The sequence below is a fragment of the Notothenia rossii genome (assembly GCF_949606895.1).
Source record: "Notothenia rossii genome assembly, chromosome: 5".
NCBI classification, from domain to species: Eukaryota; Metazoa; Chordata; class Actinopteri; order Perciformes; family Nototheniidae; genus Notothenia; species Notothenia rossii.
Genome location: NC_136903.1, coordinates 41,737,514 through 41,866,153, shown reverse-complemented (window position 1 = coordinate 41,866,153; position 128,640 = coordinate 41,737,514). Strand labels below are relative to the sequence as shown.

At 43.3% G+C, this 128,640-nt stretch overlaps 3 protein-coding genes and 2 long non-coding RNA genes across 13 annotated transcripts; 1 reads left to right on the top strand and 4 right to left on the bottom strand.

The window, feature by feature from the left end:
- Nucleotides 1–8,167: 8,167 nt before the first annotated feature.
- Nucleotides 8,168–11,296, bottom strand: LOC307038807 (ovochymase-2-like; the record flags this gene model as incomplete). The annotated part of the gene is made up of 8 exons (XM_079680483.1): nt 11,168–11,296; nt 10,961–11,058; nt 10,028–10,125; nt 9,756–9,928; nt 9,102–9,197; nt 8,842–9,020; nt 8,496–8,697; nt 8,168–8,193 (listed from the first exon to the last, which is right to left on the bottom strand). Exons 1-8 carry the CDS (start codon nt 11,244–11,246, stop codon nt 8,168–8,170), a joined length of 951 nt encoding a protein of 316 aa, XP_079536609.1. The 5' UTR covers nt 11,247–11,296.
- A 3,882-nt stretch (nt 11,297–15,178) lies between these two features.
- On the bottom strand, nt 15,179–52,332 carry far1 (fatty acyl CoA reductase 1). 4 transcript variants are annotated; one of them, XM_079684807.1, is made up of 14 exons: nt 52,181–52,332; nt 51,690–51,861; nt 38,410–38,524; nt 37,790–37,906; nt 36,929–37,104; nt 35,403–35,582; nt 33,321–33,498; nt 32,466–32,510; nt 23,276–23,403; nt 23,099–23,166; nt 21,854–22,025; nt 19,124–19,253; nt 17,829–17,956; nt 15,179–17,425 (listed from the first exon to the last, which is right to left on the bottom strand). In XM_079684807.1, exons 3-14 carry the CDS (start codon nt 38,479–38,481, stop codon nt 17,266–17,268), a joined length of 1,554 nt encoding a protein of 517 aa, XP_079540933.1. In that variant the 5' UTR covers nt 38,482–38,524; nt 51,690–51,861; nt 52,181–52,332; the 3' UTR covers nt 15,179–17,265. The 4 variants fall into 4 exon arrangements, with proteins under 4 accessions (XP_079540933.1, XP_079540936.1, XP_079540934.1 ...); XM_079684810.1 differs by lacking the exon at nt 21,854–22,025 and adding an exon at nt 21,118–21,289; XM_079684808.1 differs by lacking the exon at nt 52,181–52,332 and adding an exon at nt 52,003–52,157.
- On the bottom strand, nt 28,767–32,459 carry LOC307041417. The gene is made up of 2 exons (XR_013808752.1): nt 30,053–32,459; nt 28,767–29,504 (listed from the first exon to the last, which is right to left on the bottom strand). It is a non-coding gene; the product is annotated as an uncharacterized lncRNA (long non-coding RNA).
- Nucleotides 52,333–70,648: 18,316 nt separating the features above from the next.
- Nucleotides 70,649–110,824, bottom strand: LOC307041415 (dickkopf-related protein 3-like). 6 transcript variants are annotated; one of them, XM_079684815.1, is made up of 8 exons: nt 110,804–110,824; nt 109,329–109,554; nt 107,772–107,924; nt 107,519–107,599; nt 96,941–97,033; nt 96,279–96,423; nt 71,685–71,835; nt 70,649–71,484 (listed from the first exon to the last, which is right to left on the bottom strand). In XM_079684815.1, exons 2-8 carry the CDS (start codon nt 109,506–109,508, stop codon nt 71,460–71,462), a joined length of 828 nt encoding a protein of 275 aa, XP_079540941.1. In that variant the 5' UTR covers nt 109,509–109,554; nt 110,804–110,824; the 3' UTR covers nt 70,649–71,459. The 6 variants fall into 6 exon arrangements, with proteins under 6 accessions (XP_079540941.1, XP_079540940.1, XP_079540939.1 ...); XM_079684814.1 differs by having other exon boundaries at nt 109,329–109,568; nt 110,804–110,819; XM_079684813.1 differs by lacking the exon at nt 110,804–110,824 and adding an exon at nt 110,674–110,784 and having other exon boundaries at nt 109,329–109,568.
- On the top strand, nt 82,368–94,716 carry LOC307041418. The gene is made up of 3 exons (XR_013808753.1): nt 82,368–84,436; nt 93,151–93,214; nt 93,524–94,716. It is a non-coding gene; the product is annotated as an uncharacterized lncRNA (long non-coding RNA).
- Nucleotides 110,825–128,640: the final 17,816 nt, after the last annotated feature.

The following is a 128,640-nucleotide window of genomic DNA, read 5'->3' as shown; positions in this document are numbered from 1 at the left end:
TGGAGTCCTTCGATGTGTTTCAAATCTGTGTGGAGTTATTGGACTCATACTTGGATGAAAATAGACAAATATGAATAAAATATTAATCTGTTAATGAGAGGGACTTAAGAAGATATAATTATTGTCGTAGGGACCTACTTATTGGATAAACATTATTGTGGACATTAAAAATAAAGAATATAACAGCATATTTGAACCATAAACTTGTCATGGGAAAACTGGTGTGACTATGTAAAGCCAATGGGCCAGATTCTATTTCTGCAAATCTATAAATATTAGAAAATATATTATCCTGAAATTGATTTGAAACATAAAAAGCATTGAATATTTGAAATTCATCTTATGGAGATATGTTATTGCTGAATAAAAAATGTGTTCATTAATTTTCATTCTCATTCATACAGGAGGTAACCTGTGATGGCAGACATCTGATTTGACAGCATAACAGGCCAAAGGTCTGGAGCCAGCCCCTGGAGAAGAGAAACATTTGGAAGTGAGAATTCCAATAATATTGGAGCTGAATTTGTTGATATGAAGGAGTGAGTTGCGCTCTTGTTCAGGGGAAACAGATCCATGTTGCTGCATCACCAGCATTCATCATTCCTCGGCTCCGCCTGAAAAGATAGGGGAGTTAGCGAAAGCGCCGAAAGTATTTATGCTATTGTAAGACTGACAGCGGTTGAGAATAATCAGGGTGCAAATAATATGTTGACAGTGTATTAATCATGACGTTAAGTTGCATTAATTGTTAATTTTGTAAAGTTGATATCATTTCCCCATGTCTGTTGCTGCTGATTCTGTGCCCCTGGTGCCAGTGGCGGTTCTAGACCAATTTGACTGGGGGGGCCAGGCTGGAGCCAGTTCTTTTCTGAGGGGGGGACAAAGACAGTATGAAGTAATTGCGCATAAGAAAACAATGCAATACAGTTCTTGGTATTTGTTTCATTACACATTATTATATGCTTACCTTTAACCTTTGTGTGCTGTTTGGGTCTGTGGGACCCGTTTTCAGTCTTTACTAAAAGAAAATGTATGCAATTTTATTATTTTAACCTGTTTTATTTGGGGGTGGACCACACATCCTCTAGGGGGTCCGGGGGCATGCACCCCCGGGAAGATTTTATTTTTTAATGTTGAAGTGAAATGCATTAATCTGGTGCACTTTGAGCACAACAGGAATTTATGGAAAAAGCTGTCAACACTCATATGAAAGGGAGCAGTATACTTTTCAATAATCCAAACATCTTTAGAATATGATCACAACCAATAACAAATCATTTAAACTTGTTTATCTTATGTTACCTAGCATTCTTTCTTTTTATTTATGCATATTTGACTAATCACTCCCCTTTTAAACTGTTTTATTTTGTTACTGTCCTATACATATTGGAGTGATTTCTTACTTTATTTTGTACAACTATATTAAATAGATGTGCTAGCTCTCTCTCTCTCTCTCTGTCAAGCTCGCTCACAGAAGCTGTGTGATCCTCCGTGGCGATGACAGCTTGCGTTAAAAAAAAAAAAAAAAAAACATATTTGCAAAGTGGGGGCAATCGACGTGTTGAAGACCCCTGCTCTAATGGGTCCGACTAGAATGGCAAATATCGTTAGTTCCGCCTATTCCGTCAACCAAGAAATCGTTTAATCATAAACTTTTTTTTCATTTTCAGGGGGGCCACAGGGGGGTCCAGAGCTATGCAGACACATTTACATAACCAGTTCACTAGGAGACTATGCTCCAATTCAAACACTGAGTAAGTGCATTGAACAAATCAATGACTGGATGTGTCAGAACTTTCTCCAATTAAACAAAGATAAAACTGAGGTGATGGTTTTTGGAGCCAAGAAAGAACGTATAAAAGTTAGTGCTGAGCTTCAGTCTGCAATGTTCAAAGCAACAGATAAAGCCAGAAATCTAGGTGTAGTCATGGACTCTGACCTGAGTTTCAACAGTCACATTAAAACAGTTACTAAGTCAGCCTACTATCCCCTAAAGAACATATCTAGGATTAAAAGACTAATGTCACAGCAGGATTTGGAAAAACTTGTCCATGCTTTTATCTTCAGTAGACTGGACTACTGTAATGGTGTCTTCACAGGTCACACTAAAGATTATATTAAAAAGCTGCAGCTGATTCAGAACGCCGCTGCTCGAGTACTCACTAACACTAAGAAAGTGGATCACATCACTCCTGTTCTGAAGTCTTTACTCTGGTTCCTCACTGACACTAAGAAAGTGGATCACATCACTCCTGTTCTGAAGTCTTTGGGGTCACCAACCTTTTTTAGGGTGAGGGCTACTTTCAAAAAATAAAACAAGTCGGGGGCTACTTTTACTCCTCTTTTTGTTTTTTGCAGTGTATATATTTAGCACATTTTAACATTATTATATGCTGACCTTTAATCTTTGTGTGCTGTTTGGGTCTTTGGGACTCGTTTGCAGCGTTTAGTAAAATAACATGTATTCAATTTAATTATTTTAACCTGCTTTATTTGGGGGTGGACCTCACCTCCTCTAGGGGGGCCCTCACCTCCTCTAGGGGGGACCTCACCTCCTCTAGGGGGGTCCTCACCTCCTCTAGGGGGGACCTCACCTCCTATAGGGGGGTCCTCACCTCCTCTAGGGGGGTCCTCGCCCCCTCTTGGGGGGACCTCACATCCTCTAGGGGGGTCCTCACCTCCTATAGGGGGGTCCTCACTTCCTCTAGGGGGGACCTCACCTCCTATAGGGGGGTCCTCACCTTCTCTAGGGGGGGTCCTCACCTCCTCTAGGGGGGACCTCACCTCCTCTAGGGGGGTCCTCACCTTCTCTAGGGGGGTCCTCACCTCCTCTAGGTGGGTCCTCACCAATCTGGTGCACTTTGAGGACAACATGAATTTATGGACACAGCTCTCAACACTCAGATGAAAGGGAGCTGTATACTTTTCAACACTCCAATCATCTTTAGAATATGATCACGACCAATAACAAATAATTTAAACTGGTTTATTCTTATCTTATGTTACCTAGTTAGCATTCTTTCTTTTTCGCTATGCATATTTTACTAGTCACTCCCCTTTTAAACTGTTTTTTTGTGTCCTATAGTACACATTGGAATGATTTCTTACCTTATCTATATTAAATGGATAAAGGTGTGCTCTCCCTAGCTCTCTCTCTCTCTCGCCCTCTCTCTCTCCCTAGCTCTCTCTCTCTCCCTCTCCCTCTCTCTCTCTCTCTCTCTCTCCCTCTCTCTCACAGAGGCTGTGTGATCCTCCGTGGCGATGACGGCTTGTGTTAAAAAATTAAATAAACATATTTGTAAAGTGAGGGGACACAAACGGGGTATCGAAAAGTGCGGGGGACATGTCCCCCCTGTCCCCAGTGGAGATTACGCCATGCGTGTGTGTGCGTCAAGTGGTATAAATATGCAAGTTGCAACACACAGAGTAAAGCTCTGCCCCTCATGTGCTGTATAGGCTGGCACGATAGGCTGTTCAATGGGGCTGATGTGTTGTGTAGATTCTGCCAGAAGGAAAATCAGCGGGGAGGTGCCACATTGCTTTTCTTCCTGACTGCAACGCTGGTCCCGCAAATCAAGCAAGAACGTGATTGGTCGATATTCATTGTGGGGGTGGGGGGAGGAGGGGTGTTAGATAGATATAGAGTTGTAGTAAGTAGATAGATTTCGCTATGATTTAGGTTTCGTTTATGCATAGGGTAGATTCTTTTAATTACATTTCCTTTTTTGTTTTTTGTATTTTATACATTTTGGATTTGCTTGGCGAGCTATTTTTAGAACATGCCCTGCAGGCGACTCAAGTTGCTCCTGCGGGCGACTAAGTGCCCGCGGGCACCGTGTTGGCTACCCACAAACTTCCTGTGTGTCAAAGAATAGATTTCAAAATACTGCTGCTGGTTTATAAAGCACTGAATGGTTTAGGCCCAAAATACATTTCTGACCTCCTGCTAAATTATGAACCATCCAGATCTCTCAGGTCTTCAGGAACAGGTCAGCTTTCTATCCCCAGAGTCAGAACTAAACATGGAGACGCAGCGTTCAGTTATTATGCTCCGAATATATAATTGCTTTTTAATGACTGTTTTTAAATGCCATTTTCTAATGTGTTTCCGCTGCATTGTTTCTTAATGCTCTTAATGTCTTTCATTTTTGTAAAGATCTTAGAATTGCCTTGTGTTGAAAGGTGCTGTATAAATAAACTTGCCTTGCCTGTAACTGCTTAGGATTCCTGGAAACTAAAACTACATTTAAAAAAAGCTTTAGAAATGTGAGTAAAAGTTACACATATTTACCTCCTAACGGTAAATTAGAGTTTTTTCGGCCCGATTCCACCTCTACATACTTAAATTATACTATAAGCCTCAGAGCATAGACTCTTCCTGTCAGGGACTGAGAGAAGAAACTCAGTCTCATGAAGAAAGAGTCACTATTTTCATGTGAAAACATGCCGGTTAACCCATTTCAAGTTTTACTTATTTGAACTATCTGGAGTTCAAAGGAATACAGTTTCAAAATAAATAATGGAGGTAAAATAAATGTACAGTGGAACAAGTGGAACAAGAAAAAGGAGTTCAAGAGCAAATGAGAGGAAATAAAAAAGGGTCCTCTGAATATTTCTCTCTGGAGGACACACACCACACACACACACACACACACACACACACAAAATCATTGTGAACAGTCTCTACTACTGTTCCCCCTGATCCCCACTGCCTTCCAAGATCCCTCAACAGGCTGTTACTATTGCCAACAGAGCCTGTGTGTGTGTGTGTGTGTGTGTGTGTGTGTGTGTGTGTGTGTGTGTGTGTGTGTGTGTGTGTGTGTGTGTGTGTGTGTGTGTGTGTGTGTGTGTGTGTGTGTGTGTGTGTGTGTGTGTGTGTGTGTACAGTTGCAGAGCAGAGGACATTTGTTTTTTCTCCTTGCTGAATAAATACTTGTAGAGGTATGAATCTGAAGGGACAACAATTGAAGTAAGGCAAAGTGTTTTATTGTCTTATCCCAACATTTATTTTTGACGTAACCCTTACTGCCTCGGCTGTGCTGTGTTGTTTTGAAATCAATTAATCGTAATGTAATTGCCGAAACTATTCCTTGACAGTGAACCGTCTGAGAATGTATCTATGTTGTGTGTTCTTGTTTTAATCCTGATGCTCCAGTTCTCTTTTAAAGTTGTCTGACAACCAAATACCACATCTCCACCATAGTGACATAATTGGGAATTAGTTTCCCCTTCTGTTCCAAAAATGTATCATCTTTGGAACAGCTTGCACGTCAGTATTTTGTTCGTAGCACTCATTTCTCAGAAATGATTGAGGCAGAGACAGAAAGGGGAGCAACAATATGAGCATTTAAACAAAAATAACTGAATCACCTTACTGTAGCTGAAACTGTGTCTTTATGTTTCTATATTTCTGTTGTTTCTGTTTCTAATGCCTCAGCTGTAGCTCCACTGTTAGATGGGGTCACACTGCTGCCACAGCTGGTGGACAGTAAAAGGTCTTCTCTACAAAGAGGCTCTGCTCCAAGTGTCATCGTTTTTCTGATGGGAGCAAAGGAACTATTTTCCCTAATGTCTCTCTCTTTTTACTCGGAGCTGGATGAACCACAGGCTTCTCACTGAGCTGCAGTTCAGCACTTTGTTAATGAGTCGGGGTGAGGAGAGTTACTCATTCTCAGTGTTGGGACTAACGCGTTACAAAGTAACGCGTTAGTGTAACGCCGTTATCTTTGACAGTAACTAGTACTGTAACGTGTTATTTTTTAAATTCAGTAATTCAGTTACCGTCACTAAATGGTGCGTTACTCCGTTATTTTTTTTCATATAGTCTCGGCTCCCAGACGTTGGTGAGCGGCGCCAACAGCGAGGCGAACAGAGATGAGAACTGTACTTAAGTACAGTACTTGAGTAAATGTACTTAGATACTTCCTGTGTCACATGCGGAGACGCGCTGTGGGCATGTTTGTGTTTACTAACAAGACTATCGTGGCGGCTGCGGAGCTCAAGTCGAGTTTCTCCACCTGGAGATATTCTCACAATTTCACTTTTGTCGAGCACAAGGAAAAGAACGTTTTTGTGTAAGTTGTGTCTTGGCGGGTCAAAGATCCTATCTACTGCCCAAAACAGCAATTCAAATTTGTTGAAACATCTGCAGAAACAACATGCTGGGACGAAGCTAGGACCACAGACCCAGACTCATCCGACGCCACTCCACCTCCACCTAAGCAACAGCGGCTGGATTTTAACCGAGGGACTGCTAGCCAGGGAAAAGTTGATAAAGCCATTGCCCGGTATGTTGTAGAACACATGCAGGCTATTTCTACTATTTCTATTGCTATTTCTTGATCAACAGATTGTATTATTCTCCAATGCAATAACAGTCCTGAAATGAAGGCTATAAGGGCATTAATGGGAGCCCTTGTTTTAAGTAACTTATGCGTTACTGTTCACAGTAACGCGCTACTTTTGGGTGTAAGTAATCGGTAAAGTAACTGAGTTACTTTTGAAATGAAGTAACTAGTAATGGTAACTAGTTACTGGTTTTCAGTAACTAGCACAACACTGCTCATTCTCTGAACCTTACTTCAACACATGTAAATGTAAAGGAGAATTCAAAGATGGAACAAACCGTAAGATGTAGCGTGTCGCTGTTGACCCCTCAGAGTCTGCACACCTGCGTCATGAAGGTCTGCAGAAAAACACGATTTCCATACTATTTTATATTTTATCCAAGCCTATGTTTAAAGTTCACTTGTTTTGCAGTTTTAGTTTTCCTATCACTGAGTTTTGCTGATATCTTTACAGTGTACTCAGAACAGGTATTTATGCAAATATTTGTCAAATGTACACATTTTCTTCTGATTACACCGTCACTGTCAGTTACAGGACCATCTCTTACACTGCAAAGCTCTGACACACACACACACACACACACACACACACACACACACACACACACACACACACACACACACACACACACACACACACACACACACACACACACACACACAGACAGACAGACAGACAGACAGACAGACAGACAGACAGACAGACAGACAGACAGACACAGATAATCTTGCTAATACATCAAAGCAGCATTATGAAATATGGATGAAGAAGACTTGCTGTGATGAGAGGAAGAACTACTCACTGGATAAAGATGTTCTCTGCTGTGGCTCATCAGCTAAATAAAACTCAGAGACATAAACACTTTTATTATGTACAAGAAGAAAATTATAATATCTCTCTGTTGCCGGCAAATGTTACACAAATACATGAATAGCTTCTAGCAGAATGTTGTACCAATACTTTTAACAGTATTCACTTGTATGTACATTTATATTAACGTATATCAAGTTTAATCCCAAAGCCTGATCAATAAAGAATCTTTTATGACCTTGATAATGACATTAGTATCGCCCTAATGTTAGTAAGCAAACTCATGTTGAAAACCTGTGTTCACACATCTGGATCACTGAATATAAACCATAGAGTCAGTCCATCTGACCAGACCAGCAGCTCTCAGTGATGGAGTTTAACGTTCCAACTCTGTTGCTGCTGGTGAGGAGACATTTTGAGCTGTTTATACTGACAACAATATTTAATCCCACCTTCCTTACCTAGTTTTGAATTTGAAGAGATTAGAAGGTCCTTTTTTGTTAAAAATATAAATTGTTTCCTGTTTGAGATCAACTTATTGACCAAACTGATCTAAGTTTTTGAGTTGGGAGATTGCTTAAACAATGATTCATATATATATATATATATATATATATATATATATATATATATACTGTATATATGTTGAGTATTTGTAGTGACAAACTGAAATAGATATTTTACCTCCCTCTGCCATTTCTCCTGAGGAGGTTTTTGGCTCATGATTTGCTTTAACTGTAAGTAACTCTATAGTTTTGGTTCACTATCACCACGAAAATAAACCATGCTTTCAGGCAGAGACCCACGACAAACATACAGATCTCAGTGCAGAGATATAGAGTCACACTCACCAGGTGGCCAGACACTCAGCTCCAAATGAATACAAACATATAGAGGTAAATGAGATTGAGAATGTTTGCTGACAAGCTTACTGTACTTCTCTTCATCAGTGTTATGGCATTGTTTTGTTTACAGTTTGTTTCCACCACCAAGTTTCAAGAGTAGTTCATCAGAAGGACAGTCCTGTGAAGCCAGCTGTCAGACAGGAGGACAGCAGACTCAAACACTGACTCTGTCTTTAGCCTGCCGCTAACCCTAGCAGCCCTCAGACACTCAATATATTTGAAGTGTTATCGGAGAGACGTGTACACATTATAGTTATTGAGAATCAGTTTATTCCAACCAGAATGTGACCATGTGAAGCCGTATCTAATGTATCATAAACACCATAGAATGTATATACACTTGTGTAGAAAGTATATTGATCCAATTGGTCGCTCTCTATTCAGACTTTTGAGAGACAATCAGAGTTTTATTATTACCTGATCCTAACCCACCCTGTCTCAGTTTACTCTTGATCCAGGGCAGCAGCAGCCTGACATCAGTGAAAACCCCCGGAGATCCTCTCCTGGCGGGGGGGCGGCTGCTGTTCTTTCCCCAGCTCCGACCGCATCCCTTCCCCCAGGAAGTCACACCCAGTGCTACCCAGCGACCCTCGCCTGAACCTGCAAGGCAAACCAAAGGCCCCCCCGAGTCCCCCTGCAGAGAGGATGGAGGGAGGAGTCATAACATGACCAACCTTTCACAATGTGATGACTGATTCAGAGTTCACAGACTTCAGGGAAGCTCCACTGCTCTTGAACTAAATGTAGAATGATGGTGAAGCAGATCTTCTCTTTATACCTGGCAGGCGTCTCTCCCCCCCCCCTCTGGCCCGGCACACAGAACGGTCATGGCAGGCTGAGGCCGGGCTGGTCTCTGGGGACGAGTTGAGCTCCTGACAGTGTGGAGGACATATTGACATTTGGCCGGATCCACCAGGTCTAACTTGACCTCTCTCAGCACCGCAGGAACACGGCCCTCTAGGACACAGTCAAATATATTATAATTATTTCGACTAAAGAACAAGTTGATTTACAGTATTTGGTGGGGGAAATACTAACTTTCCTTCATCCGGCCCCATCCACCCATGATGCAACTGGTTCCCGGTTGGATGCTGTCATCGGCCAAAGGCAGACATATTGGCTGAACATGGGTTCCTGTTGAAAAAAAACACAGAGCAAAACCTTAATGAAACACGCCCAAATAAAAAATAAATATTTGTTCTCTTTCCTCTTGCTACTGTATTTCCCTCTTTGTCTTTGTGTCAGGTATTACATACATCGAGAATATGTATGTCTTCTCTCGGGATAATACAATATCTTTCTCCAGAAATAACGACCCAATTACTTTAATTACCCACCAACCTTTTCATGAGCAGTTATATAGAGACTATTTTCCTTCTCCCTAACTTGCCGGCCAACCGTTTCACCGTGCATCTTACGATGTCCCAATCACGAGCCTCTCACCACGAGGTGACGCTCTGTGATACGGTAGGTGGCTGTAGTTATATACAAAGAAAATGTCCCTCCTTTAAACTGCTCATAAAAAGGTCTGCGGATGATCTCAAGTAAGTGAATCTTTCAAAGAGACATCAAAAGAAGTGTACCTTAAACCTAGATCGATAAATACACAAGTAGGAGGACATATGCTGTTGTTTTGACTTTGGAGTGAACTGGCCCTAAAACATGATCAGTTCCTCGTTTTCTGAAACTTGCCCAGTACAATGTGCTGATCCAACTCCATCAGAGCTATGTCATAGTTCATAGGCAAAGCGTGATGGTACTTCTCGTGGACTGAGGCAGACTTGATGAGGAAGGCCTGCTTCTCTTCATCATCTTCTCTCTGGTCGAACTCTCCCACCACCACTCTCACTCCGCTGAGGAACTCTCTAGACAGAGGAGAAAACCTTTGCATTCATGACAGTCCACTGTGATATCCATAGACATGATGCACTTTGGACAGTAGCAGAGAATAAGTAAGAGAGTACTTTGAGTGTGAAGCCAAGCAGTGTGCAGCGGTCAGTATCCAGTGCTCAGTCAGGATGGCCCCCCCACAGAAGTGAGAGCCCCTGTACTGCAGGGACACCTGAGTAAGGACAACACAAAGCTTCTCAGCAGTTCAACATGATCGCAGCAAAACAAGATATTAAATTACATTTCATTTCATTTGCAGAGCTTCTTACAATAAGTGCCAAAAAACCATAGAGATTCAAACCGAACAATAAGGAAAGTGCAGATATATTCACTTCAAGCAAGTCATACTATTGCTGCTGGTGCATTAGTTACAAGGCCTAAGCTAATTCTTTAAAGTGCTTTTGCTTTTTTTGAATTGCCAAGGAATAATCGAAATAGAAGGGTTTTCATTTTGCTTTGATATGCAGAGTTTCTGCTGTTCTGATATCAATGGGGAGCTCTTCCACCATTTAGGAGCCAGGATAGAAAACAGGCGTGTTGTTGAGGGGTACCTGGGTTCCACTCACAGAGATGTAGTAGCAGCCGATTGGCTGACGCGAAGCGTAGTTCACTTGCTGGAGTGTATGGTTTAACCAAGGCCTGGAAGAAGGAAGGGGCTGTTCCCTGATACACATATTAACGCCTGATGCAAGAACAGTATCTGTGTGTAAGCAGTTCATTATTCAACTCCTTCTGAGTTCAGCAGCAGAGTTTGATGTATTAAAACCTCTTCAGCTTCTTGTTTTCCTCACACTAAATATAACACAATACACACAAACATTCTGTGGCCCTGAGACGCATGGCAGACCTTTTGGAGGGTTTTCTATCTGTAAAAGAGGTTTCACTGAGTGTTTGTTGTCGTAATACTCATTCTTGCCACTAACTAACATTAACTCACCTGTTCCTAAATCTTAAAGACAGGAGTAACAACTTAAAAAATGATTAACCAGAAAGAAGCAGATACTGACCAGCCATGGATGTGATCCGTATGTAGCCTGGGCCCCTCCAACCACCCTGAGGGAGGGCCCCATCCGGCTCCCAGGAGCAGGAACCCCACACTTTGAACCTGACACACAGGAGGAAATCTGTTCAGGCGTCATACGCTCAGTCCAGAGTCCTGGGACAGGAAGGATCCTTAAAGATCTGCTCCCCTGTTCAGTATCTGTGTCACTCACCAGCCGCATTGATGCCAGTGTTTAGCCAGAGCCAGAGAGACAGCAGAGAGGCCGGGCTCCTCATCTCGAACAGACACATCTGAGGGCCCCACTGGAAACACACTGCTTCATAGACCTGCTTGTGTTTGATACTTATTAACAAGCCCGTAAACTCCTGCAGTGGTTGTGGTGTTCGAACGACAAAATGACCTGCAGTAATACTGAGTCAAAGTGTTGACACTCTCAAGGTCGACTGTGGGGGGGCGGCTGCCTGTCACTGTTGCATAAGTGAACACATGCTGACAGAGAAGAAAAGCATGAGGAATAAAGGTGATGGCTAACATGTCAGCTTAACAAGGAAACACTTTTTTTGATTTCCATTTTAGATAATAGACCATTGTTTAGCTTTGTGTGCGAGGTCACTGTCTCTGAGTGTGAGCAGTCATTATGAAAGGCTGACTTCTGAGGGAAAGCTTTACAGGAAACAGAGCCTTCAACACATTCACTTTATGGGGTGTGTCAGATTTTAGAAAATGTGTCATTGTGCTAAAAATAAAATGTAGGGAATAATAACAAGGAGGCGCGTGGCGCAAATTGGTTGTGCGTTGGTGTTCGGATCAGGGGGTCAAAGGTTAAAACCCCACTGCAGTCAGCATGTCGTTGTGTCCCTGAGACACTTCACCCCAAATTGCTCCTGTTGGGATTGCCCACAGTATTGAGTATGTAAGTCGCTTTGGATAAAAGCGTCTAACAAGTGACATGTCATGTAATGTAATGTAACAGTAACTGATTGCTCTGGACAATTGATGGTACAAAAAGTTACAACACCGACATATGTTCACCATTGGAAGTTGTGACGAACTTCTTCAAAACTTGTGCGCGGAGAACTGCGCACAAGCCGAGCTCATAAACCGAGGCCCCCTGCGCAATGTGAGGCCCCATGCAGCCTGCATGATCGGCCTGTAGGGAGGGATGGCCCTGCATGCGTGTGTTGCCAGGTGCTGCAGAGGAACACTGAGAAGACGCAGCATCAGGTGACCCTCATACTGAAAATAAACATGGAGAGGCATTCAATCAAAAGTCACTGCATTGTTTTGTCTGTGTAAAGCTGCAAAAGAAGAACAATAATCTATTGGGAACTAACACCAAGGGACTCCATTTCCCAGGGTATTTTATGGATGTCATAACCCTCCATCACTTCCTGCAACCTGGTATCAAGATGAAAAGCCTCAGTTTGTAGATGTCATTTATAGAATGTTAAACTCAAATTAAACAGTTTTGTGTTTTCCACAGAGTATTTTGTACGTCTTCAAAACTGTCTAAACAAGCTCTTTAATTGAATACATCGTTATTTTGATTTACAGTAAATATTTGTATCTTGATTGTTTTCCTTTTCTCCTGGGAGAAATGTGTACCACTTTATATTCATGTAAGATAAGTACATCTTTATTTATACTGCATTCATTTATTTTTATTTTGTTGCTTCTGAACTTGTTTTATCAACTTTTTTTGACCAATGTTCTGTTTTTATATAGCTTTTTTGTATTCAACAGATGCAATGATAGATGGCAGAATATGAAACAAGCTGTGTTCTGCAGCTGCGCTGAGAATAAATCCTCAGGTGTGGAACTATACCCAGACACAATTGCAGCTTCAGGCTGCTTAGCAACCAGAGTCAAGGGAGGACAAGGGATCAAACACAGAAGCATCATGTGAACCTGTATAATGGACACCATTTTTATAACAAACTACATCAAACACATGAATATGAAAATCTGCCCCTAAAAAGAGGAAAAGCTGTGCCATGCAGAACAAGAAGGGGCATTACATCTTAATGCTGATCCACCAGGCCTGCACTCAGTATGTGAAGTGAGGGCATACAGTATGTGGCATGCTGCACAGACCTCAGGTCAGCTGCAGACTCGGCTCCATCCTGCCGTCATTACGCTGGAGTATATAACTCAAATACAGTCAAAATAAATCAAAAGTTTAGAATCAGATGGATTAAAACACAGTTTATGACTTATGTTTGGTTTACAAACAAAAGAGCACCTATTGATTAAACTGTATTTTTTTGTAGCAAAAACATCTGAGAGTAGACACAGTGACCAGTAGCTCAGAGCTGTTACAATGAACACATTTAAGAAAGAATGTAGACACAGCGCAGTTTGAATGCAGTTGCATGTTCAGAAAATCTACTTTAAATGACTATAGCACAGCTGGAGCATCTGTACACATACTGTGTTGACCAGGTAGACACCCCTTCAAAATAAAAGCCCTATCGATTTCCTTACAGGGAGTGCTGGAAGAGGGATGTTTTTTTCAAAAATAAAAGCCCTAGATTATCACTGTACCCCAACAAGATGCACAGGATAAGGATTTCCCCCCCAAATAAAAGCATTGAAGTGGGCGGAGCTGGAAGGTGTCATTGTCATAATGTGATGGATTTGGCAACATTTCAAACAGAGATCTGATACATGATGCCAGGGTCAATTAAATGTGACTAGGCACACAGGCCGGATCCTGCAGGTTTCTGTTCATCTCTGAGATCATCACTATGGGATGTCTTCTTCACAACTTAAGGAGCTGTTTCACCTTAGTGTAATACACTCACTCTTTCCTGCCAAAAGTTAGAAGACAAAAACCAATACCTTTCATTTCTGTACAATAAATGTGTCGCTGCAGAAAATAAACACTTTGGCTCTGTCCAAATACATACAAAAAACGACTTGTCAGCACATCCGCATAACGCTTATTAACTGATGACATGTTGCATCTCCTTGTGAACAGGACGTTGCAGTGGGGGATTTGAGCAGGTTTAGCGTTGCCGATAGGAACATCCGATTCATTATGATAGAGCCAGGCTAGCAGTTAAAGCTCACCAATTATGCTCTATTTTATCAATAGGCCAATATAGGGCCATATCTATACAAAACATGTCTATGAAGTGTTTTGCTCAAAACACAAAACAGGTCACCCATTGTAGCATGCCTCATACCCCTCTATTTCAGCCCTTTTACTAAAGTGCTGATTCTGGGTCAGAAGCTACGGGGCCACACCCCTTTGGAGCACACATGCAGAGAGAAGCAGATTCTCAGCTAAACGCTGCCGTGATTAAACGCCATATTATGTTCCAAACCACATGGAGCATTATTTCTGAAACAGTATGGAGCTCAAACGCTTTCTCTATCGCGGGTTTACCACAAGGTGAGTACCTTTTTATATTTCCTGCTTCTTTACACATACTCTCTCCAGTACAGCGTTAGCGATGCTAATGTAAACAAAGACCATATTACTTCCAAAACACGTCATGCATTGTTTGTGATACAGCAACGTTTCTGATAGGGCCGTGGGCGTAAAGCCAGCTCTTATTTTAGTAATGTCGTCATGATGCAGCAAATCTGGATCAGCTCCGTTGTTCCCCCGTTTTTAGAGATGTGGGTAAGGAGGAAAAGAGACAGGGTTGTATTTTCTGACACTTTGTGAGTTCCCTGACACACCGGGGACACATAGGATAGGAGACCTTTAACTCAGTTTTCACGTTTTACGCTAAGCTAAGATCCACAGCTGCTGATGCCAACTCTCAGCAAAAAGACAAAACGTGCATTTTACAAAAACATGAAATTATTCCTTTAACTTTGATTATTGCACATTCAGACTTGAATATTTCATGTTTTACATATTTAACATTCTTTCTGGAGGTTTCAATAAGTTCAATATTGGAGCATTGTGAAGAGTTGTACTGCGTGGAGTTGATCAGAGCACAGGGCTCTGATGGAGCAACAGAACACTGCTAGGGTCTCCTAACATTGAAAGGTGGAACAGCAAGAGGCCCTGGGCGTCACTCTCACTCCTCCATAAGATGAAGCTTCCCCCAACAACTCTAAACAAGCATAGCAGCCATTCAGCATCACAGTAACAGTAACAAGAACATGGAGGAACAGAGAACATGTATCACATGACCCTCGAAGAAGAGACACTCAATATTCAGAATACAGTGTTTGTGGTTCAGGAGTCAATGATGAGTCTGTCTGTGCAAACAGGTCAGGCTGTTATTCTGTTACATTCAGAGACAATGAGAGTACATGAACATACAGCAAAGTTACAAGCAACCTTTAACATTTCAATTCAGCTCTACACATACTGCACTCATGTTTACATATTTACATCAGCTAAAGTTGGATCCATAAGCTTCTTGTCAGTAAAATATCCACGCATGTCATCAGCATAAAAATACATCTGTAATTTGAAGTCTACCTAAATAGAGCTGTACATCAAATAATTAGAAAACCGGTCTAATTTCACATTGTTAGAATATTTTAAAAAGTTCAGGCACGATTCACACATCTTTCCAAAAGGGTGCATCCTTCCACCAGGTCACATGATACTTTGTCAAATGGCTCATGCTGTGAAGGTGAGAGATACCACATGTAGGCGTTTGGAGCTATTATGGCGAAGACATTTTGAGACACATGCAAACCACAAGAGAGGAGGGCACGGTCCCCCCCTGCTGTTCAGACCCCTCTGCCTGCTCCAGACCCCGGAGACAGTGTAAACCTCAGGTGGGTCAGAGACTCAATATGGCAATGATGATTCATTCATAGAAAACCCAGAGAAACTTGATGCAACAAGACAATCATTCATCTGAACAAAAACAACTCATTTCTTATGCAACAAGACAGGATGAAGAAGGCAACAGAACGGTCCCGGAGTTTAACAGCAGGTTATAAATAGCATAAGCAAATCCTGCATACTTATACAGTTACAGAACTAATATAGAAAATTAACTAGTAACATGACAAATTATGACCCATACAAAGGAATTAAACACAGGAGAAATTGAACATAGATTGTGAGCTACTGTTGGAGCTACCTGAAAGCAATGCATAACAGTCATCCCCCCCACTGTGTATCCATGATCAAAATGGCTACCAGAACTAAATGAAAGAAGCCTTAAATGAAAGTATGTCTCCTCTGGACTGCACCCCCCCTATCCTCTGAGCTGGTAGAGGTACTTTGCCAAAAAGAGTTTTAAGATGAATGACATAAAGGAAACCTCTAGAAGAAGAAGCTTCCTTAGAGTACAATCAGTGTGTAGGCACAGGGTAAAGCCGCCATATACAATCCATATTGTACGGATTATGGAACTAGCCAGAGATATACAGGTGGGGGGGGGTTGTTGTCAGTGTTTTTGCCAAGCAGGAAGATTAAAGATAACTCCCCCCTAAAGCCCCTGCAATGGAAACATTCTCTTCACAGAGCTGCAAACATTCCACTGGGTGAATGGCTTTGGTGTAAGAATCGGGCTTCTGAGGGAGAGCAGTTTCAGTGATACCTCTCCCTGAACAAGCCTTCGCTGAGTCAGTAAAGATTCTTCCTTTATCTGCCTCTAACCCCTCTTCCAACCCCCAGAAGCTGACAGCTACCTATTCTTCTTCAAAGAAAATCCTGCTTGTAGACATTTGAATAGGCCTAACTAGGAAAAATAAATGACAAAAAGCAAATCACAGATGCCAAGGTAGAAAAGAAATTGAGATGTTTTCAGGTGACAGAGAAATATAACTTACACTGCAGTTTGACTGCTTATCTTGCAATCAAAGGTTACATAGGAAGGAAAAGGAGAGGGGGAAGAGGAAGACTGGAAGGACTGAAAACAGACGGAGGGGTTCTGCAGCGAAGCTTCATCCAATGCATAGCTTAGTTTCAGGCAGTCAGGCGAGCAGGCAGACCAGGTGGAGTGAGTTTGGATGCGTTGGAGCTCAAAGACTGCAGCAGTACAGCCGGCACCGGGGAGGGGGGGTGGGGCTAACGGAAACCAACAGGAACAGGGTTTGTGCTCCTGCTTCTCTAACTCGTCCAAAAGTTGTTAATCTGAGTGTTGTACAAGTGAGATAGATCCATGCCCTCTGTTTAAGGAAATGCTAGAGATCAACATTCAGATGGCTGTGGCCTCCAGTGGTTCTGTCTGTTTCCTGGGTAAAACGGGTCCATCTGATCCTCCAGGCAAAGCAGGGCCAAAGACGGACAGTGAGGGCCTTGAGCTCAAGAACCGTTCATCATCCACAGCCAGTGTTTCTTCATTGATTCGTCCCCCCACCCACCACCCGTCGCCTGGATCCTTATCTCATGCTGGAGGACGCTCTGAAGTAGGAGAGGAACTTGAAGCAGAGGCTCACCACAAAGTACCAGATGTTCCTGGCCATCTGGGATCGGGCGATGAAGACGCGCCAGAAGAGCACAACCAGGACGGTGTTGAAGGTGTAGCGGATGTTCCTCAGCCTGGGTAGAAAACACAATTGAGACGATTCATGGACTTCAAAAAGGAGGACTCCTATTTGAGGTTTGCTATGGTAAAGATAGGAAGTGTCTAAAGTCACTCACACAAGAATCATATCCACAGTTCAGCACCATTTACACAGATATTTAGCTTCTTTTAATTCATTGAAAGTCTGCATGCTGAACTATTCACAAGAGCTTTGTGAAGGCTGAGAGGAGAGCTGTCACTCCGCACTCCAAAGGATCATCTGAACAACTATTTGACAGAAAAGTAATTTCTTACTGAAGAGACATCAGTTGTTAATGGAAAGATGCAAAGCAGATGAGAATGGAAACAATGTGCAGAGACGCATGGAGTGCACTGTGACCTAGATGAGCGCTCCAGTTTGTCTCGTGTTTGTCTTACTTGTTGAGGTGTTTGCGTGCAGCAGGCAGGCCCGACAGCTCTTCATTGAGGACATATTTCTTGGTGCCCATACAGTAACTCTCCATGTATTCTGCCCAGTGCAGCTGACGCACATCAAAATTGAAAACCTAAAAAAATCAAAATGCAAGAAACATTCATTTAAAATCAAAACTTTGCAGTGATTGACAAAAGATGAAGTCTACAACAATAAGCACATCATCCGTAGATGGAATGAATTAGCACATATTCTTGATTGTTTATTTTGGCTGGTACTTTAAATATTTGACGTTTTTTACAGTGTAGAAAACAAAAACGAGAGAAACTCAGGGATTCTAGCCTTTGCAGAGCATTTACATGTACACAAACCTATAGCACACACTACAGGAAAGGAAAACACCCCAAAAGCGAATTAGGGCCTCTTTAAATATAAAACACAGATGTACTGAGATGACACGGCTCTATGGAGCTACAATTAGGAATAGCATTGATTTAGGATTAGTGCTAATGTGAGCATTCCAACAGTCTCACAGTGACAACTTCATCATGCTGATGCTTAGCACAATGTATCATGTTTACAATCTAAGCTTAGCCTGATAGCATGACCCATCCTACCTTCCCACATATAACAATGGTTCAGAAAACATTTGGAGACACTACTGGTCCTATTCTACTGAACTTATACCGTCATTTAAGGTAACATATCAAGAAAGAGGGAAAGGGAAGAGTTGCATATTTCAGGGTTGAAGGCTGCAGCACTGAACTCCAGCTGGCATTTGTCTAATTTAACCCCCAGTCGTCTCCCCCACGCAGTCACACAGGATCATTAGCTCAGAGGAGAGGACTGTGGTTTGGATCAGAGAGCAGTGAAGTGGCGGTAATGTTGGCAGCCTTTCAGTCTCAGGTTGTGACTCCTCAAACTGCCTTTCAAATAGTTTTTCGACACTTTCAACACTATTGTGGAATTACTAATGAAATAAACTATTTTATAGTATTTTTTCAGATATGCTTCCGTCAAGATAATTACTTCGAGTGTCTCTTCATGCAATTCTAATGTGTGAAAATGACAGCACACCAACATCCCCTCCACACACACACACATTCCTGCAGACAGCCCTCTGAAAGCCTTTCTGTTCCCCACACTGACGTCAGCACTGGATGAATGGCTCTCTATTGCAGTCAGCCTACTGTCAGACTGTAACACACCGAGTGGTGAATCTCCTCAGTGTTTTAGCCCTGTGTGGCGGAGCGTACATGGGCAACAGATAAACACAAACCCATCATCTGTGTCCTCCCACCTTCTTATCCTCTTGGCTCATTTGGCCAATAAGCATGGTGACGTTCTCGTTGCTCCACACCCAGGAGTGACTGGTGAAATACTCCAACACCATCATGGCTTTGTGGAGGCGCGTGATTGTCTTCATCATCCTATGATAAACCAGCGGTGAAAGCAAGACAGAAAAAAAGGAAAGAAGCAATAATATGGAGGAAGGTGAAAAAGATATGAAGGGATAAAGGTGGTTGTAGTGCAGAGCCAGAGAGAAGATGAAGAACAAACCATAGAAGAAGGGCAGTGCAGAGAGAAGCAGCAAGGAGAGGTAAAGGAAATAAAAGAGAGGTGGTGGGATGCAGGGAACATGGGAGGAGTGGAGGAATCAGGAATGAAGAGCCGGACGGGGGCCATGGTGTTGGAGGAGAGCAGAGGCAGAAGGTTAGCAAAAACACGACAAAGATTAACACCAGGTAGAGTAATACAAAAGTAACTTTGTGGCAAAGTTCTTTTATAAAAAACAAGTTTGAATTCAGTCTGAAATGGATTATTTGATACCCTGAGATGTGCACAGATTTTTCACAAGGCGTGAACAAATTACAAAAATCTAGTAAGGTTCCAATTGTACAGGTGGTAATATGAGCTGTACCGTGCTATGTGTCTGTGCCCCTCTTCACCTGAAATGATTTCAACTACAAAACTAATAATACATATATATGTAGTGTAAAAGTTTGTTTTACAGGTATGGTTTAGAAATGTTCAAAATACATAATTATTCTCTTTACACATTTTCAACATGGTCAAGAGGGGGTACACACATTGTGACAGCACTACAAGTGTGAGTGAGAGCCCTGATCACTAAATGGATTCACTCTGCAGGTCAGGAGGACACAGGACACCGTTAAATGGACCAATAAACATATTTCAGGTCAGATGGACTTAATATGGATTTAAATGGGATTTGGTACCGAGGGACAGACAGTGCCCTCCTCTGAATCCAGTTAACATCTTTCAGTTTATGTTAGTTGAGATGTTAGTGATGATTATTCAAAACTAGTAGCCAGCTTTCTGGTAATCAGGGTGGAAATATAAAACCGCTGTGCCCATTAGGGTTAGGATTAAAGGAGCGTTTCTGGGTCTCAAACTGCACAGTTTTTGTAATTAATTGAAACGTAAAAAACTCCAAGTCTACATTTTACCAGAATGTAAATTGCATGGTTGCAACTATTTAAATGTATAATGAATAAAAAGGCCCTTATCCAATAGGCCCGTCATTCTGAATGAACATTTACAGTAATGCAGGCGGATTGAGACTCAGATTCCTCCTGTCCTCATTCAGAGGATGAACATGCACGGCTGATCAGCACACAGAGGCAGAGACAATACTGACAGAACAGCTGCTGACATTCCCAATCACATCACAGCCTAGTAATGTGAGTTAGCTATTAAGCCAAATGAGTTTCAGACAGTCAAACACTAAGTGAGAGCGGATTAACACGCTAACTGCTTGGCTTGCATCTACTGTCTGAAATACCTGTGGCTTGTAGTGAAGAAAGAACATAAATGTGGACATCGATCGGTTAACATGCATAGGGGTTGTGTTCAGCGGGACATGAAGTGTCCCCGACTGGACACAATTTTGTCAAGTCCCAGGATGCCTCAGGATTTCCATGATTGGGTAAGAAGTGGGGGATGGTAATAATGGATGTCATGTTCACAGCGTGGCTTGTTTACAAAAAGTCTTAAAAAAGCATTCCCAACAACAGAGCAAAGCTGAAAACATGCTCTGATAGAAGCCACATCTTGTCGTCATGACAACCTGTCTTCACATACAAGTGCAGCTGATGCCATGGGGTCGATTAAAGACAGAGCCAAAGTTGGTCCCTGCTGCTTGGATCCTTCCCTGTTCCCTCCATCCCACAGAACCAGTCAGTAAAGAAAACAGACAAACAGTAAGGGAGGGGGGGGGGTGCTGACTGGCAGGTGGGAATGTGCAGGGTCGGGGTGCCGTTGCAACCTTACCGGGGCTTGCGGCCTGTCAGCCTGAGACAGCAGTCATAGAGCAGGGCGGGCAGCGTGTGGCTGAGCGCCGTCCAGCACTGATTAGTAAAGGGGTTGGAGCGCAGATTGACATTGGGCCTTCTGAAGGCCTGCTCTAAGGGATTGGTCTTGAAGTTCATGTTTATACAGTACTCTGTAGAGAGAGACATATGACAGGACAAGGAGGACAGAGAGGACGAGATGAAGGTAAGGCTTGTTTCCTCCTCTTGTGATAAAGGCACAATGCAGCCCTTAGTGAGGGCTTGACCCCTGCTGTCATTGTAACAGAATGATATCTGAATGGCTCCAGACATTTACATATCTGGATTTTAACATTATTTTGAAAATGGCAACTTGGGTTGGGTTCCCAAAAGCATGTTCATTCTGAAGTTCAACATAGTCCATGATGAGCTGGATTAAGATGCCCTCAGTGCTGACAGTTTGGGAACCCAACTGAGGATATCCACATTGTAAATAGCAAGCTGTAAAGAGTGCAGAACCCAGCAGTGACTCTGGTGTGAGAGCAGCTGGGTTATACACTCTTCAACTGCCAACACAACTGCACAAAAGCATCATGTAACACATTAGCATTGCAGTTAGGCTACTACACTACAGGAAAGTGACAGACTAAAGCAGCAGAGGTGTGTGGGCGTGTGAGGGGCGTTTGGCGTTAAACAGCAGAGGCGAGACACGTCCAAGTCGGCGATGATGAGGTTACCTGGGCTCTCGTCCAATCAGCCTGAGGTACAGATCATAGAGGAAGGCCGGAGCCTTGTGGCTCACGGCGATCCAGTACTGATTGATAAGGTGATTGGATGTTAGATTAACATTGGGCCGACGGAAGGCCTGCTCAAGGGGGTTCCTCTTGAATGTGGATATTACATGGTACTCTAAGAAACACAAGGTGGTTCAACACATCATCAAATCAGCAGTTACACACATGTTTATTTGCCTGACTGGAAGCTTCAGCACTGCTTCCCCAATCATTATATAGCTCACATCTGATAAGCTTATGTTTGACTCTACAGATAACCCAAATGCTAGCATATCATGACCATCATTGTGTAGTTCACAGGACATCAGCTAAATAAACAGCAATCCAATATAAAACCACCAGATTTAACAAACTATTAAATTCATCTAATAATCCTCTGATGCTGCGCACATATAGTACTCGAGGTTCACAAAGGTATTCATTATTGGCAAAACAATTCCACCAACTGATAACATGTGTTCAGCAGCAGCAGACGGAGTCCAGGGTCATTGAAATGTAGTTTAGTCAGCTACTGTACCCATGGTGCTTAGGCAGACCTGCTGTGGGATTTGATAGTAACCTCCTGAACAGCTACTCAAATTGACCTTGTGGTCAACTATAGTTTATTCCATTTCTTCCAACCACTGAAGTCAACATTGTATATAAAAACCGATGTGCACATCTGGAGGCTGAAGGAACACAGCAGAAGAGTTAAACTTTGAATCAATAGACTGTGTAGGCAGTAGTTATGCACTTTTCAGACAGAATGTGTTCTCATTCTGAACCCAACATCATCTCTCAGACTTTAACTCTTCCTGTAGCCACTCCGAAGGATGCATCCATTAATGCGTATCCTAAATGAGGTAAACACAACATCACTGTGTACACGGCTGAAGGAGAGAAGTTATGGCTGCACTTTATAGTAAACCCTAAAACTAAAAGATAAATAAACTCAGTTCAGGTGTGATTATCAAATCTATGAATGTAGAATGACTAAATGGCATTGTGAATAATCACCTACTATCTGTTTCTTCTGTGGGTAGGATCCACATGATGACCCGGCTATAAAGCAAGATCCATAGGGTACGACTGAACCAAAGCTCTCAGTCTGGGTGTGCCAGACAGTGGATCATATTACAACCAGAGTATGTCATTACAAGTAAGGCCTTTACAGAGGCTGTGTTAAGCAGAGAGAAAGAGGAATCATACCAACTTCCCCCCAGCGGAACGGGTTGATCCCTCCGGTGGTGCAGTTGTACACCATGATGTTTTTAGACCTGTGATATGGAGGTAATAGTTCAGGTAATAGTTGAATTTGACTGTTAAAAGTACATTAACATTTCATTCCAACTTATCCAGAAGATGTGAGACAAGTGTCTATCCAACCTTTTGAGTGTCTGAGATCCAGAGTACCAGGCAGCAGCCAGTGTGGCGTTGATGACCACGTCCACCGGCACCAGGTCCGCCACCGCATCATTGGACGCTCTCATCGTACGCAAGATCCCCTTACCAGCCTGCAGAGGGCCACACAAATAAACTGTAAACTAGTCATGAAACAGAAATCTAGCATCATGATCACAGGGCTCTCCAAACCCTACCCTCTCACTTTGGATTTAGTTGGCTTAGATATTATTTATTTTATGACTGCTGTGTGACATAATGTGAGCGGCAGATAAAAGAACGGCTGCAGTAAGGGCAGTCAGAGGTGGGAAAAGTACTCAGATCTTGTACTCAAGTACTAGAGTGTAGGAATACTCTGTTACAGTAAAAGTCCTGCATTCAAAATGTTACTCAAGTAAAAATACGTATTATCATCAAGATATAGTTAAAGTAGCGACAGTAAAAGTAGTCATTGTGCAGATTGGTCCATTTCAGAATAATATATATGATATGTTTTATAATGGGAGGCGTGTGGTGCAGGTTCAAACCCCACTGCAGTCAGCATGTCGTTGTGTCCCTGAGACACTTCACTCCAAATTGCTCCTGTGGGGATTGCCCACAGTATTGAGTATGTAAGTCGCTTTGGATAAAAGCGTCTAACAAGTGACATTTAATGTAATCTAATGTAAGAATGATTGATCATGAAAGTGTTCTCAAAGCTGGTAAAGGTGCAGCTAGTTTGAATGACTTTGCATACTGCAGGGTAGCTTGTGAATTTACTCCAGGTGGAACTAAAGTCTGATTTAACACTTGATTATATTTAACAACATTCATCCAGATCTGTAAAGTAACAAAAGGGATTAAATACATGTAGTGGAGGAAAAGTACACCTTTTACCTCTGAATTGTAGTGGGGTAGAAGAACAAAGTAGCAAAACATTTAAATACTGAAAGTAAATCTGAAAATTGTACCTAGGCACAGTACTTGTACTTAGTTACTCTACACCACTGCTTGTTTCACATCTAGCAGAGACATTAGCACTCCTTTGGAGCTGTTTCAGATGACCTCACACATGAGAGTCAGTCAGTATACTCTCTTTGGACTACGCTCTGCTTGGTTACTTTCAACCTCTGATGACTTTGTGAACTGCTTTTGTTAGCCCGCTAGCTCCACAGTTGATGTTTACACACCACACCCTCACCATTTCCTCTCCCTCCTGACATGGCAAATTTCTCCAAGAGGACTCTGCTCAGAGCCTCAGTACAATTGAATTATGTGAGCCAGCAAACAGCAGCATTAAACAGGCCCACTAAAAGAGACACACCCACAGAGAACTCTGTCATTTTTAAAACAGGTGTGTCTGTCAATAGGCGCGTTCACACCGGAGTACTTTTACCCGTACTTTTCCCGTTTAGTTCTGATAGTGCCTGGAATTTTGTGTTCACACCAAAAAGAGTACTTAGTTCCGAGAAATTTTACCCACATTTTTTGTGCCTGCTAGAGAGGTGGTACTATCCTGGGGAGAAAATAATCACCAATTTCTATTGGCTGGGTGAATTGCAAACCACGCTCTGTAAAACTCTGAAAAGTTTTGGGAAGCCGCCATTGTATTTGAAGGCATTAGCATTAGCCCCGTGCACCAACGGAGAGAAGATAACTTATGGCAACACAAAATAAAACATGGGAGCGGTGGAGTGTCGGCGTTCTGACGATTTACTCGGGAGGCTTCAGTAGAAGCTGCTGGGAGTCCTAGCAGCTTCTACTGAAGCCATTCCCCAACTCCGGGGACTGCCGGCCAGGGACTTCGGGTGGCAGTGTACGCCGTGAAGTTGTTTGCGGCCTGCCAGTAAACCCAAAGCAGAAGAAGACGAAGTGACGTCAGCGGCTTCATTTGCGTAATCTTCCCTCAGGGAACTTATTCCGTGAACGTGATCTGTACTTAGTTCCATGGGGGTACTAAGTGCTGGCCCTAATGGCACATTTCCACTACACGGGGTGTTTCTCAATGTTGAGTACGCTTGCTTGGTAGCACATGTCTTCCAAGTCACTTGCTTCAGAAGCGAGGCAAGAATACTTCCTGGCATTCGGAAAACAAAGAGTGGAACAGGCGAGCAAGTGTGCGTCATATGAGAGGCCCCGCCTTACATTTTCCGCCACAGATTTGGGGAAATTGGTCCGTGCGCAAAGCATTGTGGGGATTTTAAGACCGCGGAGTCTACACATGTGCAGCCTGAAATTTCTCGCTACGAAGTACGCCGGGCTCGGTAGAATTCCAAGTATGGTGGACAATGGAACAGTCCTTCGGCGGCACTCAATGACGTAGCATGCTTGAAATAGTGGCTCTGGTGCAGCTTTACTCGACATTGAGAAACACCCAGGGCCTCGCTCGGTATGGCTAGGCCTCGTTAGGCCATGTTAGGCCAGGCTCACTTTATGCAGCGTTTCCATTACAGTTTAGTAGCTGGGGCAGTAACTATAGTAACGTAGTGTAGGCCGAGCCGTGACGTCATCTTCAATGCGAAACACAGAAAAACAACATCAGCCGTTAGCACTCAGAGCTCACAGCTCCTCATATCTGTTCAGAAACTAGACAAAATCGACTACAGTTTGGGTTGAACAAAATCGACTACAGTTTGGGTTGAACTCGCGATGCATCAATTGTAGCGTCTTTTAATCTTTTTTTTAACAATTCACTCATATAAAATCCCCTCATCCTGTCAGCACTCAGCAGAGACGATCTTTGATCTTTGCTTCGCACTACGGAGGCCGAGAGTCTCAGGTATCAACACACACGAAAGTCGAGGAGAAAGAGAAACACAGCGCACCGAAAAATACCTACAAATCAAACGTTTGGCAACACTTCGGATTTTTCAAGAAAGACGGTCAACTTGACAAATCGCAAACAAATTGTAAACGAGGAACTTAGCAACGCACATAAAGAGGCGACATGGGGTCTGAGGCTGAAAAGAGAAACCTGAAAGTTAGACATGAGTTCAATCACTCAGTGAGGTGTTCTGTCAGAGAGAGCGGTGTTTAGTTTACAGCAGCCTGTGACGGCCAATAACAGTTTAAATGTCTTCCTTACTGTAAGCAGTTATGAAAGAGCTGTTTGTGAAAGGTTATTTGTATTCTTTATTGTTCATACAGAAACCACTGCTTTCTGCTCACTGGTGAGTTAGCGTATCAATGAGTGTTAAGCACATCAGGCAGCAGCTGTGTGGGCATTGCACTATGGTAGTTGTTATTTGCACATTTTTAATCACGGGCAATGCATCCTTAAATTGTTTAACTGTGAGATGTTATACAATTGTACTCTACTCTGGAGAGTTTGTTCAGGTAAAAAAGAAACAGCATGATGGGATGTGCAGTACTAGTAGAGAGAACCAAATATGTAAAGCACTTTTTTTTGTTAATTTATGATTTGCTGCATATAAGGAATAAAAAAAAAATCCTCTGTCGTACCATATTGAAGTATCATTATTTTGCATCGTATCGCCCTGTATCAAATAATGTTGAATCAAATCGTATCGAACTGTATCGCCTGGTGTTTCAAATGTATCGTTAATGTATCGTATCGTGGCAACGTATCGAGATAAGCATGGCATCGGCCTCAGTGATGGAGATGCACATCCCTACCAAGTACGGCAAAGTACTTGATGTGAAAGCGGCTAATATTGTCAAGAAATTCTGACAATGGAACATCTGAAGCACGTTAATCAGTCATTAAGACAGGTTCAGGCTGCAGTAGATATTTTAGTATTTAATCCTACGTAGGTAAGGCAGCTGCATTTGTACATCATCTTTCCTGGTGCAACTTTGTGTCATAAACAACCTCTGACATAATACTTATATATAGTTGTGATTCTCAGGAGGACAAAACCTAACATCTGACGAACCCATAACCTGACAGACTGCTTCAAAGTTATACACACTAACATATGTAACTCTCTGATAATGTGATTGATGTTCCATTTCAAATCAGTAACAACTGTCCTTCCTCAGGCATCGGAGGAGGGTCATGTCAAGAACACCAGCAGGCATGCTGAGTCTGCTGCAGGAGCTCAGGCAGTACCAGGGATGCAAACTCATCAGGTATGAAAAAGGTGAAAAGGATCCGAGCCCCCGGCTCCCCCACCCCACGGAATATCGGCTTTAAAATGAGGAATAACAGAGGATTTTAGCAGTCAGAACAACTAAAGCAGCAGTGTTAATAATAACAGAAACGCCAAAGAGTCACATCTAATAGAAATATATAAAAGCATTTATTTTAATTGTGTAGCAGTCAGTTTTGGCAGCACTGTTGAGCATTTTGAAAATGTATTTTCATGCCTCTGTGCAAGGCTTAGTCTTTCTATCTGTATAGCCACATGGTGTAAGTACTATACTTGGGCAAAATTTTGAGATACTTGTACTTTATTTAAGTATTTAAATGTTTTGCTACTTTGTTCTTCTACTCCACTACAGTTCAGAGGTACATGGTGTACTTCTACTCTCCTACATGTATTTAATACCTTTAGTTACTTTAGCGATGTGGATGAATGATGTGAAATATAATCAAGTGTTAAATTAGACTTTAGTTCCACCTGGAGTAAATCCACAAGCTACCCTTTAGTATACAAAGTAATTCAAACTAGCTGCACCTTTACCAGCTTTGACAACACTTTCACGATCAATCATTATAAAACATATCATATCTATAGGCGCTTTCACACCGCAGTACTTTTCCCACAAAGGTTCATGACAACTTAGTTCATCAGAACTCTTTAGTTCTGATGAACTAAGTACAGATCGCGTTCACACCGGAGTAAAAGGGGGTAAAAAGGTTCTCATTCACTAATTTTTGTTCCGGCTTTTTTTGGTGTGAACCATAGACTTTATATATAAATGGACGTAGGGTCTGTGACGTCACCCATAGGATTCTGCAGAGTTGCTTAGAAGCCCTTAGTAGGCGGAGTCGGCCACTAACGGCTCGACAGTGACGTCAGAGTTCAACTCCCGCCTTCTCCAGCCTGCTCCAAATAAGGGCAAAGAGGCGGAGGCGGGACCTGCTGCCACCGAGCTGAAAGTTCCAGAGCTAGCTGAAGCTACGAAGCTAAGCTAACATGCTCCCCATCTGCACACTGCCGTGGCATTTTACGTTTCTAAGGTAAGCGGACATGAAACTATTCAGCAAAACTATAAATAATAAGTTATTGAGTTTTTTGCATAATACTTCGGAATCTTAAAATCCCTTAACGTTTGTATGCAATTGTGCTAAATTCAACACTGGAATCAAGCAAATATGAATATGTTTGCATGACATTAGTTATTTATATTTTGATATCACTTAATTATACGTTTAATACATTTAAGTCAAGCTAAGGTACATGTGATGGTAGCTAGTTAGTGCTCTTACCTGTGAGGCCTCCTCCAAACAGCATAATAACCAGACTGTATCATTAAAACTAAGTACCAGTTCTAGATCCTTGATTTTAGACAAACAATTCAAAAGACAACATGTATTTAAAGACCAACCTTTATTTGAATGTGCCTCTTAACCTGAGACATTAGTTATACAGTAATAGTATTGCCAATCTAAAAAAATTGAGCAACTCAACAGTCACCTTTATGTTTCTTATTGTCTAAAAGCATTTGTTATTTTCATTTCCCCCCTCTCATATTCAGTGTGGACGGATTGAGACAGCGTGGTGTCCAGAAAACTGCAGAGACTTCAGGGAGAAACCTCCGTATGATGGACGTCCTGTCTGTTGGTTTGGAGAGGACTGAGGGTCTTTCCTCTGTGAGGAGGTCCAGGCCTGATGGAGGAGCCCATGCTGGGCAAAGCTGATACCAACTGCACAGGCCTAGTCTGTCACTTTATTTGACTAAATGTGTTTACTTTAATAGTTTTACACCTTCTGTCCATATGTGCTTTTTATTTAAAACATGTTTGATTAAGTTTTGGTTCACATTTCAATAAATTGTATTTGCACTCCTTTTTTCCATTATTCTTACTGAAGATCTGCCCCATTTATTTGTGACGTTGCAAACTCTGCGGTACAAGGCACAAGTGATGTGAAGCTCATAAAGCGAGGGAAATAGAAATAATCAGCTGATGGAGTGTAGATGTGGAAATAGGTGCATTCGATCAGCTGACTGTTTTTACAATAAAAGTAGTGTACTGGTCTTAAAATCTCATAACATCAGCTCTTTTCCTCTTGGATGAAAATGTCGTGTCTTTCAGGCATGTCCTTTCCTAACAAAAATTACAGGAAACATAAAACATTATTGCAGAACAAGTGTGTTATTTATGGAAGCTGTGTGTTTGTGTGTTTAGGGGCTGTAGATATAATTATTTTGTAATTGTAATGTTTTTTGTTTTATTTCAACAGTGAGCTACAAAGACAATCAGATTATGAATGAAAAGTATGAAGTTCATCAACATTGAAATATATGTTATTATCAAAATAATATTTAACTGTTATCAAAACGTAGTGCAACTGTAGAAGCTTGCTCTCTTGTCTCACTGAAAGAATAACTTTTACCACATTTTTTACAGACAATATTGAGAGATAAATAGTAGCAGTTCTCACTATGTGTTAAATATATTTGCCTTCAATACATTAAATTAGAAAGCTGACAAAATCATATTGCTTGTTAACATCTAAATGTAACTTTTTGCACAGAAAAAACCCTCAAATTCACTGGTGTTTAGGTGATCTAGTATTGTTTAATGGAATGTATATCAGTGTATTAAAGTCAATACTTTCTTTCTTCTACAGTATAAAAAAATAGTCTTTGTACCTGTGCTGAAGTTCACTGCTGTGAGGAGTCCAGTTCTGTCTCTCACTCTCTGATCCAGCCTGTCTGCATCACCTGGACACCTTAAACAAACAGATATATATATGTAAAGTACCATGTGTACAAACAATATAACTGATTCTCTTCTGTTGAACATTGTCCGAGTCAGGGTCTTTTTTATTTTACTGTAACTTTGGAAGTTGTGTTACCAATGCTTGCTGTTTATTTGATACCCATTTGGTAATGCAATTAATAAAAACAACAAGGTTTGTTCTTCAGATGACTGTGATGTTAACATGTAAGCTCAATAATGAACTCCAGCTCAACCAACCATATTGTAATATCTAAGTAATCATCTTGAAATATGACATTAATAATTGTAATATACACACATCTTGTTTTGAGGTTGATTTCACCTACACTACTACTTCGACATTAGCTTGTCTACATACTTGAACATAGCCAATTTAAATTAACATTAGCGATGCATACAGTTATACCTACATAATCATCATCTCTCTAAGTTACAAGGATGACCTTATTTTATCAACCTCAAACAGAAGCCGTTTGTTGTACAGTATTATCACACTTAACACTTGTCTATTTCGTTTTAACCTTTATAAATATAGTCTATGATTTTAACTTGGAGGCTATTATTAGCATCGTTAGCACCGATGTAGCTACCACTCGCTTACACGCTAACCCAAGCCGTAACATTAATTACGTAGCTGATTAAAATCATTAACACATAAATAAGTACTCAAATTTCACTTACCGCATTCATGCAGCGTCTGTTTCAACCGCAGAGCGAGTCACAATAGTCCGATATATAAGCATGAAGAACAAACAAACACGGCCGGGGGCAAGTTGTGTTCCCTGGATGAGCTGAACAGGCAGAGTGCCTGTAGCTTCACGGAGCAGCTAGCAGAGAGACAAGAAGCTAACAGCAGCTGTCACTTCACAGAGCCGTCACTCAATGTGACCACGCCCTAATTTATGCAAAAACTTTAAGACCTAATATAAATAAAAGGGTCGTGTCAGAAAACAATTCACTCACAGATCCATAATCATGAAGGGGGAATCTAACTATATTCATAATAATATTTATTGCATCCATGGGTAGAAACATGTTTTTTTCTGCTGTAAAGTTGGGCATTTTAACATGGGGGTCTATGGAAATTGCTCCTTTTGGCAGTCAGTCCCTATCGGCCAATATATGAACTGCAGTGTGTGCCACTTCCGTATTGGCGTCCCGGCTCTTCCACAGAGTTTACCACTGGGTGTGAACGCGACATTTCGGAACTATATCGGAACTAAAATGGGAAAAGTACTGCGGTGTGAACGCGGCTTATTATTCTGAAATGGACCAATCTGCACAATGACTACTTTTACTGTCGCTACTTTAACTTTATTTTGATAATAATACTTTTCTACTTTTATTTGAGGAACATTTTTAATGCAGTACTTTTACTGTAACAGAGTATTCCTACACTCTAGTACTATTACTTTTACTCAAGTACAAGACCTGAGTGCTTCTACTTTTAGTCAAGTACAAGACCTGAGTGCTTCTACTTTTACTCAAGTACAAGATCTGAGTGCTTCTACTTTTACTCAAGTACAATATATATATATATACTTATACCACCTCTGTTTATAGAAATAGAAGGCTAAAGCTAACGTTAGCAGATAGTGACAATGTATGCTAGCTAGCTAGCTCAACGATTCCTTAAATAATATTGTCACAGAAAAACTTTTCAGTTCAAATCACGCTCTGCCGCTCCGACAGGGAGCTCTGCTCTGAACACCTGAACGGCCCGTTCTAACAGTCTGTGCCACAGTGACTCCGGACGCACAGATAATATTAACGAACGCACCGTAGGTAATGTAGCTGCTGAAGCTAGACCATCATCTCGGAGCAGCAGAGCCTTATTATACATCCATGAGCAGAGCCGACAGGCAGGAAGACTCGAGCACACAGCTCGCACTTCATTATAATATATAAAAAAAGAACACCATGCGTGTCATGATGGCACATAAAAGCTCACGGCCGCAGATTACTCCGGGTCCCAGACCCCCCCATACCCCAAAAATATTTGTATTGTGGATCTACATGAATCACACAAACGACCTATTTTGGATTCAAAACGGCGAATTCCGTCGAAAGGTGACAACTTTGCATCACTGAGTACACTAAGTACAAGTTCATCAGGGCAACTTAAAAGACAACCACGCCCCCCATCTAACTGCACGTTTTCACATCCATGAGGTTCCTTTCAGTGAATTGATGCAAGAAATGATGTGTCTGTTTATCATTCTTGCTCTCTTTTCAGTGGAGCTAGGCTACCATGCTTTACTGAAACAATTCATCTTTCTATAGATCAATAAAAACAATGATACGGTTTCTGTCAATACTTACGGCAATGAAGATTCCACTAGGTCCGTTGAAGTTATCAATCCAACCCTGAGAGAGCAGTCAGAGCAGAGGAGCTTCACATTAGAACTGAAACCATCAGCTGTTTAATCAACAGGAATTGATCTAGAATTTTTTTTTTTTAGTTACCAAATTAGTTACTATGAAAAAAATTGCAATTTCACATATTTTGCTGCATTTGCTGGCTAAACTGTCTTATATGCAAGGAACTTCTTGATTTATTTACGGTTTGTTTTCTCAAACTCTCCTAAACCAGAAATGCAACAGGCCCTCCACAGTGATTAGTCAGGAGCTAAAGGTGTACAGAGCTTCTTGTCTACACATGCCTCACTCCTTTCTGTGTTTGCAGCATTAAAGAGGGAGTGCTTTAAGAGAAGAGAAAAAGCTGAAAATGGACATAAAAAATTGAATATTATGTTGTGTGTTCAATACACACAATAAAACAGGGCCACTTTTGGGCTACCTCTGTTAAGGTAATTGTATTTTCTTCACCATTGTGAAGTGGATAAATCATTGTTTCAAACTACCTATAACGCATGTGACGCTGAGCCCTGTCAACATGACCTTGTTTTTACAAAGCTAAGCTAATACAAAACCTTAACACCTGAATGAACACAGCAACTGCAACATTCAGGAGATTTTGAAAACACAGAAAATGGCAAGAGCCCTAAAGTTGGTATAAGTATTATGGTTTTCCCTTCCTTAGTACATTTGAATATCAGAACCTAAAGTTAATCTGTGGTGTAGTGGAACATTTCATTCAACAGTAGCTCTCTCCCTGACTCCAGGTGAATCACATCCTGACACAGCAACACAACACCAGCAGGCTGGGTGACTCACAGGGAAGGGCTCCTTCCAGCTGGCCCCCACGATGGAGGGTCTGACGATGGCCACGTTCAGGTCTCCGGCCTCCTGCTGCACCATGTATTCAGCCAAGGCTTTGGTGAAGGTGTAGGTGTTGGGACGCTCCCCGATGAGTTTGGGAGTCAGAGCAGACACCAGCTCATCATCCATCCAGCTGGACAAAGTGAACAATAAATAAAGTTATTGATTAAACCAAAGACAGTTTTAATATGGAGCAATACAAATGTGTCTTTAATCGCCAGAAATAAATGAAAAAATAATATGGTGATTGTACTGCCAAGCTTAAAGGTGGGGTATGTAATTTTGGAGAAACCAGCTCGAGTGCGCTAGAATTTGAAAATAAACAACCGGAAAAAATCTGCCTCTTCCTTCAGACTTCCTTACAGAGCCCCTCCTCCAACACACACGAACGTGCACATGACCAATGAGGGCACGAGATAAGTTTGTGCACAGATGGAAGGCTGACAGGCAGGTAGGCCATCCAGTTACTTTAATCGGGCCGGCTCAGATGATTGGTCGTGCTTTTTACAGTACCGCGGCTTCCACAGATGACATTTCTTAATGGATTTATTGTCAAAGCATTAAATATATTCATTGCTATCGGGATGTTAAGAGCATTCCATGGAATATAACAAGTGTTTCGAAAATAAATTACATACCCCACCTTTAAGGCACTGCGAGGAAGAGATAACAATTTATCTGGATTTCAGGCGCAATATATACAAAACCTCAAATGTCTAACTCAGTAGAATCCATTATCGTTGAACCCATCCCAATAGCAATGAATATCTGAAGTGCTTTGACATAAAGAAATGTCATCTGTGGAAGCCGCGGTACTGTAAAAAGCACGACCAATCATCTGAGCCGGCCCGGCTAAAGTAACTGGATGGCCTTCCTGCCTGTCAGCCTTCCATCTGTGCACAAACTTATCTCGTGCCTCATTGGTCATGTGCGCGTTCGTGTGTGTTGGAGGAGGGGCTCTGTAAGGAAGTGGCAGATTTTCTCCGGTTGTGTATTTTCAAATTCTAGCGCCCTCGAGCTGGTTTCTCCAAAATTACCTACCCCACCTTTAATCTAGAGAAAAGTGGCGGACAGGTGCCGCTGAAAGATGTAGAGTCCATAAAGGTTAAGTATGTATTACTCGTTGTGTGTTTTGGCCACACTTGGTATTTGGTCATTTGTCCTTGTCTTACTTCAAAAACTCTCTTTTGTCTGTATAAGTGACTTTGTACTTATCCTCACCTCTCCTGTAATCACTTAACCACTGACCCTTGGATCACAATGTCTAAAAGTGACATGTTATTGAACAGGTAACAGAGCAAACGGTGTGTGTTTACATTCAGTGTGTGACAGTTTGCTAAGATGTCTTTTTAACTTCATCAACACGAGATGAAAGGTCTTTAATGGACTTCATTTTCACAAAATCGTTAATAAATCGTTTAATGACATATCAGATATTTAAACCACAGAGTTGGCAAATGATTAATGAGCTGAATTAATGTTAAGATGGATTACTAATTAAAACATTAAACTGCATAATTTGGATGTGAAAACCTTTTCCACTCCATGCAAAGAAAGGTATCACATTCTAGTCTATGAGTAAGAGGTCGTACTTAAAACCACTCTGCATCTGACGGGAATACATCTCACTGCTAAAGGTCCATTTTGTTTAATTCATTCCACAGTAAAACTCAGTATGTTAGCACATATATATATATCCAGGCTACCTTTCTATACATACATCCCTCAGAAACCTTGCACTAATCTGCACTCCCTCTGCAGGCTTCTAATGCTTTACTAATGACTGGCAGCCTGAACAACATTAGTGCTACTAAAGCAGCCTTTACTCTCCGGCCCTGCTAAGCTGGTGTGATCAGTGTATCACCGACACTAATCTTCATGGTACATTCTTACTGGCTTTTTATGCATCCAAAGAGGAAAAGGAGGGTCTCTTTGAAAAACCATAAACCCAATCTACTGTGAACTGATGACACAATAGAGCACGAACACATCTGTGTGGAGAAACAAGCATCACCACAGCTGATCAGACCAACTTACTCCAGAGAATCGATGAGTCTGCGGTAGTCTACGGGGGGGGTGTACACGACCTCCTCAATAAGCTCTCGGTCACAGTTGGCGTAGGCTGTGGAGACATGAAGGAAGACCTCCAGATGCTTCATCCTGTGGGCCAGGGCCAGCATCTTCTGAGTGGCCAGCACATTCAGCTGCATCGCATCTCTGAGGGGGGGGGAGACGGTTACGTTTAATCTAACTGACCCAACAGTACGTCTGGGGGGTTAAAGACAAACATTTTGGAGTCTGTCCAATCTCATTTCTCTAGCTAGGATGTTGTTAGCCTAGCTTAGCATCAACAAGTGAAACATCTACAAGAAGCTCTCTAACGTACTAGCTACCACATTATATCTAATTTGTTATAAAACAATTAAAACAGCAATGTCAAAATCACATTGTGGATCCATTTCATGAACAATAGTCAGAGATTCCCAAAGTCTTGTCGCAGTGAGATTGCCATCTTTGGTCATGCCTTTACAGAGATCAGACCAACACTGAGTGAATGAGCGCTGTAGCTGCAGACGCTGCACAAAGGGACTGTTTCTTGTTACGCAATAGTTCCAGCATTTACTGTAACCCCACCTTAAACTACGCTCTCTTAATGTGTGTACAGTTTAAACAAACGCGATTCAACATGTAAACTGGTGAGCTTCAGATGTGTTGGTGGGCACATTTTTCCTCTTTGGAAAAAGCTGGAGCTGCTTCCCCATGCTTTAAGTCTCCACGCTAAGCTAGGCTAATCACATCCTGACTCCATCCTTCAAATGGAGCTTTATTAAGGGGATATTCAGGTTTTCTTTCTAGTGTTGGTATAAAATGACACACATAGGCCTGAAATACACACACATGCACAAACCTACAATTGATATACATGCACAGATGAAGAGTTGGTAGAGCGAAGAGGCTTTCAGTACACACTATTTTTGGTCCGATAGGGACTCGAACCAGCGACCCTTCGGTTCCCAAGCCAAGTCCCTACAGACTGAGCTTCAGCCGCACTAATGCACACACGAATGCACAGCTCCTTCACCTTCATACTTATTTGCCCAAATGTTGAATTATTTCTTTAAATACCATTTTCAGTACAATTATTTTTCGCCAGACTGACATAAGATACACAGATGGCATCAAATGTGACTAACAAAAAACTCCTTCGAAAGTAATTGAGTTGCTTTCCAAACACAATCCTACATGTCTCAAAGGTTAACATTGTGAGTCTTTGGTTCACAGTAATAAAGAACATTTCTGTGTACTTCTAACTTTAAAGAGAACGATCTCTTGAAACAATGTTGTTTTCTCACTGCTAAGTCAAGCAAATACTCATAATCAGTTCTTAATTTGACTGCGAAAACACAACAGATAATGAACTATGAACAACTGTACCAAATGTATAAGTGGAGAAAGAAACACATTGATGAAGACCTGCTAAACCATCTGGGAGAAATAGCCATATCCAAAGATATGTATAAAAATATAGGTAAAGGAAAGTGAGCAACATGAACAGGGCTCACTTGAGCGGCTCATTGAAGCGGATGGTGGCGGCGCAGTGGAACACGATGTTGACGCGGTCGGCCAGGACGCTCTGGTCCTCTTCGCTCAGGTCCAGCCCGGGCCGGATCAGGTCGCTGCTCACGGCTGTGATCTTCTCTGAGAAGCCTGGCTGCTCATCCTGCAGTCTTTCAAACAACTGAATGGGAAAATGATGAAATTAAAAACACTGCTTATAACTGTACAGCTATAAATTATAAAGTATAAATTGGCATTTGAATAATGTGGCATTTGTGGTATTCAGCAGTTATTTAGAGCGCAGTGCAACGTTTTCAAAGTTCAATTTGTCTGCCAACTATTTGTAGTCTCAGTGTTGAACAGCTGATGGCAGAATGCACTAAACTGATCTCAGATCTTTACGTATATTTCTTCTGTTCTCTAGAAACTGACAATGTTAGCAAACCTACAGCACACTGTAACCAATGTGAATAAACTAACATACATTACACATAGTTTTTCCTCACATATAATTAAATATTCATTTAAATGTCCTCTGTTGTGCTTGATATTTTTCAGTAAGGCTAGAATGGAAAAAGGAAAACTTTGATTTTGGGGAAAGGTTTATTCAGGACACCCAAACTGTGAAACACAAGGCATTTCTCATCTTAAGCACATGCTTCATACACACAGGAACACTGATTGAATGGAAGTAACCGTGCAGCACAACACAGGGTCAGTGTGGTTGTAGATCAAATGCTGAAGATAATTTCCTTTCCTCACAGGCAACCACACATCCACTGAGGGGAGTGGCACATTTGAAGTGGCGTCTGAACAATGTTGTAGATGCCACTTCAAAGCCCCCCCCCCCCCCTCTCACCACTCACCTTGCAGTTGATCATGTCAGCGATGCGGGCCTGGGGACTCTGACCAGCTTTGGACCGGACCAACACAAACACACTTTTGACTTCAGGGCAGGACCGCAGCAGCTTCTCCAGCAGAACCTGAACCAAGGAGTGAGAACTCCATCAGGAACTCTTAGCTCCTCCTTCAGAATCCCCTTTATTGCCAGGTACGTTTACACATACAAGGAATTTGCTTCAGTGTATGATGGTGCAAATATTTAAAGCCTCTAAGTCCGATTTTAATTGCATTAACATTGTGTAAAATAACGTTTCCACAATAACTTAATACCCCCAGTGCCTCAGAAAAGGTCACACTGAATATTTAACCGGAATTTCTCTCATTCTTTTGTGACACTGACATTTTCCAGGACACACTGCCCAGCATACATTTTTTTCTGAAGGACACCCTGACACAATGGCTGCTGTGTTTGAGTCGGGCAGTAAAAGGACAGCCATTTGAATGATATGCAACATGTATCAGTTATCAACAAGAAGATAGTAAAATAACTGATGTTAACTGTACATGTCTTCACACAGCTTCCTCTCATCACCCTCAGCAGGTCATGTTGTTGGCTTTGGTCCTGTCTGATTGGCTACTGTACCTTGCCCATGAAGCCTGTTGCTCCAGAGATCAGCACTGTCTTCCCTGCAAAGTATTCTGGGATGTTCACCATGATGTCTGTTGGTCTGTATAGTGAGCCCCTCACACGACAGTACCTGCAGACAGGACAGAAACAAAGAGAGGATTACAAAGTGAGCAACGTGCAGCATGAGGAGGTGGATCCAAAATGAATTTTACATTACAACATTACCAATGTAAGAGGATGTTCCGATAGGAGCTCAGAAAGAAGTTAACTGAGTGATCACTCTGTCAGTGACGTGAATATTGGTACGATTTGCATCTGTTTTTTTTAACCCACAACCAAAAATGTTTGTATTTCTTTTTTAACATGATTTCATAAAAAGGTTTGAGAAAAAGTTGCAGTTTATACTGCCTATACTGTTCATAATGTAAATACTGTCAGGTGTATATATATATTTATATTATTCTAAACATCACTCTGCACTTTATTGTTATTTTTCACTTCTAGTTAGAACTGAATTGCGGTGTCCTACTCTGTGCAAAGACAATAAAGTTGAATCTAATCTAATCTAACCATTTGCTTTAAAAAAAAAAGGGAAACATTTATTTTCTGTTGATGAACTAACCATTATTCTAAATACCTGTAGTCCCTGAGTGAGGCATGCATTTCAGCAGATCACGTGATGTGTTACTGTTTGCACTAGCAGCTCTGTATCGGCCTTATAAACCCGCATCCTTGGACTGATAAGTACAACACTTTGAGCTGATAACAGGCCATTCAGGAGATAACTCATCAGATCATTCTCTTAAGGACTTTCTTTGATCAGCTATCGCATTAAGTCTTATCATTTTCAAAATGACAACATTACTAAGACATATTTGCAACTGTTTGAAATACAACACACATGTCTAGATTCTGTGAGCATGTGCAGATGTCTTCTTTGCATTGGAAATAATGAAACAGGAAACTCTTGCCCCATTTCTCTGCATGACAGGAATACTGGTGTGGTCAGATAGGGTCAAATTACAGTTCACATGATTTAAAGAGACCTCCGTGCAATCCAAATAATGTCGTCATTCTGATACCAACCGGTTCATATTTAGCCATCTGGGATTATGTAGGTTATGTGAATAAAACAATTATGGGCTAGATGAAAAGCTAAAACAGGTTTGGCATTTCTTTTGAAACCATGAGGATAAAAGAGCAGCATACTGCCTGCAGACTGTACACAGCACACTGCCTGCAGACTGTACACAGCACACTACCTGCAGACTGTACACAGCACACTGCCTGCAGACTGTACACAGCACACTGCCTGCAGACTGTACAGCACACTGCCTGCAGACTATACAGCACACTGCCTGCAGACTGTACACAGCACACTGCCTGCAGACTGTACAGCACACTGCCTGCAGACTGTACAGCACACTGCCTGCAGACTATACAGCACACTGCCTGCAGACTGTACACAGCACACTGCCTGCAGACTGTACAGCACACTGCCTGCAGACTGTACAGCATACAGCCTGCAGACTGTACACAGCACACTGCCTGCAGACTGTACACAGCACACTGCCTGCAGACTGTACAGCATACAGCCTGCAGACTGTACAGCACACTGCCTGCAGACTATACAGCACACTGCCTGCAGACTATACAGCATACTGCCTGCAGACTGTACAGCATACAGCCTGCAGACTGTACACAGCACACTGCATGCAGACTATACAGCATACTGCCTGCAGACTGTACAGCATACAGCCTGCAGACTGTACACAGCACACTGCCTGCAGACTGTACACAGCACACTGCCTGCAGACTGTACAGCATACAGCCTGCAGACTTTACACAGCACACTGCCTGCAGACTGTACAGCATACAGCCTGCAGACTGTACACAGCACACTGCCTGCAGACTGTACACAGCACACTGCCTGCAGACTGTACAGTACAGCCTGCAGACTGTACAGCACTACCTAAAGTTAAATGAATAATCTTCTGTTATTCTTCGCCCGAGCAGTGGCAGAAACAAAGCTCATGCACATCACAGTTAAACCTGTTATTCAGCTCTCACACCGACATACTGCATGTGTAAAGCTCCTCAGCACACAATCCAGGTTCAGTCACTGGGTGTTTCTCAATCTCGAGTACGCTTGCTTGGTAGCACATGTCTTCCGAGTCACTTGCTTCAGAAGCGATGCGGAAAACACAGAGTGGAACAGGAGAGCAAGTGTGCAGGATTGCGTCATATGAGAGGCCCTGCCTTACATTTTCCGCCAGAGATTTGGGGAAATTTGTCCGTGCGCAAAGCATTGTGGGGATTTTAATACCGCAGAGCCTACACATGTGCAGCCTCGACATTCCTCGCTACGAAGTACGTCCAAGTTTGCAGGACATTGAAACAGTCCTTCGGCGGCACTCGATGACGTATGTATGAAATGGTGGCTCTGGAGCAGCTTTACTCGACATTGAGAAACACCCAGTGGCTAAGGAGATATGTATTCAGTAAACTCAGTTTTAACCTCACCAATGAATGAAAGCTTTAATTGATTGTTTTCTGAGGTCAGAATGATCAATTATTATAATAGGTCTATGTGTTGATAAAATGCTAGAGTCTGAGAAAGGAACAATAATAATTTATAATTAAAGGTGGGCTAGGTAAGTTTCAGAAACCGGCTCGAGAAACACTTTTCGTTATATTCCATGGAACGCTCTTAACATCCCGATAGCAATGAATATCTTAAGTGCTTTGACAAAAAATCCATAAAAAAATGTCATCTGTGGAACCCGTAATACTGTAAAAACTACAACCAATCCGTCAGCCTTCCATCTCGTGCACGCACAAATGTATCTCGTGCCCTCATTGGGCGTGCCGTCATTGGGCGTGCATTGCAGCAGTACTTCAATTACTCGCCAGCAACAGGCGGCCACTTTCACCATGGCAGAGTTAGGTTCAACATCGTCAACTGGTCGCAAAAGAAAAAATGTAACGGAGCAAATTAAGAACAAAAAGAAAGTGGAAACTAGGAGAAGTCAAACCAGAGTCAACATCGGAGTTGCTTTGGCTGTGTAGTATTGCTAACCTAGATGTGTTTAGCTTTGCCTGATATGTAACGTTACTGCAGCCAGCCTGCTCTCGCGGAGGAGGTGCTCTGTAAGGAAGTCTGAAGGAAGGGGCGGATTCTTTTTGGCTGTGTACTTTCAAATTTTAGTGCACTCGAGCCGGTTTCTGAAACTTACCTACCCCACCTTTAAGCTCTGTGTTTTGTTATGAAGCTGGCATTCAGGAAGATGGAGGATCTTGATTACAGTAACAGATTGATCCATTTGATCAACAAAGTAATCTTTAGTTAACTAAACCAGATTCCTACTGATGGGTAGTTTGACTTCTTCCAGTGTGATGTTATTAAAGGCCCAGTGAAGTGCATATTTTTGCACCAAAATGAAATGGCAGTTTCATTCCTTACATATCATTGTGCCTGTTCATGGCTAAAATAATTTTTAATAATTCATAATTAATGAATTAATGAATTATTAATTTTGCCGTCTGAGCCTAACGGAAGTTGCAGACGATAGTGGCTGTGACGTCACAAGATGTACCCAGTTGCGATTGTAAACATGGCGGAGACTCTGGAAAGTGATACTAGTGTGAGAGAAATGATTGATTTGGACAGCTTTTCGGACAGGATAGATGAGGAAAGTGATCAATCTGGTGCACTTTGAGGGCAACATTAAGTGATTTACGGATACAGCTCTCAACACTCATATGAAACATATATTTCAATAATCAAAAAACATTGGAATGATTTCTTAACCTATTTTATACAACTAATATTACATAGATGGAAATATTTGTTTACATAGATGACCAAACCCACTGAGATAACTTAGGCTACAGTTTACCTCCCTGAGCTGACGTTATCTCTCTCAGTCCCACAGGAGAGCACTCTCCCTCTCCTTATTGTTGAAACAGCTAATCTCCGTTAGCTCCGAGCTAGCACCAGATGCTAAACAACCCTGTAACTCTCTCAGTCTCTCTTTCTCTCTCTCTCTCGAATCGACCACTGGCCTTTATTTATCATGATCAATCAAAGAATCTCCGAAACAATGACACCAGCCAGGCTCACCTTCATCTTTTGGGAACAGAAACATCGCCACTTCGGCAGACTTGACATTACTACAGCCAGCGGCAATGCATCGTTTCCCCTGTGTTTTTCATCCCTCTTTCTTCACTGTCGCCTCCATTGTCAGGTTTTCTCGATTGGCAATCACTTCCAGTCGACTCCGACACACTTTCCAGGAAAATACTAGCTCAAAAACGTTGAGAAATTCGACTTTGAAAAAGAGAAAAAACGAACGGTGGTGAATGTAAACAGTGCAGCGGCGTCCATCTCGTGACGTCACGCAGTAGATCGCAAGCCACGCCCACGAAGGCAAAGGTCGACTGCAGATTTCCCCGGAAAATTCAAAACTCGTCAAATTTGTTGCTATTCCAACATTTTTTGATATGGGTTCCAATGGACAATTTTGGTCATTACTATACGTATTAGCATAACAGATCATGCACAGGTGCACACTTCACTGGGCCTTTAAAGTAGCTTCCCCAACACCGTATGATAAACGATAAACATGTCCTTTTCTGAATATAATAACTTGATATTTTTATGTTAGATTTGAATTACAAACTGTGGTGGAACAGTTAAATGACAACCAGGCTACATGACACAACATTTTCCCATGATTACATTCAAAACCGTACCCTGTGCTCCATGGGGGCTCCTGGTACATTTCTCCATATGTTCTGGGAATGCCCGCCTGTTGCTCGCTTTTGGAACGGGGTCTCCTCTAAATTGGTTGCTATGAGGTGGAAACAACCCGACAAGCTCTCAGTGACCTGCTGGTTACTAAGGTTTCTTGACGTAGTCTACATGGAACTGTCCACTGCACGCGTGATTGGAGTTAAGGAGTCCAATATCGGTGTATGGGTGTCGACAGCTGAAAAATGGAAGGAGCGGTTCCAGCTGTCTTAACTATTATAGTTGTTTGCAGTCATTGGTCCTGAGAGGTCCTGGGATTGGGGGTGGGAGGGTTTATTTTTTCACTTAGTTTTGTCTTCTTGTCTGATTGTTGTTATTGTTTGTTTTTTCTGTATTTTTTGTAATTTGTGTTGTGATTGTACATTGCATTTTACTACATTTGTGTGAATAAAAACATTTGATCAACAAAAAAAAAAGGATTACATTCAAAACCGTTTCTAATCTGTGATATAAAGAAGAACTTTAGCCTTCCTTTATCAAAACTGCTTTTAATATTTAGCATGTTTTTACATAGGATACATCACTTAAAGTGATATATTTGAATCAAGCTTAGCTTGCCGGCTGAGAGCACAACAATATTAAACAGTAGTGTAGAATGAGTGCATCCTTGATTAGCAAGAATCCATTGCGAAACCTAGATTAGAGTGGTGCAAGAATGAGTCCATAACCCAGAAATGAGTCAGCTTGTTCTCCCTTGTCTCGAAGGCAGACGTCTTTTAAACATATTTTTGGTTAGAAGCCTTACATAAGGTCTGTGTTTAAGTAGACTAAAGGCTGAAGAGATTTTAACATTTGGTCCTACGACATAAAATACGCCAGAAAATTCCCCACTCGAATGTCTGAAGCCTCGATGTGTCAGAAACAGCAGGTGAATCATGGAAGTTCACTAGAATTGACTTCATTTCTGGTATTGTGACTTTTGCTGCACAGTGCTCTGTGTGGACACCTGCTCAGACTGCTGCGGAGGAACAGTCTGCTGCATCTGATCTGAGCTAAGGGGCCACCCAGCTGTACACCACCACACCCCCACCCAGGCTGTACACCAGTGACCACCAACTGGCGGCCCGCGGGCCACATCCGGCCCGCCAGACATTCTCATCCGGCCCACACGACGGGGGTGACTGTGACGTTGGCGGAGTGGTTAGTGCGTTCGCCCCCCACCCATTTTTTACAAAGTCTCGTGAGTAAGATGCAGTACCGGAGTCCAACAGAGAGGCAGCAGCTGCAGTACAGTAGACTGCGTACTGCGAAACCTTCCCTGCCTTGAAGAAGAAGTGATCCTTCGTTGTGAAGAGTCTGCTTTGTGCGCTCGGCACCACAGAAGTAGCCCCGCTGCAACAGAGTCCAGAGGCAGGAGCTGCGGGACAGTAGCCTAGAAGCAGGGTTGGGTTGTAGTTGTAACGGAATACATGTAACAGTGTTACCTAATCAGAATACAAAAATCAAGTAGGCTAACTGTATTCAGCTGGCGTTACATTTGAAAAACGAGTAATCTGATTACAGTTACTTTCATAAACCTGAAGTGAATACATTTTGGAATACTTATTGGAATTATTGGTGGAAAAGTTTCCTCACAAAATGTAATATTCATTACCGGCAGAACTGTGTGAACACTGCACAGCGCTGCAGCATGTCTGAGCTGCAGAGCGAGATGCAGCGTGTCTGTGAGGCCCCGCCCCTGCACGCAGATGAGAGAGAGATCTCTTTTAAAATATATTGAAAGTTAGAAATGGAGATGGTTAGATAAAATGTGCAAGATAACATTTATGTAGCATTTCTTTATTGCCGAAATGATGACATTTCATAACGGGATCAAATCAGAGTGAATGGCCTGCTGCTGCTGAATGCATGGGGCAAGTGACTGGAAAAGGTTTTATAAGTTATTACATCCTTTCAGATAATAATGATAATTCATTCTATTTAGGGGCGCCTTTCAAAGCACCCAAGGACACCTTACAATTCATAACATATTCCAAGGAAAGGTTTTAAGACAGTACAAAGAATGCAGTCCGGGTGATGTTTTTTATGTGGGGTGCAGATGAGAGGGAGCTGTCCAGAATGACACCAAGACGTTGTGTTTGAGTTCTTGATAAGCCATTAAAACAGTAAAATAAGTGTCTCCTGTTCACCAAAACATACCCATCTGTTATGGGAAAATAAAGTATTCCAAAAGTATTCTAAAAGTAATCTGAATATGTTACATTTGTAAGACACGTAACTGTAACTGTATTCTGATTACTTTCAGAGCATGTATTCAGTATTCAGTAACTGATTACATTTACAAAGTAACCCTCCCAACCCTGCCTAGAAGTGATCCTTCGTTAGCGTGAAGAGTCTGCTAAGCTTTATGCGGTCCGCACGCAGTACCTGAGCGTGCTCCACTAGCATCCCCCCCCCAACTTCCAAATTCTGGGCTATATAAAAATTGCTGGCCCGCGATAGTGTCTATTGGATACATTTTGGCCCTTGGACAAATGTAGTTGGTGATCCCTGCTGTACACCATCACACCCCCAACCAGGCTGTAGTAGTATACACCATCACTCCCCCACCCAGGCTGCAGTATACACCATCACTCCCCCACCCAGGCTGTACACCATCACGCCCCCACCCAGGCTGTATTGTACACCATCACTCCCCCACCCAGGCTGTATTGTACACCATCACTCCCCCACCCAGGCTGTATACCAACACATCCCCACCCGGACTGTAGTACACACCATCACTCCCCCAACCAGGCTGTAGTGTACACCATCACACCCCCACGCAGGCTGTACACCATCACACCCCCACCCAGGCTGTAGTGTACACCATCACTCCCCCACCCAGGCTGTACACCATCATACCCCCACCCGGGCTGTAGTATACACCATAACTCCCCCACCCAGATGTAGTATACATCATCACACCCCCACCCAGGCTGTACACCATCACACCCCCACCCAGGCTGTAGTGTACACCATCACTCCCCCACCCAGGCTGTAGTGTACACCATTACTCCCCCACCCAGGCTGTACACCATCACACCCCCACCCAGGCTGTACACCATCACTCCCCCACCCAGGCTGTATACAACATCACTCCCCCACCCAGGCTGTACACCATCATACCCCCACCCAGGCCGTACACCATCACTCCCCCACCCAGGCTGTACACCATCACACCCCCATCCAGGCTGTACACCATCACTCCCCCACCCAGGCTATACACCATCACTCCCCCACCCAGGCTGTACACCATCACACCCCCACCCAGGCTGTACACCATCACTCCCCCACCCAGGCTGTACACCATCACACCCCCATCCAGGCTGTACACCATCACTCCCCCACCCAGGCTGTACACCATCACAGCCCCACCCAGGCTGTACACCATCACACCCCCACCCAGGCTGTACACCATCACACCCCCACCCAGGCTGTACACCATCACTCCCCCACCCAGGCTGTATACCATCACACCCCCACCCGGACTGTAGTATACACCATCACTCCCCCAACCAGGCTGTAGTGTACACCATCACACCCCCACCCAGGCTGTACACCATCACACCCCCACCCAGGCTGTACACCATCACTCCCCCACCCAGGCTGTAGTTTACACCATCCCTCCCCCAGCCAGGCTGTAGTGTACACCATCACACCCCCACCCAGGCTGTACACCATCACTCCCCCACCCAGGCTGTAGTGTACACCATCACTCCCCCACCCAGGCTGTAGTGTACACCATCACACCCCCACCCAGGCTGTAGTGTACACCATCACACCCCCACCCAGGCTGTAGTGTACACCATTACTCCCCCACCCAGGCTGTACACAATCACACCCCCACCCAGGCTGTACACCATCACTCCCCCACCCAGGCTGTACACCATCACACCCCCACCCAGGCTGTACACCATCACTCCCCCACCCAGGCTGTACACCATCACTCCCCCACCCAGGCTGTACACCATCACACCCCCACCCAGGCTGTACACCATCACACCCCCATCCAGGCTGTATACCATCACTCCCCCACCCAGGCTGTACACAATCACAGCCCCACCCAGGCTGTACAACATCACACCCCCACCCAGGACCGCTGCATGAATGCAGGCAGCTTTGAATGCACTCACAAGGTGGGGGAAATAATAAGTCACGGCTAAATCTAGCCAAATATGTCTGCAGACCCTTAATAGTCCTGTTGTATATATAATGGTGAATTAAAGGCTTTTTGTGTGCATTTATCTGGTCATTTATCTAATTTTATACAATGCATTCCATGCTGTGCTGCTGAGCTGAAAATATGCTGCACACCTGTGCTTTGTGATTGGAAGCAATTGGTATAGTAGTTTGTAGTGATGTGTCGGTCGCGAACGAGCCGGTTCAAAGAGCCGGCTCTTTTAAGTGAACAACGGTTATAAAAGTAATACAAGACAGAATGATATGATGATCTCCGTGCTACGGGTGCTCCGTGCATGCATGTAATATCCAAGGATTAGAGACTGTTGGATGCTGCTGTTTTGAACATTGCAATATATTTATTTTCACTATGTTATTTATGATTATCTTTAGGCTCAGCTGTTGCTGTCTTTTTTTCTTTAGTTAATACTGAAATAGAGCCCTGCTGTTTTGTTAAGGTTTTTTTCTTTAAATATAATTTTAAAATGTCGATACAGTAGCTGTCCTTTTTCTAAATGTCTATGCATAAGTTTTTATAGGTGTTGCTATCTGCTTTGTGTAGCGTGGTTCTACAAGTCAGTGCATTCATGGAGTGGTATAAGAGAGGTACAAGGGTCTGAAAATGCAATGAAAACATTTGGCCACAGCAAATCATTTATATTAAACATCTAATTTTTACTTTTGAATACTTCAGTACAAAGGATGTATTGAATAATTTAAGTGGTATATGTGTACACATATAAATCATTAGTCAAAACAGGGCTACATTTGATTGAATTGGTAAACTGAAGAGCCGTTTGGGAGCCGAAAGAGCCGGCTCTTCTTGGTGAGCCGAGCCAAATTATCCGGCTCGTTTGGCGTAGGACCGGAAACCCAGAGTTTTCCCTGAAGTTACGTCGCTAAGTGAAAATCCGGCTTCGTAGTACAGGCCTCAGGTGTCTTGTGTTATTGTGTTCTTCAATGCAAGCAGCAGCCAGATAAATGTGAAGTCAGGGCGTGTGTCGTCCTGCACAACCTGATATTGACACACCGTCAGTACAAACATGTGACCACAGTCCTCTACATGTGCTGCTCAAATACTGGGTTTTACAGACATGCAAAAAATACCTCAGACAGGATGAGACCAACCCAAATGAAACTAATCAGGATTATTTCAACTTCTTTTTGTTGGCTGTCATCTCTGTAAGCACAGCACTCACAATGATAATGAGAGCGACAAGTAGACAACGTTTGTATGTCAGAAATGTTTACTGTACATGTTAAGAAACTTAACATGTATTTATTTGGATTAAGAATAAGTGCCAGTTGTTAAGGTAATGTCACATTAAGTGGCAGGACTACACCAGGGCACAGATTTCCTCCTGCTGCCTTGTCTACAAACTCAGTGTCCATGTTTGAGAAAACAAACTCAATTTGGTCATGAACTAACTGAAGAGGGAATCTTTTGGATTTGGTTTTAATTTTGTAAGTAATTCTTACAAAATGTTGTAAACAAATCTTAAATAAGATAAATCATGTAATGATCATACATATTGATACACAAAGCTGGGGTCCTGTTTATGTCACTGCAGTTGTGTTGGTGTGAACCAATGCAGATCTTGGACAGGTCAAATCCCTCTGCAGTATGCCCTGAGAAGGAGAACCTGAAAGTCTCTTACGGCCCATCTACACTACAGGCATCGAAAAATGCTTTCAACGCGTCGCCCATTCACTTGAATGGGGTGACGTAGAAGATTTTTAATCTCGCCGAACTGCATTGTGGGGAGCATGGCATGGCTTTGCAAGCATCACGAGCATCTATCGGCTAACTTTTGAGGCTCAATGCTTGGCATCAGCCAATCAAATCCCGTTTATGCAAATCCCGCCAGTGCATGCGCAGCCAATCAAACCGCGTGCAAGCTGGGAGAGCCATATATCTCATATTCCAAACGAGATATTACGGTAGCAAATCACCCGGTTCTTTTCGACCAGAACTATTTACCGGGATACAAACCGGAGGAACCAGGCGTGGAGGGAAGTGGCAGAGACAGTGGGTGAAACTGGTAGGTATTTCGCCTGTTTGGAGAGTTAATATCCAGTTTACTTCGTTTTAACATTGCTATTGCTTTGTATGTCGGGGGCGGGAGATTCATGTGATTGGTTGTTGGTCGCAAAAAATCGCCAAGCTTCAGACACGCCCAGCTTCAAGATTTTTTGATGCCTGTAGTGTAGACGGGCCGTTACAGATGACATTAAAGCATATCAGCAAGGACTAAAAGGTACGTTCTCGTTTGGTCTCCATGGCCCAGGAATTCAAAACTTTTAATCCCTATCTGATCAGATCAGATTTGGATTTTGGGGAGTTCAAAACCAAAAAACAGGATTAGGATCACTTTCATATCCGATGAGATCAGGAAATCCAATCCAAGCTTTAATCTGGATCAAATCTTCAAAATGGGTAGTTCAAACCGACAACACAGGATTGGGATCAGTTTGATCCAAAAAACTGGATTATCCTGATCCCACCAAAGGGGTGGATTTCCAGTGGATTACCAGAGGAAAATGTACTGTACAATTTATTTTAAAATATATCTTGTCTTCCTTGTATTATTTTTCATGTCCACTAGATGGCAATCGGTAGGATTAAAGCACTGATATTCAGGATCTAGTCATCTTGAAAAATCGTAATCTGGATCAGGCTGATCCTATCCTGAATTGCTTTGAACTCCAGGGACAAAATCTGGCCGACTTGTCTGATCCTGGATCACAAAAAATGGGATTTCAAAATCGGATCGGATCTGATTGAGATTAAAAGTTTTGAACTCCTGGGCCCATGATATCAAACTGTAGGATCGGTAATCTTAAATCTGAGCCGGGACCGGCCTTGGCCTTCATCCACTGTATCCTCCATCAGGTGTCTCTGAAGAGCTACTGCAGCTCTCAGGCAGTCAGACAGGCAGCACTTGATCCCTGATGAAACACATTCACTTTAAATAATTAATCAGACGGATTAGAATGCTTAAATTGAGCACCTGTGGCTGAGGTTAAACGGCCTGCAGAAAGAGTCTCACAAGAGCAATCAATTCCCGAAGAGCGTGAATAACCAACGAAAAGCAAAGGGAAATAAATGTGATATTTCAAACCTTTGTCTCATACCTCATTCACACCAACGGTGTTTCAGGGCCTTTTCGGAGCTGGAGCTTGAAAAGCACCGGGTTTTCCTCTTCACACCGCAGCGGAGCAGCCTCTTAGCTCCGGAATCGGGTTCATTTTGAGCACCAAAATGTGTTCCGGCCAGAGCAAAAGCACCACATACGTCACGCTTACGTCGAGGCAGGGGCAGGGGCAGGGGCAGGGGCAGGGGCAGGGGCGGGATCAACTCCTGAACAACAACAAAAAGCCTGCGTTTTATCCAGTTAGTACACAACGATGGAGCAACTTAACAATCAGCAGTGGTCCACTGAAGAGACCAGCTACCTACTGGGAATCTGGTCTTCCAAAGAGGTACAGAGGAAGCTGGAGCACTATCGGCCATTGTTGTTGTTGTCGGTGTGAGCTGTGAGGGGTTTCCGCGCGGTTTGGCTTTATGAAGCAGGCACGCAAACGGTTACGTCATGACGCAAACGATGACGCAATGACGCAGCACCAGTCGGACTCTGGGCAGTGTGAAAAGAGCCGGAGGTAAACTGAAGAACCGGTTCTGAACCTGAAAAGCTCTAGCACGGAGCTTGAACCGGAGTTGCGTTGGTGTGAATGAGGTAACAGAGACATTTCCTTAAATCTCTACATCAAAACTAAATGGAGAGCACAGAAAAAAAGATTTACCAGCAGAAAACATTAGAAACTCAAAGGCAACAATGTCAGACCATGGCGATGGATGTATTCTCCAGGAACACCGAGAACACGATTCCAGTAAGAAATGCCAGCTCCCTGCTTATAGTGATGTCACAATGCACCAATCTCTGGTATGAGCTTGTCTTCCAGGTCAAATCACACACACAAGTCAAACAGTACAAGAGGAATGTCATTGGACACCAACAGTAGCAACAACTGGAGTCTGAGTACTGAGACCTCAGAGAAGAGACTCAAATGTCTGTTTTGTGTGTGGATCTGACAGTGGAGAAATTAACCCCTGAGGGTTTAACAATTATATGTAGGCAGGAAAAACACTTTACAATAAATCAGAAATATATGTGTAACATGTTAAATAGAATATATATATATATATATTCCCATTTAACTATTAATTTAGCACCAAAACCGGATGATGGCACCGTTTCCCCACGCCCCCCATAACTGCCCGTGTATTGCTGCAACATACATCACGCACTCATATGCTCACCTGATGGAGTTGTTACAGTAAGTATGAGATCCCCCCGCCACACTGTAACAGATTACTGTGAAGCCCAGCAGCACATCCAAAGAAAGGCCGTCAGCAGCCTCGTCCTGAATTATCAGATAATGCTTACTGTGTTGCCAGCAGACATCCTCCCTTCATTTAGAGCTTAAACTAACTACAGAGGAAACGACAGGGTGGAAAAAGGAGAACGATAGAACATTAAGATTGTTGTTTAACATTTGAGCCCCATGTAGGCTGGGGGGTCACGACTGACTTTATTAGTGACAGTGAAATGTGAGTAAACGGTATTACCCACAAAGAGTAACTTTCTCCCTCTATCTGCGTATATCTGCGACCAACACCCATCCCTCCCTCCTCCGCATCTCTTCCTACACCCGTCACACACTGGAGCCTCGCGGTAGTTAGCTTTAGCTGGGCGGGGGCGGCTGCTCAGTGACTGCAGACCGTGAGCATTGATTGAGGGGGGTACATACCCAAAATGTCGATGTTTCCCGGTTCTGGAAGTTGTGAGTTTCTGTGCGGCGGAGCGGCGTGAGAAGAGACAGAGGAGCTGATCAGGAAGAGAACCGGGGCGGAACCATCAGCCTGCCGATGTGACGTCAGCAGGACGGCGGCCCCCGGCACAGATAGGGTGAAAAAGAGGCCCCACTCCTCCGTATACCTATGGAAGCCCATATCAGCCAAAGAAAAGAAAGAAATTATCCTGTAAGTCATAATTATGATTTACTATCTTTTTATTATGACATACTATATCATTATTATGACATACTATCTCATGATGACTTTCTATCTAAAACGAATGAGAAATGTTAAAGTTAATTTCATTCCAAATAATGAGATAGTAAGTTATAATTTTGAATTACAGTATTTTTTTTATTTTCTGTGGCAGAAAGTGGCTTCCATAGTATTTCACTTCTTCACTTCTTAATAAAAAATGATTCAGGTTGACAAAAACTCACTGGGTCCACAGAACAGGTGGGCAATGTTCAGGGGCTGTTCACTATTGCTAATAAACCGTAATTGTCCTTGAGGGCAATTGGGCAGTAGTATAATATACAAAATGTGTTTTCATCCAGAGGAACGCTGCACATAAGGATACATATTATGCTATAATATATATGCAAGGGTGTAACTTTGGTTTGAGAAGTGGGCGGGACACAAAACAGGGGGTCCTCCGCAATGAAACATTGTTCTCTATTTAATACCATTTCCTGCCTTTCTACAAATATATATTAGGGACTATGGTGTTAACTAATCCAAGAAAAATGTGTAGTGTATATAATGAGTGTGCAAACTTATCTATCCATGAACCTGTTTTATTTGTGATGACCTCACATCCTATAGGGGGGTCCGGGGGCATGCACGGTTTTTCTTTAAAATTGAAGTTAAAGCATCAATCTGGTGCACAAATTAAGAGATTTATGGATACAACTCTCAACACTCATATGAAACAGAACTGTATATATTTCAATACTCCAAAAACCATTAGAATATGCTCGCAACCAATAACACATCATTGATCAACTCCTCTCTCCTATCTTTATCTTACCTAGTCTGCATTCTTTCTTTTTATTTATCCGTATTTTGCTAATCACTTCCGTTTCAAACTTTGTTTTTAATTTTTTACTGACATTGGAATTATTTATTATTTATTTTGAACAACTATATTAAATAGATGGAAATATTTGTTTAGACTAAACCGTTTGAGACTGAAGTATTATTTGAGTTATTTGAAGTATTAAAGTAATGTGTTATGGCAGGAAAGTTCAATCTGGTATATTCATTTTAATGTCACCTTATATAGAATGTGTGTTAAACTTGTGATTTCTGCATTGAGTGACTTCTGCCTAGCAGATACCAAGAAGAGGCCCCTAGGGTCTCTCTGTTAATTATCAATAGTCCTTGCAATTAACAGGGGAAGTCCCAGATACATTTTCAGATAATGTAGTTAAAGTCTTGTAGAATTAATGTTTATCTCCTACACATCCTGCAGGCCTTGAGACTTGGGTCACCCAGCAGTAACCAAGATAAACGTCCTTTTGAGCTTATCAATAAAATGTATTCATTCCTAGTAAGCTGACTTTGGGGTGAAGGGAAGTTCAGGGAAGCCATTAAGCCACAAGAACAATTAAACTTCTGTTAATCAACCAAAACTCATGACTTTTAGGGGACAGGACATTCGGACCTATAACAAGGGTCACTTCATAGAGAATATGTGTGTGTATTCCTTACTGTATAATCATTTATCAACTATTCCTGTATTGGTGTTTTATTTGATTCCTCTGCTTTTATTCTTTCATATGTGGGTACTGGAGGGCTACAAACATTGTGGAGAAATTAGCTTAAACATGTTTTATTACTCTATGGGAAATGGAAGCAGCTTTTATGACAGGGACGAGAGAGCTGGGGGAGGGGACATTCTTACCGAGATTTGCAGCATGTCAAATGATCAGGGAAATCTACTTGTTTTAAATAGATGTGTGTGGTTGATTATTTTGTATTAATAATAACAGTATGTGTAAAGGAAGCTGGAAATATGCAATGTGAAACCTTTTATTTGAAATAAAGATTCTGCAGGGAATATTCTTAAAGAACAATAGCTCAAGTGTCTGGAAAAGTTGCAGGCTAAATGAGTGTGCGGTACTTTTTAACTGCTTGAGATCAGAGCTGATGTTTTCCTCTTGTTATTATTGTTTGAGGTTAAGGTAACTCACATGTGTTATTTGTATAATCCAACTATACAAAACTATATCTTAAAACTATCTTTATAAAATGCCAAAAATATGTGAAACTTGCAAGGAGGGGTTTGTTATCTCGAATGTAAGGATCGCCTCTGGCTCGCGCTGATTGGCTGTCTTTTCTAAGTGGAGGACCCCTCGGGGGGGGGGGGGGGCGCCGCATAGCTCCTCCTGGGGTTTTGGATATAAGCCTATGTTTTCTTCAGACCAGCCTCTTCTTTTCTTCAAACTGACCAGATCCGTGAGATTGGAGGAAGAGCAGGAAGTACTTCCTTTGTGTTTGTATTTGTATTTGTATTTGTATTTGTATTTGTATTGTTACTTTTTATCATTAAAACAGGATTATTGTTTAACTTGCATTCTGGTGTTTCTTAATCCCTTCCTTTTTACGAATTTACCCAGCTTATCAAACGACACGCGGAGACGAGGTTGGTTTTAAACATCCTCCAAATCTCCAACAAGTGGTGACCCGACGTGTCTGAGTGGGGTGTTTTCGGGGAAGAGACCACCAGCAGCAAGCGGACGGAATAGTCCAGGGCTAAACATCTCGGCCTCTTCTGACAACTAAAAACAGAGCTCTGACAATAACAGGTGAGCAGACACCAGCTTAATTCAAAATCTGTGATTTGACCATATTCCAAATTTTAGGGTTGTCAGACGAAGTTTACAGTGTTTTTTATAGTAACAATGCAAATGCGTGTTTTAGTTGTTAAAATCGGATATTGAGTTCCGACAGGCCAGAAGGGTATTGAAGTCCCGGGCTTGAAAAGTGGAGGTATTGAGTCCCCACAGTTAAAATCGGATATTGAGTTCCGACAGGCCAGAAGGGTATTAAAGTCCCTGGCTTGAAAAGTGGAGGTATTGAGTCCCCACAGTTAAAATCGGATATTGAGTTCCGACAGGCCAGAAGGGTATTAAAGTCCCTCGCTTGAAAAGTGGAGGTATTGAGTCCCCACAGTTAGACTGTCTGGAGTAGTCCAATGGTAGTATTAAGTCTCCATATCAGACTGACTCAAAATAACGAATCCACAGCTCGACGGGGCTGGAGATGAGTTATTTATGTTATAAGTGATCCAAAGGAGAGTAACGCAAACTTCAAAAAACAATTTTGAAGTGACCGGACCTCATTAATCCTTTGTTCTTTGGGGTTGAATCTATAAAGCCAAACGTCACGATAAAGAGTTCTGTAAGTCTGGGTTACGACTCCATGTCAGCGTCACATCGTTGAAATACGGTGTTGAAGCGCGCTGAGAGGCTTGCTAAACTTGTTGGAATAAACATCGGACAATAAAAGCTGAATAGACTGTACGGGGAATTTTTTCTGTGAATATTTACTGGTAACAAGGACAGTAAGTCAGATCAATATATATGAAGTCTGTGAATATTTACTGGTAACAGAAACAGCCTAAGTCAGATGAATAGATACGAAGTCATAATGAAGGGAGAATTTTAACGAGAGGAGCGTGAGTTAAGAGCTTACGAGAACAGTGGGTTCGAGCAGAAAAATTGAATAAAAGGATAGCAGAAGTGTTAATTGTTGAAAGAAGCCCCCCTTTTCCTATAGAGGCTGAGAGCTACAGCGGGGGAGAGAGAAGGGGGTGTCAGTATTTGTCTGTGAGAGTTCCCCCCCCCTTTGTTCCTCTCGAGAGCAGCAGCAGCAGCCCGGAGTGTGTCTGCTTGCTTTTTTCTCTAGTGATCTGAAGTTGGACTGAAATACATTGAAAATTAACAGATCAAGGTGTGATTTGAAGTGGTAGATATATTGAAATAAATAAGAAACAATGATTTGCTGCTATTTAAACATAGTCTTTGAGAATTGATTGATACCGTTGCATTGCGTTGTGAATTTCATGGTATTTGTCATTAACTAAGGATTGTACTTAATTATACTTCAAGGAAAATTATATTACATACAGTAACCTTAGGGGAAAGTAAAAAGAGGTTTACTGAGTATATGAAGTACATTAAATGTAAGGCTTTATTCAAATTAGATATAATAGGTGGATTTTTCCATCTAGAATACGACATGGAAAGAGGATAATTTGTTAGACATGAAATAACGAACTCATTGGAAGAAATATATATTGTAAGGTTATTTAGGAGTTGTTATCATATACAGTTACTCTCAGTTGATGGTTGTTTAAAGTAGATAGGAAACTGAAAACGTAAACGATCCACCACAATGGTGTTTTTTAGTTTATGAAGAAGGAGTAGAAAGTAAAAAGAAGGTTTTTGTAAGTTTGTCAGAGGGAATCTGTTAATGTTCAAGCATGACAGAGGTGCTGCACGAGGCTAAAAGCCATCTCACACAGTTGGAGAACAAAAGAGTTTTTGATGAGAGAAGCTTGGGCCGGCAGCTGCAGGGCGCAGAGAGGAACAGAGAGAGAAAAGTCAGATGGTTTGAAGAAGTATAGAGAGAGTACAGGTTATATAGAGTTACTACTATTCTGGAAAATGTCATATTGTTTTGTGAGTAACATGAAATAAGAATATATTTACTAGATATAAGAACAACAGGCTTATCTAGGTTAACAGAACATTGCTATTAACCAGTTTCAGCTGCAACTATCCTGTCTTTGTTCTAAAGAGAACGTACGTTGCATTTACAATTAATATTAAGAAATGTTCACAATAGATACCATTAAAGACCGTTTGGGATTAATAGGACGAGTTTGTCATAAACATTCGTGCTTAGATGGAATAAAAGTGTTGAGAGATGTTCTCAAAAATGGGAGTTTTCACAATGCTTTTAGTTTTTATTGAAACAATTAAGTAATAAGGACAGAAAAATGTTCCGTGATGATTTATTTAGGTTTCAGTTTTAGTAATAATGAAGATTACATTTTGTAATAATTCCTTTAAGTGTTCCAAAATATATTCATTAACTGTAGTCAGATTACTTGTTTTAAATATATAGTGCTGGATACAGTTAGTTTTGTATTCTGTTACAAATCTAACCATGCTTGTAACACACAACTTAGATAAACAATTTGAAAAGAATAGAATAAGCAAGAAGATTAAAGATGAATCTATAGTGGTTAAGAAAAGTTTTTTGTTTTGCCTATTAACTTAGAACTGAAGTAATGAAGAATAGGAAGACTGTTACCATTAATGGGTTTAACATTCACATGTTTCAGCATTCCTGACCACATAGACACTCAGCTGTTTTATTTTGTCACCCGCTGGGGGAGAGATTTACATTGAGTTTTTCTCAGTAGCTGATTTGCTGTAATTACAGCAGCATTGGATAGTTGTGCGCCACCTTTGGGTTGTACTCTGAATCAGTGTGTTGGTGAAAAGTTGCTCATTGCAAACAGAAGAACTGTGCAAAGAACACATCTCAAAGGAGGTTTTGACAGTTTGCTTGTGCCTCGTTGTCAAGGCAACCGTGGTGTGAAGAGGTACTGCAGTTTTTGGGGATTTCTGCGGTACAGAGGACAACGTGTGTCTGCTGATTGTATCACATTGATCCAGAGGTCCCTTCCCCCTCAGGACATCCCAATGCCAGAGAGAGTTTCCTTGGAGCCCACTGACCAGGGCCGGTTCTAGCTTTTTGGGGGCCCTGCCACTGACTACAGCTGAAGAGGACAATGAATCATTGACTGTTCTCAATATGACAAGATCAAGAGACAGGCTGGTCTCAGTCTGTTCAGACTCAGAAGAAATCATGCAATGATTTTACAGCATAACTGTGCAAGAGTTTATCAGAAGGTGGTGTAGAACGATATGCTTAGTGTTTAGGAAGGGAGGCTGATTGTTTAATGATGGTCTGGAATGCTGAAAGGGTTAATGTTTAATATCCTTGTTTGGCAAACAAGACATCTGATTATTATGTCACACATGATAGATCTTAACATAGTGACTAGCTATGGGTAAACGTGTGAACGTTATACCATTATTATCATGAACTAAAAATAAATAGGGAAATAGTATCTGGTTAAAGATGAATGGATTTCATATCCTAGAGAGGATTAGTTATATTGTGAATACTTCACAAGGTATTTACTAATGTATTTTGAAGAACACATAAGAACACAGGTCCAGTTTTGTTTTGTTTCTAGATTAAATTGTCCATTACCAAAACTGTTCAGTTTAGGTCTAGCTTTAGACTTTGATAGTAAAAGAGTATTTAGGCTTATTTTTGTATATCTGACATTTTTTAAATATGTTGGCTATTCACTAGATAGAGAGATGGCATTACTCTCCATTTGTTGAGAACATTTCTGGAGATTAAATATTTGTTTCATTCCTGATATTCCTATTTAGGATGTAATTTTAGAGTAACAAGGCTGATGCTGAAATTGGAAAATATGTTAGTGGTTTGCATGATGTAAACAAAAAAAGGTTTTTGTTTGTTCAACCTCCAGTTAGATCTGAAACAGTAATAATGATTGATTTGGCCAAAACTTAGTTTAACATCCTGATGTAACATTATGAGGTATGTTCACTTCTAAGGGTAAACAAATTGATAAAATGGATTATTATTATTATTGATTAATTTTGAATATTAATTCAAAAGGCCGTTTTCTGCAGGTTCACTTAAGAATGCCGTGCATGAACATTTGTCAGAACATTTGTTATTGTGTTTCCTAGGGGTGGTATATTAATAAAGTGTATTGATAATTTGTTTGTTAAACATCTGAAGAAAATGGTGCTGCGAACACGAGAAAAACTTTGTTGCATTGGTTGACAACAACACAATGATGTCACTAGTACAACTCCAGCTAGTAGAATATTAAAGTCTCTGCAGAGCACGACACATGGCCAAAAGACTGAGAGCAAATGACCTTTGACCCTGACTGACAGTGTGACTTGAGAAAAGCATTATCAATGACTGACTCTGGGGCTGACCAAACTTGACTTTAAAACCTGACAGTGTGAGTGTGAATGAATTTCTGCATGTGATCAGTGCAACTGCATGATTCTAAAACAATGACTAACCAAGCATGTTTTTGGACTAACACATTATTCTGGAGCTCCAAGGGAAACAAGAGGTTTCCTAAAAAATGTTGACATGTTTCTAATATTGATTGAGTTATAACAGGTAACACAGATGCAGAATCAGTGGCCAAGGGGCTACTGAGAGAGGTAATTCCAGAATGAGAATACCAGAGAAGGTGACCTGTGATAATGAAACCATTTTGTAATATTTCAACAGGTATTAGGTAACTGAGGTTTGAAATGTAGAAAGAACATATTACAGCTAAGTTAAAACATAGTAATGTATTGAGATAGAATTTAATTTAGACAACATCTTGTAACTAGCCTGGTAAAGAAGTAAAAGCCATAGACTGTTTAGATCATTATTGGGATGTACATTTAATTTAAATTCATAATAGAAAGACATTTGATGACAGTATGTTGGATTTCTGTATTCATTTTTCAGCTTGATAATATCTAAGCACTAACGGGTAGAAGCAGTATCACCAGGAAATTATTCACTTTGTCAGTATCATGATTTTAGTTGTTTTTAATCCATAACATTAGTGTGTTCCATTACCAGAGACATTAGCAGTTCATATTATATTTAGATTTTAAATAGGATCTCAAGGATTTCATTTAAAATAACACAGATGCTTGTCAGAAATTCAGAGCTATTGAGATATGTTATTTAGTTCAACTGAAGATGTTGGGGTTTATTTTGTTGACACAGGCCAAGTATTAAAATTCTGAAGCGGCCTACCAGTGGTGGGTCAAACACCTGAGGGCCCAGAAGCCCTGAGCGTAGACTTGAGGGGTGGGTATTAGATTTCTCCACACAGGTTGCTGACGCCAGAAGGGGGACCCGAGGAGCAGGAGGCCGACACAGCGGAGTTCGTCTGGCTGAAGGTGGCTCAACCCCAGGTTCTCCGGCCTCTATAGAGTGACCCAGAGGACATCTCATGCAGTCCGCCGAGGAGCAAAGGGGGACATCTGGTACTACTGGAGCCAGTGTGCGGCGAGGAAATCACCGGCTAGGACCTTGGAGGACATCAAGACGGACCTGGCTATCGTCAACGAGGACATCCCTACAGCAGACGACTCGGAAGCTGTCATCAGCGAACTGGAGGAGAAGGACCTCGAGGACATCCTTACAGCAGACTACTCGGAAGCGGCTGTCAGCAGGCTGGGGGACTTGTCGAGGCAGCAGAGGAGTCTACTTCTCTCTGATCAGATTAATCAGTTCCACCTTTGAAGGAAAGGCCGCATCTCCCCCTCCCTATCAGCTGCCCTTGTTGGCGTTTTCCACTGAGGGGGGGGGGGGGGCCCTGAGGATTCAACAACACGCAAGGATGCTGCTTTCTGGCACTCAGGTTCGTACTCTGATAGTTCCTTCACTGACATTGAAAGTTGTGTTCTGTTCACAAAGGTATACTGTTGGGGAGCAGACACAGTGGCAAGGAATGACAATAGTTGTGTTTCAAATGTCGTATGTGTGTTGGTCTCGTGGGGGTGAGACCAAAAGGGGGATTGAAGTATTATTTGAGTTATTTGAAGTATTAAAGTAACGTGTTATGGCAGGAAAGTTCAATCTGGTATATTCATTTTAATGTCACCTTATATAGAATGTGTGTTAAACTTGTGATTTCTGCATTGAATGACTTCTGCCTAGCAGATACCAAGAAGAGGCCCCTAGGGTCTCTCTGTTAATTATCAATAGTCCTTGCAATTAACAGGGGAAGTCCCAGATACATTTTCAGATAATGTAGTTAAAGTCTTGTAGAATTAATGTTTACCTCCTACACATCCTGCAGGCCTTGAGACTTGGGTCACCCAGCAGTAACCAAGATAAACGTCCTTTTGAGCTTATCAATAAAATGTATTCATTCCTAGTAAGCTGACTTTGGGGTGAAGGGAAGTTCAGGGAAGCCATTAAGCCACAAGAACAATTAAACTTCTGTTAATCAACCAAAACTCATGACTTTTAGGGGACAGGACATTCGGACCTATAACAAGGGTCACTTCCTAGAGAATATGTGTGTGTATTTCTTACTGTGATCAGATGTCCTGTATAATCATTTATCAACTATTCCTGTATTGGTGTTTTATTTGATTCCTCTGCTTTTATTCTTTCATATGTGGGTACTGGAGGGCTACAAACATTGTGGAGAAATTAGCTTAAACATGTTTTATTACTCTATGGGAAATGGAAGCAGCTTTTATGACAGGGACGAGAGAGCTGGGGGAGGGGACATTCTTACGGAGATTTGCAGCATGTCAAATGATCAGGGAAATCTACTTGTTTTAAATAGATGTGTGTGGTTGATTACTTTGTATTAATAATAACAGTATGTGTAAAGGAAGCTTGAAATATGCAATGTGAAACCTTTTATTTGAAATAAAGATTCTGCAGGGAATATTCTTAAAGAACAATAGCTCAAGTGTCTGGAAGAGTTGCAGGCTAAATGAGTGTGCGGTACTTTTTAACTGCTTGAGATCAGAGCTGATGTTTTCCTCTTGTTATTATTGTTTGAGGTTAAGGTAACTCACATGTGTTATTTGTATAATCCAACTATAAAAAACTATATCTTAAAACTATCTTTATAAAATGCCAAAAGTATGTGAAACTTGCAAGGAGGGGTTTGTTATCTCGAATGTAAGGGTCGCCTCTGGCTCGCGCTGATTGGCTGTCTTTTCTAAGTGGAGGACCCCTCGGGGGGGGGGGGGGCAGCCGCATAGCTCCTCCTGGGGTTTTGGATATAAGCCTATGTTTTCTTTAGACCAGCCTCTTCTTTTCTTCAAACTGACCAGATCCGTGAGATTGGAGGAAGAGCAGGAAGTACTTCCTTTGTGTTTGTATTTGTATTTGTATTTGTATTTGTATTGTTACTTTTTATCATTAAAACAAGATTATTGTTTAACTTGCATTCTGGTGTTTCTTAATCCCTTCCTTTTTACGAATTTACCCAGCTTATCAAACGACACGCGGAGACGAGGTTGGTTTTAAACATCCTCCAAATCTCCAACAAGACCCACTGAGATAACTAAAGTTTACAATCACTCAGCGAGTCATTTACCTCCCTGAGCTGACGTTATCTCAGCCTCTCAGTCCGACAGGAGAGGACTCTCCCTCTCCTTATTGTTGAAAAAGCTTCGAATCTCCGTTAGCTCCGAGCTAGCACCAGATACAACAACCCCTGTAACTCTCTCTGTCTCTCTCTGTCTCTCACACAAACTGTGCTCCTGCCACACACACAAACAGACGCTCCTCCGTGACGATGACCACTTGCATATAAAAAAAAAAACCACATTTGAAAAGTGGGGGGGACACAAACGAGATTTTGAAAAGTGGGGGGGACATGTCCCCCCTGTCCCCAGTGGAAATTACGCCCATGTATATATATATATATATATATATATGATTATGTGTTTGACCCTTTTGTTGTCACGCTCACAGGTACAGATTAGAACCCAATAGCACGACACAGATACAATCAGTGTTCAGAATGTTCGGTTTATTCGGGTCAGGGTCGAAACCAGGAAAATCAATGCACTCGGTTTCCCTCGACAACAAAGGAATGGGATTTCTCCACAGGATTTAGGAAAATAGCTCGAAATAAGGTCAGTGGAAAACGAACCTGTTAGATAAATGCACATTGTGTTCAGCCGGATAATATCCACATGTCTACCCTACTTTTATAATTTTCGAATCATAAATCTAATCGATAGAAGATAGATAGCGTCACTGCACCACTCTCACTGCCGTTAGAAAGAAGCAAGCAACTGAAGCAAGTGCAATTATGGAGGGTGGAGATTTGGAGTATTTAATCAAAAAATAATTGTACTAAACTTCCGCTACAGCAGCAACAACAAATACAATCTGATGATAGGCCAATGCTCAAACTGGAGCTGTGTACAGAGAGGAAAAAAGGAGCGAATTGGACGTAACACGTTAAAGGTCTCCTGATTTAGTTTGTGAATGAATGCTTATTAGAGTTTCGGCAGGAGAGTGTGTGCGGACTTGTCGGTTAGATAACAGGCGTGTTTAAGTCCTGCATCTGTATGATACAAATTTGTGTAAAATGATACCGGGTGCTGTAATCACTCATCTGGTTACGTTATTACATTGACCACCACATCCCCCCCCCCCGACCCAAAAGAAAGGACGTATTATTGGCTTCCCCTAATGTTTTCCCCACGCCACGCTACTGCAGCTAACAACAACTCAGTTGCCCTCGGTGAAGAGCCTTGCCAGCCCAAGGACTTTAAATTCCCTGCCAGGCGGTTCGGAAAGGAAACATTCACCCAATCCTTGAATTCAGGCTGGTTTAAACAGTGGACATGGCTTCACTCTATAAAATAAAATGATAATGTGGTGTGCTTCTTCTGTTGCTCTGCTATAGAAAAGAAGCTTGTCAGTGCAGACAAGAACAGGGATGGGAGTTTTGTTAAAGGAGGGTTTAACAACTGGCGAAAGGCAGGAGAAACATTTAGGGAGCATGAGAAGTCCCATCAACGAGGGCCGTCAACAAACATTAAAACAAACACCAATTAATGCGCTGCTCTCACAAGCTGTTGCTAAGGAACAAATAGCCGCGTTCACACCGTAGTACTTTTCCCACTTTCGTTCCGATATAGTTCCGAAATGTCGCGTTCACACCAAAAAGAGCCGGAACTAAAATTAGTTCATGAGAACCTTTTTACCCCCTTTTCCGTCCCTGCTAGAGAGCAGGGACTCTCATGCGGCTCTCTTGTGATAAAAGAGCTATAATTCTGATTGGCTGGGCGGATTGCAAACCACGCCCCGTAAAACAAAAAAAAACGGTTGTGAAGCCACCATTTTATTAGCATTATTAGCATTAGTGCAGAAACGCAGAGAGACTAACTTATGGCAACACAAAATAAAACATGGGAGCGGTGGAGATGAGGAGGTGTCGGCGTTCTGGCGATTTACTCGGAAAGCTCGGCCGGGGATTTTGGGCGGCAGTATACGCCGTGAAGTTGTTTGCGGCCTGCCAGTAAACCCAAAGCAGAAGAAGAAGAAGTGGCTTCATTTGCCTAATCCACCCCCAGGGACTTATTCCGGTGTGAACGCGATCTTTACTTAATTCATCAGAACTAAAGAGTTCTGATGAACTAAGTTCTCATGAACCTTTGTGGGAAAAGTACTGCGGTGTGAATGCGCCTAATGACTGCACAGACTGTAACTTATTTCCACCACCCCTGAGTGCAAGACCACCTTCAGTGTTCTGTAGCCTATGCTGTGTGCGCGCGAATAGAGAGTCAGAGAGAGTGAGAGAGAAGTTCAGAGTTACTCGTTATTAATATTTACAGATGGTTGTTCTGTGTTCACTTAAATAAAAATAAATAAATATGTTCATTTATCGCTTTTCTAGCATATCGTCCCTGACCTTTTTATATCCTGCTTCTTTACACATATTCTCTTCATTACAGACACTTTGTAAGTCTCCTTACACACATATTTATGTATAAGAGACATCAAAAGTGCATTTTGTATGATAGGAGAACTTTAAAAGGTAAAATAAGATTAAAATCTAATACAAATTAACATTAGCGGCAAGTATATATAGTAAGATTAAAAATAAAAATAGGGTCTTATCTGTCTGTCCAGCTGCAGGTGGAGAGGATTGGTGGGGTTATCCATGATGGATAACAGTTGGTTCAGTTGTGGGGTCTATGTATCTTCATCTCTCCGTCCCTGAGGTCTCCTTCCTCTTCCATATATCAGATCCATTCCATTGCATCAAGGTAAAACAACACTAAGTAATTATATGAACTATGTTTTGTATTTCTTATCTAAAGTCTTATGGATCTATTTCAATCACTATAAGACATATACTGTATGTATGTGTTTGAGTGTCAGCCAAACTATTTTGTAGTAACATACGAGTGCCACATGATGGCAGAAGCTACATTTGAAGTACCATAAAAAGGAAACCATGCACGTTTCTGAATTTTCCAAAGGTTCCTGCAAAGTGTGAAGTATTTTAAGATCTAATTCCATTACATATTTTTTGATATAATAATGTATTGTTAGAAATCCTTTCAGTAGGTATTAGCAGAGGTGGGAGAAGTACTCAGATCTTGGACTTGAGTAAACGTAAGTACCAGAGTATAGAATAAGCACCAAAAGTTAAAGTAGTCATTGTGCAGATTGGTCCATTTCAGAATAATATATATGATATGTTTTATAATGATTGATCATGAAAGTGTTCTCAAAGCTGGTAAAGGTGCAGCTAGTTTGAATGACTTTGTATACTGCAGGGTAGCTTGTGGATTTACTCCAGGTGGAACTAAAGTCTGATTTAACACTTGATTATATTTCACATCATTCATCCACATCTGTAAAGTAACTAAAGGTGTTAAATACATGTAGTGGAGTAGAAGAACACCATTTACCTCTGAATTGGATATTATATCACTGTTAGGTCAGACCAGGCAGATAATAAGAGCTGCGATGCCAATCCTAATGCTCTGGGGCCTCATTTATAAAGCCTTGCGTAGGATTGACGTGGGAAGGTTGCTTACGTAGGACAAAGCAAATAAATACGCAGAGACATTTTCCGATTCATAAAAGACTGCGTACCGGCGCATGACTTGCGTACGGTTTCCCTTTATAAATCACAATCAACTCGAAATGCGGTGCCGCTTTTGCGGGCTTCACGTAACGCCCATTCATTCATTCATTTTGACTGACCGCATGAAGAAGATCGCAGGAAATGATGACAGAACAGCTAAAAAATCAGCCTGTCCTTCTACAAAAAACGACCGTAGGCCGATTGTTCAAGCCCTTATTACGACGCAGAGACACGTTTTAAAGTGTATGTTGTTTCTTACACGACCACTAGAGGTGCTCTAGTGGTCATGTAAGAAACAACATGCTTGATTGCAAACGCTCCGGAGGGACGTTTATTCACAAATAACCCTCTCTGGAAAATCCTAAATTGTGGAATAGTTTGGCCATTAAAATGCTTTTTGATTCGATTTCTGGCGAGAAGTGTATATTGTACTCCATTGTAGAATCCACGTCCAGTCGATGTGTAGGATCTATAGTTTGATAGATATTACGAAGATGATTTGAGGTCTCGCCAGGATAACGTGTATATGCGGCAGCTTCCATGTAAAGTTAGCGTCAACCCTCACAGGGTGAAAACTGTTTTTCCGGTCTCAAAGTTTTCATAATAAAACCGGATTCCCCTCACTGTCAAATGATTACAGTGATATCTGCATTACTCATCCACTAAAAACATCAGTTTATCCTTGTTAATTACACAATATTGATTGGTTTAAATCGTGTACAATGTTTTTGTGTTTTTAACCTTCGATTCGGAGAAACAAATAGTTTTTTCGGAGTTTAGACACCACAGTTTCCGAAGACACTACACTACCCAGAATCCCCAGCTATCGTTTGGGACTACAACATCCACCTTGCTTTACAAACCCCGTGATTAGTCCTCAAGTCCTGTGATTGGATGTTGGAGTGGCAGTGCGACAAGGTTACGCCGAGCGTCAACAGCTCTTTGAAATGGAATGGAACCACGGCAGACTTTCCAAAACTGGACTTGGACGGGTCCAGGTCCCGCCACCTCCAGAACTACACATGCTGGCTATTGTGTGTTTCACAACATGTTCTATGGCACGTCTCTTTATAAGACGTTTTCGTATTTCCCACAATTAGAAGTTGCCAGTTTTAAACTGTGTACACCCTGGAGGTTTAGGGGATACGAAACACAGTGGTGTGTTTTCAAATTCAAAACATATAATTAATAAATCGGTGAAAATTGCTTGTGTCCATAACGGGCAGCATTAATATTCCCACATGACAGCTCAGGTCAGAAGAGCTTTATTTAACAGCTGGTCTTATGTCTGTGACCCCTCCTGTTGTTCATTGATAAGCCTGAAACATGCACTTGTCAAGGTTCAGAGGCAAATTTTGCAAATATGGCAGTAGCCATCGATCATCTTAAGATAAGATAAGATATACTTTATTGATCCCAAGTTGGGAAACATTTTTTTATTACAGCAGCATACTACTTTGTTCTACTCCACTACAATTCAGAGGTTAACCTGGTATTTATACTCCACTACATTTATTTTAGTTACTTTGCAGATTCTGATTAATGATGTGAAATATAAACAACCCTTAAATCAGACTTTAGTTACACCTGAGTCAAGTTCAGGGAAGGTGATTGTACTTTGTCAGACTTAATTTATCACCCCAACTTTTTTTTCTTATTCAAAAGAAGATCTTAACTTAAAGTATTCTTTAATGTTTAAATAAAGCCTTATTAGTTTGTCTCTTTTGCACATCCTCCTATTAATATCTTTGGACGTCCTGCACTAAACTGTTTTATTGTAGAGATCACTACAGTATCTTATTGATATTATCTATTCTATATTTCTATCATTGACCTTCTACTTTCCCCCTATGAAAGTATGTACTCTTAATATTTTTTTCATCCAATATAACATAATTTCAACAAAATATAATATAATTTCAACAAAAAATTCAATAACGTTTTTTAACCACTAGGTGTCCCTTTATATCAGCTGTGCACCTTTATGGTGCAAATCTACCAATTGGATCAAATATAAAAGTCAGTAGACGCATTGTGTGAAAAGAAATGTAAGATGTTGTTTAATTGCTGATATATTTATGATCCACGTCACATATTCAGTTTCGGCGGCAATTCTTCATGTTTGTCTCGAAGTCTTCTCATCAGGACTCTATAAATAGAGAATTACGGCAGATATGTAATATTTAATGCAGCCAAACTGTGTATTACAATGCCGTTATGTGATGACTTCCAAAGAGAAAAGCAAGAACATTCGGAAAAAAGTATTTAAAAAAAAAAAAAGTTTTCCGATTTCATATCGCATAAACACCATATCCCGACGTGCATTGAGGCGTGATCAAAACCTCTGAAAAAAGAAAGCTGTTTCTCAGAATCGAAAGAGAAAAACCGATGGGAAAAACACAAAAGCATTGTACACATTTTAAACCAATAAATGTCGTTTAATTAACAAGGATAAACTGATGTTTTTTAATTGAATACTGCAGATATCACTGTTAAATCATTTGATAATTGGTTTTATTATGAAAACGTCGAGACCGGAAATACTGTTTTCAACCCGTAACTTTACATGGAGGCTGCCGCATACCTCAAATCATCTTCGTAATATCTATCAAACTATAGATCCTACATATCGACTGGATGTGGATTCTAAAAGTACAATATACACTTCTCGCTAGAAATCTAATCAAAAAGCGTTTTAATGGCCAAACTATCCTACAATTTAGGATTTTACAGAGAGTGTTATTTGTGAATAAACGACCATCTGTAACGTTTGCATTCAACGGGAGCACTAGAGGGCGATCACTTTAAAACGTGATTATAGGTCGTATTAAGCGCTTGAACAAACAACCCATTTGGTCGTAATAAGGGCCTGAACAATCGGCCCATTTGGTCGTATGAGTTGGAGGACTTGTTGTAAAAAAGACATCTCACACCGTGTCAGATTTTGGTTATTTTGGGGAGATCGCGATAAATCATATTGTTTGGTTGATGCAGTTTGAACCAGAGTAGCAGCATGGAGGTTGGATCGTCACCAAAATCAGTGCTTGAATTGGGCCGGTACTCACCGGTACGCAGTACCGGCACTTCTGATTTTTACCCATGTAGTACCGGCACTTCTTACTGAGTACCGGCAAGGTGCCGGTACTCACTAAAATGCCGGTACTCAGCCGCCGGCAATATACGTATATATTGTAAACGCAACGCAGCGCAAATGTGGGTCTGACTCTGCCTCACAGAGGGTGACTGGCTGTCTACATGACGTGGCCTGCCGACATTGCCACTTTCATACAGATCATACTAATGCCCTCCATTGGTCTCTGTGTGTCATTCAAGCTCGGGAGGGTGTGTGTTGTGTATGTGTGGCGCGAGCGAGCGAGAAAGCACGCGCACCGGTTACGTGTATTGTTGTTAGCATCTGGTGCTAGCTAGCTGCGCTAACGGATATAAGGAGCTTTTTCAACAACAAGGTGGAGGGAGAGTCCTTTGCTGTCAGACTGAGAGGCTGATAACTACAGCTCTGGTGCGGTAAATTACTTTCTGAGTCTTTAGATAGTTAACTTAGTTTAAGTTATCTCAGTGGGTCTCAAACGGTTCGGTCACCATTTATGTAAACACATATTTCCATTTGAGGGGGTAGTGATTAGTAAAATATGCATGAATAATACAAACAAAATGTTAACTAGGTGAAAAAAGGTAAGATAAACTTGTTGAGAGCTAAAACTAGTCTTTGCTGTTGCCTCAAAGAGGAGCAAGGGGGAGAGGAGGGAGACAGGAGAGGCCGATTCAGGAGCCCAGACACACTCACAACTATAAATGAACCAAAAACAAATAAACAAGTTTCAATGTTTTTTCATATTGGATATTGTATGTTATTGGTTATGGCCATGTACTTATGATTGTATGATTATTTAAATGTATACATTTTTGTTTCATATGGGTGTAGTCTCTTTATTTCCCCCTCAAAATGCACCAGATTGATGCATTTAAGTCCAACATTTAAAAAAAAATCTTACCGGGGGAGCATGCCCCGAACCCCCTATAGGATTTGAGGCCCGGCCCCACTGTTCCCAAATAGATTTGCAAGTTTTTTAAAATAGTAACCCATCTCCATATGTTTCTTTTTGGGTAGTAGATTTAAACTAGAGGGCTATCACTTTGTGCAGCAACGCTATTGACAAATAAATCCAGCAAAATGGCACAAAAAACTGGTAGTGGCCTCAGGGACGAGGAGTCATTTAACCAGCCAGTAGGAGTCAAGCTTTACTTTCTTTTATATCCATAAAGAAAAAGTAAATCTGTTTACAGTTGTTTCATTATGGATGTTGAGAGGTATCCATATATCTCTTCATTTTGCTCTCAAATTGCACCAGATTGATGCATCTAACTTCAATATTTAAAAAAAAATGTTCCTCGGGGAGCATGCCCCCGGACCCCCCTAGACTAGAGGGTGTCAGGTCCACTCCCCACTTATAAAAATAGCACTTTACCACTGCACCCCCTCTAATCTCAGATGCACCCTGAGTCATTTTGTTTCAGTACAGTGAGCCTTTCTAAAATATACAGTAAAGAGACAAACCCACCAGCATTATAGGATATACTATGACTTTGTGCGAAATACTTGTTGCTGATTTAGAGTACTGGCACCTTTTTTATTCCAATTCAAGCACTGACCAAAATAAATAAATAAGTTGTCCGAAAAAGTTTAATGACAAAAAAAATACATATAGCCTAACCTTCCTCAGGCAGTGTATTTGTACCGGGGACAGGAGAACCCCCTTGATGAGAAACTATACGAAATGATCGGGGAATCCCTCCGGAGTGGAGTCATGACGACTGGATCTGAATTATTTGTTTGTATTTGGTGGTTTGTGTTCCAGCTGTCGATCAGCAACTATATATCCATAATCCACCAGTTAAAGGAAATATAACTAATGTGTTGAGTTATATTAGCTGTACAATTTACCACATATGATGTTCTTAGTTTCCATACCTCCTGTGTTTTACGAGCAACTTATCAAGTTTTGGCAAATGGCATAAAACACGATTAAACGTGATAGTATATAAAACCATGCTCGTATCTATACAACCTATAGAAATGCAAAACGCTGTCAGTTTAAAGTAATTCTGTCCTCCTGCTTACTGCATCATTTATGAGAATACATTTCTTTACAAGAGAACATAATCGAGGGGTGATCAATAACATTTCCGTATTTATTTATTTCTCTAAGTTATGTTTTTGTGTGCACTGAGGAGTCTCAAACAGGCGTTTTTTTAATCATTTTAAGATTGGCTTCAATCAATGTTTGAAAATGAATTCTTCATATATGATACATGAGAGGTAACATTCTATTTATGGTATTATTTCCACATATTTCTCTCCATTCTTCCTTCTGCCAACGGTGTCGCCGTTTCTCGTCTCTCCCATTTTTGTGCCTTTCTTTGGTGAGTGCCTTTCTTTAATATGTATCTTCTTCATGTTCTCTCCATCTCCAGTACTACTCTCCACAAACAGATCCACGTCTATGACAGAAAAAAAAGAGTTTAGATTAACATTTTCAGTAATGCTTTTGCTTATTCTATTCCCCCATATATAACTTAGCTCTGTTGTCTTAAGTTTCATGATGCTACAAATTCACAAAAATATCTAATGTAACCTAACACACTCTCATCATCAAACTTGGTCCTCCATCAGTGGCATATTGACTATGTCTGCCTCTCACCCCTGGGGTTGGCATTGGAGGCTGTCGGCACAGGGGCAGTGGTCCCGGGGCCCCTCCTGGTCCCAGGCCAGCATGTCCATCAGCAGGTTGGGGCGGCTCATACAGGACTCCCCCCTCTCTGGTCTGGGATTACACACTGGAAACAGCAGCTCTGCAGGAAGCAGCACAGAGGAGACAATGGGAGTTTACTCTGGTCAGCAACAGTGGCCATGTGTGACCACTAATATGAGTTTGCTGTTACACACAAACCAATAAAGCCGTTATAAGATAATCGTTAAGGCTAGTCACAGACAGGAGGCTATTTCTATGGATATCTTTATTCACTTTTGTTTTAGCCTGCTTCAGTGCTAAAGTGTGACAGATAGCATCAGCTAACAGACAATTTGATCGTGTGCACATCTTTTAAATGACTATAATGGTCATTTTTGTTTTTCTTACCATTTATGTTTGAGGCTGGATTAACTTTATTTAGTAAAATATAATATCTTTAAAGACAATGGAAATATATAGATTTAGTTTGTTTTATTCACTGTAAAAACAGTTCCGATGGTGAAGTCCACTAAACTAAATGTTTTAATGTAATTTACTTGCCCTAAATTAGTTTTTTCTCAATCTGCGTTTAAATAAGTAACACTTAATCAACAATGAGAACATGTTTTAAGAACTCATTAATTTGTAAATTAATATCACATTTTCTGAACTTTCTTATAAATACGTTTTTGGAAAACTTAATAAAAATGCTTTTGTCAATGCCACGGTCATGCCACGCCCTCAAACGAGAATAACGCGGTGTGAGACTTCCTGTTGAGGGGAGGGTCACACCGGGAGGAAGAGAAGGAAGTGAAGTCGGAGACGCGTGGCAGAAAGCTCAGAGAATCGGAAAACTCGGATACATACAGAAACGGTAGCATTGGAATGTTTTTTTTTTGGTGGATTTGCATAAACTGTACATTGACTGTTTCATTATGTCAACCAGCTCAGATGGTAGCCAAATAAACGATATGGAATGGATGATGTCCAAAGCTACGAGGAAGAAAAGATCTTTGAGAGAAAGAGTTCAGTAAGAGCTCGAAGTTGGTCGGATTGGTCGGGTGAAGCAGACAAGGCTAATCAAAGCAAAAAATCTAAAGTCAGTCAAAGTGTCAGCCAGGCAATGTTGAATAAAGAACTAGAACACGAGTGGAAAGTTGTAATAGAATTCAATCAGGATGGTGGGCATTACCACCCGATTAAACTTACCAAAGCAATTGAAAAAGAGATTGGAAAAATTTAATTAGCTAAATTCATGAACAACAAGTGGGTTTTGATACATGCCAATAACAAACAGCAGCAGGAAAAGATTCTGGGAATGAACTCACTGAATGGGGAGAAAATGAAGGCGCATGTACCAGGAGCAATGGCAAAACTGAGAGGAGTAATCTCAGGAGTACCATTGGAAATGTCAATGGAAGATGTTAAAAGTGAATTAAAAAGAGGCAAAGTAATGGAAGTCACAAGGCTTAAAAGCAAACGGGATGGCACATTCAAAGAAACATTATCAGTTCTCATTCAGTTTGAGAGAACATTACCTAAGGCAGTACAAATGGGATATTTGAACTTCATTGTTAGGGAGTACATTCCCAAACCTCTCAGGTGTTACGCATGTCAACGAATGGGGCACGCAGTGTAAAGGGCAGCTAAGGTGTGCGAGATGCGGAGGAAAACATGAGTATGGAAATTGTGAAAAGGATGCAAAGGTTAAATGTTGTAACTGCGGAGGAGATCACAGTGCTGCGTTTGGAGGATGTGAAGTGCAGAGAGAGGCCAGAGAGGTGCAGAGAGTTAAGATTACAAACAAAGTTTCATACGCAGAAGCAATAAAGAAAGTAAGGGGAACTATAACAATCAATAAGACCCCTAGTGGAATGGAGCAGAGCAGTACAATACAAAATGGCAGGAACACACCAAAAAGTAATCTTCAAATCCAACCCCACAGCGCCACCAAGAGTAAAGAGGATGATGATGTTCTAGGAGTGAAAAAGGTGAATTTTGTGGTATTCATATGCCATACTGTAAATGTTGCATTACAGTTAAAAAATAAAAGTGATAGGATCAAAGCCATTGTGGAGGCAGCTGGAAAATTCCTTGACATGAAAGATATTAAAGCAGATCAGATACATGCAATGTTAGCTATAAATGGAGCAGGGGAAAATGAAAATCAGGATGAGGGTTAGATCCTTAATCATGGTTCTGCACATATTACAGTGGAACGCAAGAAGCCTCATAGCTAATGGTCAAGAATTCAATACATATATATATGAGCTAGAGGTGGTCCCTGAGGTAATATGTGTGCAAGAAACCTGGTTACGACCTCAATTAGACTTTGTGATTCCAGGATTTAGCATTTAAGGCATGATAGAGCTAATAGTCAAAATGGTGGAGGGTGTGCCACGTTTCTCAAAGATGGTGTGGCATATAGGGAGGTGCAATCTCCTGATGATATAGAGTGTATTATAGTGGAAGTCTGCAACCCTAGGAAACAAGATAACATTAGGATAATCAATGTATACAACCCATGTAAAAATCTAACCACTGATATATTTAAAGAAATAGCAGACAACAAACATAGGAAGGAAGTTTGGTGTGGTGATTTCAATGCACACAACAGTTTATGGGGCAGCAACCATACAGACAGTAACGGAAATATAGTGGAAGAAATGCTGGAGGAAAGAACACTAGTGTGCCTTAATGATGGACATGGCACAAGAGTAGATGTACACAGGGGGAAAGTCTCATGCCTGGATCTGACATTAGTGTCAAACTGTTTGGTTCATACATGCGAATGGTTTGTTTTGAATAACTCCACTGTAGGAAGTGACCATTATCCAGTGCTTACTAAAATTAATGTATATATGCAGGAAGGAGGTGTAATAACCAGGTGGTGCTTTGCTAAAGCTGATTGGGGGAAATGTAGGATATGGTGTGAGGAGTCGGTACACCTGCTAACATCAGATGGAAGCATAGAGGTCATTACAAGCCAAATAACGCAAGATATACTGAATGCAGCAGAGAACAGTATACCCAAAACAACAATCAAGGGTAGGAAGAAAGTGGTGCCATGGTGGAATGAGGAATGCAGCAGGGCTATTAAAGAGCAAAATAATGCATTTAGAGAATTAAAGAAAAACATGACACAAAATAATGTTACAGAGTTTCAAAGGAAAAGGGCAGCTGCTCGAAGGACAATAAAATATACAAAAAAGAGAACATGGAGAGAACTTTTTTTCTACCATTGGCAGAAGAGTAACATTAGGTGATGTCTGGTCCATGTTTAAGCGGATGAGTGGGAAAAGGAAATCCATTAAAATTCCAGCCTTGGTTAATGGGGAGAGGCTGGCAGTGACAGATAAAGAGAAGGCAGATATGTTAGGAAGGACACTTGCAGCAATACATACTGGGGAGCATCTCAGTGATATCCATAGGCAGCAAAAACAGCAGTTACTAGCAGAGAATGAAAACGTGAAGGAGAAGAGACAGGATAATAGGTCAGCTCTGGATGTGGAATTTACAATGTCAGAACTCAAAATAGCCTTACAAGGTACAGGATATACAGCCCCAGGACAAGACCAGCTATGTTATGCTATGTTTAGACAGTTACCTATGGAAACTATGAAAATGATGCTGAGTCTTTTCATTACAATCTGGAGAGAAGGAGATATGCCAAGTGTGTGGAAAACAGCAATCATGCTACCATTCAATAAACCAGGGAAAGATACAGTTAACCCTAGTAACTACAGACCAATAGCTCTTACATCACACCTATTTAAATGGATGGAAAAGATCATTGTCCGTAGGCTCTCACATGTAATGGAACAGAAAGGACTGCTGAGTAGTTTTCAGAGCGGATTTCGTAAAGGGCGGTCCACAATAGATGCGTTAGTAAGAGTGAGTAACGATGTGGAAAAAACATTGAAAATGAAAGAGATAATGGCAATAGTGTACTTTGACATTGAAAAGGCGTATGACTCTATGTGGAGGGAGGGATTACTGATCAAATTGAGTAGAATGGGTATTGGAGGGAGAATGTACAATTGGGTAAGGGCCTTTTTAACAGACAGGACATTTCGAGTAAAGGTTGGAGCAGATATTTCCAATTATTTTGAAATAGAAAATGGTATTCCCCAAGGGAGTGCAGTCAGTCCAATATTATTTAACATCATGATTAATGACATATTTACATGCTTAGACACATGCATCCAATCGGCTCTGTACGCAGATGATGGGGCTATTTGGATGAGGGGAAGAAATGCCCCATACGTAATGGAGAATATAGCTAGAGCGATTAAAAAAGTGGAGAGGTGGTCATATAATTGGGGATTCAAAATGTCAGAAAGCAAGTCATGCTACATGGTATTTACAAACAAACGCAAGATTGATGGCCAACAGCTAACACTATATGATCGTCCAATGAAAAAGGTGAATGAATTCAAATACCTAGGACTGTGGTTTGATAGCAAATACACATGGAAAATGCACATTAATCAAGTGGAAACAAAAGGCAAAAAAGTATTACATTTATTGCGAGCTGTAGCCCCAGTTGCATAATGGGGCGCAGATAAACAAGCATTAATAGACATTTACAGATCAATTATGAGGTCCACAATAGACTATGGTTGTATAGTGTATGGAGCAGAAGCAAAAACATCGCTTTTAAAAATGGATAGACTACAATATAAAGCATTGCGGTGTGTATTGGAGCGATAAAGTCATCCCAATGCAGTTCTGACAGCAGGAGAGACACCTCTGGAGATCAGAAGAGAGAAACTTGCTCTGTCATACTGGGTCAAGCTACAAGGAAGTGGAGAAGAAAATATTTCAAACAGAATATTACAGGATTGCTGGGAATATGCAAAATTCCAGGGACGTGGGTTTGGCTGGGCGAGTAAGGAAAGAACGAGGGCATATGGAGTGGAGAATATCACGTTTGCCAAAACAACCCCATTTAGCAGTGTTCCCCCATGGCTGTTCCCAGAAGCTAAAATAGATATGAGTATTGTAGAAAGGAAAAAAGAGTGGCAAATAAATGAAGTGGGAATTAAAACAAGTATGTATCTGAACGAAAAGTACTACAATTACCTACACATTTATACAGATGGTTCTAAGAACAAGGAAGAGTGTGTTGGAGTTGGCATATACATCCCAGACTTTAAAATATCTATTTTAAAAAGAGCGTCTGATCAACTATCAGTGTACAGCAGAAATGCTTGCTGTAATAATAGGATTGCAGTGGGTTGAAGAGGTCAGACCAGATAGGGTGGTGATATGTACAGACTCATTGTCCATATTACAAAGCATACAATCAACAACAACTACCAGAGAAGACATTCTCATAGAACTGAATCATAGCCTGTTAAGACCAGTGGCGTAGCGGAGGCCCCCGCACCCCCCGCAGTGCGGGGGAGCCCCGGAACTTAGGGGGCCCCGCCCCCACTGTAGGCTATCCTCTTAGATTTCGTAACGCGGGAACAGGGCGCAGAGGGCGGGCCCCCCCCCCTCCCTGCTATGTTGCTAGGCACCCCGTCTGCCTGTAGTAGTACAACAGTGTACAGGGCTAGACATTAAGGGCTGCCCGATGGCCCGGGGCCATCTAGTATTTAGCTCGGGAATGAAGCCTCACCTGCTGGTTGCCCGATCGGGCAATCTATTATGCCAGTATCATGCAGCTCGCGGATCCAGTAATGAGTGACCCGACAGTAAAACTAAACATATCTATAACTAGTTACGGTAGTTTGAGAGGTAATTAAAATAGCTACGTGTGATATTCTAACCTAAGGTGTGTGTTTTGTCCGCTCACCGCTGCATGTGATCATGCAGAACTGCGTGTCGACTCATCAGCAGCAGCTGATCTCTCTCTCCCGTCAGATTAGACTTCACTCGCGTTTATGTCCATATTGATCAGATCTAGCTAGTTCTGGCTAATGATAGGACTACCTGCTTATTAAAAGACACCTAAACAATAAGTGTCGCTATGCAACTGGGTGAGGCCACAAAGTATAGCATTATGCATTTGTTTACATGCCCACCGGAACCCCGAGGCATTACCAACAGATCAACGCACAATCAACCCATACAGGACATCTCTTTCTCCACATTAAGTGTTAGACATTAGAATTGACTATTCTTGTCTGTCACATACTCTTCTTGTCTGTCACATAAGTGGCGCAACTGAAGCGGTATTGTGCTAAAGGGAAATTATTGTGACCGAAGAGATTTAGATCTTGCCGGCCAACGGGAACTCGGTTATGGCTAGAAAGGATCCGCTCTTGTGTAAAACTCTCGCGAGAGTTTGGCTGAATGTCACGTGGCTGAATGTTTACGTTTGGCAGGCAACCTTTCAGTTACGATCGTTAACATCAGTTGGCCACAGCAAATGATGGTGAGAAGCTAAACTATCTATTAATTATGTCAATGACAGGGAGTGTGATTATTGAAATAGGGTGTTAGCAGTCTTGTTGGTGTTCAAAGAAGAATGACAACACTGTAGATCACCAACACTATGGTTTATTTTTTATTCACAGGCAAGTCAACGTTGTCGCATTAAAAGTCCCAAGATAGCTCCTGGTGCAATAAAATGTTCCCTTGTAGTGTTTTACTATTAAGTCTGATGTTTCTCTATTAATATTGCTGCTGCATTAATGTGTATGTTGCATCATGTTACTGCTGTAGATGTGTTCCCGAGCCGCTCCGATTACAACGAGAGTTACAACGAGAATGTGACGTCATATTTACACTAGACTGATCCTTTCTAGCCATAACCCGGGAACTCTGACGTCGCCATTTTGTATGCTTCGCGGATGCGCTCGGCTCCTCTCGACTGCTGCTCGGGTCTGCTCGGTCAGCTTCCGGATGAGGAGGCATTCGTTCGACCAACTTACAGTAGATAACATTACAAACATTTTTAACAGGGGCCATAATAGTGTAAATAATGGTTGTTTTGGCAGTTACAACTGAATGTAATGTTTTCTACTTTTTTACATCTGATGAAGGCATTTGCCTTCATCAGATGGAAAGTGTCTTGACCAACAACTTAAGTATTTCTTATAGCTATGCAGGGCATGCAAGCGAGCAAACACAAACAAGAACAAATAAACAAGTGAAATGAAGAATAAAATTGAAATTGTACAATATAATATTGTGCTGGTTCATCTTATAATTCAGTCTAGAGAATGCACCAGACAGCATAGATCTACTGTAAGACCTGCAAAAATCTAAATGCTCTAGGGGGAGGCCCCCCAAACCTTTCGTGGCATTTCGTCCGCACACATTTTTGCAGGTCAGCAAGAAGTCAGCTGTGCCCCCTCCGAGGCCAGTTCAGACATAGCCAAGGTTGCCCAGCCAGCTAGCCGTGCCCCGACAGTGACAGCAGCTCCCACCCACCCTAGGGACACGTTGGCCAGCGACAACTCTGTGACTGAATACCCTACTGATAGGGGGACATTCCCTGTAGATTTAGAAGACGATGATGTTAAACGGTACATTCTGAATAACGGGCCATGCAAGCCTGAAGGGCCATTCAAAAGGGATGGGAAGGGAAGGTGCTTTTCAAAAGAGTTCTATAACAAAACATCTACAATTGGATGTAGAATTCCGCGCAAGTGGCTATGTCACTCGCCATCTATGGACCGGGTGTACTGTGAGCAGTGCTGGCTGTTCGGTGACAGACCGTCTGCCCATCACCTCCACCAAGCGTGGAGAATAGGAATAAATGATTGGCAGGGTCTCTCTAAAAAGATTAAGGAACACAAATTATCTCGCTCTCATTTGGCAGCATGTGTCGTGTATGATACGTGGAGAAATAATCTGACCATTGACGCGCAAATATCATCTGAGTTTAAGAGAGAGGTGGGGTTTTGGACCTAGGTCCAACCAGAATAACTGATGTTGCACTAACACTGGCCTCTCGCAACTCTGCTTTCCGGGGTCACAGAGAGAAAATAGGTGATATAGATAATGGTAATTTCTTATCTACCATAGAACTTATGGCGCGTTATGATCCAGTTCTGCAAAGGCTTTTTGAAAGCAAAAAGAAGGTGCACTACCTAAGTCCTCAGACTCAAAACGAAATAATTTCATTGCTATCGAAAAAAGTGCAGGACACAATCATTACAGACATACAGAATGCATAATTCTATTCGATTATAATGGGTACTACCCAGGACATTTCAAAAGTAGACCAACTGAGTCAAGTGTTCAGATATATATATAGCAAATGATGAAAATGGAAACCCTACAGAGGTGAAAATAAACAAAAGTTTTTTGGGCTTCCATGCAGTCACAGACCAAACTGCTGCAGGTCTAGAGAGAGAAATTCTCGAATCGATGGAGAGAAAGGGGATACTACTTGGGAAGTGCCGCGGACAGGGATATGACGGGGCTAGCAATATGAGTGGTGTCTACTCCGGTGTACAAAAACGCATAAGGGATAAAGAGCCCAACGCAGTGTACATTCATTGTGCTGCGCAAAATTTAAACCTTGTACTCAATGACGCATTCCAAAATATACCTGAGATAAAAGACTTCTACGACACTGTTGAAAGGCTATATGTATTCTTTAGTGGAAGCGTCAAACGATGGGAGCTTTTGGAAACACACCTCTCAGTGCCCAAGGCTGGCCAGCCTACACTGAAGAGACTATGCCCGACACGATGGGCATCAAGATAGGACGCCGTCCAATCATTGCGGTTCCGTTATGCTGACATTATGCAAGCGCTAACTAAGATAGACTTGCTCTCCAAAAAAAGCGAGGAACGTGCCGAGGCGACTGGCTTGAAAAAGGCCATGGAGAGTTTTGAGTTTGTTTTAATGACTGTAATACAGGGCAAGGTCCTTGAAACAGTCAACATTGTGTCCCAAGCTCTCCAGCGCAAAGATGTGGACCTCTTACAGGCGACAGCAATGCTTGGTAACGCAACCGATACACTTGCCCAACTCCGAGGAGAGTTTGATGGCTTAAAAGTGCAAGCGCAAGACCTGGCATCCTCATGGGGTGTCCACAGTCTCTTCAAAGACAGACGCGCAAGGCGCACAAAGAGGCACTTTTCAGAGCTTTGCGAGGACCAGCGGCTCCAAGACCCAGGGGAGCATTTTAGAGTGACTGTATTTTACGCAAATATCGATATTGTCGTTGCCCAACTCAAAAATTGATTTGTTGGAATGAGCGAAGTTGCACAGCGATTTTCTTTTCTGCTTCCCCGCGAACTTTTGCGCGCAACAGACAAGGATTTGTCTGAGTCCGCAAGTGCTTTATCAGGCCAGTATAAAGACGACCTGTCAGCCGAGTTTGCTTTCCAGATCCTGTCCCTCCGTAATGCACTTAGGCCTACCATAAAGAAAATTGAGCGTGGAACAATCAAAGACCTTGCACAAACCCTGCTCATTGAAAATCAGTCCATTTTGCCAAGTATCCCCGATGTTGCCACAGCACTGAAATTGTTTTTAACTATACCCGTGACTGTTGCCAGTGCTGAGAGATCTTTCTCAAAACTTAAATTAATAAAGACATATTTGAGGAGCACAATGTTGCAAGAGAGACTGTCTGGGTTAGCAGTCCTTAGTATTGAGAGCCGACGCGCGCGCAGTATAGATTTAAAGACTGTTATACAGGACTTTGCGCAGAAGAATGCCAGGAGACGCGCTCGTATAAAATAATAGGCCTACAAAGCAGCTCCTGATTGCATCCTCTATGTAGCCTATACGATGTGTTTTATTTGTTTGTTTTTTGGAGGCTACTTTTCTTTTATACAGAATGTTATATATATGTGAACCGTTCCGTTGTGTGAACTCCAATGATGATAGGCTATAACGTTCTACAATATACCTTCATGTTACAAAAAATACACTGCCACTTGTTTGTATTTGTCAATGATGTTTAAATCAGATGTATATTATTATACAGTTCCTACTGACCTTACTGTTTAAATCAGATGTATATTATACAGAAAGTTCCTACTGACCCTACTGTTTAAATCAGATGTATCTTTATAAAGAAAGTTCCTACTGACCCTATACTGTTTAAATCAGATGTATCTTTATACAGAAAGTTCCTACTGACCTATACTGTTTACAAAAGATGCCTGAAAAAATAAACATTTAAAAAAGTTGCCGCGATGTCTATCCCATGTCAGTCTATTATTGATTTAGGGGAGGGGGCGGGGCCCCATTGTCCGACCTGCGGGGGAGCCCCGAAATATTGCGCAACGCCACTGGTTAAGACTGCACAGACGCGGCATAGATCTACAGTTCTGCTGGGTGCCTGCACATGAGGGGGTGAAAGGGAACGAGTATGCTGATAAATTAGCAAAAAGTGCACTACAAAAGCAAATAACATTACCAGTTCAACTTGGTAAAGGAGAAGGAAAAGCATTCATTAAGAAGAAAGGGATGGAGATCTGGCAGAAAAGGTGGGAGAAAGACCAGAAAGGCAAAGACTATCACAAAGTACAAAAGACAGTTACAATTAATATTCATAAAGAAAGAAACAGAAGGGAGGAAATTATGATGGCTAGACTCAGAATAAATCACACGGCTTTATATCATGGGGAAAAGTGACAGTAACAAGTGTGGGAACAGTGCAGTAAAAGAAGATGTAGAACATATATTGTTACATTGTGACATCTATAAAGCGGAAAGAGAACAATTAAAGGCTAAAGTCTTAGAGGCAGAGAGGGAGTGGAGTGTGGTTGGTGTTTTGGGAACAAAAGGAGAGGGAGTAAGAGCTACCAGAAAGGCACTGTTTACTTTCTTGAGTGAAACTGGGGTAGGACAAATAATTTAACATTAGGTCAGGAAAGAACATAGATTTGTATTTTTGTTTTATTTATTTCATGGTTTTATTGATTTATTTTAATTTAATTTTGATTAGATCATAGGTTAAAGAGTTGGAATGATGTGATGATTCATACTCATGTACAGTAGGTGGCGGTGTGCACCTTTTAAGTTGTTTGCAATCTGCGAAAAACAAGAGAAGAAGAAGAAGAGACTTCCTGTTCTTCTTTGCAGCGATTCTTCAGCAGTTGGACACGTGTTTGCGTTGGATCCTCTTCAAACCATCGTAAAACAAGTAAGCATGCCACCTGAGTTATTAATTACTGCTTTTTAACTAGCAAGTGTTATTTACTTTTTCTTTTTTTTCCCCGGGTCGCTGAGGGTGCTGGTGTTGTTTGTTCACCGCTCCTCCGCCCCAAATATTGTTCTTTAGTCCAGATCAGAACCTCTCCTGTCTGGCTCTCTACTTTTGAAACGTCAGTCATCAGCAAAAATAGCAGCATCTCTATATCGAATCGACACAAATCTTTGTGTTGTTATCTCCTACCTGCTGGCTCTTTCCTGCTCACCGTCCCTAGGCCGCTAGCTAGCTAGCATTATCGGACCTAGCAGGCTGCTACCTAGATGCTCCTCGGCTCCCTGAAGTCTGCTGAGCTAACATTTCTGTCTCCACCCTGTTGAGATCTCCATATCAGATTGAATAATTAAAACGACAGTTAGTTCGTATAATCAATTATATTCTTGTATAACCCACAATGAAAATGCTTCATATTTTAGGTTTTTCCATATTTACAGTATAAACAAAACAAAGTGGTTTGTTAAATTGAGTGTAAGGCCTATAATGATTTATGGGTGTCACTGATAAGGGAGAAGGCAGTTTCTTCCCTCTTCCCTCACAGCAGTACACAGGGAGGGGGGCTCCGGACTTAAGGAGAAACACACTGAGGCCCCAAAAAGGTGGTTTTGTCATAGCCGAGAATAATATTTTGCAAGTCCTGCAGAGTAGGGGTCATGTCCTTTTTACACAACATGGGAAGGTGTGTCTTATGCCATAGCCAATAGAATATGTCTGGTCATGTCCAGTCCTGTACATCAGAGGCCATGCCCAGTTTCCACAAATATGGGTGTGGAGGAGGTGTCTTAGGTTTTTATATCCTGTTGTTGAGCATAAACACACTGCTTTTTGGGATCAAGCTGAGAGAGAGGAGGGGGGTTTCTCCTGGTATACTCTCTCCCGGTAAAAGCTCTGTCCCTCAGAGCTGGGTTAATAGCTCTCGGTAAGGTTCTCTCAGACTTGGTAAATATCTCTCAACATTTCTTGGTTGAATGCTTGAGTGAATTACTTTGTGAACTGAGTGGAATGATTTGATGGGTGATGTGTTTGTGAATATTAGGCCCGCCAGCTGTGAGGAATCTTCCTCCGAATTCAAGCGGACAGGTATGGGTTTTTTAATGTTAATCCCGCCATCTGAGTTGGAATATAGGAGAGTGGTTGTGAATATTAGGCCCGCCAGCTGTGAGGAATCTTTCTCCGAATTCAAGCGGACAGGTATGGGTTTTTGAATGTTATTCCCGCCATCTGTGTCGGGAAAAAAGGTATGAAATTGATGTGAATTGAGTGGGTGAAAAATGAAAGTTTGAATGTACTTTTTATTATCACCGGTCATTTATGAGGAAATGCCTCTAAATTCTATCCGGAAATTTTAAAATCAAAACTGAATTGGGCAGTTGAAATGACAATTTTGGTAATAAATGTAAAACTATGAATTAAGGTTTTAGATTAGAAAATAACCCCAGCATGATATGTTTAGTATAATTATAATGTTGTAAAGAGAGAAGGTAAAAACCCTGTATTAGTTTGGACCTATTTTTCTTCAAATAAACTGATCCCACCTTTTGGATTGGGACAACTTAAGAAGACATCAGCGCTCTCCTCTCCTGCTTCAAAGGTAAGATTTCACACTGCCACACTCACACGTAGGTAGGGCCACACTTCATTTACTGATATCAAAATCCTTCAGGATCGCTTAAACAGATTTAAGAGAGTTGTCTGAATTGAAACAGCAGTTAATTGAACCTGGTTCTTCGGGGAGTTAATAGAGGTGAGATCTTGAAGACGTTGGTGGATCTGAGCCAACCAGTAAACTTACATAGACTCAATAACTTCGGTTAGGTCAATTAGTAGGTCAGAGTAATTTCCCGGAATAAATTATCAGGACCTCACCAACTCTAACAACCCCAACTCCACCCCGACTCCACCCTAACTCCGCGGCTCGTGTGGGTCTTCCCATCCCGCTGCGATCAGCCGGCTTCCCCGCTGACATCGTCTCTCCCTGCCGCCTACAGCCGGTGGCTATCAAGCTAGCTAGTAGGCTGGTCACCCGGCTCCCACTCTGCACCAGGCTGTCAGCCCCTCCTACGATTCTCCTCCGGCAACCACTGGAATTATTCTCCTGATATGCTGTGGATTATCATTCTCATTTTATCTGGACTCACACCGCTCCTTCTTCCACGGTCAGCCGGCTCCTGGTCTCTGCTGCCCGGGTCCCCAGCATTAGCTAGCTCCGTGCTAGCGCCACTTCACCGGATCATGCCGCCGCTCTACTCCCTGTCAGATCTCCACTCCTTTGATAACCGCCGACCTCCGGACTGCATGGACATCCTCACAGATAATGAAATACTCCGCAAACGCCGTCCTCCACACAGAGGCTCTGGCCGTAAGTTTTCATTTCATTCCACGTCTCCACACTCCATCCCGTCCATTCGGTCCTGTCACACGCCCCTATTCACTATGCCATCACAACAAACACGTGAATCCGACCAATCTCCTTCCACTCCCCCGGTCCACACAACCCCCCCCAATGCAACGTCACCTCAGAGCAGCCCTGCTCAACACACGCTCCATCCACAATAAAAGCCACATTCTGAATGAATTCATTAAAGACAATAACCTGGACTTTCTGTATCTGACCGAAACATGGCAAAAACCCCTGGACTATTTTTCTTTGAATCAAATCACCCCAGCAGGATTCACATACATTGACAAACCTCGCCCACAAGGGCGGGGTGGTGGTATAGCTGCTATTATCAGAAAGGAAATAAAAGCTACCATAATCCCCATCCCTGATGTTTCTTCTTAGCCAATTTTTGACCCCCCACAGGACTTAAAAAGCACCTAACTTGAAAATGAAAATACCAAAAATCTCGGGGGGTGTCCCCCGAACCCCCTAACATGTTTGGACCTCAGTATTTAGGAAATCCTGGATACGGCCCTTCCTGTGACAACGCCACCTTGTCCTTCACCACCGAACAGTGTAACTTGTCAGGGTGCGTGGAAAAGGTAGGACCCAAAAGCAGTATTAACGAAAAGCGAGCTTTATTAAATAATACCAGCTGTGGCAAAAAAGGCAGTATCCAAAATATCACATAACTAGGGCCGAGAAAGGGTGGGTGGAGCGGGTCTGGAGGACGGGTCTCGGGCGGACGGCCTGGGGACAAGGCAGAGACCGAGGAGGGGGTCTCGGGCGGACGGCCCGGGGGCAAGGCAGACTCCATGGTGGGGGTCTCGGGCGGACGGCCCGGGGGCAAGGCAGAGTCTATGGAGGGGCGAAGGCCACAACGGGCGAACTCAGGGGGCCGGGCTCGAGGGCGAAGACCGCGGCTCTCAGGTGGCCGGGCTCGAGGGCGAAGACCAGACAGCTCCGGAGGCCGGGCAGGACCCGGTGTCGGCCGAACAGGAACCGGAGTCAGTGGGACAGGCTTCGGCAGGATCCCCAACGGAAGAGGACCAGGAGTTGGCAGGACCCCCGGCGAGACAGGTGATGGCGGGGCCTCCAACGGAACAGGACAAGGGGTTGGCAGGACCCCCGGCAGAAGAGTTGTCGGCGGGACCCCCAACAGAACAGGACATGGAGTTGGCAGGACCCCCGGCAGGAGAGTAGTCGGCGGGACCTCCAACGGGACAGGACATGGAGTTGGCAGGACCCCCGGCAGGAGAGCAGTCGGCGGGACCTCCAACGGCACAGGACACAGGGTTGGCAGGACCCTTGGCAGGAGAGTAGTCGGCGGGACCCCCAACGGGACAGGACATGGAGTTGGCAGGACCCCCGGCAGGAGAGTAGTCGGCGGGACCTCCACCGGCACAGGGCATAGGGTTGGCAGGACCCCCGGCAGAAGAGTAGTCGGCGGGGCCTCCAATGGCACAGTACAGAGGGTTGGCAGGACCACCGGCAGAACAGTAGTCGTCGGGGCCTCCAACGGCACAGGACATAGGGTTGGCAAGACCCCCAGCGGAACCTCCAACGGACCAGGACATTGGGTAGGGACTTGAGAGGGAACTCGAGAGGAGACTCGAGAGGGGACCCGAGAGGGAGTTCGAGAGGTAACCTGAGAGGCGACCCAAGAGGGAACTCGAGAGGAGACTCGAGAGGTGACTTGAGAGGTGACTTGAGTGGGAAACTGAGAGGTGGCTTGAGAGGGAACTCAAGAGGAGACTCGAGAGGGAACTCGAGAGGTAACCCGAGAGGTGACTTGAGGGGACTGGAGAAGAGACTTGAGAGGGGACTCGAGAGGGAACTCGAGAGTTGATTTGAGAGGGGACTTGAGAGGGAACTCGAGAGGATACTTGAGAGGGAACTCGAGAGGAGACTTGAGAGGGGACTTGAGAGGGAACTCGAGCAGTATCCAGGTGACTTGAGATGGTCGGTACGCCGACAGGACTCGGGGAGGTGGCGTCGGCTGGAGAGCCAACAGGAGACGAGGTGCTGGAGTCGGCCGGTACGCCGACAGGACACGGGGAGCTGTCGTCGGCTGGAGAGCCAACAGGAGACGAGGTGCTGGAGTCGGCCGGTGTGTCGACAGGACACGGGGAGCTGGCGTCGGCCGGAGAGCCAGCACTGGAGCCGAAGCTGAAGTCGGGACCATGGCTGCTGGGGCCAGAACTGGGGCCGGAACCATGGCTGCTGGGGCCAGAACTGGGGCCGGAACCATGGCTGCTGGGGCCAGAACTGGGGCCGGAACCATGGCTGCTGGGACCGGCACTGGAGCCGGAGCCGCTGGAGTACGGGCTGGAATCTTGGCCTTGCATCTTGCAGAGACCTTTTGGAGGCTCCGTGGACCTCCAAACGCCAGACGGGTTCCTGAGAAAAGGTCTGAGGCTGGAACTGGAGCCGCTGGAACCGGAACAGAGGCCTGGACCATGGCTGTGTGGGCCAGGCAATCGAGCAAGGAAACACAGCTCTGCGGGCCGGTACTGGTGCATGGATCCATGGCTGTGGAAACCGGAACTGAAGCCGGGATCATGGCTGATATCGACCGTCAGCTTTCTGACCTGCTGAAACCTGGAGTTTATGTTTACCATTCACACACTGCCATCGTTTCTAAATACAGAATCTTAAACTGAAACCATGGCTCTGCGGGCCGGTATCCTGGCCCTGCGTCTCCTAGAGGCTTTGTGGAGACTCCGTGGACCTCCAACAGGACAGTAGTCGGATCCCGGGAAAGGGTTAGAAGCTTCGGACAAGTCCTGAGGACAACTTGTGAAAAGTTGTAACCACTCAGGCAACGAACTCCTCAACCAAGGCATTTCGGCCACCTCCATTTGTGCCTTTTTGAGGATAGCCTCTTTGTCCCTTCTAGAAGAGGTTCCACTCCACTTGGCATGATAACACTGTAGGGAGAAATCCAGATCGAACAGATCCAACTCAAAATCATAAAAATCCGCTGGGTCCATTGTTGGTCAGTTCATTCTGTCAGGGTGCGTGGAAAAGGTAGGACCCAAAAGCAGTATTAACGAAAAGCGAGCTTTATTAAATAATAACAGCTTTGGCAAAAAAGGCAGTGTCCAAGGCAGTATCCAAAATAAACGAGCAGCACAAAGAACACAGACCGTGGAATAACATGGAGGGGAAACAATGAACCGACATGGAACACAGGGGAAGACTAAATACACAGAAGGGTAATCACAAGACACATCTGGGCAGGGGAGGGAGAAACACAAGGGCAACAGGTGAACACAATGAGACAATCAGACACACCAGGGAAACTAACGACAGGGAGGAGGACCAGACAAAACACAAGGAGGAAGACAAAACACCGAATGAACAGACTTAAAAAACCCATAACCAGACAGACAACACTAAAACCGTGACATAAACCAAGGACTGTGACACAACTCCTTCCTCTCGTTTTTCCAAACCAAAATCAGCAACATTTACAGCAATCTGACACCCTCATCAGCACCCCCAACCTCCCCTCCTGGCTCCCCCCCTTCACCTCACAGCCCCTGTCCCACTTCTCCCCTGTGACCCCCATGAAACTGTCCGACTTCATGACTGGAATTAACTCCACCTGCACACTTGGTCCAATGCCCTCCAAATGTGTTAAAGAGAGCCTCCCTGCCATCTCCCAACTCATCGCCACCATCATTAACTCCTCCCTCAGATCTGGATCAGTTCCCCCCTCTCTCAAACTGGCTGCTGTCACACCCATTCTCAAAAGACCTGGACTCACACCTGACATCATGTCCAACTTCCGGCCCATCTTAAATCTCCCCTTTCTGTCAAAAATACTTGAACGTGTCATTGCCTCACAACTAAAATCCCACCTCAGCTCCAATGACCTCTTTGAGCCATTTCAATCCGGTTTCCGATCAAAACACAGCACAGAAACAGCTCTTCTGAAAATCACAAAACGATCTCCTCCTCTCCTCTGACTCCGGCAACCTGAACATCCTCATCCTCCTTGACCTCACCGCAGCATTTGACACCGTCAACCACACCATCCTGCTGTCCCTCCTCAAATCATCACTCAACATCACCGACACTGCACTCTCCTGGCTGAAATCCTACCTCACCGACAGACATCAGTTTATCAACATCAACAACTGCACCTCCTCCACTGCTCCTCTGTCCCAAGGCGTCCACCAGGGTTCGGTGCTTGGCCCCCTCCTCTTCATCCTCTACATGCTCCCCCTTGGAAAAATTATTTGTCGCCACAACCTTCAATTTCACTGCTACGCCGATGACATCCAACTTTATATCTCAACAAAAACCATCACCCCCACAACACACTCCACTCTCACCAACTGTCTCTCAGAAATAAAAGCATGGATGCAAACAAACTATCTCCAACTGAACAGTGCCAAATCAGACATCATAATCATCGGCCCCCCATCCCGTACCAAAACCATCCAGAATTTCAACTTCACCATTAACAGCCACACTCTATCTCCCCCCCTCACATCCGCAACCTCGGAGTCATCATCGACAGTCAGCTCAAATTCAACCACCACATAAATCATATCACCAGGACCGCCTTTTTCCACCTCAAAAACATTGCCCGTCTCCGCCCCTCACTCTCCTCCTCTGCTGCTGAAACCCTGATTCATGCATTCATCGCATCACGACTCGACTACTACAATAGCATCCTCTACGGCAGGGGTTTTCAAAGTGTGGGTAGGTGAGCCTCCCCTCAGAGAACATAAGAACAGCCGCGCCCCCCCTCCCAATTATTATTGATGTTATTATTATTATTATTATTATTATTGTTGTTGTTGCTATAATGCAGGGGTATTCAATTGCATTTCAAAGAGGTCCAGTAAGAGAAAATTTAATTAAATGCTCTGTTTTCACTGTCTACCTTCCGCCATTTGAAATTACTCCGACTGTTTCTCTCCTCTTGTCTCGTCTCTGTGTGTGTGTTTGAATCCATCGTGCTGACTGCACCGATTTGATTGGCTGAGTAGCGTCACCTCCTTAAAACATTAAACAATAACTTTTTTAAACCTTTTTATTTTTATGTTTTAAACATATTGTATAAAACTCCCCCACTACTTGGACTATTCCTTGCACCCCTCTAGAATAAGCCCAAATGGTCTCAACCATATTGCATCAGTAACATGCACTTGTTATTATAACAAGATCACAAGGACGCTGGTAGCAATCGGCAAAATTGAGTGTTGTTCAGTTTGTGTGTTGTGGAACATGCGTGTCCGTGCATGAAAATATACCACACACCCAATTACAATTGCATGTTCAATTCAATACCATGGAATTTAATACAGTTGTTAAAGTTGGAACAGCCTGTGGACAGCCGTTCTTCCTTGCATGTCAGTCGCCTACACCTTCTTACAGAGGACAGGCACATCTAGCTGCAGCACGACCCGTATATTTCCGCACGCCGTGTTCTCAAGACATATTTTTTTTAACATTTTCAACATGGTGGATAAATCCTTATATGCTCCCGGCAACACACTGAACGTCAACTTTGCCTCCTTATTACACTCACCCCTACTTTAGTGGGAACAATGAGTCTGCATCTTTGATGCACACAGGAATAAACGCAGATCATACTCTGGCTGCAGCCTTGACCGGTACTTGCTTTTGATCAAAGTCAATCCGGAAAACCTGCACTCACACAGGTAGGTGGAGGGGAAGGGAATGAGCACTTTTACAGCCTTTTTGGCGAGGTGGGGGAACTCACTGTCCACAGACAGCCACAAGTGGGCATGTGTCACTTTACTCGTCTTTTTCTCGTTCTTTTGTGTCTCACGCTGCGCCTCCCCTGAAGCTCTCTGGCGCCCCCTAGGGGAGGCGCGCCTCACACTTTGAAAACCGCTGCTCTACGGCATACCATCCAACCTCCTCAATAAACTCCAACATATCCAGAACTCTGCTGCCCGCCTCCTCACCAACACCCGCTCCCGAGACCACATCACTCCCGTCCTCCAGAACCTCCACTGGCTCTCCGTCCGTCAAAGAATCAACTTCAAAGTCCTCCTCATTACTCACAAAGCCCTCAACAATCAGCCCCCCCCCTACTTCACAGACCTGCTGCACCACCACACCCCTTCCAGCTGCCTCCGCTCATCAGAAGCCAACCTCCTATCCGTCCCCACTCGCACCAATCACCGGACCTGGGGGGACAGAGCCTTCTCCGTCGCTGCCCCCTCCCTCTGGAACTCACTCCCACAACCCATCAGAGACTGCACTGACCTCACCACCTTCAAAAAACTCACAAAAACTCCCCTCTTCAATCTGGCTTTTAATGTGTGATTGTTTTTGTATTATTTGACTTTAACTTTAACTATATATTTATTTGTTGTTCTTTTCTTTTTTTTCTCTTCACTATATCTGTAAAGCGTCTTTGAGCACCTGTAAAAAACGCTAACAAATTAAATCTATTATTATTACGTATCTTTGCCTTGAAATATATTCGAGGCACACACACACTAAGACTGAATATCATGTTCTATTTGCAATTAAAGATTGATAATTGTGTGTATTTGGTTATTGAGAAGAGACTAGAGAGTGCTGGACATTTTTTTGAGCGGAGAGGCTCTTTTATCAGTTACTAAGTATTAAAGTTGAAAAGCAATGATTAAAATGTTAACTATTCCGGGCTTTGGAGGAAGGGCTATCTATTCCTTAAACTATTGAAGTGTTTTTATATTACTCATTGTCTTTTTGTTCACAACTTCTCCACATTTCGAAGTGTTTCACGAGCCAGAACGACCTATCTTTCTTCCTGGCTTGCTCTATAATGATCCAATGCAAATCCAAATGCAATGCCAACAACAACTCAACAGCAACAACGCCAACTACGACAAAAACCCACCCATTGCGCATTGTTTAGAGCGGTTATAAAGTGTTGAAGCACTCAAATTTGAAAACAAACAAAACCGTACTAAGTCGAGCGAGACCTGCGCTGGAAATGCGCCTATTTGATATGAGTTCCTTGTTAGGCGGAGTGCGTTGCGGTGGAGATTTAATAGAACTCAGTAGTAGACAGCTTTCTTTAGCCTTCATTAGGAATATTTATTTATATCGTGGTAGGAGAGATGCGGTTGTGCTGCCGCTCTGTATCCAAACAACATCTGGACGGATAAGGTAGTGGCCACAGGTAGTGCAAGGTATAGTCAGTGACGTCACGTCCTGGACGCACTGCAGACAACATTGCCCTCTGCAGGACATAATGAGCAAGGGCGCACATAATGGTACAACATTTAACATTCCTCTGTATTTCACCGTTTGTTTAACTGTGAGCAATGAACAATCTTAGTGCACCCAATTTAAACTCATAGTCTGCAGTTACAGCATCGACTTATTATACAAAATTAAGTACAAACTATATTTTGCATGCTTATGCAACACTATAGATGCAAATCCATGTTGGAATTTGCAGGAGAGTTAACGTTAGCTCTCAGTAGAAAGTGACGGAGGTGACTTCAGTTAAGGTGCATTCAGGTGCAATTCAGTAAAAGTGTGTATTGGATGCATTTCTAACAGCAAGATGTGTTCAATGTAGTCCAGTAAAATGCAGTCTTTAGCGAGAAATATCAATAAATACAGTTCTATTAAGGAGATGTTTTACTACAATATAAAGTAGATATTAGACAGTATGCAAACAAGATAAAGGAGTGTATATTGAAGTAATTAGGATCTGCTGTGTAGAGAATCATGGAATTGTACTGGTATCTAACAATACCATCCTTAATAAATGCCATCCTTATAAATGTATATAAATACAATACCGTTTTAAATGATGCTTGAGTTTTAATTATGTTTGATTCCATTAATTGAATTAAATGTTTTAATGAATTCTACTGAAATGATTGTTACATTGTCATCATGTAACTATTTTGTTCTTTTATTTGCCTCCCCAGAAAACAGTCACACCTCCTCTTGAAGACATTTTGCCTCCTGCTATCGACTTCAGGTTCACATCAGGTAAGCCCTTGAGTGTGTCAGACTAAAGTTATTGTTTCAGAGGTTAATTCAAGACGTGTTATGTTTACATACTAATGTAATGAGCATCAGGTAAACGTACCCATTTCTATTTTTTGAATCACTGATGGGATGGAGATGTAAACTATGCAGCACTAGTGTCACTACTCAAAGTGATATTTTAAAACATTATCAACTCCATCGTGGAACCTTTGGACAGAAACGTGCCTTGCCCTGCATTCATGTAGACTGGCCTGCGCTCTCACTTATCAAGATAAAAGTTGAAATAATCGTCTGTTCTTTTTTTTCTAGGACCCATGTGCCACTTTATATACATCTCTGCGCATGAGGTGGGGTTAAAGATAAGTAGTTGCACATTTTATGAACTATATCAATATCATGACCATGTGGTTCATTTTCTTGCAAAACCAGCCTTTTTTTTGATGGCTTAAACCCCTTGTAATGCATGTGAATAGTACCTCTGTTACCATCTGTTAACAGCTAATGTAAACTGGCTCGTTATGTTTTCAAGACGGATTTGATTTTTGTTTTGAGGAAAACACATGGTGTGTCCTGATTTGTACTCAATTTAGTGTTTTGTTTGTATTTACAGGGAACAGCAGTGGTCGAAGTGCAACAGGCTCGTGAAGCACAGCATGAAGTGATACGTTGCCCACGAGCCAGATCCAGTTGGAATAACCATTAAGTAATAACCATGTGTCTCCATGTATGTTCATGTGTTGTGCTTTCAAACAAACTTGTTACTGTTTTATGACAACTGTTTTGAAATAATCACATTTTCATCAGATGTATTAACATGTCCATAACGTTCCCTTTTTTAAATGTATTTGTTTAATCTGCAATGTTTCAATGCTATCAAATATTTAAAGGGTTGGATTGAAATCAGGAAGTGTTTGTCGTATATAGGTTCCGGCAACTCAATTGTGTTTTATAATTTACTTTATTTATTCTTGTCTTATGTGGTTCTTAGCATATTGTTATTTGCATTGGTTACACTTAATATCTGGGCTTTTAATTGTAGAAAAGTGCAGAAAAAAATCACATTAGTGAGTTTACCCAACTCCTATAACTGATTGGAACCACTTGACACATATTTTTTAAGTTTTAGCAAAGTAACACTGTGACGAAGATAACTTCGTCACTATGGACTGACGGCTTCAGGCCTTGTACTGTATATTGCACATGTGTTTTTTATTTTGAAAAGTGTTCCCCCTCCCGTTCTTTCTGTTACTCCTGATTATGTTCACCTGGTGCCCGGTGTTGTCTCCCCCCCCCACACCTGTGTCTAATTGCTCCCCCCTCACCTGTGTCTAATTGCTGATTAGTGGGTGTGTATTTAGGCTCTGTTTCCCTGTCTGTTAGGAGGCAGGGAGTGTGGTGTAAAATCCCTGTGGTTGGTGACGGTGTGCACATGTTCAGCCGGATTGAGGCTGTGAATGATGTTTATGATTTAATAAATGCCCACACCGGGTTATATTTTTGGACGTTCTGCCTCTGCCTCCTTGCTTGGTCGGGCCACTCAATTGTCAGCTTGACAAACACATTCTTGAGTAGAAGAGAACTAAAAAAAGTACATTTCACCAACTCAAAAAATGTAAAAGTTGACTAAACTCTTAAACTTGCTTGGAACCACTTGACACATATTTTTTAAGTTTTACCAAAGCAACAGTTTTTACAGTGTTGGGTGTAGGTGGATTCCTCCCCAATAGTTAAATGCAAATATTGTTTGTAAAGGGTCTAACAGTATAATAATGCAAATATTAGTCATATTTTGTTTGGAAATCATTTTTCTTCCAGCTTTATGTACCGGAAATTAATGAGTCATTTAGGCATATTATTTATTGTAATTATTCATGTTTTGGTGAGCCAATTGCATATTCTTCTAATTTAACTTGAATTAACTGAATAACTATGAAATATTATTATAGCGTTTTTGTGTAGTTTTGTTTTGTCTATGGATTGCTCTAGGTTTATGTGTGGTATTGTTTATAGAAAGCAGACTATAAATGAGGCTCCCAGAGTCACACAGCAGGAAGTCTGTAGGGAAGGTCGGAAAACCTTTTTGACCTCACAACAGCACGCCTGTTGGTTTTGTTTGTGTTCATTTATTTAAATGCCGTGCAAAAGTTGTAATGCGGTAGTGGGCTACCAACTGATCAAATTAACTATTGAATAAAGCTCTTTGAATGGAACGATTGAAGGTATTTGGATTTCTTAAGTTCAACCGAATCAGCACTCAAATTTGTCTTGTAGGATAAGTGGCCTTTGAACATTGTTTTATGCATAATCGGCCACTATACTAATAGCATCTCCAGAGGTTCCATTGACTTGTACAGTATAGGAGATAGAAATCAAACAGAAGTAGTAGCAATAAAATGGTGTGGAACATTTTCAAGCAATGTAATAAAAAAAGGTCATAATAGCTTAGATTTATATAGCGCCTTTCATGGGACCCACGGTTGCTTTACAGAGAAAAACAGGAGTAAAAACAAACAAAAACAAAAGGCAGTCAGACAAACAGTCAGACAGACAAAATAACAAATAAATTAGGGGCAGAATGCCTTGGCAAATTGGTCATAAGAAGCAATAGCAGAGGCAACAGTGCTGTTGAAAAATAAAATATATGGTGTATGTCAACGATAAAACAGAGTGAAAATCTGAAAAAAGGGCATCCAATATTAAAGCCAAGACACATAAAGACATGTATTTCACATTATAATTCAAAATACCCCGCAGCATTTTGTATTCATGTTGAATATAAACGTTGACAGGGACTGTGACGATGTATTTGGTCACATGTACTTGGTAAACTGTAATTATAACCCCTGAATCAGACCACAGGTCAGGTGAAGCAATATTTGAGTGGTTTTAGGGAATGTACAGTTACAAAACAGTGAAGAAATAACTTATATGAAAACTACAATTTGATAGACAGCTATCAAATTATAGTTTTATTCTGAGCACTAAAAAACAACCACCAGAGGTTGAAGAAGAGCTCCTGAGGACCAGGTGAATGCTCCTCTGTGGGGCCTCTGAAAGGACTCACCTCTCTGGAAGGCGCAGCAGAGGGGGAGGCTGCAGTCGCTCTGACCCTGACAGATGGTCCCCTCTTCTCCGGAGGTGGCGTTCACTGTACACTGGCCCCACACACACATCTGATCTGAGCAACACTCCTCATCCTTAGTGCAGGGCTGAGTTGGCACACACACAGATATGCAGATTGTAACACAAATACACGGTAAAAGTATTTCTGTACCATCATAAATCTTCACTGATCCTTTTGAATATTTCCAGCAAAAGGCACCTTGTAGCTTTTAAACATTGATGTGTTAGATTGGATGTTGTATTTCTGCTGTCTTGTACAGTTGACCATGTTATAATGATCTAACCATTGGAACACACACAGAGAGCCACATGCACTAACATGCATGTGAGGCTGGACTGGCTACATTAACACTCAGATTATAACACACTGCAAAGGTAGACATTACACTGAAGAAACCGAAACGTTGACTTTAATTTAGTCTATTATGCTATCAGAGTTATAGGAAATCTGTTGTCATAATACACTTCATTGAAATCAACGGTTCACTTTTATCAGTGTTTTACATCTTTACATGACATATATTTGTTTGCTGCTATGTAAATGCAATAGGTGTTGTATAGAACCGTTAGCTCAACACATAAACAACACGTTTGAGTGCTCACCATATCTGTGGGGATGCAGGGGAGGCACTTAGAGCTCTGGATCCCATACAGGCAGTATCTCAGGGCCCCACAGTCCTCACCCACCATGCACTCCTGAGACAGAGAACAGGAGTAAACCAGGTCATCTATAACAGAGCACAGAATTAAAGTGGATCAACTGAAGGTATTAATGTTGTCGTCCTTAAACTCTTAATCTATAAGAAAAGTCAATTTAATTACTGTTATATTACACACTACAAAGGAATGCTTAATCAAATACATGTTAGGTGTACATGTACATTTGTCGGTATAACAGTAACAGTTGTCCGAGGAGGATGTGGTTGCCAGATGTCCATCTCCATGGAAACTGTCTATCTATATTATTATCTGAATCTTTCCCATTGCTTTCTTCTCTACACTTGATATCTTTGTGCACAGAACATTTGCTTTAAAATGTTAATGTTCATGTATTTAACACACACACACACACACACACACACACACACACACACACACACACACACACACACACACACACACACACACACACACACACACACACACACACACACACACACACACACACACACACACACACACACACACACACACACACACACACACACACACACACACACACACACACACACACACACACACACACACACACACACACACACACACACACACACACACACACACACACACACACACACACACACACACACACACACCTGGAAATATTGACCACACAACACCCTGTACTTGACTTAATGAATGGCAGATGACTACAGGTGTTATGTGTCAATAGCCGCGTTCACACCGCAGTACTTTTCCCACTAGTTCTGATATAGTTCCGTACGACGGAGTAGGCTATTAGGGCCACACTTAGAGAAAAAAGACTTTCGAGAATAAAGTCGTAATAATTCGAAAATAAAGTCATAGTTACGAGAATAAAGTCGTAATATTACGAGAATAAAGTCGTAATGTTACGAGAATAAAGTCATAATTACGAGATTAAAGTCGTAGTTTCACAAGTGACTTGAGAAGCAGACATCAGCAGCGTCCTGCAATACAATGAGGAATGTGGAGCATCTTGTGAAGCATTACTTTAGTTTAGGTTTCTCAAATAACGAAATACTTAATCTTTTGGCACATCAGCATCATATTATCATAAGTATTAGAACTTTGAAAAGGTTTTGCAAAAAACTATGTCTATTTCGAAGAAAGAACCAAACGGATTTGGAGGAGATTGTCTCCTTTCTGAAGGAGAAAATGGCTGGTTCTGGTCGACTACAAGGCTATCGTTGGTTACATCTACGAGCTGTTCAAAGGGGATTTGTTGTTTCACAAGAAACAATGACACTTGTAATCAAGGCTTTGAATCCAGAAGGAGTCGAACGATAGCCTTGTAGTCAGTAGCGTGGAGTGGGTAAAATATTAGGGGAAGCCAATAATACGTCCTTTCTTTTGGGTCGGGGGTTTGGTGGTCAATGTAATAACGTAACCAGATGAGTGATTACAGCACCCGGTATCATTTTACACACATTTGTATCATACAGACTGCAGGACTTACACACGCCTGTTATCTAATGAATCGAGAGGTCCGCACGCACTCTCCAGCCGAAACTAATTAATTCACAAACTAAATCAGGAGACCTTTAACGTTTTACGTCTGATTCGCTCCTTTTTTCCTCGCTGTACACAGCTCCACTTTGGGCATTGGCCTGTCATCAGATTGTATTTGTTGTTGCTGCTGTAGGGGAAGTTTAGTACAATTATTTTTGATTAAATACTCCAAATCTCCACCCTCCATAATTGCACTTGCTTCAGTTGCTTGCTACTTTCTAACGGCGGTGAGAGTGGTGCAGTGGCGCTATCTATCTTCTATCGATTAGATTTATGATTCGAAAATTATAAAAGTAGACATGTGGATATTATCAGGCTGAACAAAACGTGCATTTATCAAACAGGTTTGTTTCTCTGCTGACCTTATTTTGAGCTATTTTCCAAAACCCTGTGGAGAAATCCCATTGTTTTTTGTCGAGGGAAACTATGGGAAACCGGGCGCAGCTTACTTCCGGGTTTTAGGACGCGTCACTGCAACACTAAATTGATGCGATTTGATTGGATTGTGAGGCAAGGGAAGCCAGCCGCCTCTGGCTTCCCTTGGCATGGCCCTGACCAATCACAGGTTGGCAGGGGCATGACGTGAGTCTTGTCTGATTGGTCAATCCCTCCATTTTTTTTCATCAAGGGAAGCCAATTTCGGCTGGCCTCCTCTCGCAACAGAGTGCAATCTACTGTTTCGCCATAACATCTAGAGGGGCGCTGTTTTACTCTTTATAAAATACTCAATGAGAATGGGGGAGAGACGGCGTTTTTATTAATTTATTAAAATTATAACTACAATCCAAAAAAACAGGGGAAGCCTGGCTTCCCTTGGCCTTGTTGACAGAGTCACATGTATAGCAATAAACTGGTCATGACGACGAGGTCTTCTTTAGCCTTAACTGGCGTGGTTTATTTTCATATGTGCATTGCACCACTTGACCTGCTCTCCATGAGAGCTAGAGAGAGAGAGATAGAAGGGGAACAATCCCTTATATCTGATACCTGACGTCAGCTACAATAGCTGCGCCTCCTTACGCCTATAGCGCCCTCTTACTGTGGAACAGTTATCGTGCAGTTACATGCAGACATATTAATACTTACACTTAACAGGCCTCCAGGAGAAAACGCCACTGCTTGTAGTGGAATCGGAATGAGCTCCTCATTGAAATCAGGACAGCAGAAAGCTTACAAATCTTCCGGCGCAGACTGAAAACTCATCTCTTTTAATAATAATAATAATAATAATGCATTTTATTTATATAGCGCTTTTCACGACTCAAAGACGCTTTACAATATGAGGGAGGGTAGACAAACAAGGACAGGCAAACAAGTAAGTATAGTAAAATAAATAAAAAGGCAGTCAAGAGGAAATTGATTGAGAGGAGGGGGGCTTATGGGTAGGCAGAGTTGAAAAGATGTGTTTTGAGGCGGGACTGAAAGACTGTGAGGGACTCAGAGTCACGGAGATCTTGGGGGAGGGAATTCCAGAGCCTAGGAGCTGCCACTGAGAAGGCTCTGTCCCCAAAGTTGCAGAGTGTGGATGTGGGAATGGATAGGAGTCCGGCTGCGGTGGATCTGAGGGACCGTGGGGGTTGATAAGGAGTGAGAAGGTTTGTGAGATAAGGGGGGGCCAAATGGTGGAGTGCTTTGTAGGTGAGGACCATCATTTTGTAATTGATGCAATGGGAGACAGGAAGCCAGTGGAGCTCTTTGAGGACTGGGCTGATGTGATGCCATGATTTGGTATGTGTGAGGAGAAGTGCAGCTGCATTTTGAACCCGTTGGAGTCTGTTGAGGGATGTAGTGCTGATGCCGTAAAGAAGTGAGTTGCAGTAGTCAAGGCGGGAGGAAATGAAGGCATGGATTAGTCGTTCGGCTGCGGGGCGGGTGAGAGAGGGTAGGATTTTTGCAATATTGCGGAGGTGGAAAAATGAGGTTTTGACTGTTTGGCGGATGTGAGGTTCGAGGGAGAGGGTGGGGTCAAAGATTACGCCAAGGTTGCGTGCCTGATTCGAGGGGGAAACAATGCTGCCATCGATGGTGAGTGTTATGTTAGTGACCTTGCTGAGGGTGGATTTGGAGCCAATTAGGAGGAGTTCTGTTTTGTTGCTGTTCAGTTTGAGGAGGTTATGTTGCATCCAAGTTTTAATAGCTGTCAGACAGGAATCGATGTGGGTAAGGGGTGGGTTATGGAGGGATTTGGTGCTGAGGTAGATCTGAGTGTCATCAGCATAACAGTGGAAGTCCAGGTTGAAGTGGCGGAGTATCTGACCGAGGGGCAGGATGTAAATGATGAAGAGGAGGGGTCCAAGTGCTGATCCTTGAGGAACACCTTGGGTGACTGAAGCTGTGGCAGAGGAGTGGTTGGGGAGGGAGATGAAGTGGGATCGTTCAGTGAGGTAGGACTGGAGCCATCTGAGTGCAATACCTTCAATACCAATGTCCCTGAGTCGGGTGAGCAGGATGTTGTGGCTCACGGTATCGAAGGCTGCACTCAGGTCGAGGAGGATGAGAATATTGAGGGAACCAGTGTCAGCAGAGGTGAGGAGGTCATTGAGGACTTTGACGAGTGCAGTTTCTGTACTGTGGTGAGGACGAAATCCAGACTGAAGGGGTTCATAAAGCTGGTTGGTTTGGAGATGGCAGTGAATTTGATTGGCTACAATGCATTCAAGAGTTTGAGAGGAATGGTAGGTTGGAGATGGGGCGGTAATTAGTGAGGGAGGAGGGATCAAGACCAGGTTTTTTGAGAATTGGAGTAACGGCAGCAGTTTTGAAGGCAGAGGGGACGGTTCCATGGGACAGCGAGGAGTTGAAAAGGTTAGCAAGATAGGTGCAGAGGACGGGGAGGCAGGACTTCAGGAGAGGAGTGGGTAGAGGGTCAAGGGAGCAGGTTGTGGGATTTGAGGAACCGATCAGATGGAGTATTTCAATTGGGGTAACGAGGTTGAACTGGGAAAGGCGGCGCTGGGGAGGAGGAGTCAGGAGGTCAAGGGAGATGGGGGGAGAAATGGTAGCGGTGGAGGTTGGGGGAGATGCTTGTATATCAGATGGAGCTGAGAAGGAGTGGTTAATGGCGTTAATTTTGTCTGCGAAAAACTGGAGGAATGAGCTGCAAGTGGCGGAAGTAGAAGTAGGGAGGTTATCAGCACGAGGTTTGAAGAGCTTGTTAACTGTGGAGAAGAGGGTCCTGGGGTTACGGGAGGGGTCAGTGAATATGTTGGAGAGGTAGGCAGATTTAGCGGCAATAAGAGCATCTCTGTATGCATTGAGATGTAGTTTGTAGCTTATGTAATGGACTGTGAGGGATGATTTCTTTGAAAGACGTTCAAGTTGGCGGCCTCGCTGCTTCATTTTACGCAGTGCGGGTGTGAACCAGGGTGAGGAGGTCTTGAAAGTAACAGTTTTATTTTTGAGGGGGGCTAAAGTGTTGAGGGAGGTGAGTAGGGTGGAGTTGAGGTGGTTGAGCAGATCGTCAGGTGAGCTGAGGGTTGCGTCCAGGGGGAGATTAGACGATAGCAGTTCAGAGAGATGGTTATGGTCAATGGAATGTAGATTACGGAAGGTGATGTTTCTGGGTGGGCAGGGGTTTCGGGTGGGGGGGGCAATGTTGAATTGTATGAGTTTGTGGTCGGAGAGGGGAAATGGGCAAGGGTGGAGGTCAATCACTGGGAGGTTGGTAGAGTAGACGAGATCAAGAATGTGTCCTTTCTCATGGGTGGGGAAGGTGACATGTTGGGTGATAGAGAAATTGTCCAGTAGGGTTGTGAATTCGGATGCCAGCTTGCAGGTGGGTGAGTCAATGTGAATGTTGGGGTCACCAAGTAGTAACAGACGTTGAGAGAGGGATGAGGCAAGTGTGAGGAACTCAGTGAAATCGGAGAGGAAGGAGGGATGAGGTTTAGGAGGCCGGTAGATGAGGATGACTGTCAGTGAGGGAGGGGCTTTGAAGGCAATGAATTCAAAGGATGAAACTGAGGGGAGGGTTAGTTCTGTGATCTGGATGTTCTGATTGTGGATTACAGCAAGGCCGCCACCACGGCGGGAGGGGCGGGGTTTAGTGATGTATTTAAAGCCAGGGGGGGATGTTTGGTTGAGGGAGAAGAAGTCATCGGGCTGTTGCCAGGTTTCGGTGAGCAGAAGGAAATCAAGGGATTTTTCCAAGATTAGTTCATGGAGGATGAGGGCTTTCTTGTTGAGTGATCGGATGTTAAGGAGGGCAATATTAGTTGAGTGGGAGGGGCGTGGTATGGTCACAGGCTGAAGAGGTGAGAGGTTGTCCAGGTTGACAGTGCGGGGAGGAATGTGAGATGAGGGGGAGGAGCGGAGAGGAGGTGGAAGGAAGTGTGTTATTATCAGTTTTTGGTGGTTGAGGGCGGTGGAATCCACTCCAGGTATTTGGGCCAGCTCTGAGCAGAGGGCAGTGGAATCCACTCCAGGTATTTGGGCCAGCTCTGAGCAGAGGGCAGTGGAATCCACTCCAGGTATTTGGGCCAGCTCTGAGCAGAGGGCAGTGGAATCCACTCCAGGTGTTTGGGCCAGCTCTGAGCAAAGGGCAGTGGGATCCACTCCAGGTATTTGGGCCAGCTCTGAGCAGAGGGCGGTGTAATCCACTCCAGGTATTTGGGCCAGCTCTGAGCAGAGGGCAGTGGGATCCACTCCAGGAATTTGGACCAGCTCTGAGAAGAGGGCAGTGGAATCCACTCCAGGTTTTTGGTACAGCTGGGATTGTAACGGACCAGTGGTGGGTGTATAATATGGAGTAATAAGTGCGCTCAGATGACATGACAGTTGTGGGACATGGCGGTTAGTCGACCAGATAGATGTTATGGATGATTTTCCGGACTGGGAGTAAACAAATCTGCCTTTGGAACCTCTATGGACATACCTCGGTCTGCGTAGAAGCCCGAGGCAATTGATGACAGACAAGCTTAGAGGAAGCGCAGAAAAGTTGTTGAGATTAAAAAGTTGGGAGACAGAGTATCGTAACATCGTAGTGCCGCGGTAGGATGCTAGCGATAGCACAGCGCTGGCTATGGTTGTAGACCAGCGGCGCTGAAAGTGGAGCTGTTGGCAGCCGTCAGACAGGATGAGAGGTCAGTTGCAGGCTGTCCTTTACAGCAGATGGGGGGACCGGCAGGAAGAAGAACCAGAGTCAGGGCCCACGGGGAGGGGCAGGACGAAGAATGGGGCTGGTTATTTGATGGATGGAGCAGTGTTAGCAGGTAGGTGTAGCAGGGTAGAGAACCAAGCGTCCGTCAAAAATGGCAGTCGGGTGTAACAAATATGTCCAGATCAGAACAAAAAAACAACAGAATAGTTAGCAATCTATAGCAGTAGAAAGTGGTCAGAAACTCTTAGATTAACACAAAGAAAGACAAGATTTTCGGACAGAGAAGCGGCGAACAGTCAGCGCCAGCGTCCTCTCACGCCGAAGGTATATGTGACTTTTGACTCCAATTCGAGCGATATAATTACTAACAAATAATTGCCAACAAAGCACTTATATACTAATAAAGGACTGGCTTATCTGAAGCAGTTGAGTAGCATTTGAAATGTTTTAGCTCTATGAAACCTGATGTACTTATATGATTCTGTTTTCTTCAAGTTTGTATCTTCTTGGTCGAATGCACTTATTGTAAGTCACTTTGCAGTGTGCGAAAAAGCACACGTCCCACCGTCCGGGACGTGTTATTTACAATAACGGACAAGTAGATCTTGTAATTGACTTGTCCGGTGGACAAGTGACGTTTTTCGCCCTCATTTATTGACAAATTATTGACAAATTAAGTTTACAAAAGGCAGAACTCATTCGCAAATTGTCCGTGTCCGACATTGTTCGTTTAGAAATGTTAGTTTCGGTTCTGCTTGTCAATTCCTAAGGAAATGCATCTCGCCGCTTTCTGTACTGAGACAGGGGCATGGCGTGGCGGGACGTGTAGCACAGTGGCAGGGTTGGGAAGCAAAACTCGGTTCCGAGTAGGAACAAATAACAATTGTCAGGTCCCGGGATTAATAAGAGTTGTGAGGACAGGACGCGAGGCCGAACCCCGCGGACCGCAGCTCTCTCTCTCTCTCTATGCTCCGGATCAGCTCATCGCTGCAGCTCAGCGTCTCTCTCTCTCTCTCTCTCTCTCTCTTTCTACACACAGCGGATCCGCTGCCCGTTTAACAGCCTCATCTTTGTCAAACTTTCTTATGTTCTTTCTTTAACACGTAATGAAGATTATTAAGCGTTTTAGCTCCTGTGTTGTTAATATTGACCGCCATTTCCTTTATGAAGTGAAACAGCCTCCCTGTCTGTGTCCTCGCGTTTTCCTCACATCCCCGGACCCCCAGACTCGGAGGAGCACAGGGATGTCAGTATTGTTTATGAAGCAGGGTATAGAAAGTACATTATTGAAATGACCATACTATTTATTTACTTTTAAAAACAGTGAGCAGCTGGGCAGCTGCAGCATGTGTATTGCAGGACATGTGTAAGCGTGCAAGCTTCTTTAAGTTGTAGAAAAGCGTACGCCTATAGGCTATGAAAATAATGTATTATTATTATTAGGCCTATAGTGTTGGACATGTGTGGTTGGACTCTGTCTCACAGGCAGGTTGCAGCATGTGTGTTGCCATATTTTCCATTCTGGACAAGTGAAAAATGTATTCGGACAAGTAAATTGCCAAACTCACTTGTCCATGGACAAGTACTCTCTAAAAACTTTTTCTCACACTGCTTTGGATAAAAGCGTCAGCTAAATGCAATGTAATATAATGTAGTCGGCCAGAACCAGCCATTTCCTCCTGCAGAAAGGAGACAATCTCCTCCAAGTCCGCTTCTCAAGTCACTTATGAAACTACGACTTTAATCTCGTAATTATTACTTTATTCACAAAACATTACGACTTTATTCTTGTAATATTACGACTTTATTCTCATAATTGTGACTTTATTCTCGTAACCATGACTTTATTCTCGTATTATTACGACTTTATTCTCGAAATCTCTCTGTTTTTTTTTTCTAAGTGTGGCCCTAATACTGCGTCGTAGTTCCGAAATGTCGCGTTCACACCAAAAAGAGCCGGAACTTAAATGAGTTAATGAGAACCTTTTTACCCCCTTTTCCGTCCCTGCTCGAGAGCAGGGACTTTCGTGGGAGAAAAAGGTTCCTATGTCTGATTAGCTGGGCGGATTGCAAACCACGCCCCGTAAAACTCCCAAAAGGTTTTGTGAAGCCGCCATTTTGTTATCCTCGCATTAGCATTACTAGCATTAGCCCAGCGCACAAACGCAGAGAGACTAACCTATGGCAACACAAAAGAAAACATGGGAGCGGTGGAGATGAGGAGGTGTCGGCGTTCTGGCGATTTACTTTGAAGGCTTCAGTAGAAGCTGCTGGGAGTCCCAGCAGCTTCGACTGAAGCCAGTCCCTAACTCCGGGGACTTCCGGCCGGGGACTTCGGGTGGCAGTATACGCCGTGAAGTTGTTTGCGGCCTGCCAGTAAACCCAAAGCAGAAGAAGAAGAAGTGATGTCAGCGGCTTCATTTGCCTAATCCTCCCCCAGGGACTTATTCCAGTGTGAACGCGATCTGTACTTAGTTCATGAGAACTAAAGAGTTCTCATGAACTAAGTTCTCATGAACCTTTGTAGGAAAAGTACTGCGGTGTGAATGCGCCTATAGGCTTTCAATACAAATATTTTCAACGAATGACTTTGCAGAAAAGAAGAAGCACAGTAACATTGTGTACAATAAACCCTGTTTACGACTCTCTAGTTACATTGCAGCCGACCAAGCTAAGCCCCCAGTGGGCTTTAAAATCACTTATAAAGAATATAAAGTTGTAATTATGATTTATTTGTTTTTTGGATGCAATTGTGCCTTTGAAAGTGTCATCATGGTTTGCTTAAATAGGGCAGATCACTTCATCAACAATTTCATAAATCAGACAAAGAGAAGTTAAAAAATAACATTTGCGTAAAATCAAGAGATAACAAGGCCTGTAATGATTCAATGCTGTGTCAGGATTATGAGACAAGTCATATCTAACTGGAAATGAATACACAAAACTAAACACCTTGCCATATATTTCCATTTTCAGGCACTTTTAAAACTTGTATGGACGTCTGTTTAAAGCTGTCACAGCTTAAGGTGACATTACAAAGTAGGAACATTGATACAGTAGTCATGCTGATAACAACTTCACACAGCCATCTCAAAACATCCACGGTTCAGCTCTCTTCATCCTAAATGTACAGACAACTGGGTGTTTTCTGTAAAGTTCTGAATCAGCCGATGCTACTGTGACTCTCCCTTGACTAATATAAGTGAGACTCCATGTTGAGGATGGAATGTCTTCACAGTTAGTCATTCAAAAGTGCAGACCTTCTCCCTCATGGCTCGCAGGCTGTCTGGCTTCCCTGACTTTTTTTCCTGCAGAAGGGTCTATTAACATAACCACTTTCTGTACTGCTGCCAGGAAAGCAACAGATCAAAACCACCGTTGTAAAGGAAAATGGCAACACAGGCTGAACGCAGTAATAATGACTTCAGCCCGGGCTGGCCACTGAAAGTATATGCTGCATGAGCTCATTCTACATAAAACAAGTTGAGACAGAACAGCCACAGTCCTTCTCTTCTTACACACATTATGCATACTTACCAAACTGAAGGGAATACATTTACATAAGTCCTTGAAGTTAATGTTCACCTAGAATGAATGCTGTTAAAATACAATAAAGACTCAAATGTGTCTGCATTTACTATTGCTGCTAAAAGAAACTGATTTTATCTGAAACTGGCGCGGCTGGATGTTTGTTTCTTCCTATTCTAAACACACTGGGGAAGCAGACCCAACACTTTGAGCTCAATAAAACAACTCACAGCTGTTCTAAGTATTCTATAGTTATACATTATATCAGCTTTACAAGGAATTAACCCAGAATGCATCAGGCCAACAGTTGTCTAATTCCTCACACAGACCAGACTCAGACTCACGTGATACCCCGAGTTCCAAGGGCCAGACATCTCCATGTGGATTTGTAAAAGATGAATGTCGCCTGTTTCATTATTAGTCCTCTATACAGCAAAATGTGACAAACACAATAGAAGTTATATCTTTGTGTTTTATTCATGCAAAGAAAAGGGGAAAATATTTATGTTTCAGCACATTCCTAAACCCATAAATGGATGTGACTGTGAACAAGGCTTGCTTTTCCATGTATGAAAACATAATCTGATAATAACACACGTTATCATGTTTCAGCGGGGAGCATACGTTGTCAGCTCCATCCAGGACCTGAAGCAGTCGGTCTTCATCCTTTGTCATCTTCCTCGTCTCATCGTGGGGGTTAGTATGCAGATCCAGGAAGGTTGAAGATGATTTAGCACTCTCAGTAGTTATCTGTCGGGTGGAATGTTCAGAAATCTCTTAAAAAATAAACCCAGAGTACTCCATGAGGATCAGATTTCAATAGGGAGAGGAGAATAAGAATCCTGCAGCTGGCTGTAACTGTTGAGAGTTTGTAGTATTCAGACATACTGTATGTATCAGACACTATGGTGTAATATAGTGAAGTACATTTACTCAAGTACTGTACTTAAGTGCGATTTGGGGCTACTTGTACTTTCCTTTAGTAATGCAATGTTATGCTACTTTATACTTCTACTACAATTTTGACTTCCAAAAAGTACAATTTTGGAAGCCGACATTGTACTTTTTGCTCCACTACATTTATCTGACAAAATAAGTTACTTTACATATTCAGATTATAAGCTAATACAAGATATAGATAAACTAATACAAATGATGATAAATAAATACAAATGAGCTGTACCGTTAACAGTTGTGATGAACAAATTAATGCATGCATAATAATAATCCAGTAATTGTATATGATTTTAAAATGGGAGCAGATTTTGATGCATATTTTAGTATGCATAAAAAAAGGTCCCCTATCATACTGTTTTTCATCAATATATCACAGGTTTCAGATGTATACAGAACCTGTCTCTGATTGGCTGAAACACCAAACAGATCATTGCAGCATTACCCATAATCCCCTCTGTTTCAGCCCTGTTTCCGTAGTGCTGATTCTCTGTCTGTTACTTTAGATGAAAATAAGGAGCCCCTCCCCACGCCCCTCTGAGAGAGATCTGGTTACAAAGAACTCAATGGTGCTCTAGGAGGAGATTCAGGTGATAAGTGGGGGGGGTTACCTTGGTTGGTGATTGGCTAATGGTTACACAAGCCAAAACATCGTCATGACATCCTAAAGTGGCCAAAATCTGATCAGCTCATTTTCAGACATGTTTTTATAGAAATCAATCAGGACAAAAAAGAGAGAATCTTTGTTCCTGAAACTTTCAGAGTCTCTTTCTATCCAGCATTTCTAGTTTTACTTAAAGAGTGCTTATTTCCCCTTTGTCAGACAATACTTTAATAGCAACACATTTCTTAGATTGTTGAAATCTAAATCCTGGGACGAAGACAAACCTCACTGTATCTAAGTGTCAGCTGAACAAAAACAAAGTGAGTATTTGTTGTCTATTAACTTTATTTTGACCAGACAAAATACATTATGAATAACATGAGGGCTATTATAGGCCATTCAGACACGGTTTGGGTCAGACATAGAGCATGCATGGAAACTATGTGTAGTGTCTGCTGGTCTAATCGAGGAGCACCACGAGATGTCCCTGACACAGATCATCTCCACTGCTATTCATTATAAATATGTACTGTATAAAAAAATAGCAAGTTATAAGAACTCTGCCTTTGTATGAATGTATAAAACATGCCACAGACCTGATCCACAGCCTCCTCCAGGATGTGCTGCGTGTCCTCCATCAGCTCCTCCACCTCCCGGAACATGTCGTTCAGGCTGGCCGGGCCATGCTGCAGGGCTCCCGGCAGGATCTCAGCCCCGCTCCGGACCCACAGGCTCAGGGACAGAGAGACCAGAAGCAGCAGCCTGATCCCGGACATCTCTCCTGTCTGTGTGCCGATCCACTGAGCAAAGAGCAGTGACGCACTGAGGGCACACAGCTGCGGACGTTTTATTTGGAAACTCTGAGGCTTGATGGTGGGCTTATAAACTTGGAAGAATCCGGTTTAATGGCATGGAAAAGTTTCAAATTACAGTACATATACCAACGCATGTCAACATCTAACGGCTTTTGCTTTCAGACTAGTACACTGGAAACAAATGTTAAAAAGATCAAAGCTGGCAGGGGTTAAACCAGATGTGAGATCTGTGTGTGGAACATCACACCGGATTAAACAGGAAGAGACACGAGTTAATAACCTCTTCACTGTATTGCAAAACACATATAGGCCTACAATGTATTACAATTATACTTTTGAGGTGAAGTCCATCAAGTTTGTGATTCTGAACAACTAATATTCACATCTGATAGCGGAAATGTGTTTTTGAGGCTATTTTATACACAATCCCACCATTTGCTAATGTGAAGCTACGGTTAATCTCTAATCAGCAATTTTCTATGTTATATTTACATTGCAAATCGGGGGTTTTCATGTTAGTCTAAGTTTAATATTTAATGCATAACACGGCTATTAAGACACATTTTCAAGATGTATTTCAGTGTTTCGTCTATTTCGCTATGTCCAATGCAACAATTCAATATCAATGTAAGCAAAAGTAGTAAAATCATAATTTTTTTCATATCAGTTTTAATAAGTTAAGTTTTACTCAGCTTCCGTGAATTGATCATGTCATGTTTGTATCAGTTTCCCTGTCCAGAGGCCTGTACTACGAAGCTGGTTCAACCTAACCTGGATATGTTTGAGTTAGCCGGTTGGCCTAATCCAAAACATACGCGCTCTCGCTAAACTGTACTACGACGCGGGTTATCAAGTGGATCGCTCAAGCCAGCCGTGCCCTATCTAGTTCGGTGCGCGTTCACATGAAAGGGGTGGTATTTGGAGCATTCGACCAATCACAAACATGGAGAAGCATACTGACAGCGCAGCGTCATACTTCCTGAATGAAAAGTCAACTATAATATTAGACATATGAAGTTAAACTTTAAACATCCATGACTTAAACACTTTATCCATGATAAAAGCCACATAGTTGCACCTGCAAGGTGAATACAGCTGGTAAAAGAAAAAGTGTTTGAATGCGTACATTAACAGGTTTATGATATCACTGCCTGTTACGGATTGTGAAGGAAGCAGGACCCAAATGTCAATATAAACTGAAAAAACTCCTTTATTTCAAGGCTATGATATAAGCAAAGACAAAACAGAACACTCACCGCAGAACTAGTCAAGGCAAAAGACGAACCGACAAAGACAGACAGAAAACCCAGAACTTAAATACACAAAAGACTAATCACACAACAAGACACAGGTGAGGAAGGAGGAGGAAACACAGGGGCTACAAGTGAACATAATCAGACAATTAGACACACCAGGGAAACTAACGACAGGAGAAAAAAACACAGGGAAAAGGACCAGACAATAAACAGGAGGAAAACATGACAGGGAAAACAGCAAAACACCCAAACCTAGACATAGAATGTGACATCACCTAAACATACAAAACTACCAACGTGACATGAGCCTATGAGTGTGACAGAACCCCCCCCTCAAGGGATGGATCCCAGATGTCCCAAAAAACAAAGTCCAGCAGGGTGGGTGGAGGGGGTCCGGAGGGGGGGTCTCGGGCGGACAGCCCGGGGGCAAGGCAGAGACCATGGATGGGTTCTCGGGCGGAAGGCCCGGGGGCAAGGCAGAGTCTAAAAAGGGGAACTCGGGCGGACGGCCCGGGGGCAAGGCAGAGTTCAAAAAGGGAAACTCGGACGGACGGCCCGGGGGCAAGGCAGAGTTCAAAAAGTGGGGCTCGGGCAGACGGCCCGGGGGCAAGGCAGAGTTTGAGGAGGGGCGAAGACCACAGCTCTCAGGGGACCGGGCAGGAGCCAGTGTTTACCGGACAGGAACCAGAGCCGGTGGAAAGGGTGTTGGCAAGATTCTCCACGGAAGAGGACAAGGAGTTGGCAGGACCCCCGACAATACAGGTGATGTCGAGGCCTCCAACGAAACAGGACATGGGGTTGGCAGGGCCCCCGGTAGAAGAGTAGTCGGCGGGAACCCCAACGGGACAGGACACAGGGCCGGCAGGACCCCCGGCAGGAGATCCATCGGCAGGACCTCCAACGGCACAGGACATAGGGCTGGCAGGACCCCCGGCAGAAGAGTAGTCAGCGGGCCCTCCAGTGGCACAGGACATAGGGCTGGCAGGACCCCCGGCAGAAGAGTAGTCGGCGGGGCCTCCAACGGCACAGGATATAGGGCTGGCAGGACCCCCGGCAGAAGAGTAGTCGGCGGGGCCTCCAACGGCACAGGACATAGGGCTGGCAGGACCCCCGGCAGAAGAGTAGTCGGCGGGGCCTCCAACGGCACAGGACATAGAGTTGCCAGGACCCCCAGCGGAACCTCCAAAGGCACAAGAGTAGGGACTTGAGTGGAGACTCGAGAGGAAACTTGAGTTGACTTGAGAGATGACTTGAGAGGGATCTCGGGCAGAAACGAACGGAGACTCGAGAGGGGACTCGATAGGGAACTCGAGAGGTGACTCGAGAGGAGACTCGAGAGGGAACTCGAGAGGAGACTCCAGAGGTGATTTGAGAGGGAACTCGAGAGGTGACTTGAGAGGGAACTCGAGAGGTTACTTGAGTAGTGTCTTGAATGGGAACTCGAGAGGTGACTCGAGAAAAGACTTGAAAGGGGACTCGAGAGGTGACTCGAGAAGGACCTTGAGAGTGGACTCGAGATGGTTGGTTTGCCAACAGAACACGAGGAGCTGGAGTCGGCTGGAGAGCCAGCAAGAGACGAGGTGCTAGAGTCGGCCGGTATGCCGACAGGACTCGGGGAGCTGGCGTTGGCTGGAGAGCCAGCAGGAGACGAGGTGCTGGAGTCGGCCGGTATGCCGACAGGACTCGGGGAGCTGGCGTCGGCCGGTATGCCGACAGGACTCGGGGAGCTGGCGTCGGCCGGTATGCAGACAGGATTCGGGGAGCTGGCGTCGGTTGGAGAGCCAGCAGGAGACGAGGTGCTGGAGTCGGTTGGTATGCCGACAGGAATCGAGGAGCTGGCATCGGCCGATGAGTCAACAGGTGACGAGGAGCCGGAGTCGGGACCATGGCTGTAAGGTCCGGTTCTGGAGCCGGAAACATGGCTGTGTGGGCCGGCACTGGAGCCGGAAACATGGCTGTAAGGTCCGGTTCTGGAGCCGGAAACATGGCTGTAAGGTCCGGTTCTGGAGCCGGAAACATGGCTGTAAGGTCCGGTTCTGGAGCCGGAAACATGGCTGTAAGGTCCGGAGCTGAAGCCTGGATCATGGCTGTGTGGACCGGATTTGGAGCCGGAAACATGGCTGTAAGATCCGGTTCTGGAGCAGGGGCCATGGCTGCTGGGGCCGGCACTGGAGCCGGAACCATGGCTGCTGGGCGCGGAGCGGAAGCCTGGACCCTGGCTGTGTAAGCCAGGTAATGGAATATGGAAGCAAAGCTGCGTGGGCCGGTACTGGAGCATGGAACCATGGCTGCTGGGGCCTGTACTGGGGCTGGAGCCATGGCTGTGTGGGCCGGTTCTGTAGCCGGAACCATGGCTGCTGGGGCTCGGACTGCTAACCTGGCCTTGCGACTCCTTCTCTTCGCAGCCGCCTGAATACTCCGTGGACCTCCATAAGCAAGACGAGTTCCATCATACGACTCCTGAACAGGAGCAGTAACTGGGGCAGAAGCATAGGTTGACTTCAGACGGATCCCACCGAGGCGTATGGTGCCAGGTTGGGAATTGGGAGACAGGGAGCTAGCATGCCTGGAGCTAGCAGGCCGGGAATCCCACACCGGGATCATGGCTGTTGGAGCACGGGCTGGAATCCTGGCCTTGCGTCTCCTAGAGGCTCTTTGGAAACTCCGTGGACCTCCAACAGGACCGTAGTTGGATCCAAGGAAAGGGTTAGAAGCATCGGACCAGTCCTCAGGAGAACTTGTGAAGAGCTGTAACCACTCCGGCAACAAACTCCTCAACCAAGGCATTTCGGCCACTTCCATTCGTGCCCTCTCAAGAATAGCCTCTTTGTTCTTTCTGGAAGAAGTTCCTTTCCACTCGGCATGAGAACATTGTAGAGAAAAGTCTAGATCAGTGGTTTTCAAAGTGTGAGGCGCACCTCCCCTGGGGGGCGCCAGAGAGCTTCAGGGGAGGCGCAGCGTGAGACACAAAAGAACGAGAAAAAGACGAGTAAAGTGACACTTGCCCACTTGTGGCTGTCTGTGGAGACCGAGTTCCCCCACCTCGCAAAAAGGCTGTAAAAGTGCTCCTTCCCTTCACCTCCACCTACCTGTGTGAGTGCAGGTTTTCCGCATTAACTTTGATCAAAAGCAAGTACCGGTCAAGGCTGCAGCCAGAGTATGATCTGCGTTTATTCCTGTGTGCATCAAAGACGCAGACACATTGTTCCCACTAAAGTATGGGTGAGTGTAATAAGGAGGCAAAGTTGACGTTCGGTGTGTTGCCGGGAGCATATAAGGATTTATCAACCATGTTGAAAATGTTAAAAAAAATATGTCTTGAGAACACGGCGTGCGGAAATATACGGGTCGTGCTGCAGCTAGATGTGCCTGTCCTCTGTAAGAAGGTGTCTGCGACTGACATGCAAGGAAGAACGGCTGTCCACAGGCTGTTCCAACTTTAACAACTGTATTAACTTCCAGGGTAGTGAATTGAACATGCAATTGTAATTGGGTGTGTGGTATATTTTCATGCATGGACACGCATGTTCCACAACACACAAACTGAACAACACTCAATTTTCCGATCGCTACCAGTGTCCTTGCGATCTTGTTATAATAACAAGTGCACGTTACTGATGCAATATGGTTGAGACCATTCGGGCTTATTCTAGAGGGGTGCAAGGAATAGTCCAAATAGTGGCGGAGTTTTATACAATATGTTTAAAACATAAATAAAATAAAAAGGTTTTAAAAAGTTATTGTTTAATGTTTTAAGGAGGTGACGCTACTCAGCCAATCAAATCGGTGCAGTCAGCACGATAGATTCAAACACACACACACAGAGACGAGACAAGAGGAGAGAAACAGTCGGAGTAATTTCAAATGGCGGAAGGTAGACAGCGAAAACAGAGAATTTAATTGAATACACCTGCATTATAGCAACAACAACAATAATAATAATAATAATAATAATAATAATAATAACATCAATAATAATTGGGAGGGGGGGCGCGGCTGTTCTTATGTTCTCTGAGGGGAGGCTCACCTACCCACACTTTGAAAACCCCTGGTCTAGATCAAACAGATCCATCTCAAACTCACGAAAAACCTCTGGGTCCATTTTTTGGTCGGTTTGTTCTGTTACGGATTGTGAAGGAAGCAGGACCCAAATGCAGATATAAACTGAAAAAACTCCTTTAGTTCAAGGCTATGATATAAGCAAAGACAAAACAGAACACTCACCGCAGAACTAGTCAAGGCAAAAGACGAACCGACAAAGACAGACAGAAAACCCAGAACTTAAATACACAAAATACTAATCACACAACAAGACACAGGTGAGGAGGGAGGAGGAAACACAGGGGCCACAGGTGAACATAATCAGACAATTAGACACACCAGGGAAACTAACGACAGGAGAGAAAACACAGGGAAAAGGACCAGACAATAAACAGGAGGAAAACATGACAGGGAAAACAGCAAAACACCCAAACCTAGACATAGAACGTGACATAACCTAAACATACAAAACTACCAACGTGACATGAGCCTAGGAGTGTGACACTGCCTCGTCTAAGACATGAGTGGATCTGACTTTAATTACATTTGTCTCAAGTGTTTCCTCAACTTAATGTGTTGCTTAAAATAATACTTCTGCATACAGTATGTGACACTGTGAGTGTTGCACGGCCAGATACGGCTCAGCTGACTCAGATAAGGAAATATATGATACATTATGATGTGATATGCCGCGGACTGTACTTAATGTTACTCTGATCCGGTTACTTATGTTGTGGCAGATATTTAAGTAAGCTTTCTTAACGCTAATGTTATAATAGTCAGATTGCTCTGAAGATGGGAGGTGATATTCTATTAATGTTCACGTTCACACAGTCGGTGATTTGTGCCGGCCGTCTGTCCTGCAACGGCAGCTTTTCTGTATTTCCTTTCTCCTGTAATATGACTTGATCGCTTTAAACTCCACACACTGAGCTCTGATTGGTCAGCAGGCAGTGCTTTCACTGAGTTGAGCTCTTAGCCTGCAACCTAACCTGGGGGGTATACTACGAATCTAGTTCAACCTATCCTGGATATGTTTTGAGTTATCTGGTTGACTTAATCCAAAACAAAGCCGCTCTCGCTAAACTGTCCTACAACGCTGGCTATCAACTCGTTTGCTCAAGCCAGACATGCCCTATCTGGTGCGCGTTCACATAAAAGGGGTGGTATTTGGAGCATTCGACCAATCACAAACATGGAGAAGCGTACTGACAGCGCAGCGTCATACTTCCTGAATGAAAAGTCAACTATAATATTAGTTAAATATGAAGAAGTTAACTTTAAACATGCATGACTTAAACACTTTATCCAGGATAAAAGCCACATAGCTGCGCCTGCAAGGTGAATACAGCTGGTAAAAGAAAAAGTGTTTGAATGCGTACATTAACAGGTTTATGATATTACTGCCCTGTCTAAGACACGATCTGACTTTAATTACATTTGACTCAAGTGTTTTGTCAACTTAATGTGTTGCTTCAAATAATACTTCTGCATACAGTATGTGACACTGTGAGTGTTGCACGGCCAGATACGGCTCAGCTGACTCAGATAAGGAAATATATGATACATTATGATGTGATATGCCGTGGACTGTACTTAATGTTACTCTGATCCGGTTACTTATATTGTGGCAGATATTTAAGTAAGTTTCTTAACGCTAATGTTATAATAGTCAGATTGCTCTGAAGATGGGAGGTGATATTCTATTCATTTTCACGTTCACACAGTCGGTTATTTGAACTGCAACGGCAGTTTGAACTGTATCCTTTATCCTGTAATATGACTTGATCACTTTAAACTCTGCACACTGTTGTTATCAACTGTTCCACCATGGTTTCTACCTCAACCTGTAATAGATTTATCCTTATTGAAACGGTTACATTCAATGAAAAATAAAATCAATGTGCAGGCTTACGTGAACACTGTTCTACATGAACAATACGGGCAGTTTATACATTAAATAAATCAACAGTAGGTGGCGATATATGCTCCAAGTGGCAGCGATTCGCCATTAAAGCAAAGAAGAAAAAGAACTCCGCACAGATGATTCCTTATCCTGGAACATATCCTGCTTCGGAGCACAGACTATGTTCCAGGATAAGTCACCATGGAGATCTAGCCCGCTAAAAAGTGAACCAGCTTCGTAGTACCGGATATCCCAGAAGTTATCTTGCTAAACGAAAATCCTGTTTCGTAGTAAACCCCCCTGCTCCGGGGCAGGTTAGCCGCACAGCATAAGTTGCCATGGAGATCTAGCCTGCTAAAAAGAGAAACAGCTTCGTAGGACCGGAAATCCCGAGTTTTCCCTGAAGTTAGCCGGCTAAGCAAAAATCCTGCTTCGTAGTTTACCCCCCGGGTCTCCGCCCCCCCTGTGACATCACAGACGCTCTTCTCTTCCTGTCTCCAGTGGCGGGAAAGACAGGCGAGTTTGCCTACTTGTTCTACCTAAGCTTAACATGTCACAGACATAGAGTATTCTGGAAGCGATTAGAAAATGATATTTTTAAAAACCTGTAACTTTGCCTACTAAATTGTCTTCAACAACCAGACCAGCCAGCTAGTCACAATTTGTCTAATATGCTTACTGAAGGTCAAAATGTCCACCCTATCTGCCACTTAGGGTGGCATACAGTATAGGCCTACCGTTCATTTGTCGATAACAACTATTATTGCAATTTATAGAATTCAAATATTTGAATTTATAAAAACATCCGCTATTTTGCCTAAAGTGATGTATTCTTTGCCTTCAGAAAAAAGAAAGTGAGAGATGGAGGAAATAGACATTTTTAAACCCTCTTACATTAACACAAAAATCATTACCAAATGTTATTTAACAGCATTTCAAGCTGTAAACAATGTATCAGAATGCTGGTAAACGTGAAAAACTGCAGTAAATATACAAAGAATAAACACTGAACGTATTTTTTTGTATTTTTGAGAGGAAATGATCATTTATTGTTAAATAAATCAAAACCGAAACCAATTTTAAAGAACATCATAACATCAACAAGAATACTCGTCTGTGTGTATTTGGATTTGTGTGTTAATGTGTGTCTGCCAGGTGTGCTTCACGTTGGGGGGGCAAACATCCCCTCCCGGGCCCTGCATCCCACAGACTTTGTAAAGCCTCATTGTTTGACCGACATACTCCTGCCAGAATCAACTGACCTACAGTATAGGCTTGGAGTTCTACATGGACAGGTAAAAGCCCTCCACGTGTCCCCGAAAACACGCCTCCCCTCCAGGTGTCTCAAGTATAATCTTCTGAATTAACTGAGGTGGAAGCTGATTTTTTTTTAAACAGGTACATCACAAAGTGCATTTAACTGAATACAATAATAGCAGTCTTAATAAATGTCCTCACATACAAAATAATATTGGATACATATTACACATGCACATCAAAAAGTGCATTAACAAACAGTTAAAGAGCTCCAATGTAACAAAAATAGGTATTACTATAGCAATACTATTTTTTCACTTTTCAAGTAAAATAAAAAAAATCATATGTTTGGTCACATTTTACCCAGACACATTACAAAGTGCATTAAAATGAATACAGAAAGAATTGTCAAACCCTTCAGTGCAAAAACCCATAACACGGGATAATGGTAACTACATATGAATGAATACTACACTACACGTCTACTATAGTAAACTAGGTGCTTACTATCACCTCATTTGTGATTTGTCATCGCTGACTTTCTCATTGGGAGAAGTGACATTTTTTGTTTTGAACAAGGGCAGTGATTTGTGGCTCATAGGATGTCAATCCTCAAACATTGGTGAAGAGTGCTGTCAGTCAGGGAGCAGCGAGTGATTTTTTATTGAGTTCATATGTGAAAAGCTTGATTCACATTTGTATCTTGATCCAAACATACTGAGCACACAGATCGCTACTTTCTGAATGTTAGGGAACTGCTGTTTTTTGACATCACTCCAAAACTTTGCTGGCCCGTTAGTACACTGCTCTTGTGCCATTACGGATAGGGTGACCAGATGTCCCGCTTTGCGCGGGACTGCACAGCATTTTCACGACTTTTGGTGCGTCCCGCAAATTGAGACGATGTCCCGCATATTTCATTTTGATTGGCTAAAACGCTTTTTTGACAAAATAGCCCACACACTGTTGGGGGGGGGGGGGGGGGGTCGGGGGGGGGGGGGGGGGGCACCTGTTGTTGTTGCTGTGATGGACAAAACTGAAAGCAATTTTATTTTATGTATTATTATGTTTTTGTTCCCTCCTGGCCAGTTTTGATTTGTACTTATGGTTTTATTTGATCTATTAATTTATGTTGTGCCTACTTTTACAGGTAATACACTAGTTGAATTAGGAAGATGCATTTCTAAACACTTGAAGTGAATAATGCCTGCCTTGGTTAGCCTTAGTTTACTTTTCTTTTTTAAGATACTAAACTGTTAATGCATTCTGACTTCACATTCTGTCATTGTTTATTGGATGCTGTTGAATAAACCAAATGAAAGAAAATAGAAATAGAGATTTTGTTCCGGGGGGGGGGGGGGGGTGGTGCTGTTGAGAGGGTGTCCCACATTGTCCCACACAAACATACTCCTTGTCCCACATTTGGTTTGGTGGGACCTGGTCACCCTAATTACGGATGAATGCATGTTCCCCTCTTCAATGCAGGGGACCACTTCCTTTGCTCTGGTTGATACGTCCCCCTCTATTGCAACAGTGAAGGGGTCTCTGGCAAAGCCCATCACCTCTGTGGGCAGAGCAAGTCCATCCAATCGACCGGCAAAGTTCTCTTTCAACCTCGCAATGAAATCTGTCATCACATCCGTGATTTGTGCCGGGGATGTGATGTGTTTGAGGAGCGTCGGAAAATGCAGCATCCAAACCGTACTCAAGTCGGTCACGAATAGGTCCAGCTTGACTTGTAAAGCCCACCTCCGCTCCGCGCCGTCCGTTAGATCAGGGGTTCCCAAAGTGGGGGTCGCGAGACCCCGAGGGGGTCGCCAGTCTCTGGCACTGTTATTTTGGGGGTTGCGGGCTGAAAAGTTTGGGAACCCCTGCGTTAGATGAGCCTGGTCACATTAATAAGAGAATGAAATGTATACGTGAAAGCACTCTCAATGTTTCCATGACAGGGTGGACATATTTTGCGAGTAACATCAGGGGTTTAACCAAATAATGTCTCTTTGTATCATCATACCGCCGTCTGTGTGTGTGTCTGTGTTTGGATGATCTACTTTAGGTTTGTGTTGTTGAGTGCCCGGGGGATAGTGCAAAAACAATGACGTTTTTTTTTGGGATTCAGCATTCGCTAAAAGTTCATCAAAATCGCCACATCAGCGCAGCCATGTTAAACCTACAGGCCTAAACACAGAGGGGTGCACTACAAAACAGGAGTCGTTTGTCAGGTGTGTTGAGCCCCAAGAGCTTTCCGGGTAACGAAGGCAACTCTCTTTTTACTTGGTCAGATCGCCATGGCAACTTCTGCTCCGGAGCAGGTTAGGTCTCAGAGTCTACGCTTTCTAAGATGACTAAGTCAATAGTCAATCTATAAGCAGTACAGTGTTAGCTAAGGGAGTTCTTTATAAATGTAAACTTCCGGCAGTACCGTTATTTGTTTATTATTTTCATTTAGTTTTATAATATTTATATATTACAATGACTATGCCTCCAAAATAGGCTCCTATAAATCTGCTGGTGGCATTCCTAATCAGTTTATAAATAACCTGAATATGATAAGCAAACTGTTTCCTCTGCAGGCGGAACATCTCCTTCCTGCGTGTGACCATGTTCTTAGTCATGAATCTGAAGGTAAAGAGGCACATTTCGAATATTACCACAAGTGCATACTTAAAGTGAAATAACAAAATATGTGTGTACAATTTTGATTCTCTCACCCCCCCCCCCCATATGTGTGTCTTCATACGCATAAAGACAATATTTCTCCCAGACTAAGTGAAGATGAACTTAGATAAGAGATACACATGCACTTTAATACAGACAGCAACAATGTCTCATTCATTAGAAAGATGCTATAATATTCCATGTCTTGTTATATTTCCAAAGGGTTCTCAAAGATGCACCTTCTCTGTGTACACAACAGAGGTCAGTGTTTCATTGTAAACACTCCATATTGTTTGTACTCATCAAGTTTGTGGACTGTGAACGGACAGGAAATTGGAGATTGTAGTTTGCAAGTACTATATGACTCATTTCCCAGGTGCAGCTCGTCAGTCCATGATCACCCACAGCACTGGAACCTGCAAACGAGAGAGAGAGAGACAACGGAACTCCTAGTGGTGTGGAGGGGTCGTCACACTTTTACCTGAATAATAACAGTGTTCTCAGTGGCGTGCACAGACATTTATAGGGGCAGGTGCTCAAGAGAAAAAAAAGGGCACCTTCTGAGTCGTCGTGGCGGCCGAAATTGTGCGATCCGAAATTGTGCGCGAAAAATTTGCCGGATAATGGCGGATTTTGTTAGTTTCTTTTCGGTTTTTGGTTACTTTATTTTGGTTTTAGGGCTAGGGAATGCTCCGGTTTTTGGACAAAATTAACATGGGATCACTCCGGTCAATGTACGTACTTCGTCTCACTGGAATATTAATGGCCAGATTGAATACAACATCGACCAAATTTCTCCGGTCAATGACAGGAGAGTTTTGAAAGTGACAAAACACTGTTCCACACATTTAAAAACACTTAATCAATGTTTACCCAGGATCCATGCACCTTCCCTGGCTTGTAAAATGTGGTGATGCACCCTGGAGGTATCCTACTATTTAAAACATGTATACACTTATGTACACCCTTCATAGGGTTCCCTAACACAATGCACACAGCCTGGAGCAGCAACTCGGCCGTTTTCCCCCGTTTGTCCATTTGCCTATCAGTTTGTTAACGAAATGGACAGAGCCTGCGTTTTGCCCCTAAAAGTGACTTTTAATGGTGGTTTTTGCGTTTAAATGATGGGTGTTATCATTCACAGGGTCCCTTAACACAATGCACACACAGCCTGGAGCAGTGGAGCATTGGCTCGGCAGTTTTCCCACTTTTGTCCATTTGCCTATCAGTTTGTTAACGAAATGGACAGAGCCGGCGTTTTCCCCCTAAAAGTGACTTTTAATGGTGGCCCTTGCGTTTACATGATGGGTGTTATCATTCACAAGGCCCCCTGACACAATGCACACAGCCTGGAGCAGTGGAGCAGCGGCTCGGCCGTTTTCTCACTTTTGTCCATTTGCCTATCAGTTTGTTAACGAAATGGACAGAGCCGGCGTTTTCCCCCTAAAAGTGACTTTTGATGGTGGCTTTTGCGTTTAAATGATGGGTGTTATCATTCACAGGGTCCCTGACACAATGCACATAGTCTGGAGCTCACTGGGGTCCTGCATATGCTTTAATCACACTTTTGTCCATTTGCCTATCAGTTTGTTAACGAAATGGACAGAGCCTGCGTTTTCCCCCTAAAAGTGACTTTTAATGGTGGCCCTTGCGTTTAAATGATGGGTCTTATCATTCACAAGGGTCCCCAACACAATGCACACAGCCTGGAGCAGTGGAGCAGCGGCTCCTCCGTTTTCCCACTTTTGTCCATTTGCCTATCAGTTTGTTAACAAAATGGACAGAGCCGGCGTTTTCCCCCTAAAAGTTACTTTTAATGGTGGTTTTTGCGTTTAAATGATGGGTGTTATCATTCACAGGGTCCCTGACACAATGCACATAGTCTGGAGCTCACTGGGGTTCTGCATATGCTTTAATCACACTTTTGTCCATTTGCCCATCAGTTTGTTAACGAAATGGACAGAGCCGGCGTTTTCCCCTAAAAGTGACTTTTGATGGTGGCTTTTGCGTTTAAATGATGGGTGTTATCATTCACAAGGCCCCCTGACACAATGCACATAGTCTGGAGCTCACTGGGGTCCTGCATATGCTTTAATCAGGCGTTTTAACACTTTTCCCCACGAAAATGATTTTTAATCATTTATTTGAGGCTATATAAATCAAATTCCGGTTAATGCGGAGCACAATTGTACTTTTTACTATTTTTATGTATTTGCATTATATATCTTTGGGCTATAAAAGTGACATATTTGGATGACTTTGTCAGTTTATGGAGCTTATCCCACAAATCCCGGAGGATCCGGGCCGAATTTGGGAGCTCATAAGCGGCCTGCCATAGGCCCCCACCCGTGGAAAGAAAAAAAAAAGAAAGAAAACGGTCAATTATATGTCAAAATAATCAAAAAAGGAAGTTTTGAAATTACAACGGAGAAGGGGCTCAGAAGAAGGGGCTCCGATGCTCAAGTGTTCGGCGCTTCGGGACGAAGCCCCGAACACTTTCTCCCCCCCCCCCCCCCCGTTGCAATGTACAACGGAGAGGGGAATCCAGACTTCCCCTTCTCCGTCGTAAAAAAACGTTCATGTTTTCCAAGCTACTGTCTGCACGAAATCGGAAACCTGGTTTTTGAGAGGACTCAGAAAAAAAACGGCTGTGTAACTTCATGGAGGAATTCATCCGCTGTATGTGCACTCTGGCTCGGATACATTTTGTTGACCGGAGACCCCCCAGCATGGTTATTACCAAACTTTAAGTTTTTTTAACTGGGCTCCGGAGGAAGGCAAGGGGAGTTGACAGGGGACTCAATCCGCCTCATGAGGCACTATTTTCGGATACATTTTTATCACTTTTAGCCCTTTTTGATGGTTCTCCAAAAAATAACTCTGACTTTTTCAGAGTGTGGAGGAATGCAAGGGGAGTTCTCAGGGGACTCTACCCGCCTCATGAGGCACTATTTTCGGATACATTTCAACACTTTTAGTCATTTTTGATGGTTCTCCAAAAAATAACTCTGACTTTTTCAGAGTGTGGAGGAATGCGAGGGGAGTTGCCAGGGGACTCAATCCGCCTCATGAGGCACTTTTCTCGGATACATTTCAACACTTTTAGCCATTTTTGAAGGTTCTCCAAAAAATAACTCTGACTTTTTCAGAGTGTGGAGGAATGCAAGGGGAGTTGACAGGGGACTCAATCCGCCTCATGAGGCACTATTCTCGGATACATTTCAACACTTTTAGCCATTTTTGATGGTTCTCCAAAAAATAACTCTGACTTTTTCAGAGTGTGGAGGAATGCAAGGGGAGTTGACAGGGGACTCTACCCGCCTTATGGGGCACTATTCTCGGATACATTTCAACACTTTTAGCCGTTTTGTACGGTTCTCCAAAAAGTAAAGTGTTACTTTGTGAGTGTGGAGGACTGCGAGGGGAGTTGACAGGGGACTCTACCCGCCTTATGGGGCACTATTCTCTGATACATTTCAACACTTTTAGTTGTTTTGTACGGTTCTCCAAAAAGTAAAGTGTTACTTTGTGAGTGTGGAGGAATGCGAGGGGAGTTGACAGGGGACTCTACCCGCCTTATGGGGCACTATTCTCGGATACATTTTTTCATTTTCACCCATTTTTTATGGAACTCCAAAAAGACAAGTTAGTCTTTTTTTTCCCTTCCTCTTCTGATTTCTCACTGATTGAATGGCAAACGCGACCCGCCATCGGAGGGCCTCCGCCGGCCCGGCTTCGTGCCGGTGCTCTGGCAGTCGGTTCCTCCGAACTGCGGGTTCGACTCTGATGGCCGGGAGGGACGAGGGAAACGTCGGGGGGGTCTGCTGGAGGCTCCTGCTGGAGTCTTGCGTTTCACCGGAACATGTCTCGAAAAACTCGAAACCCTGACTCCAGTGCGGTGTTGCGGCCATGCGCCTCCGTGTACCAGACTCCCCTGCCTCCTCCGTGTTGCGTGGGCTGCGTGGGGGTAACCCTGCGTGTCCGTTACCCTGCGTCTCTTACCTCCCAGGCTGACCGATATGAAGCGTTTCCAAGACGAACCGTCTGACTCAGGGGTCCCACCACGGGTTCCATAGCAGGGTGGAAGTTCCACCTCCCCACTTCGCCGTGGAATGCAAGACAAACACCTGTTTCTCTCATCCTCCACTGTGGCATAGCGGCCTTAGTCGGCTGCGGCATTCAGCAATTGGCCTTGCTCCGGGCACAGGACCCTACTTCATCAAACTACCTGTTTGATCCTGCGTAACAACCACATATATGCTTGTCTGCAAAGACATTGATCGAATGGCAAACACGACCCGCCATCGGAAGGCCTCCGCCGGCCCGGCCTCGTGCCGGTGCTCTGGCGGTCGGTTCATCCAAACTGCGAGTTTGACTCTGCTCCTGGGGCGGACAAATATATGAGGCGAATGCCGGAGCGCATATATGCTTGTCTGCAAAGAGGGACATGCCTGGTACCGCCCGGGTGTTCTTCTACGGCTAGTGTCCAGCCAGCTGCGGTATCAGCAAATTTGACCCGCCATCGGAGGGCCTCCTCCCCGGGTCCAGCTTCCGGTGCTTGGCGGTCGGTTCATCCAAACTGCGGGTTTGACTCTGCTCCTGGGGCGGACAAATATATGCGGCGAATGCCGGAGCGCATATATGCTTGTCTGCAAAGAGGGACATGCCTGGTCCCGCCCGGGTGTTCTTCTACGGCTGGTGTCCAGCCAGCTTCGGTATCAGCAAATTTGACCCGCCATCGGAGGGCCTCCTCCCCGGGTCCAGCTTCCGGTGCTTGGCGGTCGGTTCATCCAAACTGCGGGTTTGACTCTGCTCCTGGGGCGGACAAATATATGCGGCGAATGCCGGAGCGCATATATGCTTGTCTGCAAAGAGGGACATGCCTGGTCTCGCCCGGGTGTTCTTCTACGGCTAGTGTCCAGCCAGCTGCGGTATCAGCAAATTTGACCCGCCATCGGAGGGCCTCTTCCCCGGGTCCAGCTTCCGATGCTTGGCGGTCGGTTCATCCAAACTGCGGGTTTGACTCTGCTCCTGGGGCGGACAAATATATGCGGCGAATGCCGGAGCGCATATATGCTTGTCTGCAAAGAGGGACATGCCTGGTCCCGCCCGGGTGTTCTTCTACGGCTAGTGTCCAGCCAGCTGCGGTATCAGCAAATTTGACCCGCCATCGGAGGGCCTCCTCCCCGGGTCCAGCTTCCGGTGCTTGGCGGTCGGTTCATCCAAACTGCGGGTGCTCCTGGAGCGGACAAAGATATGTGTATTTGCCTGAAGGATGGAAATAAACAAAGAATGATATTTTACAGGATATGTGTTTTTTCCAGGCTTTTTGGAAATAAACCAAATATGATATTTCAGGGCATTACATAGCTCATTTACCCATGTGATTTTGTGCAGTACATTACTGAGCTCATTTAACGATATGGTGTACCAGGCAAAGTGGGATGCTGCCATGTCCCAACTGGTCTCCGGAGGAATATAAGGAGAGTTGACAGGGGACTCTGCCCAGTGCTCATGAACCAAATGAGGGGTGTGTTAGAGGGGAAGGCTCTGGCTGTTTCTGCAGCTTCTGCTTCTACCTTCTCTCCCCACCCCGATACCAGCGCGTGCCTGCTGTAAAAGGCAGGTGCACGGGCTCTCACTGCCACTAACTCTGAGCCTGGCTCCCGAGCAGCACGTTCTCCCCGGCAGTCCGCCAGCAGATGAAAAACAACCACCTCTCCGCCTCTTCCGAGGGACGAGGGAACCGCGCGGGGGGGTCTGCTGGAGGTTCCTGCCGGGTGCTCCGTACTGCGTTTCACCGGGACCTGGCTCGAAAAACTCGGAACTCTGACTCAAGTGCGGTGTGGCGGTCTCGCCCTGCCCGTCCACCGTGCACCTCCGGGTACCTGACTCCTCCGGGGGCAGGTGCGAGGGGTTCAATGCACCAAATGAGGGGTGTGTTAGAGGGGAAGGCTCTGGCTGTTTCTGCAGCCTCTGCTTCTACCTTCTCTCCCCACCCCGATACCAGCGCGTGCTTGCTGTAAAAGGCAGGTGCACAGGCTCTCACTGCCACTAACTCTGAGCCTGGCTCCCAAGCAGCACGTTCTCCCCGGCAGTCCGCCAGCAGATGAAAAACACCCACCTCTCCGCCTCTTCCGAGGGACGAGGGAACCGCGCGGGGGGGTCTGCTGGAGGTTCCTTCCGGGTGCTCCGTACTGCGTTTCACCGGGACCTGGCTCGAAAAACTCGGAACTCTGACTCCAGTGCGGTGTGGCGGTCTCGCCCTGGCCGTCCACCGTGCGCCTCCGGGTACCTGACTCCCCTGCCTCCTCCGGGTGCAGGTGCGAGGGGTTCAATGCCTCCTCCCCCCGCTGCGGCGAAAGCCGGAGCGGGATGGAGCGCCCAGAGGTACTGTTATCCCCACGTTTTTGTACCCAAAACTGTCTTGTGAGCTCGTGGCAGAACCATGAAACAAAAAACAATCAATGTATCGGACCCATCACCAGCCCCGCGTTGGTGCGGAGGTGGGACCATTTTAACCAGGTGGTAACCCAAGTCCTCCCCTTGGTCCGTGTTCCCTGCATTGAAGCATCGGACCCATGGTTGCAATCACCAGTTGACTAACGCATATAAACGGAGAAACAGAAAACCATTTAAATAGAATTCATTGTGTGTGTTTTGGGAAGGATGTTGACCGAATGCCCGGTGTGCAGACTCTGCTATCTGGCTTTGAATAAGCACCTTAAGCACAAACATGCAGTGCGGAACCTGGAGGAAAGAGGCATCATTCTTAAAATGGCCAGTGGTAGAATAAATGTTCGGACCAAACCCTGTCCCATCACAGGGTGTTCATATGCTGGGAAGAAACTACACCATCATGTAACTCGTGACCACCCTGAGTTCTCCCGAGATGAGGCACATCAGGTCATGGCAAGGCTGAAGCATAGTGTGGCCATGCAGTTGCTCCATGACCTCCGAGAGACTAATCCCATCATTGGAATGGCTACAGTATTGGATATAGACAATGAGGAGGAATACCCGGTGCACCCTCCACCCTTCTCCCCACATACCGAGTGTGACGAAGAGGACTGCATTTAGGTGAGGATGGAAAATGTGGCATTGAGGGCTCAGAAGGATGCCCTCATTGATGAGGTGAAGACCCTGCGCTCCAGGCTAAAACAGGGTCTAAAACCCAGGAAGCAGAATGCCACTGCTGCTCTGCTTGAGGAAGACGAAGAATGTATACGATTTCAGGGTCTAGCAATCTCAAGTACCCCCGGCATGAACACAGTAGCCTCCGGCAGCAATACCCCTCTCAAGATCCCGGTGAAGACTGTCATGCGGTCCCAAGAAGCCTCCGGAAGCAAGACCCCGGTGAAGACTGTCATGCGGTCCATAGAAGCCTCTGCGAGTGAGACCCCTCTCAAGTCTGTGATGCGGTCCCCAGAAGCCTCCGGAAGCAAGACCCCGGTGAAGACTGTCATGCGGTCCCCAGAAGCCTCCAGAAGCAAGACCCCGGTGAAGACTGTCATGCGGTCCATAGAAGCCTCTGCGAGTGAGACCCCTCTCAAGTCTGTGATGCGGTCCCCAGAAGCCTCCGGAAGCAAGACCCCGGTGAAGACTGTCATGCGGTCCCCAGAAGCCTCCGGTAGTGAGACCCCGGTGAAGACTGTCATGCGGTCCATAGAAGCCTCTGCGAGTGAGACCCCTCTCAAGTCTGTGATGCGGTCCCCAGAAGCCTCCGGAAGCAAGACCCCGGTGAAGACTGTCATGCGGTCCCCAGAAGCCTCCGGTAGTGAGACCCCGGTGAAGACTGTCATGCGGTCCACAGAAGCCTCTGCTAGTGAGACCCCTCTCAAGTCTGTGATGCGGTCCCCCGAAGCCTCCGGAAGCAAGACCCCGGTGAAGACTGTCATGTGGTCCCCAGAAGCCTCCGGTAGTGAGACCCCGGTGAAGACTGTCATGCGGTCCATAGAAGCCTCTGCGAGTGAGA

Coding starts and splice junctions, on each gene's coding strand:
- far1 (XM_079684807.1), bottom strand. CDS start 38,481: ATGGTGAACATCCCAGAATACTTTGCAGGGAAGACAGTGCTGATCTCT. Junction 32,511..33,320: donor GCTGGAAGGAGCCCTTCCCT/GTGAGTCACCCA, acceptor CTGCTCTCTCAG/GGTTGGATTGATAACTTCAA. Junction 22,026..23,098: donor GTTCCGCTGGGGGGAAGTTG/GTATGATTCCTC, acceptor TGTGTTTCTTAG/AGTACCATGTAATATCCACA.
- LOC307041415 (XM_079684815.1), bottom strand. CDS start 109,508: ATGTCCGGGATCAGGCTGCTGCTTCTGGTCTCTCTGTCCCTGAGCCTG. Junction 107,600..107,771: donor CCCCGCTGAAACATGATAAC/GTGTGTTATTAT, acceptor TTTGCTGTATAG/AGGACTAATAATGAAACAGG. Junction 96,424..96,940: donor CCTGCATCCCCACAGATATG/GTGAGCACTCAA, acceptor GTGCCAACTCAG/CCCTGCACTAAGGATGAGGA.